The following is a 128,582-nucleotide window of genomic DNA, read 5'->3' on the forward strand; positions in this document are numbered from 1 at the left end:
ATCACTCCTAGCAGGCTGCTGAGGGCTGTTGGCATTGAGCATAGAACCAGAGACACTGGAACAGGTTGCCCAGGGAGGTTGTGGATGCCCCCTCCCTGGAGGTGTTCAAGGCCAGGTTGGATGAGGCCTTGAGCAAGCTGGGCTGGTGGGAGGTGTCCCTGCCCATGGCAGGGGTTGGAACGAGATGATCTTGAAGGTCCCTTCCAACCCAAACCATTCTATGGTTCCATGATTTCTTGGCAGAGGTTGCTGCAAATCTGCAGTGAGATATTATTCAAATCCTCTTCCAATTCAATTTTCAAACCTCTTATGAAATCTCAGTGCTGGTGGGACTGTCTTAGCCCTTTTCTCCTGCCTGGACTATGACCATCCAGTCATCTGATGCCCAAGGCTCCTGCTCTGAATTCCATCTCATTGCAAACAGATGTGCTACTGGATAGGGTCCAGTCCAGTCATCTCCTGATCCCCAGGGCTCCTGCTCTGAATTCCATCCCATTGCAAACAGATGTGCTACTGGACTAGGGTCCAGTCCAGTCATCTCCTGATGCCCAAGGCTCCTGCTCTGAATTCCATCCCATTGCAAACAGATGTGCTACTGGACTAGGGTCCAGTCCAGTCATCTCCTGATGCCCAGGGCTCCTGCTCTGAATTCCATCCCATTGCAAACAGATGTGCTACTGGACTAGGGTCCAGTCCAGTCATCTCCTGATCCCCAGGGCTCCTGCTCTGAATTCCATCCCATTGCAAACAGATGTGCTACTGGACTAGGGTCCAGTCCAGTCATCTCCTGATGCCCAGGGCTCCTGCTCTGAATTCCATCCCATTGCAAACAGACATGCAACATGAAGAGCTTTGCATCCTCCCAGCAGCCTGTTCCTCAAAGCCCCATTTCTCAGCATGCAGCTGTAGCAGGTTCTGGTTCCACAGGCTTGCTGGGACTGCCAAAAACACCTAACCCATCCCAGAGAGCAGGAGATTTGAACCATCCCAGAGAGCAGGAGCTTCCAACTATTTCAGAGAGCAGGAGCTTTGAACCATTCCAGAGAGCAGGAGCTTTGAGCCATCCCAGAGAGCAGGAGCTTTGAACCATTCCAGAGAGCAGGAGCTTCCACACATCCCAGTGAGCAGGTGCTTCCAAACATCCCAGAGAGCAGGAGCTTTGAGCCATCCCAGAGAGCAGGTGCTTTGAACTATCCCCACCTCAAATTCCTTCTTACTGACCCTACCTGCAGCTGGAATGGGGAACACCAAGCAAGCAGCTCTCCTTCCAGGCAAATAGCTGCTGTTCAGCTCCTACAGCATTCTTGACTTCTGCAGTTCTCAAGTTTCCAAGAGCAGCTCTGGCTGATAGCCAAGGGGCAAGCCAGTGCCAGCATGCCAGAGGCAAGCAGATCTTCAGCTGTAAATACAAGGGCTGGGACTTTCCCTGAGCCCTTGACGGGAAGTTCCTTCATCCCACACAGACAAGCAGGCTTGCAACATCCCTGCATCTCACCCTCCCCTCCCAGCTCCACCAGATAAATGCCAATCAGACTGCTGGGGCTCCTGCACTCTGCTTCAGACCACAGGACCTCTCTGCAGCTCCTGAGGTCTCTTCTTCCCCACCACAACCAGCATCTCACCGGCTTGCCTGGGGGGACTGCAGGAGGTTGAGTGCACAGGTGAGTGGCACAGGGACAAGCCACAGGCTGCTGCCACATCTGCTGGTGGGAATGGGGGACAAAATGGCTAAAGATTGACCTGAGAGGTTCAGGTGGGCTTGAACTTAGATATTTCATTCACCTGATCAAATTTTACCCCAGACTTTCTCCCTGCTGGGCAAAAAAACACCAAGGCAGGAGATGTCCTGTCTCCTTATGTCTGACCTTATGTCCTCCTGATGTCCAACCTGCTCCAGTTTCAAACCACTGCCCCTCATCCTATCCCCACAGGCCCTTCTGAACAGTCCCTCCCCAGCCTTCCTGTAGGTCCCCTTCAGATATCAAAATGCAGCCCTAAGGTATCCTTGGAGCCTTCTCTTCTGCAGGCTGAGCAGCCCCAATTCTCTCAGCCTGTGCCCACAGCAGAGGTTCTCCAGCCCTCTGATCATCCTCATGGCCTCCTTTGGACTTGCTCTGGCAGATCTGTGTCCCCCTTGTGCTGGGGAACAGGTAGCCCAGAACAGATTTCCCAGTGATGTGGTTGAGGGCCCATCCCTGGAGACATTCAAGGTCAGACTTGATGTGATCCTGGGCAGCCTGATCTAGCTGGAGGTGTCCTTGCTGACTGCAGGGGGGTGGACAAGATGCCTTCTGAGGGTCCCTTCCAACCCAATGCAATCTGTGAAGCTGTGATTCTGTTTTGCTCTGATATTATACAACCTATTAGTCACCAGGAGGTGATGTAAGGAGGCCTTGAGACATGGCCAGGATTTGTGGCTGTGCAGTGAGGACAGATGAGAATTTTGGCTAGGTCAGCTGGCATGCAGAGAGCTTTCAGAGCAGATCACAAGGTGCTTTGCTCTTCCAGAGGCGTTTTCCAGCGTTCAAAAAGGAAGTCATTCTGCCCTGAACTCAGCTCTGGTTAGGCCATACCTTGAGTACTGTGTCCAGTTCTGGGCTCCTCAGTTTAAGGACATTGAGACACTTAAACATGTCCAGAGAAGGGCAAGGAGGCTGGGGAGAGGTCTGGAGCACAAGCCCTATGAGGAGAGGCTGAGGGAGCTGGGGTTGTTTAGCCTGGAGAAGAGGAGGCTCAGGGGAGACCTCATTGCTGTCTACAACTACCTGAAGGGAGGTTGTAGCCAGGAGGGTTTGGTCTCTTCTGCCAGGCAACCTGCACCAGAACAAGAGGACACAGCCTCAAGCTATGCCAGGGGAGGTTTAGGCTGGAGGTGAGGAGAAAGTTCTTCACAGAGAGAGTGATCTGCTCTTGGAATGTGCTGCCCAGGGAGGTGGTGGAGTCACTGTCCCTGGAGGAGTTCAAAAAGGGATTGGATGTGGCCCTTGAAGCCATGGTCTAGTTAGTCATGAGGGGCTGGGTGGTAGGTTGGACTTGATGATCTCTGAGGGCTTCTCCAACCTTGTTGATTCTTGATTCTATGATTCCATGAAAAGGATTGGTTGGTGGGTTTGGAATGCTGGAGCCGGGAAGCAGATTCTTGACAGTGAGGGTGAGGAGACACTGGTTGCCCAGGGAGGTTGTGGTTGCCCCCTCCCTGGAGGTGTTCAAGGCCAGGCTGGATGAGGCCTTGAGCAAGCTGGGCTGGTGGAAGGTGTCCCTGCCCATGGCTGGGACTGGAACTGGATGATCTTGAAGGTCCCTTCAAACCCAGTCCATCCTCTGTATCTCTGTGAATTTCATGCTTTCTCTCCCCATTCAAGCAGCACTTAATTCTCCTCCTGCTCCACATTTTCCCATCAGGATGCTGTAGTTCTGCAGGAATGAAGGGATTTTGTTTAAGTCTTGTCTTGGATCAGCTCCTCAGTGCTCATTCAGGGGATATCTGCATCTGACAGAAGTGCTCCTCAGCTCTGAGATGAGGCCATTGCAGCTCCTCTCTGAATGCTGCAGCACAAGCTGTCATCAGGCTGGGGGCCACTCCTGGCAAGGCTGTTGGGACTTTCTAAAATGAGGAAACGAGTGGAAGATGTCAATTCTCTTTTTCAGAAGTAGCCTTCCTGAAGCATCCAGGTTTGGTAGGAGGCATAACAATAGAGGCAGAACATTAGCTCCATATCAAAACCTTCCCAGTTTTGTCTCCCTGTTGGAATTTTCTTAGACAGACAGGGAGGACTGCTCCTGCCTGCACAACTTGTTAGCAGATGACACGTTTGGAAATTCTTCCTCTGAGCTTCAGGCAGGAATGATGACTGGATATGGAGTCTGCTTCATGTGTAGGATCCAGGAACAAAGTGTGCTGTCCACACTAGTGTTGGATTTCAGAGCAGACACTCAGCTGTGAGCTAACTCTGCAGCCCTCCTCCAGCTATCCTGACATGTTCATGGATTCATAGAATGGGTTGTGTTGGAAGGCACCTTCACAATCACCCAGTTCCAGCCTCCTGCCATGGGCAGGGACACCTCCCAGTAGCCCAGCTTGCTCAAGGCCTCATCCAACCTGGCCTTGAGCACCTCCAGGAAGGGGCATTCAGCCACCTCCATAGGCAGCCTGTGCCAGGCTTTGAGAACCCTTTCATTCAAGAAGTTTCTTCTCAGCTCCAACCTAAACCTGCCATGGTGCAACTTGAGGCCATTTCTTCTCCTCCTGTCCCTTGTTCCTAAGGAGAAGAGCCCAACCCCCACCTGGCTCCAGCCTCCTCTCAGGGAGCTGTAGAGAGCAATGAGGTCTCCCCTCAGCCTTCTCTTCTCCACACTAAGCACCCCCAGGTCTCTCAGCTTCTCCTCACCAGCCCTGTTCTCCAGACCTTTCCTCAGCTTTCTTGCCCTTCTTTGGACCCTCCTCTCAATGTCCTCCTTGGAGTGAGGGCCCCAAAACTGAACCTAGAACTCAAGGTGTGGCCTCCCCAGTGCTCCCTGCCGTGCTCCTGCTGGCCACACCATTGCTGATCCAGGCCAGGTGCTTTTAGGAAACAGAGGAGGAGCAGCAATAAGGTGCCAGTAAAAGCATTGATTAGAGGACTGACAAAGCCACCTCACAACCTCCTAGTGACTGCTTGGAGCCAAGAGCAGAGCCTTGGAGGCACAGCTGCAGATGTGACTTCTATCTTTTTTTCACTTTACTAAATGCTTGAGGTGAGCCTCTCCTGCTTGGAGTACTGGAGGAATGCTCTAACCTTGGTGCTGGCCCTGTGCTGGAGGCACAGGTTCAGGTTACTCAGCCTTCTCAGGACCATTCTTCTCATGCTTGGCTGAGCTGCTTTGTGTGTTGTGCTGGCAAAGTGTTGCAGATCACCCTGGGTCAGCAACAAGACTTGGTCTAAAGCTCCACTACGAGATGCAGATCCCATGACTTGCTTAGGAAAAGGTGAGGTTAAGATTAAAGCAGGAGTGAGGAGAGGTTCTCGGTTCTGGAGGCTCTGGGGAAACCTTAGAGCAGCCTTCTGGTACCAGAAAGGGGTCTACAAGGAAGCTGGGGAGAGATTTTTGACAGTGACAGGATGAGGGCAAATGGCTTTGAGCTGGGAGAGGGGAGATTGAGACTGGAGGTGACAGTGAGGGTGAGGAGACACTGGAACAGGTTGCCCAGGGAGGTTGTGGATGTCCCCTCCCTGGAGGGGTTCAAGGCCAGGCTGGATGAGGCCTTGAGCAAGCTGGGCTGGTGGGAGGTGTCCCTGCCCATGGCAGGGGGTTGGGACTGCATGATCTTGAAGGTCCCTTCCAACCCAAAACATTTCATGAATCTGTGAATGCTTCCTTTCTGACAAGGTCAGTGCTGGTTCCTGCTGATGGTAGGCATGGCTCTGCAGGTACCACTTGGCTGTGGTCAAATAGGAAGCGAAAAAGGTCAAGTTCACATAGAAGAAAGAAAAGAAGCCAAAAGGTGCAAGAAAAATGCATTTAAGGTGCTTTGAAGTGCAGCTGATGAAGCTGTCCCCTGGTTAACCCTGTGTCTGGGACAGGTTGCAGAGCACAGGCTTGTGGAATAGAGGCCCCAGGTTCATTACCATCCTGTAAGATCTGCCTGGCTCTGCTCCAGATGTGTTGCAAATCCTCTCTGTTTGTTTTGGCAGGAGAATTCCACATCCTCCTGTTTTCTTTAAACCTTTTATCACACCTCCCTGTCTCACTCAGATTTCTAAGAGCATCCCAGCCAAGAAGGTTGTCACTGGGCCGCAGTGGCCACCGTGCCCTGGAGGTTACCAGAGAATGGATTGTCTTGGAAGGGACCTTCAAGATCATTCAGTTCCAATCACTGACCACTCTTGCAACAAAGAAATTTTTCCTCACCTCCAACCTAGCCCTCTCCTGGGGTAACTTGGGCCATGTCCTCTCTTTCTATCACCTGAGACTAGGCAGAAGAGCCCAACCCCCACCTGGCTCCAGAGTCCTCTCAGGGAGCTGTAGAGAGCAATGAGGTCTCCCCTCAGCCTCCTCTTCTCCAGACTGAACACCCCCAGGTCCCTCAGCTGCTCCTCACCAGCCTTGTTCTCCAGACCCTTGCCCAGCTTTGTTGCCCTTCTCAAGAAGACAGTCAAGATGGAAGGCAAGGTTTACTGCAGACACACATGGGCTCTCTCCTGGCAGACATCCTCCTGCAGGATATCCTAAGCTGGGGAGGATGCTAGCACAGCTTATTAAAGCTGACAGCCTGACAAAGCTGAGAAGGGGCTGCCAGCACCTTGGAGGAGAGGCTGAGAAATCAAAATGATCTTGAGAAATGGAAGGCACAGTTTGAAAACAGACGGAGCTGTGCAACAGGGACAAGCACAGGGGATAGCTCTGAGCCAGAGACAGCCTCCAGAGCAGGGCTAGGGCAGGGAGTGTGGGAGCAGCCCAGGTGAAGGGCTGGGGGTAGCAGGGTGGGTTTCCATGAGCAGCTCACTTCTGATCAGGTGTGGGAGCAGATCACCAAGCGCCAAGCTTTGCTTTGCCTCACAGACAGCTTCTGGGGCACGTGAAACCAGAGTCGTTTGCAGGTGGGTGTCAGGCAGATGAGTCAGACTCTACTCAGTGGTGCCCAGTGCCAGGACAAGGGGTAAGGGGCACAGAGTAGAACATCAGAAGTTCATCTGAACAGGAGGAGGAACTTCTGTAATTTAAGGGTGCTGGAGCCCTGGAGCAGGCTGCCCTGAGAGGTGGTGGAATCTCTGTCTTTGGAGCCATTCCAAACCCACCTGGATATGTTCCTGTGGGATCTTCTCTGGGTCACCCTGACTTGGCATGGGGGTTGGACTCAATGTTATCTCCAGAGGTCCCTTCCAACCCCTACCATCTGTGATTCTGTGAAAAGCAGAGCCAAAAGATATGCTTCAGGTGCACCTCAAAGCATTGCAAGTGCTGGTAGGCACTCAGCACCAGGTATGAGAGCAAAGTTAGTTGAGGGTGGAAACCACAGAATCCCAGACTGGTTTGGGTTGGAAGGGACCTTCAAGATCACCCAGTTCCAAACCCCTGCCATGGGCAGGGACACCTCCCACCAGCCCAGCTTGCTCAAGGCCTCATGCAACCTGGCCTTGAACACTTACCAGGCTTGGAGCCTTCACAGCTCCTCTGGGCAACCTGTTCCAGTGCCTCACCACCCTCATGGGCAGGAATTTCCTCCTGATGTCTCATCTCAATCCATCTCCTTCCAGTCTAAAGCCATCACCCTCATCCTGTCACTCCAGGCCTCTGTCAAAAGCCCCTCTCCAGGTGACATGGCCAGGGTACTCATGGGGTGCTCAGCACACCCCATCTTGGTCCTGTTGCCACTCAGGACTTGTCAAAGCTCTTGTAGCCCGAATGCATCCCAAGGTGACTATGAGTCAGCCACGCTGTGAGGAAGGCAGAGGTGAGAGGGGGTGAGGTGTTGCCTGTAAGGCATCCTTCTCAGTCAGGTAAGATCTCAGCAGGAGCACTGCACCATGCTGTTAATCAGCAGCTGGAGCAGCTGAGCCCAGGAAGATCAGAAGAAAGCCACAAGGGGCTCCCTCAGAAGCATGAGGTGCTGGGAGAGATCTGGGGCTGTTTCATCTGGAGAAGGAAAGGGTGACATGGTCCCAGCTTTGTGCCCAGCCACAGCTGCTGCCACAGGAAGGTGAAGTGACACCTGCTAGTCCAGCTGAGAAAGTGGTAGGCGAGCAGAGCCTCTGGAGCCACAGGATGAAAAGGTTCTGCAAACAGGTTGGACTAGCAGCTGCCAGACGTGGCTCAAGCCAAGCTCATCTTGCCCCAGGGAGGGAGCTGCCCTAGATAACTCCTGCAGATCACTATCAGAGTTGGTTGCTTTGCTTCTGTTCTAACTGTAAACACTAAATGCTCTCTTTCCTGCTCCTTCCTCCTCCTGCCTTCTGAATCACGGCACTGACCTTCCAGCTGCCATTCCAGGCTACACCTTTCTGATCTTTCCATGATCCATATCTTGCTTTCATCTCTGCCTTTCTGCTTTTGGCCACTGTACTTCATCTGTGGCATTGCTTCTGCTAGGCCAAGAGCTGGGTCCTGCACCTGGATCACAACACCACCATGAAGGCTCCAGGCTAGGGCAGAGTGTCTGGAACTGCCCAGCACAGAAAGACCTGGGGGTGCTGGGTGACAGCAGCTGGAGATGAGCCAGGGTGTGCCCAGGTGGCCAAGAAGGCCACCAGCATCCTGGCCTGGGTCAGCAATGGTGTGGCCAGCAGGAGTAGGGCAGGGATTGCCCTCATTTACTCAGCAGTGAGGAGGTCACACCTGGAGTGCTGGGTTCAGTTTTGGGTCCCTCACTCCAAGAAGGACATTGAGGGGCTGGAGCAGGTTCAGAGAAGGGCAAGGAAGCTGGGGAAGGGTCTGGAGAACAGGGCTGGTGAGGAGCAGCTGAGGGACCTGGGGGTGTTTAGTCTGGAGAAGAGGAGGCTGAGGGGAGACCTCACTGCTCTCACAGCTCCCTGAGAGGAGGCTGGAGCCAGGTGGGGGTTGAGCTCTGCTCCGTAGTAACAGGTGATAGGAAGAGAGGAAATGGCCTGAAACTGCGCCAGGGAGGGTTTGGTTGGAGATGAGGAAAAATATCTTTGCTGCAAGAGTGGTCAGGCACTGGCACAGGCTGCCCAGGGAGGTGGTGCAGTCCCCATCCCTGGAACTGTTCAAGTAACACGTGGCCATGGTGGTGTTGGGCTGAGAGTTGGGCTGGATGATCTTAGAGGCCTTTTCCAACCCAAAGAATTCTCTGACTCCCTGGAATTAACTGGCTGCTCTAAGCACTAAATTGCTGGGCAGACCAAGAGAGGGGTCTCTTGACATCTCCTGTTAGAGGTCTTCCTTCAGGCCTTAAGTTTTCTGCTCTGAGTTCACCTTTTGTAGATGGAGGTGTTCAAGACCAGGTTGGATGAGACCTTGAGCAAGCTGGGCTGGTGGGAGGTGTCCCTGCCCATGGCAGGGGGTTGGAACTGGAGGATCTTGAAGGTCCCTTCCAACCCAAACCATTCCATGAATTCATGACTCTGTACAACAATTTGTGGACCTACTGCAGACTGTTTTTTCCTTCTCTCTTTGTACCTTGGGTCTCAATCCACAAGTACAGAGCCCAGGTGCTGCCATGGATAATACATGAAAGGCTTTGAAGTTCCCAGGTGCAGGGATGGAGGAGCAGAGATAAAAACCTCAAAGAGAATTTGATTATGAGGAATATAAAAAATATCCCAAACCTATGTTCAACACGAAGCATTCCAATTCCTCTTTCCAAAAATGCTTCATGAGATGCTCCTCAGGAACCTGAAGAACAATAATGAAACAAACTGCTCCTGACTAGAGATGTTAAGGATATATTGAAGAGCACAGACAGGTGTGTAGCCATCTTTGGTATCATCTCTTCTGCTCCTGTTTTCCAAAAGTCCTTCCAGGTTCTGATCTGATTAGAGACATCTCCTCTTAGAGGGGTTTAACTCCAGCTGGTAATCAAGCCCCACGCAGCCACTCTCTTGCTCCACCTCAGTGTAATGGGGATGACCCTACCTGGCGCACTGCATCCAGCTCTGGTGGCCTCAACACAAGAAGGACATGGAACTGTTGGAGCAGGTCAAGGGGCTTCCACAAAGATGATCTGAGGGCTGGAACAGGTTACCCAGAGAAGCTGTGGAGGCTCCAGGCCTGAAAGTGTTGAAGGCCAGGTTGGATGAGGGCTTGAGCAAGCTGGGCTGGTGGGAGGTGTCCCTGCCCATGGCAGGGGGTTGGAACTGGATGATCTTAAAGGTCCCTTCCAACCCAAACCAGCCTGGGATTCTATGAAAATGATGATTCCAGAAGCTCTTTTAGGTTGCACATCTGCCTTGTGTTGCTGGAGGTCTTTTCCAACCCAAACAATTCTATGATTCTATCTTCTGAGGCTGTGTGGCCAGGGGAGCCTGCAGGAAGCATAAGAAGAGGCAAGAAAGCTCCCAGCTCTTTAGGCTGTGCAGCCATGGTGGATGCCAGCCTTTCATTTTCCAGAGATGGATGTTTTGTCTTGGTTCGTTCCTATTATTTTTTTCTTTTTTTTCCCCTCCTAACAGATGACCAAAAACTCTTCCAACACCATGGCCTTGGCTCCTAGCACTGCTAACAAAAGGGAGACAATCTGCATCTTTGGGACTGGAGACTTTGGAAGAGCTCTGGGACAGAAGCTGATCCAGTCTGGGTACCCTGTGGTGTTCGGCAGCCGCAGCACAAAGACATCCAGCCTGATCCCCAGGGGTGCAGAGGTGCTGAGCCATGCAGAAGCAGCACAGAGAGCTGCCATCATCATCATAGCAATCCAGAGGCAGCACTACAGCTTCCTCACGCCCCTCGCGGAAGCTCTCCAGGGAAAGGTCTTGGTGGACATCAGCAACAACTTAAAACTAGACCAGTACCCAGAATCCAACGCCCAGCACCTGGCCCAGCTGCTGCCTGCTGCCAAGGTGGTGAAAGCCTTCAACACGGTGTCAGCCTGGGCCCTGCAGTCGGGCACGCTGGATGCCAGCCGCCAGGTAGGGCTGAGCATGGGGGCCTCCTGGGGCCTGACATGGAGCCAGCTAGCCCATGGCTTCCTAGCAGCTGGGCAAGCACATGTCTGGCACACACAGGGTTGAGATGGCATCAGCACAGGAAGTTCCACCTCAGCATGAGGAGAAACTTCTTCACTGTAAGGGTACTGGAGCCCTGGAGCAGGCTGCCCGGAGAGGTAGTGGAGTCTCCTTCTCTGGAGTCATTCCAAACCCATCTGGATGTGTTCCTGGGTCACCTGCCCTGGGTGACCCTGCTCTGGCTGGGGGGGTTGGACTGGATGATCTCCAGAGGTCCTTTCCAACCCCTAACATTCTGTGATTCACTAGAATTGCTCAGGGGTTTGTCTCTTCTCATGTGCAACAAGTGACAGAACAAGAGGAATTGGCCTCAAGTTGTGCCAGGGGAGGCTCAGGAACAATTTCTTCCCAGCAAGGGTTCTCAGGCACTGGCACAGGCTGCCCAGGGAGGTGGTAGAGTCCACATCCCTGGAGGGATTTAGAAGACTTGCATGTGGTGCTGAGGGATGTGGTTTAGTGTTGGTAGGAAGCTCTGCTCTTCATCCACATCCAAGCAGGACAGTGGAGAAGGTGACAAACATCCCCCTAAACACATGTTCTGTCTGTTTGTGGCTGCAGGTGTTTGTCTGTGGAGATGACATGGAAGCCAAACAGATGGTGATGGATCTTGTTCGTGCTCTGGGCCTCACTCCATTAGACCAGGGCTCCCTGCTGGCTGCTCGGGAGATAGAGAACTACCCTCTGCAGCTCTTCCCCATGTGGAGGTTTCCCATCTTTTTGTCCCTCGGCCTCACCATCTTTTTCTTCTTATACTGCCTGGCTCTGGACATCATCTACCCCTACGTCTACCAGAAGAAAGATTTGTCCTTTCTGATTGCCATCTCCATCCCAAACAAGGTCTGCCCTGTGCTGGCCCTGGTCCTCCTAGGCTTAGTCTACGTTCCTGGTGTGCTAGCTGCTATCCTCCAGCTGTGGCGAGGCACCAAGTACCGCCGCTTCCCGGGCTGGCTGGACAGGTGGATGCTGTGCAGGAAGCAGCTGGGGCTGGTGGCCTTGGCCTTTGCTTCTGTGCACGTCCTGTACACCCTGGTCATGCCCATCCGCTCCTACGTGAAATGGAGGACCAGCAGCCGGCTTGTCTCCCAGGTGAGCTGCGTTCCCTGAGCTCTCTCTGCCTGCCTTCTGCCCACGGGGCAAACGCTGCCTTCTGCTCCGAGCGTCAGAAACTCACCTGCACAGACTAATGTCCTTCAGCACAGGGTTAATGTCCTCCAGGACTGGGCTCTTCTCCTCTTCTCTGTGGTCCTTTCAGACTATTGGAGACATAATGGAGTAAGGGCCCCAAAACTGAACCCAGCACTCCAGGTGTGGCCTCCCCACTGCTGACTGCAGGGGGACAATAATCCTTGCCCTGCTGGCCACCCCACTGCTGATCCAGGCCAGGATGCTGGTGACTTTCTTGGCCACCTGGGCACACTCATCCTCAGCTGCTGTCACCCAGCACCCCCAGGTCTTTCTGTGCTGGGCACTTTCCAGCCACTCTGCCCCAACCCTGGAGCCTTCATGGGGTTGTTGTGACCCAAGTGCAGGACCCAGCCCTTGGCTTTGTTGAATCTCATCCCAGTGGCCTCAGCCCATAGATCCAAGCTGGCCAGGTCCCTCTGCAGAGCCTTCCTGCCCTCCAGCAGACCAATACAGCTCAGTGTCATCTGCAGACTCACTGAGGATGATTCCATCTCCTCATCCAGATCACTGATAGAGATATTAAAGAACTGTCTCCACTACTGACCCTGAGGAACACCATGGGTGACCAGCTGCCTCTTCTGCCTTCTGAGCAGGCCTGCAAAGCCAATCCCTGATCGTTCTCAGAGAGCCCATGTAGGACATTTATCTCCTGGGTACCTTCCAGGGGATTCCCTCTGCTTATTGATCCCAGCACTGCCCTGAGCCAGCCCTGCTCTTCTCTCCTGCAGGCACTGAGCAACACAACAGAGCCACTCAACACCACCAATGCCTGGCTCAGTGACTCCTACTTGGCTTTGGGGATTCTGGGATTTTTCCTGTTTGTTCTTCTGGGAATCACATCTCTGCCTTCAGTCAGCAACAGTGTCAACTGGAGGGAGTTCAGATTCGTACAGGTAAGAAAAGACTTCTAAAGGAAATAATAAACTAGCCCTGTGACCACAGGCAGCTTTACCAGGGACTGACAACCTCCCTCCATGAGCATGAGCAGAGCTGCATTTCAGTATCTGAAGGGGACCTACAGGCAGGCTGGGGAGGGCCTGTGGGGATAGGATATGGGGCAATGGTTTGAAACTGGAGCAGGCTGATTTAGGTTTGACATCAGGAGAAAGTTCTGCACACAGAGTCTGGTGAGACACTGGTAGCCCAAAGATGTGGTTGAGGCCCCATCCCATTCAAGGTCAAACTTAATGGAGCCCTGGGCAGCCTTATCTAGCTGGAGGTGTCCCTGCTGACTGCAGGAGGGGTAGACAAGATGATCTTTGAGGGTCCCTTCCAACCTGACATATTCTGTGATCTGTGAGTATTTCCAAAAGTGTTGTGTGCAGTGTCCACCATCCTCCTGCCACCCACCCTTTAGCTATTGATCAGCACTGAAGGCTGCTCTTCTCCACATTAAGAAGCCCCAGGTCTCCCAGTCTTTCCCCATCACAGAGACGTTCCAGTCCCCTCCGCAGCTTTGTATCCCCTTGCTGTCCCTCTCCAGCAAGTCCCTGGCTTTATTAGGAAAAATGTCTTCACTGCAAGAGTGGTCAGGGGTTGGCACAGGCTGCCCAGGGAGGTGGTGGAGTCCCCATCCCTGGAAGTGTTCCAGAAATGTGTGGCCATGGCACTTGGGGCCACGGTTTAGTGGCCATGGTGGTATTGGGCTGGTGGTTGGACTGGATGATCTTGGAGAGCTTTTCCAACCCAAACAGCTCTCTGAATCTGTGATTCTTGAACCGGTTTCATTTAAGCAGTCCCCAGTTAGCCCCCAAGCTTCTTGTCTCCTGTGAGCTGCCTTTGCTCTGGTTTCACCTCCTGCTTTGCCCTCCAGTTAACTCTTTTTCCTTCCCCTGTGTTTCCCTAGTCCAAACTGGGATACCTGACGCTGGTTTTGTGCACTGCTCACACGCTGGTTTACGGTGGGAAGTGGTTCCTGGTCCCATCATCCTACAAATGGTACCTTCCACCCATCTACATGCTGTCCCTCATCATTCCCTGCGCTGTCCTGGTTGTCAAGTTCGTGCTGATACTTCCTTGTCTGGACAAACCCCTCACCCAAATCCGGCAGGGCTGGGAGAGGAACCCCCAGTACTCAGAACCATCCCACTACGTCATCAACAAGTCAGCTGTCTAATCACACCCACCTGGGGCAGCTACAAGGACACACAACATGCTCTGGGGGCTATCAAAATGAAGGTCTGAGCCTTCTTTATGTGGGGAGTGAAGGAAAGAGTGCAAAACTTGGCCAAGCCCCGAGTGATATAAACCCACCCCTAGGACAAGCTGCAAGCACAGAGCCAAGGAGGCTGCTGAGTTCCTGCACCCCAGGCATGCTTCAGACAGGTGCAGGTCCTCTCTCTGCCTTGGTGTATCCCCCCTGACTATTCACCCTCCATTCCTAAGAGAAGTAGGGCACAAATAAGAGGTGATCCATGTCCTTCCTCTGTTGTTCCAAACCTCCTCCAGGGCTGGGTACAACCAGAGTAACCTTCAGTGTAAACTGGCAGTGTTAGCTGCTCCTCTTCCCTACCCTGCCCCTCAGGTCTACACATCCACCTCCACACATCCACACAGACCCATGTGTCCATGGACACACCCCCTGCTTCCACCATCAAAGCCACCAGCACCCACAGGATGGCTGCACGATGGAAGAGTGTTCTTCCTCCCAGCATGACTTAATCCTCCACTAACATCTGATCCAAGAGACCTATGGTCAAAGCCTTAGAGACACCTGAGTAAGATCTGTGTACAGGGACTCTGATGTTCAAAGTGTTTGGTTCAAAGATTACTGAATCCTTGCTCGTGCTATTCTATCAGCAACTGAAATGGCAAGGGGCTGGAGAAGAAATCCAAATGGGAAGAAGCTGGGAGATGTTCTCACAAGCTTGAGCTTCTCAAGTGCAGCCACAGAGCCTTGGGTAGCTTTTGGTGTGAGCAGTGAGATATGAGGAAAGACACCAAAGGGAAATCCTGTTTGATCAGGGGGTTATGTCCACCTTGTTTCTCCTGAAGGTAACATTGATGATTATTTAACACTGGGATGCAGTATTGCAGATATTCTATGAAACCCCCACATCTGAACCACAATAAAGGACTTCTGTTTTTACAGCATTGAGCTCTGCCATCATTTCTGGAGCCTCTTCTTGATACAATGCAGCTCCGCTGCACAAAGGTGTTGGAAGGTCTTTGGTTAAGGAAACAAATGAGATCCTGTCCTCAGCCAGCTGCCTGGGATCACCTTCTCCCATCTTTCTCTGACCCTGGGATGCTGATACAAGCAGACCCCACCTGGGGTACTGACAACCCTGTGCTGGGCTGCATCCACAGCAGTGAGAGCAGCAGGACAGGGAGGGAATTCTGGCCCTCTGCTCTGCTGAGACCCCAACTGCAGCACTGCCTCCAGTTCTGATGCCCCCAGCACAAGAAGGACATGGAGCTGCTGGAGAGGGTCCAGAGGAGGCCACAAAGATGATTAGAGGGCTGCAGAACCTCCCCTACAGGGACAGTCTGGAGAGTTGAGGCTGTTCAGCCTGGAGAAGAGAAGGCTCCAAAATAGAAACCTTGGAGAAGCCTTCCAGTACCTGAAGGAGCTACAGGAGAGCTGGGGAGGAACTTTAGACAAGGGCTGGTAGTGACAGGATGAGGGGTGATGGCTTTGAGCTGGAAGAGGGCAGACTGAGACTGGAGATGAGGAAGAAATTCTTGACAGTGAGGGTGGGGAGACACTGGAACAGGTTGCCCAGGGAGGTTGTGGATGCCCCTCCCTGGAGGTGTTGAAGGCCAGGTTGGATGTTTCCAGGCAAAGCCACTTTCTCTGTCTGTCACAAGGCAGTTGACACTTGGATTCACACTCGATCCCATCGCTGCCACATCCGAGCTCCTTCAGTGATGCCCCTGTCAGGGACTCACACAACATCACCTCAGAAGTCAGAGGCAAGAAGAGGAGCTGGATGCAAGCTTCCTGGAGCTGACAGTCCTCTAATTAGGAGGAGCTGCAGGGATTAGAGAGCCAGGAGGCAGCCTTGTGATCAGCAATTCTCTCTCGCTGCAGAGCAGGGGCTGCAGACAGGCCCTGAATTCATCCCCTCCTGATGCAGCAGTTGTCACATTTGCTGCTTCTTGCCCCCCTCACAGGTAGCTGTGAAGTCCCAGATGCCTGACAACAGGCAGCTTCCTCCCAGGCTCCACTTGTGGCTCTGCCAGCTGACCCACTCAGAGGGGCTGGAACCTCCTGAACTAAAAATGTTCTGCAAGAGCTGCTCAGCTTGACTGGAGCATCAGGAAACTCACCACAAGGGTTTTGATAGCTGACTCCTCTGCCTTGGAGAGAAGAAAACAGAACAGCATAAAGACCCTGAGGGGCTGGAGTAGGTCTAGAGGAGAGCAACAGAGCTGGAGAAGGGTCTGGAGAACAGGGCCGGTGAGGAAGCAGCTGAGGGAACTGGGGTGCAGCAGTTCACCATGCACCAGTACGGATTTGGGGGTGACCTGCTGGAAAGCATCTCCATGGAGGACCAGTGAGTCCTGGTGGACAGTTCTCCATGGGACAGCAATGTGGCCCTGTGGCCAAGAAGGCAAATGATTTCCTGAGGAGCATTAAGAAGAGTGCAGCCAGCAGGTCAAGGGAGTTTCTGCTCCCCATCTACTCTGCCCTGTTGAGGTCACATCTGGAGCATTGTGCCCGGTTTTGGGCTCCCCAGTTTAAGGGGACAGAGAACTACTGGAGAGAGTCTAAGAGAGGCTATGAGGATGCTAAAGGGCCTGGAAAATCTCTGTGAGGAACAAAGGCTGAGAGTCCTGGGGCTGTTGAGCTTGCAGAAGAGAAGCCTCAGAGGGGATCTGATCAATGTCTAAATATCTGAGGGGTGGGTGTCAAGAAGGGGCCAGGCTCTGTTCAGTGGTGTCCTGTGACAGGACAAGGGGCAGTGGACACAAACTGGAACCCAGAATGTTCCATCTCAATATGAGGAGAAACTTCATTTGGTGTGAGGGTGCTGGAGCCCTGGAGCAGGCTGCCCAGAGAGGTTGCAGAGTCTCCTTCTCTGGAGACTTTCAAGCCCCATCTGGATGTGTTCCTGTGTGACCTGCTCTGGCAGGCGGTTTGGACTGGATGATCTGCAGAGGTCCCTTCCAGCCTCCACCATTCTGTGATTCTATATAAACTCCTAACCTGCTGTTGGATCCCTCAGAAGGAGTCTGGCACAGAGAAGGGCTCCTCTTTGAGATCAGATAGAGCCCCATGGAGCTGCTTCTGCAGCAGGTACCTGAGTTCAGCCTCGTGGGTTTGGTTTCTGCCTCTGGCTGAGCTTCTGTCTGTAGATGGTGAAATCCTGTACCCATAGGTTAGAAAGCCATCCATCATGGCTTGGTGTGCCTGCATTAGCAGCACCACTGTGACATCTGGTGGGCAACTTCTGGGAGAGCAATAGGCTGAGCCTTCCATCTCTAGCAACTCAGAAAGGCTGCATATAAAGGAAAGGAAAATTAAATGGATAAAACAACAACAACAACAACAACCAAAAAAAAGCTAAAATGAGGAACAAGAAAAACCCAGCAAGTGAGAAAAAAGTCACAGACGCCACATCCAGAGGAGGAAATTCTGTGTTCAGTGGTGGTGCTTCAAGACCTGACTCAAGTATGACCAAATCTGGTGACAGGAGCTGCAAATCCATCCGCAGGCCACTTGGGGATGGGTGTTGCAACCCTGGAGGTTATTTTCAACACCACCCCCTCCCCATGCAGTAGCAGAAACAGTCACCAAAACAAGCAGCAAGAGGAGAAAGCAGGACCAGGAAAGGGCTTTTCCTGCCCAGGGTGTGACAGATCTCTTTCTCATGCCAGAAATGCTGAAATCTGTGATTTCCCCCTGTGCTGGCAACTCCATTGCATCACCTGGGGCAGTGGGCACACCAGCAATCAAACACATGAAATACAGATCCCTTTATTTTCCTGGAGGTGGTGATTTGCAGGACACTGCTGGGTGAGTCACAGGCAAGCTACTCCAAGATATTTCCCCACTAATTCTTCCAGCCTCATTAATTATGGGAATTGCAAGGGAAGACAAATTCTGGTGGCACTGCAGTGATGGCAACTCAGTTCAGATGGATGTGAAGAGATTGAACGCATTTGACAGGATGAGGGGCAATGGCTTTGAGCTGGGAGAGGGGAGATTGAGACTGGAGGTGAGGAAGAAATTCTTGACAGTGAGGGTGGGGAGACACTGGAACAGGTTGCCCAGGGAGGTTGTGGATGCCCATCTGCCACCAGCATCTCCTTGCTCCTGCTCACTCGAGTCACTGCTGACTGCCACCCATCAGCCCATGGTTTGGTCTCTCCTCATCAGACTCTTTATTTGGCTGGAACAACTTGCACTGTGTGATGCTTGCATGTCCCACCAGTCCTTCTCAGCACCGTGGCTGTGCCTTGGTCCACCCCACCACTAACAGCCCTGCCCTGCCCCTGCATGCTGCCCTCTGACTTCCCAGCTTGTAGAGGTGACAGATTGATGTCTGCATCCGTGGAGATGTGGATGATGAGATTGCTCCAGACACTGGCAATTGCCCTGTAGCTACCACTGACAGGAGGCATTGCTCAGCTTGTACTTGGACCATCACTGTTTCTCTGGAGGCTTCATAAGGGCCACCTCTGGCCTTTAGCTCTGTGTTTCTCCAGCTCGAGGTGCTGGATGATCAAATGACTGAACTGCCCCAGCAGACAGAGGGTGGCATTCACCTGTGGATGCCCCCTCCCTGGAGGTGCTCAACGCCAGGCTGGATGAGGCCTTGAGCAAGCTGTGCTGGTGGGAGGTGTCCCTGCCCATGGCAGGGGGTTGGAACTGGATGATCTCTAAGGTCCCTTCCAACTCAACCCGTTCTGGGATTCCACAATTCTATGACCTGTGGTCAGTTTTAAGGCAGTAATGTCATTAGTGAAACTCTGTGAAGACACCAGACTGCAAAGCTCAAGCAAACAATTTGAGTTTCACTCCCAGGTTTAACTGCAAACTCAGGGAGGTTTAACTAACCCCAGGGAGGTGGCTGAATGCCCATCCCTGGAGGCATTTCCAAGAGGCAGAGATGTGGTGCTGAGGGCCATGGGTTAGCCCCAGCCTTGGCAGAGTTAGAGAAGGTTTGGACTGGATGATCTCGAAGGGCTTTGCCAACAGAAGTGGCTCTGTGATTCCACGAACATTTCAGTGCTTTCTGGACGCCTTGGTGAGTGATCACTTTGAGAAGAGCAGCAAGTCCATTAAGGGTGTGCCAGGTGGGGCTAACCAGCTCCACAGGAGAGAGTCCAGTGGAGGCTACAAAGGTGCTGAGGTTCCTTGAGCTTCTCTGTGAGGAGCAAAGGCTGAGAGCCCTGGGGCTGTTGAGCCTGGAGAAGAGCAGCCCCAGAGGGGATCTGATCAATGCTCAGCAAGAGATAAAGGATGTGGGGCAAGAGGATGAGGCTGGGCTCTTGTCAGTGGTGTCCTGTGACAGGACAAGGGGCAATGGGCACAGACTGGAACCCAGGAGGTTTCACTTGAACTTAAGGAGAAACTTGTTTGGTGTGAGGGTGCTGGAGGCCTGGAGCAGGCTGCCCAGAGAGGTGGTGGAGTCTCCTCTGGAGAGCTTCCCAACGCCCCTGGCCATTGTGATCCTGTGCCAGGTGCTGTGGGTGCCCTGCTTTAGCAGAGGGGTTGGGCTGGATGATCTCCAGAGGCCCTTTCCAGCCCCACCGCGCAAGGACTCCGCGCCCGCCCCAGGCCCAGAGCAAGCGGAAGCGGCCGAGCCGCCGCCTGGCGCGGGCGGGCCCCGAGGCAGCGCGGCTCAGCCTGACCGCTGCGGGGAGGGAAAGCCTCCGCCGGTACCACCGCCATGGGGGGAGCGGCCCCTCGGCTGCCGGCGGCAGCGCCCAGCTTCGCCCGGCTGCCCCGGCGAGGGGAAGCAGCCGCTGGCCGCGCGCCGCTGCCGGAGCTCTCTGCTCCGGCTCTTCCCGGATCCTGCGGCCGCGGCCCACTCCCCCCTTCCTGCTCGGGTGGTTGAGGCCGGGCGAGGCCGTGCCGGTAGGGGCAGGGGCCGGGGCCGGTCGAAGATGGCGTTTCCCGGGCAGCCAGCGCCTGACGGCGGCTTCTACCAGGGCGGGGTAAGCGGGGCTGTCGGCGGGCACGGCCGGCGGGACGGGATGCGGCGGGGCGCGGCTGTGCTGAGCCAGGGGACACAGCGGCAGCCGGGCGGTGGCGATGGCGCCTGGGGCGGGGAAGCTCCTTCTCTGCCGTCTCTCCTTTCTTCCCTCCTCTCGGCTGCGGGGCCGAGGCGCCCCTGGCCCGTCCAGCCCGCTGTGAGCGGTCGCTGCCCGGCTGCGGGGCGTCCTGAGCCGTGGGGGCTTCAGAGACCAAGGATCACCAGGTCCAGCTCCGGCACATTCTTATCTCTGCAAAATCTGGAGGTAGATTGTGTTACACAGGGTATTGATCCAGCCTTGCTGAGCAGGACTCTTATCTGTCATTCCAGGATTTTCAATGAGAAACCCAAGGTTCTGTACAGGTTTTCCATGCTTAACACAGGTTCTTGTATGTTCTTTTCCCTAGAGATCTGTCTTGGTCAGCTTTGGGCAGTGGAAAGGAAAAACCTGCAGTAGTTTTATCTTCAGTAAAAGGTTTTATTGTTGGTAGCAGACCAAAGTTGAAACCTTGCTGAGGCAGAGCTGTAGATTGTTGCAGAGTAGGTTGAGAGCAGCCCTGAAGGAAGACCCTTGGGGGTGTTGGCTGCTGAGCAGCTCCCCATGAGCCAGCAGTGCCCTCGTGCAGCCCAGAAGGCAGCTGTGTGCTGGGCTGCATCCAGAGGAGTGTGGGCAGCAGGGCAAGAGAGGGGATTCTGCCCCTTGGCTCTGCTCTGCTGAGACCCCACCTCCAATCCTGCCTCCAGTTCTGGTGTCCCCAGCAGAAGAAGGACACAGAGCTGCTGGAGTGAGTCCAGAGAAGGCCACAAAGATGACCAAAGGGCTGGAGCACCTCTGCTATGAGGACAGGCTGAGGGAGCTGGGGGTGTTCAGCTTGGAGCAAAGACTCCAGAGGGACCTTAGAGCTGCCTGCCAGTACCTGAAGGGATCCTACAGGAAGGCTGCAGAGGGACTTTTCCTGAGGGTGTCAGGAGACAGGACAAGGGGGAATGGTTTGGTGCTGAGGCAGAGCAGGGTTAGACTGGATCTGAGGAAGAAGTTCTTCAGTAGGAGGGTGGTGAGACTCTGGAATAGGCTGCCCAGGGAGGCTGTGGCTGCCTCTTCCCTGGGGGTGTTGAAGGCCAGGTTGGATGAGGCCTTGAGCAGCTGAGTCTAGTTGAGAGGTGTCCCTGCCCATGGTGGGGAGGTTGGAGATGAGCTCTGAGGTCTCCTTCAACCTGAGCCATTCTAGAATGTTTAATTTTATTCTTGCTTTCATTTTCTTCTTTTCTTCTTTCCCAAGTATGGAGGAGCTCCAGGAGGACCAGCATTCCCTGGCCAGGCCCAGGATCCTTTGTATGGGTATTTTGCTGCTGTAGCAGGGCAGGTAAAATGATTTCCTGGATCTTTCTTCGGGATTTTTTTATCTTTGTTTCCTGGGGAATCATTTCTAAATTAGCTTTTGGAAAGAGGAAGGCCATGGAGTGGGTTGGGTTGGAAGGGACCTTCTAGATGATCTAGTTTTAACCTCCTGCAACAGTCAGGGACACCTCCTGCTAGGCCAGCCAACCTGGCTTTCAGTAATTCCAGGTCCTTAAAAGGAACATCACTGGAGTGACCTGATGAGGAGTGATGGCTTCAGACTGGAAGAAGCTGGATTGAGATGAGCCATGAGGAAGCAATTCTTCCTCATCAGGATGGTGAGACACTGGGACAGGTTGCCCAGAGAAGCTGTGGAGGCTCCAAGCCTGGCAGTGCTCAAAGCTAGGTTGGATGAGGCCTTGATAAACCTGAGCTCTAGTGGGAGGTGTCCCTGCCCATGGCAGGGGGTTGGAACTGGATGATCCTGGTGGTCCCTTCCAACCCGACCCATTCTAGGATTCTGGGCTGTAAAGGGCAATTTGTGTCATGAGGCAGAGTTGGAAGGGTGAGGAGGACTTAGGTCTGGGAATAACCAGCTTGGGATAGGGGGTGAAGGCAAGAGCTGATACATCTTCTGTTCTCCAAAGGATGGACAAATAGATGCTGATGAGCTGCAGAGATGTCTCACCCAGTCAGGCATTGCAGGAGCATATAAACGTAAGTTCATGATTTCAACCCAAAGCCCCACCCCACCCTAGAGCTCACCAGGAGCTCCTGGAGAAGCCTTGGGTTGCCTTCTGCAGTTTGTGTTTGCATGGGGGAGAGGCTTGCTTTCCACATGGGCTGCTCTGAGGCCCAAACCCTCTCTTCTGTGCACACAGGACTGCCCTGCCCAACCTCCCTAGCTGTGCCCTGCCTCGCTGAGATGGAACAGTTTGGTTCATAATGGCCAACCAGTTCTTCAAAAGGTCCCTTAGCTCCCCTCTGCCCGGCTGAGGAGCTGGAAAAGCTTGCTGTGCAGTGGCCAGCCAGTTCTTTGAAAGGTCCCTCTGTTCTTTGACTGGAGCTTTGATACTGGCCAAAAGATTCTGTGGCAGGCTCCTCTGTCCCTCCTCCCTGCAGGTGCTCAAGACCAGGTTGGACAAGGCCTTGAGCAGCCTAGTCTAGTAGGAGGCATGGGCTGCACACAGTGGAATCTGTTCTCTGCTGTTTGACACACTCAGGTTTGAGCAGGATAGAAGCAGCAGCAGTTAAAAACGCTGTGCTTAGATCAAACATACCTGGAAACACTTCTCATCATCACCAAGTTTCCTTTTTTGTCTAATTTCAACAGCTTTCAACTTGGAGACCTGCAGACTCATGATCTCCATGCTGGATGTATCCTTCACCATGAAAGGGAAGCATTTGGAGCTGGCATCAGCAAAGATTCCTAGATCCATAGAATGGTTTGGGGTGGAAGGGACCTTCAAGATCACCTCCCACCACCCCAGCTTGCTCAAGGCCTCATTCGGCCTGGCCTTGAACACTTCCAGGGAGGGGGCATCCTCCCTAATAAATTAAGGGACTGAGAAAGCAAAAAGTCCTTGAGCCTTGGGTTTGGTCAGCAGGTTGGGAGATGTTCCAGTCAGCTTCCTACCACAACTGGATGAGGAGATGATTGTTAATATTGACCCTCCAGAAGAGTTTTGTGTGATGAAAAATGCAAGCTTTCATAGAATTATGGAATTGTTTGGGTTGCAAAAGACCTTCAAGGTCACCAAGTCCACCCTTCAATCCAACACCACCATGGCCACGAAGCCTTATTGAAGAGAGGGATTTTTATTTTGTTTATATCAAGAACTCCTTTCCTTAGCTCTGGGATCAGAGGGACATGTCTGGGACACTGGGGTTTAATGAGTTTAAAGAGCTGTGGGCTGTGGTCAATGGCTGGAAGCAGCACTTCATGAGCTTTGACAGTGATGGAAGCGGCTCTGTGGATCGTCAGGAGCTGGAGAAAGCCTTGGTGAACATGGGTGAGTGGGGAAGGAGGACAGGCACCACCTGGAGAAGGTGCAGCAGGAGCTGCAAAGCTGCTGAGGGGCCTGGGACATCTCTGATGGGGACAGGCTGAGAGAATTGGGGCAGCCTAAGGGGAAATCTCATCACTGCAAGGGTGGGTGGCAGGAGCATGGGACCAGGCTTTGTTCAGTGGTGCCCAGGGACAAGGGGTAAGGGGCACAGACTGGACCATCAGAAGTTCATCTGAACATGAGGAGGAACTTCTGTAATTTAAGGGTGCTGGAGCCCTGGAGCAGGCTGCCCAGGGAGGTGGTGGAGTCTCTTCTGGAGTCATTCCAAACCCATCTGGATGTGTTCCTGTATGACCTGCCCTGGCTGACTCTGCTCTGGCTGGGGGGTTGGACTGGATGATCTCCAGAGGTCCTTTCCAACCCCTAACATTCTGTGATTCTGTGTGAAGAGTTCTTGCTTCTGATGCTGACCTGCAGCATGTCGTCATCCTGCAGTAGCTGGCACCTGATGCTTCCAGTTACAGATGGGTGGGATTCTGGGCCCTCACCTCTTAAAAGAAGACTTTTGATGTCCCCCCAGGATTCAGGCTGAGCCCACAGGCAGTGACAGCCATCACGAGGAGGTTCAGCACACATGGCAAGATCACCTTTGATGACTACATTGCCTGCTGCGTGAAGCTCAGAGCTCTCACAGGTATGTTGGCTTCTAGCCCTCATGGAACCATGGGAAGGTTGGGTTGGAAGGGACCTCAAAGATCATCCAATTCCACCCCCCTGCCATGGGCAGGGACGTCTCCCACCAGCCCAGCTTGCTCAAGGTCTCATGCAACCTGGCCTTGAACACCTTCAGCCTTCAGAGCCCTCACAGCTTCTCTGGGCAACCTGTCCCAGCGCCTCACCACTCTCATGGACAAAAATTGCTTCCTCATGGCTCATCTCAGTCCAGCTTCTTCCAATCTGAAGCCATCACCCCTTGCCCTGTCACCCCAGGCCTTTGTAAAAAGTCCCTTCCCAGCTCTCCTGCAGCCCCTTCAGGTACTGGAAGGCTGCTCTAAGGTCTCCCAGAGACCAGCAAAGTTGTGTTACCAGTGCTGGGAAAAGAGGAAAGGGTTGTCCTTGACAAGTCTGGACGTGAGGAGTGGGAGGTGAAGCCTGGGAGTGAGCTGCAGTCTTCTTCATGAGTTCTCTTCATGTCCCCTGGGGATTTTACAGCAGTCCCTGCATTTTACCCCCCAAATGATGAATTCTTCTCACCTGCTTTCTTCATCTGTTTATGCAGAATGCTTCAGAAGAAGGGATGCATCTCAGCAGGGTTTTGTGAACTTCCAGTATGATGATGTAAGTGAACTCCTAAGCAATCAGCTCAAATTGCAGAGCAGGACTAAAGAAAAGCTTCAAGAAGTGGAGACACACAGCAGGGGTTTGAGTTTCTGGCTCTTCCCAGGCCTGTGGTGCCACCTGAACATCTGGAGGTGTTGAGTATTGGCTCAAGAGGTTTTCACAGAGAATCCTAGAATGGATTGGATTGGGAGGGACCTCAAAGATGGAAGGGGTTGGGTTGGGAGGGACCTCAAAGATGGAAGGACTTGGGTTAGAAGGGACCTCAAAGATCATCAACTCCAACACCTGCCATGGGCAGGGACACCTCCCACCAGCCCAGCTTGCTCAAGGCCTCATCCAACCTGGCCTTGAACACCTCCAGGGAGAGGTGAGAAGTTGATCTCTACCATCCATCTAAGGAGTGTTTTTTCTTTCTCCAGTTCATCCAGTGTGTTATGAGCATCTGAAGCAGGGCAGCAAGCCGTGGCTGACCTTGCTGAACATTCCAGCCTGTGTTGTGCTTTGCCAGGCCTTGCAGTGCCTGTGTCCCTCCAGACTGGGTGTCCTCTGAAGGTATCGCTTTGCACACTGCAGATGCTGAGTTTCCACAATGACTGTAAGCTTTGGTGTGCTCCTGGCTTCCCCTTCCACCCTGCCTCCATTAAAGATGGGTTCATTTCTATAAACTTAATTCACTTTGCTTCTTCCTCTCCTGGGTTTTCCCCTTGAATTCACTACAGCAGCTCCTGGAGTGCACTTGATCTTTTTCTGCCCCTAAATGGAATCAGAAACTCACAGAATCATTTGGTTGGTAAAGCCCTTCAAGCTCATCCTTCTCCTCCCTCTTCAACTGGTAGTGGAAAGGCCTTGAGCAGCCTGGTCTAGTGGGAGGTGTCCCTGCCCATGGCAGAGGGTTGGAACTGCATGCTTTTGAAGGTCCCTTCCAAACCAACCCATTCTAAGACTCCATGCTGTGGAAGCCATACAAGTAGTGGGTCATAGCTCCATTGTGGGCCAAGAAATGGCTTCAGAGGAGACCAGACTGCTCAAGGCCTTTAAAAAGAAGGGCAATAAACTCATGTTGTGCTTGGTAAGGAATGAGACAGAGAAAGAAGTGGATGATCTTCAGACTTAGGATCACACAACTGTTTGGTTTGGAAAAGCCCTCTGAGGTCATCCAGTTCAACCAGCAACCCAGCACCACCATGGCCACTAAACCATGGCCCCAAGTGCCATGGCCATGTTTCTGGAACACCTTTGAATGCTTCCTTGGAGTCTTGGAGCAAAAGAAACAGGACCTCAGACTCAGGACTGGAGAAGCTGAGCCTTCCACAGTGCCCCAGGATGGCTGAGTCACCTGATGGTCTTAAGGCTGGCAACTGAGCCACCACAGAATCCCTTGTCCTCTCCCCTCAGTGAGATGGGGGAAGAGAAGTGGAAGGATAGAAGTGAGGAAATTTGTGAGTTAAGAACAGTTTAGTAACTGAAAATAATAATAATAATGCTAATTAATAGGAATGAAAAGGGAAACAACAGAGGGACAAGAGCCAGGCAATGCAGATGGACACCAGCTGCCATCAAGACATGGAGCACTGCTCCAGTCCAAGCCAGCACCACCACCATGAGGCTCCACCACCTGCACTGCAGCATGAGCTGAATATGCATTGACAGCACTGGGAAGCCCCTACCCAGGCTGTCCTCTGGAGAGGGGACCACCAGCACCTTCTTATCTCAGCCAACTAAAGGCAAGAGGTTGGTAGTGGGTGGAGATGCTTCTCTGCAGGAGCAGAAAGGGGCTGGGAGGGAAGGGAAGGGAGGAAAGAGAGAAGGGAGGAGAGAAGAGAGCTTTGTGCTACCACCCACCTTTAGTCCTACACTCCAATCTTTGCCAAAGGTACAGAATCCCAGCATGGTGTGGTCTGGAAGGGGCCTCTGGAGATCATCCAGTCCAAACACCCTGCTCCTGCAGGGGCATCCACAGCAGCTTGCCTGGGATCACCCCCCTGGGCCAGGGGGGTGTGGAAGCCTCCAGAGAAGGAGACCGCAACCTCTCTGGGCAGCCTGCTCCAGGGCTCCAGCACCCTCACACCAAACAAGTTTCTCCTCCTGTTCAGATGGCATCTCCTGGGTTCCAGTCTGTGCCTATTGCCCCTTGTCCTGTCACTGGGCACCACTGACAAGAGCCCAGCCCCATCCTCTTGCCCCCCACCCTTTAGCTCTTGCTGAGCATTGATCAGATCCCCTCTGGGGCTGTTCTTCTCCAGGCTCAACAGCCCCAGGGCTCTCAGCCTTTGCTCCTCACAGAGATGCTTCAGGCCTCTCAGCATCTTCATAGCCTCCACTGGACTCTCTCCAGCAGTTCCCTGTGCTTCTTGAACTGGAGAGCCCAGAACTGGACACAGCACTCCAGATGTGGCTTCAGCAGGGGAGAGCTAGAGAGAGGAGAACCTCCTTTGCCCTGCTAGCTACACTTCATGCACCTCAGGACACCTTTAGTCTTCTTAACCCATGATAGCACATTGTTGACTCCTGGGGAACTTCTTGTCCCCCAGCACTCCCAGGTCCTTCCCCATGGAGCTGCTCTCCAGCAGGTCACCCCTCAGCTGTCAGTCCACCAAGAGTGCTCAAAGCCATTCCAAGTGAGTGCCCCCCTCCAGAAAGTCTGTGGGCACAGACCTGCCCTCACCCAGGTTTGATGTGCTCCAGAATACTTACCAGATCCTGTTGGCTGTGAAGGAAAACCACCTGAAAGCCCACATTTTGTCATGTTCCAACATACAACCTCATCAGAAAGGGTCACTTAGGAAGGGAAATGACAAGAGGTCCAGTTCCATGGTGGGTGCTCCTGGCATCATGACATCTAATTGATGACAGTGCTATTGGGCAAGGTGTCCAGCTGCACCACCCACCATCAGGTGGTTTATTCTACAGTGGTGCCACCTTGAAGCTAAGAATGAGTCCAAGTTGGAAAGCTGTAGGGTTATAAACTGCTTTAATAGGATCCACGTTCTCATTGACCAAAAATGGCCCAGCCAAAAGCATTTGTGTTACAGCAACCTTCAAAAGGCTCAGGTGGGTGACAGCCAACCAGCCACTGAGACACCAAGAGTTAACATCTCAGTCATAGTCATAGAGCGGGTTGGGTTGGAAGGGACCTTCGAGATCATCCAGTTCCAACCCCCTGCCATGGGCAGGGACACCTCCCACCAGCCCAGCTTGCTCAAGGCCTCATCCAACCTGGCCTTGAACACCTCCAGGTGTTACTATCTCCATGGCAAAAGGTTTGTTGTCCCCTACCCTGGTGGTTTTAGGCTAAAACTCCCTTGTGCTCAGTTGAGACTTAGAATGGATTTGGTTGGGAGGGACCTTAAAGATCATCCAACTCCAACCCCTGCCATGGGCAGGGACACCTCCCACTAGTCCAGCTTGCTCAAGGCCCCATCACACCTGTCTTTGAACACTTCTGGGCTTGAAGCATCCACAACTTCTCTGGGCCACCTGTTCCACTGCCTCCACACCCTCATGAGCAAGAATTGCTTCCTACAAATAGTTGAGGAGGCTCCAGGGGCTTCAAGCTGTGGCAGTGCACCTGCTGGTAACACAAGCACAGCATTCCAGAGCACAGTGAAGCTGGTGCCATGAAAAGACAGCAATGAAACTGGCCACCTGCCCTCCACTGGTGTCATGTAGCACAGTGAAGTGGTTACACATCTCAGCTCCTCCTTGCCACCTGAAATACCCCATCAAAACCCAGCAGCTCTCACTAGGAGGACTTCACATCACCACCACCTCCTGGACTGACCACTCAGAAGCGTTCCCCATGGTGCACCTTGTTTAAAGCCTCTGCTGAATCACTCTTGATGGCACCTCTGAGAGGTCACAGTGGGCACCTCACTGAGAAACAATCTGGCTGCTCCCTCTGATGATGATTTGAGACAAGGTGCTGCTCTCCTGCTCCCTATGGTCCCAGCAGCCAACTGAGATTGCCAAGACTGTGATATGCTGAGAGGAAAGAAAGGTTTGGGTCAGATACCCCTTTCTGAGGGACACAGCTTTACAGTACTGCACCTTCTGTATTTCCAAAGACATCTGTCCATGACAGCACAACATCTGGAGTGTGATGACATCAGTCATGACTGTAAGACACTGGGAAGGGAGGAAAACTTTGGGTCAGACACCACTTTCTGAGGGAAACAACTGTACAGTGCTGCACCTTCTGTATCTCCAAAGAGCTCTGCTCATGATATGAGAACATCTGGAGCGTGCTGATGTCAGTCAAGGCTGTAAGATACTGAGAAGAAAGGAGAACTTTGGGTCAGGCACCACTTTCTGAGGGACACAACTTTACGGTGCTGCACCTGCTGTATCTCCAAAGAGGTCTGCTCATGATACCAGAACATCTGGAGCATGATGACATCGGTCATGACAATTTCTGTAGGCATCTGGCAAAGTCCACTGCTGCAGCAGGGCTGGGTTTGCCAGGACCCGACATTTGGACATCTCCAGGCTGCTTACTGAGGTTAGAAACACGTCAGGTAAAAAACAAAGAGGGCAGACCCTTGGGTTTGGGGCTTTTGTGTTGCCTCTCAGAGCTTGGAAGCCTGCCCCAGAAGAACTCCTACGTTTCTGACTCCTGCATGCTTGTTTCTACTACGGCTTGGGTGGGTACCCCTTGGAGGTGGAAAGCGAAGAAGAGAAGGTTCATGCACAGCGAATGAGTTTACAGCTGGGATGTCCAGAGCTGCCTCCCCACAGGTCCACTCTGGTCCAACTCAGTTCTGCAGCAAACCAGCCCTGGTGGAGGGGCCTGGCAGATGGGCTGCAGCTGGGGCTCTGGGTGAGGACATCATGCGGCACGGCCTCGGCACGGCCTGGCTCCTGATCCCCTGCTGGGGTTAGGGCTCTGGGTCTGCATCAACTCCACAGACTTGTCAGCTAAAGAAAAAACCAAGCCCAGGGCCCATGGTTTGTCTCCCTCCCGGCAAGAGGAGGTTCTCACGGTGATCACAGGCATGTCTGCTGGTCTGCTGAACTGTCTGAAGAGCAGATGGATGTGCAGTGACTCAGAGGCTCCGAGGTCCCACCGAGTCCCGAGGGAACAGTCCTGATGTCACCCCAGGAGCACAGTGCAGCTAAATGGATGTCTCCCATAGCTGGAGGGGGAGAAGGAACACAAACACACTTTCAGCACCAAGAGACAAGCAGCTGTAACCCAAATGGTGGGAGGGGCTGCTCTGGGGACTTGCATCATGTCACTTGGGTCACCAAGGCTGTGCTCTTGGTTTCCTCCCAGCCTCTGGTGGATGTCTTAGAATCACAGAATGGTGGAGGTTGGAAGGGACCTCTGGAGATCATCCAGTCCAACCCCCTGACAGGGCAGGGTCACCCAGGGCAGGTTACACAGCAACACATCCAGATGGGGCTTGAAAGTTTCCAGAGAAGGAAACTCCACAACCTCTCTGGGCAGCCTGCTCCAGGGCTCCAGCACCCTCAAACCAAGGAAGTTTCTTGTCATGCTGAGGTGGAACCTTCTGGGTTCCAGTTTGTGCTCCCTGTTCCTTGTCCTATCACAGGACACCACTGAACAGAGCCTGGCCCATTCTTCTTGACCCCCACCCCTCAGATATTTATAGATATTGATCAGATCCCGTCTGGGGCTGCTCTTCTCCAGGCTCAACAGCCCCAGGGCTCTCAGCCTTTCCTCAACAGACTCCTTTTTTAGTCACCAACAGGACAGAGAGAAGTTCTGGGAATCTTGTCTGTGTCAGGAACATAGAATCATGGAATGGCTTTGGTTGGCAAAACCCTTTCAGATCATTCTCTAACTATGCCAAGGCTGAGACTAAGCCATGGCCCTCAGCACCCCATCTCTGCCTCTTGGAAACACCTCCAGGGATGGGCATTCAGCCACCTTCCTGGGCAGCCTGTGCCAGGCTGTGAGAACCCTTTCAGTCAAGAAGTTTCTTCTCATCTCCAACCTAAACCTCCCCTGGGGCAACTTGAAGCCATTTCCTCTCCTCCTGTGACTTGTTCCTAGGCAAAAGAGACCAACCCCCAGCTGGCTCCAGCCTCCTCTCAGGGAGCTGTAGAGAGCAATGAGGTCTCCCCTCAGCCTCCTCTTCTCCACACTAAACACCCCCAGGTCCCTCAGCTGCTCCTCACCAGCCCTGTTCTCCAGACCCTTCCCCAGCTTCCTTGCCCTTCTCTGGACCTGCTCCAGCCCCTCAATGTCCTCCTTGGAGTGAGGTCAGGTCAGTGATGAAGAGGAGGGAGAAGGGGGCCACCTACCCTGGCACTTTGTCTGTTGGCTTTCTTCTCCTCGTCGGGCAGCGGTGGCATGGGGTAAGGATACTTCCTGCTGGAAGCGATGGAGCCCGTGGATGAGGATGGAGACTTGGCAGGAGAAAGGGTCCTGAGGTGGTGAAAGACACAAAATCAAGGTGGTGGCTGCAGGCCCCAGCACTGCCTCAGCAACTGCCACTGCTCTGCAGCCTGGTTCAGAGCCCAGCACCTGGCTCAGCACCAGAGGGGTGAAATGGGCTGATCAATACTTTCATTAATAACTAACCCATTTCCTAAACTGATTCATGAGCAGATGTCCTGAATAATTAACCATTTTCCTATACAGGAATAAAATTTCCTGAATAATGAAAAAATTTCTTGAATAATGAAAGAAATTTCCTGAAGTAGTGAAGACATTTCCTGAATAATTAATAAAATTAATGAATTCATAAGTGTCCCAAATAATTAACAAAATAATGAATTCATGAGGAAATGTCCTGAATAATTAATAAAATTCATAAATTAATGAAGAAATTTCCAGAATCGTTAATAAAATTAATTAATAAATGAAGACATTTCCTGAAGAATTAATACAATTAATGAATTAAATAATAAATTTCCTGGATAAGGATTAAAATTAATGAATTAAGAAAGAAGTGCCCTGAATAATCAATAAAATTAATGAATTTGTGAACAATTTAACCATATCAATTAACACATTTACTGAATAATTAAAATATTTTCTGACTAATTAATCAGTACATTTCCTGAATAATGAACTAAATTAAAGAATTAATGTATAAATTTCTTGAATTAGTGAATAAATTTTCTGAATAAAGAATAAAATGTCTGAATTCATGAATAATTTCCTGAATTAATGAATAATTTCCTTGAATAACAGATTTTCTGGGTAATGAATATTTACTGAATTAATGAAGTTAATGAATTAATTAATAAATTTCCCGAATTACTGTATGAATTTCCTGAATAATGAAAAAATTTCCACAACTGATGACTAAATTTCTCCAAGAAATTAATCACCTGAATAATGAATAAATTTCCCAAATTAATGAATAATTTTCCCAAATTAATGGATTTCCTGAACAATGAATATTTCTCCTGAGTAATGAATAAATTTCCCAAACAGTAAATGAATGCAACAAATTAATTAATGAATACATTTCACAAATAAATGGATCAATTTCACAGATCAGTGACTAAATTTCCCCAATTAATGAACAATTTTCCCAAATTACTGAATCATTTCCTGCATTAATGACTAATTTCCTGAGTAGTAGGAATAAAGTTATTTATAACGTTCAGGAATACTTGGAAGAAGAAAAGAAAAAATCTTCTGTTTCTTCTTAGAATTTCAATAATCTCAGCACTATGGAACGGGTTGAGTTGGAAGGGACCTTAGAGATCATCCAGTTCCAACCCCCTGCCATGGGCAGGGACACCTCCCACCAGCACAGCTTGCTCAAGGCCTCATCCAGCCTGGCGTTGAGCACCTCCAGGGAGGGGCATCCACAGGTGAATGCCACCCTCTGTCTGCTGGGGCAGTTCAGTCATTTGATCATCCAGCACCTCGAGCTGGAGAAACACAGAGCTAAAGGCCAGAGGTGGCCCTTATGAAGCCTCCAGAGAAACAGTGATGGTCCAAGTACAAGCTGAGCAATGCCTCCTGTCAGTGGTAGCTACAGGGCAATTGCCAGTGTCTGGAGCAATCTCATCATCCACATCTCCACGGATGCAGACATCAATCTGTCACCTCTACAAGCTGGGAAGTCAGAGGGCAGCATGCAGGGGCAGGGCAGGGCTGTTAGTGGTGGGGTGGACCAAGGCACAGCCACGGTGCTGAGAAGGACTGGTGGGACATGCAAGCATCACACAGTGCAAGTTGTTCCAGCCAAAGAAAGAGTGATGAGGAGAGACCAAACCATGGGCTGATGGGTGGCAGTCAGCAGTGACTCGAGTGAGCAGGAGCAAGGAGATGCTGGTGGCAGATGGAGGTCACGTCAATAAGGCAGCAGCAGCACTTTATTGACTCTGATTTTATACCCAAGAACAAACTCTTGATGCTGCTGGGGTGGGATTCTCAACTTCTCCCACCTATGAGCTCCCTATCGGGGCAGGGAAAAAAATGGAAAAAGCCTGCAGGTGGAAAACTGGAGCTACCCTGGCCTGGTCCTGTCCTGCAGACTGAGGGCATTTATCTGAGGAGGCCTTCAGCTGGTGCAGGCCCATCAGCCAGACCCTCCCTGGACACTAAGCCTCCAACTGCAGCTACCCTGCCCTTGTTCTGTCCTGCAGATTAAGGACACCAACTGTAGACACATCACTCAGACCTTCCCTGAGCACTGCTGCCTCCATCTGCTGAGCTTGGCAGCTCCCTGAAGGAGGAAGGTTTCCCTTGCTTTCCACAGAGGTCTCCCAGAGACCTCAAGGGCAGGAGGGCTGCATGCTGTGCAGCTGTGGGCACCAGTGATGAACACCATCATACCCACACAGCCCTGGCTCTGGGACTTGCAGGATCCCTTCATCTAGACAGGACCTCAGACCAGACAGGGACTCTTCTCTGTCTGGAGCTGGTTTGGATGTCTGTTGCTCAGTGAAATTAAATCTTTACTGATTGGTTTTGGACCAGTGTCTCATCTGATTGTGGCTGTAGCACCTTCTCTTGTCTCCCATACAATGACTGATGGTAACCACAACAAGCAAGGTGTCCTTGGGCACTACATGGTGAGAGCTCTCCAGTCTGGCCCATGGTGTCCGGCTGCCTCATGTGGTAGCCTCTGAGTCAGACAGGTTGGTTCAGCTACCAACAACATCATCATCACATGCACTTTGGTGACCCATTAAGGTCAACTGGCCAGGAAGCAAATACCCAACAGCTACTGCAGGAGAAAAGGAGATGTTCACCAAACTGGGCACCGGAGTGCACGTGGAGGAAAAGGAGACATTTAGAAAAGGAGTTAAAAATCTAGAGGAAGGTTCCCAACAGTGCCCTGAGGTACACTACCAACACTTGTCCTCTCATCCCTGCCCACACTTGGACTGGTGAGGATCACTGACCAACTCTTGGTGGATCTAGAATGAAAAAACAATGCACCTGGAGATGAGCAGCAAGGAACTGGGGCTGCTACCTCTGGCTAGCCCTGCCAGGAAGCTGCTTGTAGCAGTGCCACAGCCAGGGTGTGGCACACAGAATGGAATCATCTCCCATCTGTGTGTCACAACATCTCCTCCACAGCACAGACTCTTCCCACCACTGGTTTTGGGCACTGCAAGAGAGGGAAAGCCATGGCCAATCTACCTGCCCATAAGCCTGAGCAGGGGGTGCTGGAGGGCACAATAAAGCCCCAAGGGTGGGGCATCTGGAACAGCTTCCCTGCATCTCTAATGAGCCAGGTAGCTGACCACCAGAACTCAGCCAAACGCTGCCTTTCCAGTGGAGCTGCCTGCACTTCCTTCTTCTCAGTCCCACTTGGTGTTGCCTGCTCAACACCAGCTACAGAATCGTAGAATTGTTTGGGTAGCAGAAGACCTCCAAGATAGAGTCCAGCTCTCAGCCCAACACCTCCATGGCCATTAAGCCATGTCCCAGAGTAGATGGGTCCAGATGTTTCTTAAACCCTTCAACAGATGGGGACTCCACCACCTTCCTGGGCAGCCTATTCCAGTGCCTGACCACTCTTGCAGGACAGAAATTGCTCCTCATGTCCAACCTAAGCCTCCCCTGGAGCTACTTGAGGCCATTTCCTCTTGTCCTAGAACCTGAGATTGCAGCTCTACCTGAACTGCACACCCTTGCCCACCTGCACATGCAAAGCTCATCTTGTCCAACCCCCCTGCACTCAGCAGGGACACCTCCAACTAGATCAGGCTGCCCAGGGCCACAGCAAATCTGATCTTGAATGTCTCCATGGACAGGGCCTTGTACTTTGCCTCATTGAACCTCATGATGCATAGTGTCTCAGAGTGGTTTGGGTTGGAAGGGACCTTCAAGATCATCCAATTCCAACGCCTGCCATGGGCAGGGACACCTCCCATTAGCCCAGCTTGCTCAAGGCCTCATCCAACCTGTCCTTGAACACCTTGATGCTGCATCCTGGGTGAGAAGTGTAGTCCTCTGGGGTGGGCCTGGCAGCCCTCAGGCTGTGCCCTGCCCTGGTGGTGTACTGTGTATCCCAGATTCACATGGAGCCCAAATGAGAAGGAGCCAGAGGTGCCCTTGCTCATTTGGAGGACAGAAGACAGACAGCAACCAGGAACACTTGCAGGGGCCACTGGGGTTAAGGGGGAGCAGGATTTTGCAGTTTGGGGTCAAGGGATGGATCCATTCAGCTTTCATTGGGGGCTTTGTTCTCCTGCTCTCAAGTCCATTAGCTTTCATGCCAAACCACTCCTTAAGCAAGAGCCCAGGACTGCCTTCAGCACCAGACATGGCACATGGCACTGGGGGGTTCTCCTGCCTTCCAGGAGAAGCCAAGCACCTCACCATGCTGCCAGGACACTCCTTTCAGACCAGAAAGCAACACCTGGGGCCACTCTGAGTCCCTCCTTCTGTCCTGGAGGCTGAAACTAGGGGTGTGGGGAGACCCTGCTGTGAGTGAACGACAGGGAGGACAGCAGTGCCTGCCTGCTTTGCCTTCTCACCACCTGAACACTGTGACGTGTGTCACCAGGCCACACCACTCAACACCTGCTGGCTTCAAGTGTCATTTCTGCAGCTGAAATCCAGGGTTTGAATTTTTAATCCTTTCACAGTTAAATTCAGTGTGCACTCCATAAGGCAGTGGGGCAGGGGCAGTGTGTTACGAAGCCACTTGCTCAGTAAATGACCATTCTAGTTAATTAACACTACTTCATTAGTGAGAGAGATGCCTCATGCCCATTAAACAACTCACTTGGCATAAAATGATGAGAAAGCTACTACAAGCTCCAGATGATGGTGGGAATGCATGCACTACACAACACCCTTCTCCAGGGCTTCAGTGAAACATCCAAGGAAAAAGACTTTTCAGATTGCACAGGAAGCCCAAACCACACCAAAATGCATTAAAAAAAAAAAAAAGGAAAAAAAAAAAAAAAGAGAGAGAGGCCCTCTGCACCTACAGGAACTTGTATGGAGTTACACAAGCTAGGAGTCCCCACGTTGTTTGTATGTGCTGGAATAGCTCTTTAAAAGGAGAGAGAATTAATGTCCAAAGTACCTAAAGTAGGGTCCTTCAGTGTTTTTATTCACATCTTCTACCCACTTAGCTACATTATATTCTCTTTTGAACCATGGGTTTAAATACCTGCAGAAAGCAATGGAAGGAACAGAGAAAGCAGAACAACAAGAATAGAAAAAATCTGAGAACACACAGCACAAAGCTTAGCAAGGATGTCTTCATCCCCAGAAAATGCAAGTGACCATGGCAAACCAACCACTATGGATGGGGGGGAGGACTGAGCAACGTGTGGGGACATCTGTGTGAGGACATCTGACCTACAGCCAGCCTCAGTCTGCTTCACCTGGAAACCCACTGGGAAGGAGAACCTCTGACCTACAGCCAGCCTCAGTCTGCTTCACCTGGAAACCCTCTGGGAAGGAGAACCTCTGACCTACAGCCAGCCTCAGTCTGCTTCACCTGGAAACCCTCTGGGAAGGAGAACCTCTGACCTACAGCCAGCCTCAGTCTGCTTCACCTGGAAACCCTCTGGGAAGGAGAACCTCTGACCTACAGCCAGCCTCAGTCTGCTTCACCTGGAAACCCCCTGAGACACAGTGTTCAGTTCATGTCTGAAGGGCAAAATTCCCTCCTCTGCAGAGGGCCAGCAGTGAGCTCAGAGTCAGCTCCTGTCCTGATCCCAGGACTGGGATTCATAGCTTCATAGAAAGGTTTGGATTGGAAGGGACCTTAAAGATCATCCAATTCCAACCTCCTGCCATGGGCAGGGACACCTCCCACCTGCCCAGCTTGCTCAAGGCCTCATCCAGCCTGGCCTTGAACACCTCCAGGGAGGGGGCCTGGGCAACCTGTTCCAGTGTCTCCCCTCCCTCACTGTAAGGGATGAAAGGAGCATTTGGGCTCCAGCCCTGCAGTGTGCTTGTTGAAGGTCCTTCTGCACCAGAAGAAGCTGCAAGCTAATGGCTCCATGAGCATTAGCTCCATGAAGCTTGGGCTTGGCCCTTCCTGCAGGAATGAATTTTGGCCCCAGTGTATTTCAAGCCCTGGACTATTGGCCACCACAGGGGCAGGTGTCACTCCCTCTGGCTTTGCAATGAGCACTTCACCTGGCAGGACCACAAGCAGCTTTCATGGAGGTGAGCTGCAGGTAGCTCACATTTCACATCTTGATACCAAACCAACACTTTTTTGGGACCAGAAGTCCGAGCACTCACAGGAGTTACATGAAAACCAGGGAATGAAGGCAGTGTGGAGTTCTCTGCCAGCAACATTAGCAGGGAAGAAGACGTTTTTGTCTCAGCTCCTAGTAACAACTGAGGGAATTCCTGCCCCTCTGCCAGGTCAAGAAAAGAAAGAGGAGTCTGCCTGCTGTACTCTGCAGCCTGCTGGGTGAGAATGGCAGCAGCTTAACAACCATTTGTGGTCCCCACCCTTGTATAAACAGAGATACAACCATATTGCACCAAGAGAGAAGGGAAAGAGACCCCCTCCTGAAAGGACTGTTGGCATTTCTGGGCCTGTTCTCACCACCCCCGTGAGTGGAGTGGCTCCGATGACCTCACACACGGGAACAAGCCTCAGGAAGGGATTGCTCAGATGAGTAGAGGTTGAGCCACCCCAGGCTGTTCTGCCCCCACTGTGTTTCACACCACTCTGATGACAACAAGTGGCAGCACTTTCTCTTCTTGCTCCTTTTTTGCTCTGGAACTTCTCCTCCCCACCCCACGCAAGCACAGACACAGCTCTGGGCTCCAGGACTTGCCCTCAGCCACAAATGCTTCTAGGTAGCTTCCTTATCAGCAACCAGGAGTGCTTTATGCTTTCCAGCTTGGGCTCTTAGAGAAAGAAAAGGACAAAAATGGTGGTGCAGCAACAGTGAACCAACAGGCTGCCACCAGAACCACCAGGATCTCGTGAGCTTCTGCTGCAGCTGTAACTGCAGGTGTGACTCCTGTACCACTTTGGGTACTTGCTGCAGCACTTTTGACTTGGGCTTTGTTGCTTGGGGTTTCTTTTTGGTTTGGGTTGGGTTTTTTGTCTGGTTGGTTTGGGGTTTTGTTTGGGTTTTTTTTGTTTGTTGTTTTTTTGTTTTGTTTGTTTGGTTTTTTTTCATTTGAAAGGGTCTTTTGGTAACCATGAAACACTCCCACTCTGGCTTCCTGCATTCAAAACCACGAGTGTAAGGTGGTATCAAAGCATGCAGCTATCCGGCAGGGTTTCCCGGCTCTGGTTGTGCCACAGAACCATCGTTCCTCAATTCATCTGCATCATAGAACCATAGGTTGGGTTGGATTGGAAGGGACCTCAAAGATCATCCAGTTCCAACCCCCTGCCATGGGCAGGGACACCTCCCACCAGCCCAGCTTGCTCAAGGCCTCATCCAGCCTGGCCTTGAACACCTCCAGGGAGGGGGCATCCACAGCCTCCCTGGTTAAGGTTAAAGTGGAGGTGCTGCAGACCACTGTGTGAAAAGCTCTCAGGCTGATCTTGCTGGCCACACATTCACCAGCCAGGTGATCTGCATTGCCTTTCAGTGAGACATTTCTCTTCAAGCCTGAGGGACTTTACACCTAAGCCTCCAGCCAGCCCCACAGCTCACCTGGGCTCACAGCACAGCATGCAGCAAGGCAAAAGACCTTGGCCCAGGGGGTCCTGGTGCTCCTCAGGCTGCTGAGGAGGAAGGAAGGAAGGGCAGCCAGCACTGCATCAGCAGGAGCACCTCCAAGCAGCCACAGAGAAACTCCTGGCCAGGAGGGAGGAGGCTTTGTCACGGGACAGAAGAGCAGCCCAGGTGCAGGGGGCAGGTGAGACTGACCTGTGATCCTGACTCCCTGCTTGGGGGTGGGCACAACCCCCTGGGCTTATGGCTTGGGCCGGGGATGGGTGGGCGAGGGCAAGCCCGGGCTCAGATGCGTGGGTGACCCTGCTGCAAAGAGACAACACACAACAGAGTCCAAGGCAGAGCTGTTGGCACCAGCCACAACAACCAGGAAGAGGAAAGCTCACTGTGCAGAGTGTCAGAGGGCAGAGCTGCTGGCAAAGGGCACCTTCTCTGGGGTCTGCTGTCACACCAGGTGCCCACCAGCCTGTCAGCTTAGCCAGAAAACTCCCAGCTAACTCTGATTTTAGCAGAAAATTTGGGTTTTCAGCCTGTTCCACCAGCCCTGGGGCTGAGAACACTGCAGAAACCTGTGGCCTGTTGGCATGCCAACTGGACCACCTGCCTCGAGTGACCACAGAATGCATTGGGTTGCAAGGAACCTCTGAAGGTCATCTAGGAGGTGAAGGCAGCCAAGCCCTCCTGCAGTGCTGTGCTGGGGGACTGGAGGTGGGCAGCCCTTTGGTTTCAGCCTTCCACTGGGTTTTCCCAACCCCTTCAGTAGGAAGCATCCCTACAGCTGGGAGCAGAGAGGCTTGGGGAGAAATGATGGCCCAAGAAGAGCTGGACCAGGTGATCCTTGAGAACCAGAGAACTGCTGAGGCTGGAAGAGACCTTTGGGACCACCAATCCAACAGCTCACCCACAGCTCACAATCCCACCACTGCTGCTAAGCTACTGCCACTAAACCACGACCCTCAGCACCACAGCTGCACTGCTTTTAAATACCTCCTGGGATGGTGACTCCACCACCTCTCTGTGCAGCCTTGGACAGTGCCTGAGGTCCCTTCCAACCTGTGTTCAAAGCTTCAAGGATTCTAGTTCAAAGCCCCCTGCAGTCAGCAGTGACATCCCCAACTACAGCAGCCTGACCATCTTGTTCATTCATAGAATGGTGGGGGTTGGAAGCTTTATTGAAGCACCCCAAGTGGACATCTAGAAACAATGAACAACCTCCCAGAAGAGCTCTAGCAGCCTCCACAGAGCTCTGCCCTCAGCAGAAGCCTCACTCACAGGTCTGTTACGAATCAAGGTGTGAGCAGCACAGGTCTGAGGGCTGCAGAGCTCAACAGCTTGCCCTGTGCCCAAGGAATTTTGTTCTGCTGCTTGGCTCTAGACAGATAAAGCCCTTGGGAGACATCAGGTACTGTACCAGGCAGCTGTTCTGGGCTGCAGCTGCTCACCAAAGCAGCTGAATTCTGCACCAAGTATGGCACAAAGCCCATTTCCCAGTGGCTGACTACACTGCTTCTGCTACTAACAGCAGCCCAGATGGGTTGCCCTTTCTCTTCCATCTCAACAAATATGCTTCACTGAATTCCCAGGGGACACACAGGTGGACTTCCCAAGTGCTGCCCCTGTGCCACAACAGATTTCAATGTTCTGTGTCTCACAGGGAAGGTCAGGAGGTGAATTTTTCTGGCAAAAGCCTCCACACGTTCTCAGGCATCCTCAAAGCTCTTGGTGTTGCTTCTTATTTCACTAAATGCTGCCCACTGTTGGGTCCTTCTCAATGTTCTCTGCTGGCAAGGGAGATTCTCTCTCCAATCATAAAAATAGTTTTGGTTGGAGAAGACCTCTAAGATCATCCAGTCCAACCTTTATCTAACTTTCTCTCTCCAAGCAGGGCTGCTCCCTCCATTCCCATGGACTTCACACAGCACCTGGATCACTCAGTGGGAACTCTGAGGTTCCCATGCAGCCCACAATGGACAGCAGCAGGAGAAAAAGCCTTGTCCTGCCTGGCAGGTTCCCCCCCTTGGAACACACAGGCTGTGCCTCATCCCTAAGAGCATCCAAGCCTCCTTCCACTAGCAGCAGGGCTGCTGCTGGCTTGAGGGACCATGGCAAGCAGCAAGGGAAACAGAGAACTAGGTGGGAATCCTCTTTAAAAGAGAAAGCAAAATGGACAGGGAAAAGGATTTAGCACTCCCTGTCCAGTCACCTACTGTCTGAGTGCTCCAGAGCTCTTGGAGCAGATGTGTAACCCACCAGGTGAGAAGCAGAGAGGGACAAAAAGGGCCTACTGGGTTTTGTTTTGGCTGTTTCTCGAGCACAAAGCTCTTCCCATGCAGTTACCTTCAGTCTAGGCTTCAAAGAGCTCTCTGGTGCCCTCCTTCTGGACCCATTCAGCCCCAGAGTGCACCTCATAACGCTGCCATTCATGGAAACTTTTTTTGTTGTTAATTATGAATTTTGTTTACAAAATTGGAGGAAGCAGAGGACACCTTGATACAGAAGAAGGTACAATCTCATCTGTGTCCTTGGCATCTTGGCCAGGTTCATTTTGCTTTTACCAAACTGTTTCATGCAAGGGGGAAAGAAAAGGCCCCAAATAACATTTTTCACTCAGAGTTATCAGCATGAAGCCCAAGAGCACAGAAGCACTTGACAGATAAACTCCTCCAAGGGACCCAGGGCTGAACTTTGTGGTTCCATGGGGTCGTTTTGACCATGCAATCTTCTAACTGCAATGTGTTTCTGTAACTGCTACCAGAGGGTCTTCTCTGCAGACCTTTCTGAGCCTACTCACCTCCAGACAGGGGGAGAAAAGCTTCAGATCAAACTCAAAGTCCCCAAAGAGGAGAAAGCAGGGCACAGTTAGCATCATTAGCTCCCAGCAGGGTTGGCTTCATGCCCATTTGCCCCTTGAGGTGCAAAGGCAGTGCTAATGACATGGGGGGGAGTGCACTGTCACTGCCATCATGGTCACAGAAAGGCCATTCCTGTGTGGGCTAGGTCCTGAAGAGCAGGTCAGTGCTTGCCAAACCCAACCACTCATCATTCACTCACCAGAGGAGCCTGAACCAGCAGGTTTAAGTGCTTAAGAAAGGCCCTTTCCCTCTGGGGAGCACTGGACACATGGGGAACCAACACATCAGTAAGACAGCAGCTCTGAGGGACACTGGGAAGGACTGGGGAGCAGTTGGGAAGGACTCCCATTTCCCACGGCTTGCAGGGCTGGCTCAAGGCTGGCTGTTCCAGGCTTGCAATGACAACCTTCAGGTTGCTCTCAAAGCAGACAGGTACCACTAAAGCCTGCAGGCAGGTAAGCAAAGATGCAAACCCTCTAACTCTGCCATGGCCCAACCCCAGGTGAAGACAAGGGGGGCTCAGAAGTTCAGCACTGAACCAGGATACACTCAGCAATGGCAGTTTGCTGTAGACAAGAGCCTGCAGCGATGGTGCAGGCTGCCTCCATCAGTGGGCATTGCTATGGGAACCACTGAGAGGAAGCCTACACAGAAAAGAAGAAAATGGATAAAAGTTAATCTTTGAAGAACACCCCCAAGCCCTAGAGGCTGACACATGTTAGCCAAGCCCTTCATCACAGCAGCAGGCAGCAACCAGAATGGGCCACCAGGGCAAAAAGGCAGCTGTCTGCTTCTCAGGGATCTTAACTCTGCATCTACACAACCCGCTGGCTTTGCTGTGAGAAGTTCAGACTTACTCAGTTGAATTAGACCGTGGCCTAAATCTTTTGCCTCTGACTTTCTTTCTGTTTCCTCCTATATTACCTGAAAGAAAGCAAAAAGGATAAAGAGAGGTTGTGAAACAACTTGGAACTCACCTGCACCCCATGCCAAGCTGGGTGTTCTTTGGGCATCCCCACCAACAGTGTTGTTACCTCATTGGCTTTAATCATTTAAAAGTCACAGGTCAGCCCCTCTTGATTTAATCATTGAACAATCACAGATCAGTCCCTAATTATTTGATCATTTAAAAGTAACAGATCAGCCCCTCTTGATTTAATCATCTAAAAAATCACAGGTCAGCTCCTCTTGATTTATTTATTTAAAATTCACAGGTCAGTCCCCAATGATTTAATAATTTAAAAAATCACAGCTCAGTCCCTCTTGATTTATTTAATCATTCAAAACTCACAGGCCAGTCTCTAATGATTTAATAACAGAAGTCATTCCCTTCTGATTTAATAATTTAAAAGCCACAGGTCAGTCCCTAATGATTTAATCATTTAAAACTCAGAGGTCAATTCCTCTTAATTCAATCATCTAAAAATCACAAGTCAGTCCTTAATGATTTAATAATTGAAAAATCACAGATCAGTCCCTTTTGATTTAATAATTTAGAAGCCACAGGTCAGTCCCTAATGATTTAATCAGTGAAAAGTCACAGGTCAGCCTCTCTTGCTTTAATCATTCCAAAGCCACAGGTCAGTCCCCCTTGCTTTCCCTTGGATCACCTAACTTGACACTTGCCTGACCTTCTTCTCTACTTTTTGCTGCAGCTGTGCCAAGTGAAAAACTCCTCAGTTTCAGTTTTCTTTGCAGAAAATGCCTGCTCTTGCAGACACCCACCCCACACTGCCTGAGAGAAGCCCAGAAAATGGGGCGAGAGTGCAGAGACTTCTTCCTCTCCTTCACGTGAGCTGATCCTGGAGGAATGGAAGCCACCAGATGACCCTTCTGTAGGACACTCCTAGGACATGGCACTGTGCACAGAGGGTACCTGTGCAGGGTGCTGCCACCAAATCCCAACTCCAATTGATTAACAACTAACCCAATTTTCAGGAGCTGTGCTGCTGCCCTAAGCCCAACCCAACTTGGCAGCAGAGCAGCAGTGGCCCAGAGAACGGTGGCCAGCACAGAGGTTGACACTTACCTTGCCAAGAATTACTCCTGGGCCTCCCATTTTCACAAATGTCAGAAATATGTTTTGTGTCTGGGATCCTTTCACTCCAGGAATGGGATAATCCATTGGACCTGCAACAGGAGGGCTCAGATGTGGTCACTGTTGGGGGTATTGTCTCACACCAATGTTAGCTCAGTGGCTGAGGCCAGTCAGCCCCAGGGTGCACCTCATAGTGCTGCCATCCCTGGAAACCTCCTTTTTGCTTTTTTCTTAAACATGAATTTTGTTTACAAAATAGGAGGAATAATTGGAGGAAGCAGAGGACACTTTGCTACAGAAGAAGGTGCAATCCCATCTGTGTCCTCAGCAGCTTGGCCAGGCCATGACACAGCCTAAGGTCTGTCTGCACCACCAGAGCATCCAGCATCCCTGCTTTAGCCCAGCAGTGGGAAGCACAAACACCAGCACGCACCAGATCACCTCTGGGTTTGCAGATGTGCTTCAGTTCTCTGCTGGAGGAAGCTGGGCTCATGGTTTTATCACAGAATGGGTTGGGTTGGAAGGGACCTTCAAGGTCATCCAGTTCCAGCCCTCTGCCATGGGCAGGGACACCTCCCACTAGTCCAGCTTGCTCAAGGCCTCATCACACCTGCCTTTGAACACTTCTGGGCTTGAAGCATCTACAGCTTCTCTGGGCAACCTGTCCCAGTGCCTCACCACCCTCATGGGCAAGAATTGCTTCCTCATGTTCCATCTCAATCCAGCTTCTTCCAGTCTCAAGCCACCACCCCTCATCCTGTCACTCCAGGCCTTTGTCAGAAGTCTTTCTCCAGCTCTCCTGGAGGCCCCTTCAAATCCTGGAAAGCTGCTCTGTGGTGTCCCCAGATGCTGTACTGGTTTTGGTGTTTGCTATTTCTCACCAGCACGAGTTATGACAAAGATAAGTCTCACTCCTGGAACATATTCTGAACACCAACCAACACTTCATGGTGATTTCCAGCATGGAGAAGCCCAGGCAGGTAATGGCCCAGACACTCTAACACCTCCCATGTCTGCACACAGAACAAAGCTTGGAAGGGAGGACAGAGCCCTCTGGATGTCCCCATGGAAGGACTAGGTCAGTCCACCACAGTACTTGTCAGACTGTCCCAGACTTGATAGAGGCATGAGGTATCGAAGCTGGTGGTGGGGAACAATAAAGCTCTTTGGTACAGGCAGACCTTAGGGACCATTTGCCTTAGAGGATGAGGAATAAACAGAGGCACATGAAAGAAATTAAGCATGAAGAGAAACCCAGGGGCTGAGTGGAAGAAGCACCACAGCAAATGACAATCACTGGAAAAGAAACTTGTTCTGTCTTGTGTGTGTTGGAACCTGCTGACCCCCAGCTATGAGAACTTCCTTTCCTAAGGCATTTTCTTCAGGATTTTATCCAACTGAGAAAAGATTTTGCAATGGTCAAGTTTAATTTCTGCTGGGCAAGACGAACACCTGCTCCCTGGAAAAAATAGGATTTCATGGAATTATGAACGGCTCAGGTCGGAAGGGACCTCAGAGCTCATCTCCTCCAACCTCCCCACCATGGGCAGGGACACCTCTCAACTAGACTCAGCTGCTCAAGACCTCATCCAGCCTGGCCTTCAACACCCCCAGGGAGGAGGCAGCCACAGCCTCCCTGGGCAGCCTATTCCAGAGTCTCACCACCCCCCTACTGAAAAACTTCTTCCTCAGAGATCCAGTCTAACCCTGCTCTGCCTCAGCACCAAACCCTTCCCCCTTGTCCTGCCTCTAGACACCCTCAGGAAAAGTCCCTCTGCAGCCTTCCTGTAGGATCCCTTCAGGTACTGGAAGGCAGCTCTAAGGTCCCTCTGGAGTCTTCTCCAGGCTGAACACCCCCAGCTCCCTCAGCCTGTCCTCACAGCAGAGGTGCTCCAGCCCTTGGATCATCTTTGTGGCACGCCCGTTGGAAAGGACCCCAAATCTCACCTAGTCCAACCTTTCTAGGTGACAGTCTAGTTGGCAGGGAGACCTACTGGTCTTTGTAGGATCGTTTCCTAGGATAACACCTGGTGACCATTTAGTTTACCAGTCAGGTAAGTGGAATAAGATCTAAGCACCACCACCTCCAACATGAGACAGCAAACATTGCTCGGACATTGAGGTCTACTCAGTGAATTAATGACAGTGACAAACAAACATATAAAACCAACATCTCCACTGAACAGTTTCTAACCATCAGTGAAGCAAGACAGGGCTCCTTTGGCTTTGATTACATGACCATGGCTGTAAAATTGTTGGGTTTTTAGGGATTATTTTAGTTTGAGCCAGCAATTGTTCATAGATTGATGCAGTGGGTTGGGTTGGAAGGGACCTTGAAGATTCATAGAATGGGTTGGTTTGGAAGGGACCTTCAAGATCATCCAGCCCCAACCCCCTGCCATGGGAAGGGACACCTCCCACCAGCCCAGTTTGCTCAAGGCCTCATCCAACCTGGCCTTCAACACCTTCAGGGAGGGGGCAACCACAACCTCCCTGGGCAACCTATTCCTACAGTGTACTTGAAAATAATTCTCAAGCAGGGAGATGATGAAAATCAGATGGACTGAAACTTGGGTTAGAGTGGAAAATTTGTTTCTTCTGGCCTCTTTGTACCACTCAGCAGGGCCAGGGCTTGGGAGAAGAATCAATCATCAAAGCACCAAGGGCTTGGGGAGAAGAATCAGTAAGCAAAGCACAAAGGACACCGTCTCCAACAGTCCCCCAAGAGAGAAGAAAGACTCGAACCTGCTGCAAAACAATGAAATGTTCTGACTAATGGAATAATGGGTGATGGAACAGGTGGAGAGCTGAAAATGCGACAGAAAAGCAGACCTCTTCTTCGAGCTGGACGCCGAGTTGGTGCTGACCCCGGGGGGCATGTCGCTGTAGAACGAGTCGGCCTCACCAGGCTTCTTCACATAGTCACCCTGGGGCATTTGTCTGGAGCACAACAGAGTGCAGAGTCAGAGAGCTTGGGGAGCAGCCAAACACACAGAGGTGTGCACCAGTAGTGGTTTGAAAGCAAGAAGCAAGGTCAGAAGCTTTAGAGAAGCTGTTGACCAGTCACAGTGTACCCAGCAGGGAGGAAGCCCTTGAGAAGCTGGTAACCACCAGCGATGCACTCAGCAGGGAGGAATTCACAGCTTCACAGATTGCATCAGGTTAGAAGGCTCATCAAAGCCCTCAAAGCTCATCTTGTCCAGCCCCACTGCAGTCAGCAGGGACACCTCCAACTACATCAGGCTGCTCAGGGCCACATTAAGTCTGATATTTGAACGTCTCCAGGGATGGGGCCTCAACCACATCTCTAGGCAGCCTGTTCCAGTGTCTCACCACCCTCACTGTGCAGAACTTCCTCCTGATGTCCAACCTACATCTGCCCTGCTCCAATTCCAAACCATTGCCCCTTGTCCTATCCCCACAGGCCCTTCTGAACAGTCCCTCCCCAGCCTTATTGTAGGTCCCCTTCTGATATTGAAATGCAGCTCTAAAGTCTTCAAAGCCCTCCTGTGCTTCCCATGTGGAGAAGTGGGTGATCCTATGATCATAAAATGGTTTGGGCTGGAAAAGCCCTCTCAGATAACCCAATCCAACCATCAACCCAACACCACCGTGGCCACTAAAACATGGCCCAAAGTGCCATGGTCACATGTTTCTTGATGTGGGGTTGGTGGGGAACCAAGGAAGGTTTCACTGAACACCATGATCAGAGTTTATCAAAGTGAATGGTCTGGAGTGGTCCTTGAGATCCTGCATAGCCATGTTCAGACACCTCCAACAGCCCACCACTGTAGGTGGGAAAGGCACCCTGGATGAGGAGCAAGCCCACACCCTGAGCTGAAGCCATGCCTGGATCAAGCATCATCATCATCATGATTTGAGCTCTCTACTATAGACTGTATTGCTTTGATCACATACCTCTGTCTTCTGTAGTTTCTTCCCATGAACAGCAAAAGAAGAAGAGAGAAGAAAGAGTTGTCAGTGTGCAGCTACAGGTGGCCAGTAAGAGAAAAAGAAGTTTTGCTTCACATATCTTTGTAGAAAATATTTCTGCAATCAGCATGCTCAGAACTCCCCCAAATCAGTATCATTGAGGACAAGAAGTCCAAGCTGGTGGCTGCAGCCAGTGCTGAGCTGCAGGTGGGCTCCATGGGGAGTTTCACAGCATGGAAGGGTTGGAAGTGACCTCCAAAGATCATCAAAGGTGCATCCCCCAGAGTTGGGGTTTTCAGCCTGTTCACTGTGAAGCTGCTAGGAAAAGGTGCACTTTGACCTCTACTTCCAAACCCTGACCCCACTGCCTAGGTGTGTCCCAAGAGTAGGCCTCTTGCCCTGCTCACCACAGCCCTTCTGATCCACCCCAGGATGCTCTTGGCCTCTTTGACCACGAGGGCTCATTGCTGGCTCATGGGCATCCTTCTGCCCACCAGCACTCTCAGGTCCTTTTCCTCAGAGCTGCTCTCCGACAGCTCTGGCCCCAACCTCTGCTGCTCCATGAGGTTGTTGGCACAAACATATTTGTACCTGGATTAAAAAAGAAGACAATTTACTTACTTGTAACCCCAACCAGTGATTCCTAGAACGAGAGCCAGCACTAGAATGGTGCCAGCAATAGCCCCTATGATGATGTTTGTGCTGACCACACCTGGAAACACACAAAAGAAGGGGAAAAAGACAAACTTTTAGGAGAAAACCTCCCCAAAGCAGAAAATGCACCTTCAAAAACCTGCCTGCACAACTTGTCCCAGGTTGACTCGTTGTAACCAGAGACATCATCTTCATCACAGAATGGCTCAGGTTGGAAGCCTTAGAGCTCACCTACTCAAACCTCTCCACCAAGGGCAGGGACACCTCTCAACTAGACTCAGCTGCTCAAGGCCTCATCCTACCTGGCCTTGAACACCTCCAAGGAGGAGGCAGCCACAGTCTCCCTGGGCAGCCTATTCCAGAGTCTCACCACCCTCACACTGAAGAACTTCTTCCTCAGATTCAGTTTAACCCTGCTCTGCCTCAGCTTCAAACCATTCTCCCCTGTCCTGTCTCAAGAAAAGTCCCTCTGCAGCCTTCCTGTAGGATCCCTTCAGAGAAGAGAGGGGAGAGAGGACAGAGGTTCCCCATGGTGCACAGTGTTGCATGCTAACTGAAAGAGCAGCAGATCCAGTTTTGCTTTATGCAGTTTGATGAGCTCCAGGAGGATCCAAGTCCTCAGATCCAAGCTTAGCCAGGCATTGGTAAGAAGGTTCCTGAGGTACCTTTCCTGATGGCATCTTTCTCAAAGAAGAGGTGGTCCTTGAGGCGCACGCTGCAGTCCTCTCCTCCCCAGGAGCGGTCGCACACACACTTGAGTTCATTGCTGCACACCTGCAGCCAGGAGAGCAGCGCACAATCAGCTCAGAACATTCAGCAGTCCTCTAATTACTCATGGAGTCATTAAGGCAGGAAAGGACCTTTAAGACCATTGAGTCCAACTGTAACTTAACTACCATGGCTGCTAAACCACATTCGCAAGTGCCATGGCCACATGCTTCTTCAACAGCTCCAGGGAGGGGGTGTCCTCAACCTCCCCAGCATCATTGCCCTGCTCCTGCAGGCCACACCGCTGCTGATCCAGGCCAGGATGCTGGTGGCCTTCTTGGCCACCTGGGCACACCCTGGCTCATCCTCAGCTGCTGTCACCCAGCACCCCCAGGTGTTTCTCTGCTGGGCACTTTCCAGCCACTCTGCCCTAGCCTGGAGCCTTCATGGGGTTGTTGTGACCCAAGTACAGGACCAGCCCTTGGCCTTGCTGAATCTCATCCCAATGGCCTCAGCTCATGGATGCAGCCTGTCCAGGTCCCTCTGCAGAGCCTTCCTGCCCTCCCTCAGACCAACACTGCCTGCAGCTTGGTGTCATCTGCAAACTGCTTGAGGGTGCCTTGATCCCCTCACCCAGCTCATTGCCAAAGACCTTACAGAGAAGATTCAGCAGAAGCAGGCCAGTGGAAGTGACAGGAAGGGGCTGAGTGGTAGAACTTATGCCAAGTGAACACGTCCTCAATGTCCCTCCCTGCTGAAGATGCCTGCTCTGCACCATGTTCCTGTATGTGCCTCGTCCCCCTTTCCTTGTCAGAAACTTCTCCACTATGCAGACTGAATCACAGAATCACAGAATCAGGCAGGTTGGAAGAGACCTCCAAGATCATCAAGTCCAACCAATCACCCAACCCTAACTAATCAACTAGACCATAGACTAAGTGCCTCCTCCAGTCTCTTCTCAAACACCTCCAGGGACACTGACCCCACCACCTCCCTGGGCAGCACATTCCAACGGCCAATATCTCTTTCTGTGAAGAACTTCCTTCTAAGATCAAACCTAAACCTCCCCCTGCACAGCTTGAGACTGTGTCCTCTTCTTCTGCTGGTTGCCTGGGAGAAGAGACCAACCCCCAACTGGCAACAACATCCCTTCAGGGAGCTGTAGACAGCAATGAGGTCTCCCCTAACTGCTCTAGAGTTGTGCTGTGGCTCCCTCAAAGTCCGTGATGGCACCACCCCCCAACAGCAAAACCCAGCCAAAGCAGGCAGGAGGACTGGAGAGCAGAACCTACCCCATGCCCTGAGCAGATGTGTGTGTCCGTGGTGCCGGGGCAGGTGCTGAAGTTGAAGGCCTCTGCGGGGAGGCAGCGATGGTCCAGGCAGAGCATGCTGGGCCCGCACGGTGTCCCGTTCTCCACATAGCCCAGGTCCGTGTCCTCATCCAGCTTCACGTGGCCACCACTGCAAGGCAAGAGAGAGGCCTACACAGACCTGTGCTGGGATTGGATGGAACTGCTTGAGAAACTGGAGGCTGGGCTGCTGCCTTCACTCCTCTCTGGGATATACAGTGCCTGAGGTCAGGAGAGAGCAAGTCTTGGCTTTGAGGCCTTGAGCAAGCTGGGCTGGTGGGAGGTGCTTGGAACCTGGATGATCATCAAGCTCCCTTCCAACCCAACCCATTCTCTGAACCTATGGGGCTTGGAACTGGATGATCATCAAGCTCCCTTCCAACCCAACCCATTCTCTGAACCTATGAATCCCACTGGCCTTAAGATGAAAGAAACCAAACTGTAGCATACCTTCATCAAACACATGTGATGGTGGAAACCAAGACCATTGCTCCTCTGTTAGACCTAGTGGTGGTTTGGCTGCCCAGAGAGGTGGTGGAGTTTCCATCTCTGGAGACATTCCAAACCCACCTGGACGTGTTCCCGTGTGACCTCCTCTAGGTGACCCTGCCTTGGCAGGAGCCTTGGACTGGATGATCTCCAGAGGTCCCTTCCAACCCTCACCCTTCTGTAATTGTGTGAGGGGCTCTGCTCTCTTTCCAGCACTCCCAGTTACCTGCAGTTGTAGACTTTTCCATACTGCAGGACTGATGATGTGATTTCACCATCAAGCTCTCCAAGTCGAGGCACACTGGAGATGTTGGAGCACAGGAGGTATCCACAAAGCACATCCCTGCATTGAGAGAGCAAGCAGAGACCCCCTGAACAGGGAACTCCATGAAACTGGAAAATAGGGTAGGGATTGTCACCCTGACTCAGCACTGGGGAGGCTGCACCTCAAAACCTGGGTTCAGTTTTGAGGTTTCACTCCAAAAAGGACATTGAGGGGCTGGAGCAGGCCCAGAGAAGGGCAAGGAAGCTGGGGAAGGGTCTGGAGAATAGGGCTGGTGAGGAACAGCTGAGGGACCTGGGGGTGTTTAGTCTCGAGGAGGCTGAAGGGAGACCTCATGGCTCTCTACAGCTCCCTGAGAGAAGACGTGGAGTTACAACATGATGGAGACTGAGCACCAACTGGGGAACACCATGCTGGGACGATGCTGCTCTCTTGTCAGACATCTCCTCTCAGCACCCCTTTCCCTCCAGAACCTCCTGCACTGAGGCTGGCTGAAGGAGGCCAAGAGAAGTCTGTTCTGTACAGAGGCTTTTTTTGAACCTCTTCATGCCAGCTAAAAGAAGCAGACCAGGACATCAACCTCCCACCAGCTATCTCCTGACTGGATCAACTCACTGTTTATTGCACTGTATCCAGGAGTCCTTGTCTCTTCCACAGTTCCCCTTCTCAGTCCCTTCAATGTTCAGCTTCTCATAGCAGTACCTGTCAGCAGCTGTCACCTCTGCAAACACAAACAGAGCTCTCCTGAGAACTTTGAAAAGCCAGGGCCTGGGAAGTGGTGATGCACAAGTTCAGCAGGCAGAGCTTTGTCAGTGTCCCATGGCAGCCTCGCAGCACAGCTGAACAAGTGCAGCTGGGGTGATTGAGTGGTGAGCTGGACTCAGAATGGGCTGAAGGACAGAGCTCAGAGGGTCGTGGTCAGTGGGGCAGAGTCTAGTTGGAGGTCAGTGGCTAGTGGTGTCTCCTAAGGGTCAGGACTGGGTGCTGCCCCATTCCATCTATCCCTCAGTGACCTGTGTGAAGGGACAGAGTGGAGCCTCAGGCAGTTTGCTGATGGTGCCAGACTGGGAGCAGTGGCTGACACCCCCCAGGCTGTGCTGCTGTCAGTGTGAGCTGGAGGCTGGAGAGCTGGCTGGGCACAAATCCAGTGAGGTTCAACAAGGGCAAGGGTAGGGTCCTGCAGCTGGGGAAGAACAACCCCATGGACCAGCACAGGCTGGGGGCTGAGCTGCTGGAGAGCAGCTCTGGGGAAAAGGACCAGGCAGTGCTGATGGTTCTGAGGAAGTTTCTCCCATGTTTTCTCCCAGTCAGCAAACAACCCCACATTGAGAACAAAAGCATCCACTCACTGTCACCCCAGATGTATTTACACTGCCGGTCCCTGGTTTTACATCTTCCCCCAAAACAAATACCCTGGAGAGAAGGAAAAGAGACAAAGTTTCAGCTAGGTTGAGCCTCCAGACTCTGGGCCTGGTTTAACAAAGCTTTGCTGCATGCTTACTGCTGAGGCAGCTCACAGCAATTTAGATTGGGTCACTTAAACGAACAAGACACTGGAACAGGTTGGCCAGGGAGGTCCTTGGTGCCCCCTCCAGGGAGGTGTTCAAGGCCAGGCTGGATGAGGCCTTGAGCAAGCTGTGCTGGTGGGAGGTGTCCCTGCCCATGACAGGGGCTTGGAACTGGATGATCCTGAAGGTCCCTTTCAACCCAACCCATTCCAGGATTCCATGAATTTAAAAGCTTAACTCTGGGATATAGCAAGCACCAAAACACAGGAATGGCAGCAGAATTTTCCCAGATCCAAAGATCTTTAAACCAAAATCCATAAAAAGCAATTTTGGGGAAGAGGAGGCTGAGGGGAGACCTCATTGCTCTCTACAGCTCCCTGAAAGAAGGCTGGAGCCAGGTGGGGGTTGGTCTCTTCTCCCTAGGAACAAGTGACAGGAGGAGAGGAAATGGCCTGAAATTGTGCCAGGGGAGGGTTAGGTTGGAGATGAGGAAGAATTTCTTTGGTGCAAGAGCGGTTAGGGATTGGAACAGGCTGCCCAGGGAGGTGGTGGAGTCCCCATTCCTGGAAGTGTTCCAGAAATGTGTGGCCATGGCACTTGCGGACATGGTTTACTGGCCATGGTGGCCTTAGGTAGATTGTTTGCCTCAATGATCTCTTCCAACCTAAACCATTCAGTGAATTTCCAAAAGCAGAAAGAATAAAGTAAGTGCCAATTACCTGCTGGTCATCACAGGAATATCCATCCATCTTATGAATGTTGGGAGAACACTGGAGAGAGAAAAGAACCAAGCGATCACATCTTTGTTGGTGACATGGGCAGTGGGATTGAGGCACCCTCAGCAGCTTTGGGATGACACCAGGCTGTCTGGTGTGGTTGACAGGCTGGAGAGAAGGGGTGGCACCTACAGGGAGTTGGATAGGCTGCAGAGGTGGGCTCAAGCCAACCTCATGTAGTTCAACCAAGCCCAGTGCAAGGTTTCTGGGGCACAAACCCAGGCTGGGCGAGGGGTGGCTCGAGAGCAGCCCTGAGGAGAAAGAGTTGGAGGTGAGAGTAGCAGGACAGGGAGGGGATTCTGTCCCTCTGCTCTGCTCTGCTGAGACCACACCTGGAGTCCTGCATCCAATTCTGGGGCCTCCAGCACAATAAGGACAGGGAGCTGCTGGAGAGGGTCCAGAGGATGCCACCAAGATGATCAGAGGGCTGCAGAGCCTCCCCTACAGGGACAGGCTGAGAGAGTTGGATTGTTCAGCCTGGAGAAGAGAAGGCTGCAGGGAGACCTCAGAACAGCCTTCCAGTACCTGCAGGGGCTGCAGGAGAGCTGGAGGGGGACTTGACAAGGGCTGGGAGTGCCAGGACACAGGGTAATGGCGTTGAACTGGAAGAGGGGAGACTGGGACTGGAGATGAGGAAGAAATTCTTGACAGTGAGGGTGGGGAGACAGGAACAGGTTGCCCAGGAAGGCTGTGGATGCCCCCTCCCTGGAGGGGTTCCAGGAACGTGTGGATATGGCACATCAGGACATGGATTAGTGGTTATGGAGGTGTAGGGTAGAAGGTTGGACTTGATCTTAGAAGGCTTTTCCAACCTATGACCTTAGGGATAGAAGTTTGGGAACTCACCTGACTGGAATTCCCGGTGCAGTTCTCGGCAATGTCACAGTCGTTGACTGCTTCTCGGCACAAAACCCCCTTGGGTTCAAACTGAGAATCACAAAAAGAAGCAAAGGTCAGAAATGGCTATCTTGGCTTCTCCATAGCTTGGTATCTCCATATCTCCTTACAGTTCTAACTGCATCAGAATAGGGACACTGCTGTGTCAGCAACATCATAGCCAGCTGGAGCAGGGCAGGGATTGTCCCCCGGGACACCTGTTCACCAAACCCCAGCTTCCTTGCCCTTCTCTGGACCTGCTCCAGCCCCTCAATGTCCTTCTTGGAGTGAGGGACCCAAAACTGAACCCAGCACTCCAGTGTGGCCTCCCCAGTGCTGAGTGCAGGGGGACAATCCCTGCCCTGCTCCTGCTGGCCACACCATTGCTGATCCAGGCCAGGATGCTGGTGGCCTTCTTGGCCACCTGGGCACACCCTGGCTCATCTCCAGCTGCTGTCACCCAGCACCCCCAGGTCGTTCTCTGCTGGGCAGTTCCTAGCCACATCCTGCAGCCTTCATGTGGTTTTTGGGAGCTGTCCTGATATCTCCTAGGGACGGGAGCTTTGCACTCTTCTGCCTCTGTCTTCACTGGCTCATTTAAAGACCATGGTGGTATTGGGTTGATGGTTGGACTCCATGAACTTAAGAGGTCTTTTCCAACCCAAACCATTGTACCAGTGGCTGCCACTCTCTGTGTAGATGAAGCCTCAGCCCATTTGCAAAAACCATGGAAGCTTAAAGTTGGACTCCATGATCTTAAAGATCTCTTCCAACAGGAACAATTCTATGATTCTAAGCTAAATTTGTTCCTGATGGTCTCAAGTAGGTGCCTGTCTGTCTTGGAAGGTTGAGCAGACCTCCCCCACCTGGCAATCTGCTCCTTTGTTGTATTTCACATTAAAAAGGGGAAGGTGCTGAGGACAGTGGGCACTGTTCCAGCAGAAGCTCTGACTGCTGTTTCTAACAGCAGGCTGAGCACAGCCAGGGACGTGGCCCACAGCTAGCTCTGAATTTCCTTCTCAAGCAGTGAAGTTCTCCAATGTCCACAGACAGAAATAAAAATATCAGAGTGCAGCACAGATGAAATGCCATTAATAATAATGACCATTACTACCAAATGAGCACAAACAACCAGGAGAAGTCATCTTCTGCTGGGCTCTTTAGTCAAGAGCTGGCTAAAATCTTCTCCTTCTGGCCAGGCACTGGCACAGGCTGCCCAGGGAGGTGGTAGAGTCCCCATCCCTGGAGGTGCTCCAGAACTGTGTGGCCATGGCACTTGGGGCCATGGTTTAGTGGCCATGGTGGTGTTGGGTTGATGGCTGGGCTGGATGATTTTGGAGGGCTTTTCCAACCCAAACAAGTCTGTGATTCTCTGACTATTTACTGATGGAGCAGGAAGAACAGGTTGCAGTTTCCAGAGGGCTTGATGCCCTTTGCTCAGTGGGACTTCAGTCAATGCAGCCACATGGAGGCCCAGCTGAAGTTGAGGTCTTTGAGATGAGCACTTCAACAGCTTTGCTAGCTGTGTTCTGAAGGGTTTCATCCTTCTCTCAAGCTCTTTGTTGTGCAATTTTCCCATTCAGTCTCATGGAGCACATCCAGGGCAAGAGGCCAAGGTTTTGGAGAAGAACATGGCTATAGATGAGTGTGGTTATACAAGGGCTGCTATCAAACCTGCTGGAACTTCAACCTGCTGCAGACTTGCCTAAGCCATGCAGGCTTTAATTCACAGCCTCAGATAATCACAGTCACAACCCCAAGATTCCAAGCTTAAAAGACAGAGAAGAGAAGGCTCCAGGGAGGCTTTAGAGCTGCATTTCAGTCTCTGAAAGGGACCTACAGGAAGGCTGAGGAGGGGTTGTTCAGAAGGGCCTGTGGGGATGGGGTGAGGGGCAATGGTTTGAAACTGGAGCAGGGCAGATTTAGGTTGGACATCAGGAGGAAGTTCTGCACAATGAGGGTGGAGAGACACTGGAACAGGTTGCCCAGGGATGTGGTTGAGGCCCCATCCCTGAAGACATTCAAGGTCAAACTTGATGAGGCCCTGGGCAGCCTGCGCTAGCTGGAGGTGTCCCTGCTGCCCACAGAGGGGTTGGACAAGATGCCCTTTGAGGATCCCTTCCCACCCAACGCATCTCTGACTCCACGCTGGCCCCAGACAAAGCGGTTTGCAGGCAGTCTGCAAAGGCAAGCTCTGGAAGAGCAGTGCAGGGTGCCAAGGCTAAGGCGAGGTGCGGTGGGGGGCGCAGGCAGGTGGAGCTGTCGGCAGAGGCGGCCGCGGGGCCGGCGCCTGCCCTTACCCGGCACTTGCGGCAGCAGAGCCCATTGCTGCACTGGGAGCCCGTCGTCAGCGTGCAGGAGCTGCAGCATTCCCCGCCTTCCACGGCACACTCCTGGGGACACAGACACTGGTGAGAGCAGCCCGGCCACAGCAGCTGAGCCCCAAGGGCTCTCACAGCCTCTCCTCTCAGCACGCTGCCCGCACAGGGCTGGAACCAGACTTTAAGCGGCTGGAGGGAGAAAGCTCTCTGGGACCGGAGGCTGCTTTTGCTCTGCAATGCAGGAAGGATGTGCCCTGTGAGGAGAGGCTGAGAGACCTGAGGCTGTTTAGTCTGGAGAAGAGAAGACTTAGAGGGGATTTGATAAATGTCTACAAATATCTGAGGACTGGGTGTCAAGAGGGAGGGGACAGGCTCTTCTCCCTTGCACCCTGTGATAGGACAAGGGTAATGGAAATAAACTACAGCACAGGAGGTTCCACCTCAACATGAGGAGGAATCCCTTCATAGTGAGGGTCACAGGGCATTGGAACAGGCTTCCCAGAGAGGTTGTGGAATCTCCTTCTCTGGAGACTTTCAAGACCCATCTGGATGTGTTCCTATGCGACCTGTGCTAGATGCTATAGTCCTGCTCTGGCAGGTGAGTCGGACTCAATGATCTTCAGAGGTCCCTTCCAACCCCTAACATCCCATGGTCTTATGAATTTGTCTGCCTTCCGTGCCAACCATTCACCAGTGACACTGATCACTGACCACAGCCATGGTCCCACCTAGGGGCTCAGTTTTTTAACACCTTTCAAGGCTTGATTCTGCATAATTGGCTCCCGATTCTCCCACCACCCTTCAGAATTGATGTGGTGATGAAATAAAGGAGCTGGCCTGTGCTTTGTGAAACAGAATGGTGAATCCTTTGGCACAGGATCTTAACATCTCCTGTCCCCCTCCACTGAATGGTCACAGCAGTGCTGGGCAGCACCTAGGCCAGGAGAATCCAGTTGCTAAGGTAAAGGTCCCCAGCACTCACCGCTATGGTGCCACAGTCACACTCCTCTCCATCTTCCACAAAGCCATTGCCACACTCTGGGGGATCAAGAAGCTGTGGAGCAAAACCAGAAATCAAGGGACAAGTCTCACCTAGAGCAGTCATTGCCACACTCTGCTCAACCTGGCTTCTCAGCTACTACTTTGTTGATTGTTTGCCTCACTGCTCTAAACAAGTTTTGGTCACATCTAGTGCATGCAGGAGACTCATGGAGGGGGTTGTAAAAGTGACCCAGCCATGGACTGACTTGGCACAGGCTGCCCAGGGAGGTGGTGGAGTCCCCATCCCTGGAGGTGTTCCAGAAATGTGTGGCCATGGCACATAGGGCCATGGTTTAGTGGCCATGGTGGTGTTGGGTTGCTGGTTGGACTGGATGACCTCGGAGGGCTTTTCCAGTCCAAACAATTCTGTGATTCCCTGGCTTGAGGCTGTCTATGCAGAGGTGACCCATGGGGAGCTGTGTAGACAGCTCAGCCTCAAGCTGTCTGTCAGCCATAGACCAAACAGGGCAGGGCTGCACCATGCAGAGAATCAAACCCTGAGCTGAGCCTTGGAATCCCTCACCAAACCCTATGTCCTGCGTCTCAGCCAACCATGACTCAGTTGCCCAGGGAATTAAGAGAAAAAGAAGTTTTGAATTTAGAGATGGTCCACAGGAGGCCACCAAGTTGATCAGAGGGCTGGAGAACCTCTGCTAAGGGGACAGGCTGAGAGAGTTGAGGTTGTTCAGCCTGGAAAAGAGATGGTTCCAGGGAGACCTTAGAGCAGCCTTCCAGTACCTGAAGGGGCTCCAGGAGAGCTGGAGAAGGAATTTGGACTAAGGCATGGGGTGACAGGACAAGAGGTAATGGCTTCAGACTGGAAGAAGCTGGATTGAGATGGGCCACAAGGAAGCAATTCTTGCCCATGAGGGTGGTGAGGCACTGGGACAGGTTGCCCAGAGGTGTTGTGGAGGTTCCAAGTCCGTAATTGTTCAAGGCCAGGCTGGATGAGGCCTTGAGCAAGCTGGGCTGGTGGGAGGTGTCCCTGCCTATGGCAGGAGGTTGGAACTGGATGCTCTTGAAGGTCCCTTCCAGCCTATACCACTCTGACCATGTGAAATCAGTTCAGCAGGACATTGGATTTCTAATGCTCAGAACAATTTGCAGAAAGGATGGTTCTAGATTAAAGCCTGTGGGTCATAAACCTACTGATCAAAAAGGTATTGAAATATCAGTTCCTAACTGCTCTGAACTAAAATGCAGACATTTGATATTGAGAAATATCAACACAGAATGCTAGAATGGGTTGGGCTGGAAAAGACCTTCAAGATCATCCAATTCCAGCCCCCCTGCCATGGGCAGGGACACCTTCCCCAGCCCAGCTTGCTCCAGGCCTCATCCAACCTGGCCTTGAACACCTCCAGGAGGGGCACACACAGCCTCCCTGGGCATTTTCCAGATGTTATTTTTTCTGAACATGATAATTTCTATTCTGTTTCACTCTGGTTTGAGTGCTGAGGTGATGCTCACCTTGGTTGGTTTATTGAAGAGGCAGGCTCCCCCTCCATTGTTTAAAAACTCATGGTACTCCTCAATGTCACACTTGGAGAACTTGCTTGGCAGATAATACCTGCAGAGAGACAAGGCAGCATTCCTTTAGGGCTCCTTTCTTCACTGCTTTTGGAACTGCTTTTTCTCTTTTCTTTCCCTTTTAAAAGCAGAGGAGAAATAATCTTTGATCCTTCAGCAAAACTCCAGAAACACAGCCTCCAGAATTAGCCTCCCTGCTGGTGTCTCTGATTTGTAAATCATTCAAGTAGGTGACAAAACTATGCACAATGACACAAAATTCCCAGAAAGGGAGAGGTCTAAACCATTCTGTCAAGTTTTTTGATGCCAAATAGCTCAAATCTGACTGCACACTGCCTGGAGCTCACAGACAGAACCTGCTCTAGAGAGGTCTAAACCATTGCACCAATTTCCTTCATGCCAAAAAGCTCAAATTCACAGCTTCACAGATTGCATTGGGTTGGAAGGGACCCCCAAAGATCATCCTGTCCAAACCCTCTGCAGACAGCAGGGACATCCTCCACTAGAGCATCTTGCTCAGGGCCACATCAAGTCTGATCTTGAATGTCTTCAGGGACAGGGTCTTGACCTGGACAACCTGTTCCAGTGTCTCACCACCCTCACTGTGCAGAACTTCTTCTGATGTCCAACCTAAATCTGCCCTGCTCCAATTCCAAACCATTGCCCCTCGTCCTATCCCCACAGGACCTTCTGGACAGTCCCTTTCTGTAGGTCCCCTTCAGATACTGAAATGCAGCTCTGAAGTCTAACTCTCACGACACAGTTACTGCTTCTCACAAACACCACCTGCTTCCCTCAGCCTCTCAGGAACAGGTTCATTCCTTCCTGCAGACACTGCAGAAGACAAAGCTTGCTGCTGGCTCATTCCCTCCTCAGATGAAATTGCTGCCCTCTAGACACAGACGAAAGATTCCTGCAGGAACACTGGAAATGAGACATGATTAGGAAACCTGACCACAGGATCTCAAGAATGGGGATGGGTCTCTGCCCCTACACCTCAGCAGCAAGCTGGCAGGAGCAAAGCAGCTGAGCATGCTCCTGCCTCTCTGCAGTGCCCTGGCTGGGCTGCTAATCCTGAGCTCTGGGAGCTAAATCAGCACAACCCTCCCATTAGCTCCCTTCTCACATTTCTATGACAGGAGCTTCTCTGCACATCTGATGCACCTAACACCTTCCTTTCTGCAAACTGGTCAGCCTGGAGAAGGTTCCAGGGGGACCTTAGAACAGCCTTACAGTACCTGAAGTATGGAGAACTGGGCAGGGACTTTTGACAAGGGCTGGGAGTGACAGGATGAGGAGCAATGGCTTTGAGCTGGGAGAGGGGAGATTGAGACTGGAGGTGAGGAAGAAATTCTTGACAGTGAGGGTGGGGAGACACTGGAACAGGTTGCCCAGGGAGCTTGTGGTTGCCCCTCCCTGGAGGTGTTCAAGGCCAGGTTAGATGAGGCCTTGAGCAATCTGGGCTGGTGGGAGGTGACCCTGCCCATGGCAGAGGGTTGGGGCTGGATGATCTTGAAGCTCCCTTCCAGCCCAAACTATTCTGTGATTCACAGAAAATATTCTGCTGAAGCCCCAAAGGGGCTCACACCTCTCCTCTGTGTCACAAGCTGTCCACAGAGGTTGTGGAGTCTTCTACTCTGAAGACTTTCAAGCCCCAGCTGGATGTGTTCCCATGTGACCTGCTGTGGGTGACCCTGCTCTGGCAGTGGGGTTGGACTGGATGATCTCCAGAGGCCCCTTACAACCCCACCATTCAGTGACTCTATGCAGACAGTGTCCTCCAGTCACAGGCCTTACCCAGTGTCTCCCATGATGCATCCAGACCAGGTGTCCTCACACTTACACTCACCTGACAATGAAAACAAATTAAAATGATGACATACTGAGTCTTGTGAGCCCCAAATCAAACTTTCCTTACCACACAGCCCACCTGGGTCCAACTGCCTTTATTTAAACACAAGGTGAAAAGCATCATTTGCTGGTTCCCTGCACACCTGCACGTATCAGTGCATGCTGAGAAGCTTCCTTCCAAAACCCATGGATGTTCCTACACCCTCTTGAGCTTTGAACACATGTTCTGCTCTTCCTTTGTGTTCTGACCTGCTGACTGCAGGCAGTTGGACTGGATGACCTTTGGAGGTCCCTTCTGACCCAAACTGAGCCAGACTTTGTGACTTAGGGGAAACTGCAGTGTCAGCTTCCTGCACTTGCAAACCCTGAGTCAGCACTTCCTGCTGCCCCATTACTCACCTGGATGGAGAGCAGAGCTGAGGAGAAGGACTTGGGGGTGCTGGGTGAGGAGCAGCTCCCCATGAGCCAGCAATGTGAGCTGGCAGCCCAGAAACCAACCCTGTGCTGGGCTGCATCCAAAGCAGTGTGGGCAGCAGGGGCAGGGAAGGGATTCTGCCCCTCTGCTCTGCTGAGACCACACCTGCAGTGCTAGGGCCAGCTCTGGAGCCCCCAGCACAAGAAGGACATGGACCTGATGGAGCAGGTCCAGAGGAGGCCACCAAGGTGATCAGAGGGCTGGAGAACCTCCCCTATGGGTACAGGCCGAGAGAGTTGGAGCTGTTCAGCCTGCAGAAAAGGAGGCTCCAGGTAGAGCTTAGAGCAGCCTGCCGGGATTGGAAGAGAGCCTCCAGGAGAGCTGGTGAGGGACTTTTGACAGGACAAGGGGTATCTAAAGCATTGCAGTGAAACAGGGTTCAATGAGAAGCTGAACACCAAGGTTACAGCAGAGAGCTGCTAGCGGTAGGGTGGCAAAGAAAGGAGATTTTTGTAACCAACAAGAGGAGTAAGAGATCTGGGTAACCTACAAGAAGAGTAAGAGAGCTGGAAAATCAACAAGAGGAGTAAGACACCTGGGTCACCTACAGGATGATGAGATTTTTATTTTGAGACAGAGTGCCAAAGCAAGCAGCCTTACCACTTAGAAGTTTTCTTCTGTCTGAGAAGATGCCAATGTTTTGGGCCAGGGTCTGGGCCAGGGTGACTGCCATCAGGTCTGGTTTTCCAAACTGCCAGAGAAAAGCAAAGCAGGAAGAGCAATCAGTTCATAGCTTCATGGATTCCATGGAATGGTTTAGGTTGGAAGGAACCTTCAAGATCATCCAGTTCCAACCCCCTGCCATGGGCAGGGACACCTCCCACCAGCCCAGCTTGCTCCAGGCTTCATCCAACCTGGCCTTGAACACCTCCAGGGAGGGGCCATCCACAACCTCCCTTGGCAACCTGTTCCAGTGTCTCCCCACCCTCACTGTCAAGCATTTCTTCCTCCTCTCTAGTTTCAATCTCCCCTCTTCCAGTCTGAAGCCACCACCCCTCATCCTGTCATTCCCAGCCTCAGTCCCTCCACAGCTCTCCTCTTCAGGTACTGGAAGGCTGCTCCAAGCTCTCTCCAGAGCTGCAGGCTCCTCTAAGGTAACCCCAGAGCTGCAGGCATCTCAGATACAACGGAAGCTTTCCTCATTCCTCATAATGGACAAGTGAGGAAAACTAAACACTGGCTATGGATAAGTAACAGCAAGGAGGGATGACAGAACATTGCAGAAGCTGCTGGGAAGTGAATTTCCATCCCCAGTTGACTTTCCTCACTGGTACATCCCTTCTACAGAGCTGCACTAAGCTCATCAGCAGAGAAGCAGCCCAGATGTGCTGCAGCCCAGGTCTGTGGTGCTGAACGCAGACAGGACCCCACCACTCCCTGCTCAGAGCAGTGTCCCTCCCTACCTCGTTGACTCCTCCTCCCTTCAGCAAGGAGCAGATGCCACCAGTGTGGGCCACCCCACTCCGACTGCTCTGGAATCGGCTTCCCCTGGCACAAGAAGGAAAAGACAAGGAAGTTTATCCTGCTGGCTCCAGCAGCTTTGCATCTCCCCATCCCAGCTTTGTTCCTTCTGGTTTCCAGTTGGGAAACTGCTGTTTGCAAATGCTGGCTGCCACCAGGATGCTGCAAACGATGAACAAGAGGGGAAACAAAGAGAGAAGGCAATGTGAAAACCAGATGGCCCCTGGCAAACCTCTCATCAGAGATCATCTCCAGGAAGGGGACACTACCTTCCCTCCTCCCTGTCAGACTCCCTGATAGGAGAGCATAAGAAGGAGACTATTCTGCCAAACCACGTGGATCTCACCAGCCTTCTGTTGGGTTAGAAGGAACCCTCAAAGCTCATCTTGTCCAACCCCCTGCAGTCAGCAAGGACACCTCCAACTAGATCAGGCTGCCCAGGGCCACAGCAGGTCTGATCTTGAACGTCTCCAGCCAGAGGATCTCCCCTCAGCCCTCTCTTTGTAACCACTGTCCCATCACACCAGCCAACCTCACCTCCAAGCCTGGCCATGCCTCACTCACAAACATAGCTTTAGAAACTGAAGCTGCTAAGCCATCTGTGAATGCAAAGATTTCAGCACCAGTGGTGGTGGTGCTATGGACAGCACTGGACTTTGTCTTGTGGTCACATAGGGTCCCAACCCAAAGCAAACAGGGTCACCTTGTGTCCTGGCCAATCCACAAACATCCAAAGGAAGAAGGCTTCCCCCAAAGCCCTTTGCAATATCCCCAGAGGAGACACATGAAGAATCAGAGAGCCTGATTCTCACTTTGCAGATGAAGAAATGACCACAGAGGCAGCAAGAGCTGCAGGTGGTGCTTGCAGGCCTCCCCAGCTCTCCTCTCAGCAGACAGAGACAGTGATGAGGCACATGCCAAAGCTCTGAGAGAGTGGGTGCTGGGTTGGGTATCCTGGCACCCTACCAGGGCCATGGGAAAGTGAGGTGTTTAGGTCAAGTTTACTCATATGGGGTCCTACAACAGTCAGCAGAGAGATAGAGAGATACATAATCAGTCTAGAGAGAGACAAAGATTCCTAGAGAGGCAGAAAGCTCTCTTCTGTGTTTTGTAGGTGTGTTTCATCACTCCAGTTTGAAAGCAATGAAGATGTGGAGAAGAAAGCAGCATTCCTCTCAGCTGCTTCTTCTTAGAGCACACTTCTCTCTGAAGAGCAAACTCTGCTGAAGATCTAAACCACTGCAGGAGCCCTGCAGCATGCAGGTCACTCAGCAAAGCAAAGCAGGACACCTCACTGATTTCAAAGCCAGTGGTCAGAGATTCACAGAATGGGTTGGGTTGGAAGGGACATCATCTAGCTCCAACCCTGCTGCCATGGGCAGCAACACACCTTCCACTAGACCACTGCACAACAGGGCTGTCCATGCTCTGCTGCCACCCCGTGAGGGGGAGTCATGCCTGACCTTGCAGGCAGGGTGCCTGCAGAGCAGGTCACTGCAGAGGACAACCAAGCTGCACACCCCTTGCAGCGTGGGTTTAGCGCATTCACACCCCCAGCCGTGCTGGCAGCCGCTCTGTGCATTCCCTCTGCCTCACCTCCCCAGCAGAAACTCTCTTTGCTGAGTTACTGCAAAGAGACTACACAGGCACCAGAAAGCAGATGATGTGGGGAGCAAGGAAAGACAGAGAAGGCCCCAGCCCAGTAAGGACCCCCCAGGAGGTTACGTACGAGAAGAGGTGCACGGCGTCGCTCTTCTCCCGGATGAAATCCCTCCTGTACTTCATGAACTCCCGCAGGGTCACCAAGGGGTTTTCAGATATGGTGAACTTGTTGTCAGTAGCCCAGGTTTCCATGGCAACCAAGACGATCCTGGTGTTAAGCTGTTCTTTGTATATCTGGGGTATTAACAGAGCGAAGAAACAGATCCTGTCAGGCAGAGGCAAGGTGAGGCTTACCCCTGTCAGCAGCAGCTTGGCATTGATACACAAACATTGAGCTGCTTCTGCCATGCTGTGGGTGCTCCCAGGTGACTTTGTCTCCCTTCAAACCAACAAACACACACAAAAACCCAACACACACAAATACCACCCTAAACCCCAACAAACACACAGAAACCAAACACACACACTCAAATACCACCCTAAACCCCAACAAACACACAGAAACCAAACACACACACTCAAATACCACCCTAAACCCAACAAACACACAAAACCAAACAACACACAATACACCAAACCCAACAACACAAAACCAACACACACACAAATACACAAACCAACAAAAACAAACCAAACAACACATACACCCAAACACAACACACAAAACAAACAAACACATCAAACACCAAACAACAAACACAAAACAAACACACACAAATACCACCCTAAACCCCAACAAATACACAAAACCAACAAACACACTCAAATACCACCCTAAACCCCAACAAACACACAGAAACCAAACAAACACACTCAAATACCACCCTAAAACCCAACAAATACACAGAAACCAAACAAACACACTCAAATACCACCCTAAAACCCAACAAACACACAGAAACCAAACAAACACACTCAAATACCACCCTAAACCCCAACAAATACACAGAAACCAAACAAACACACTCAAATACCACTCTAAACCCCAACAAATACACAGAAACCAACCAAACACACTCAAATACCACCCTAAACCCCAACAAATACACAGAAACCAAACAAACACACTCAAATACCACCCTAAACCCCAACAAATACACAGAAACCAAACAAACACACTCAAATACCACTCTAAACCCCAACAAATACACAGAAACCAACCAAACACACTCAAATACCACCCTAAACCCAACAAATACACAGAAACCAAAACAAACACACTCAAATACCACCCTAAACCCCAACAAATACACAGAAACAAACAAACACTCAAACACCAAACCCAAATACACAAACCAAACAACACACAAAACACTACAAAAACACACAAACAAACACACTCAAATACCACCCTAAAATCCAACAAACACACAAATACCAAACAAACACACTCAAATACCACCCTAAAATCCAACAAACACACAGAAACCAACCAAACACACTCAAATACCACCCTAAACCCCAACAAACACACAGAAACCAAACACACTCAAATACCACCCTAAAACCCAACAAACACACAGAAACCAAACAAACACACTCAAATACCACCCTAAACCCCAACAAACACACAGAAACCAACCAAACACACTCAAATACCACCCTAAACCCCAACAAACACACAGAAACCAACCAAACACACTCAAATACCACCCTAAATACCAACAAACACAGACCAAACAAACACAAATACTACCCTAAAACCCAACAAAACCACACAAACTCAACAAACACCAGAAAACCCCCCAACACACACAGAGAAAATCAAACCTTAAACCCAACAGACACAGAAAACCCCCAACATACAGAAAAATCAAACCTGGGCAACTTGCTCTAGGGCTCTGTCACCCTTAAATTACAGAAGTTCCTGCTCACATTTACATGAGCTTCTGATGTTCCAGTTTGTGCCCCTTGCCCCTTGTCCTGTCCCTGGGCACCGCTGAGCAAAGCCTGGTCCCATCCTGCTGCCACCCACCCTTGCAGTATTGATCAGCACTGATCAGATTAAGCAAACTGTGTCCTTCTGCAGAATGCCCTGACCTGAGAGCCCCTGCATGTCCCAGCAGGAGAACCACAGGCCAAGCTCCCAGGCAGAGAAGCCCCCAGCTGAGGAGTACTCACCAGGTCTGCCATGTTCACCACTGACTTGGCGTAGCTGTTGGTGTGGCCAACTGACAGGCGGTGCTTCTTACACTGCAAACACACACACAGGGGACTGACACACACAGCATGGGCACAGGGTGCTGGGGCTACAAAGGGACCTCTGGAGATCAGCCAACCCAACCCCCCTGCCAGGACAGGGTCACCCAGGAACACATCCAGATGGGGCTTGAGAGTCTCCAGAGAAGGAGACTCCACAACCTCTCTGGGCAGCCTGCTCCAGGCTTCCAGCACCCTCACACCAAAGAAGTTTTTCCTCATGTTGAGGTGGAACCTCCTGGGTTCCAGTTTGTGTCCATTGCCCCTTGTCCTGTCACAGGACACCACTGAAAAGAGCCTGGCCCTTTCTTTTTGCCCCCCACTCTTCAGATACTGATCAGCATTGATCAGATCCCTTCTCAGGCTGCTCTTCTCCAGCTTAACAGCCCCAGGGCTCTCAGCCTTTCCTCTACCACCTCCCTGGGCAGCCTGTGCCAGACCTTGAGAACCTTTTCAGTCAAGAAGTTTCTTCTAATTTCTAACCTAAACCTCTTCTGGTGCAACTTGAGGCCATTTCCTCTCTTCCTGTCACTTGTTCCAGGGAAGAAGAGACCAACTCCTACCTGGCTGCAGCTTCCTCTCAGGAAGCTGTAGAGAGCCAAAAGGTCTCCCCTCAGCCTCCTCTTTTCCAGGCTGAACAACCCAATTGTTGGTGAAATTCCCTTGCCAAAATTCAGAAGCAGCTTCAGCCATGGTTAAGGAGGCCACAAGCGCTGCTCTTAAGGCCACACTCACTTCCTTCTGACCCCACCCTGCTCTTTATCGTTTGCTTTTGTGGAGCAGTTGAGGTGGTCTGCTGCTGGGCAGTGGAAGCTGCTGCAGTGTGCCAGCCTTACCATCAGGTGGTCATTCACAATCATTAACTCAATGTATTTGGTCTCCTCTTCAACCTTCCGTGGGATCTGACGGACCTACAGAGAGAGCACAACTGCCAGAGTACAACAGAGAGGAACTGAGACCTGGAGATGGCTCCAGACACCAAAGTTCTCATGCCTACAGTTTTTCTCCTGTCTTAATTCTGGTCTCAGATGTTGAAAGAACTTCTGGTGCTTAGCTGAATCACTTCAAACAATTCTTTACCCTCCAGCAGGACAATTCCATGACCTTGAAGGCCATAACATCAAGTCTTTCAACACATCTAATTCCCAGATTGGGTGGTTTCAAAGAAGACCCTCAGGAGGGCCTTTACCTCTAAAAATGGCCCCAAACTTTGGGTCTGTTCCAGGGAGAAAAGGTCTCCTCCTGTATTCCTCAGGAAAAATCTTTGTGACCATTCTGTTCTTCAGCCTCACACTGACAGGTTCCCACCACAAGCATTTAGAAGGATTTATGGCTGTGTCCTGCTCTTTCTGGGGCTTCCAGGAGACTTCTCACATCATTCCGAAACACAGAATAATGGCAAGATGGCAGAGAGGTAGCAAACCACCTGCTGCAAAGGGAGACCCTCCAGAAGGACTTCTGAAACTTCCCCAACATCATTCTCACTTCTCTTTTGCTTCTGAGAACCTGTGTTGGGTCACAGATACACAGAATAGCTTGGGGTGGAAAGGACCTTCAAGATCATCCAGTTCCAACCCCCTGCCATGGGCAGGGACATCTCCCACCAGCTCAGCTTGATCCAGGCCTCATCCAACCTGGCCTTCAACATCTCCAGGGAGGGAGCATACTCCAGAGAGGGTGAGTGAATGGTGAGTGAATGCTTTGTCCACCTGGACAAATGAATGGAGCAAGCACAAAGCATCCTTAGTGGCCCTTAGTGACTCCCAAGCCAGCAGCTTGGCACATACCTGCCTTTTCCTTCGTTTGTGCCTTGGCTTTGCAATAAACTCCTGTGCTGTGGTGTTCATGTGCCAGAACTCTGAGCAGAAAACACAAACACAGGGAAGGTGACAAGAACATCAAAGACTGCTTGGGGTTGGAAGGGACCTTCGGGATCATCTAGTTCTAACCTCACCCCCACCATGGGCAGGGACACCTCCCACTAAACCAGGCTGCTCAAGGCCCCAGCCAACCTGACCTTTCAACACTGCCAAGCTTGAAGCCTTCACAGCTTCTTTGGACAACCTGTCCCAGTGCCTCACCACCCTCATGGGCAAGAATTGCTTCCTCCATGGCTCATCTCAATCAAGCTCCTTCCAGTCTGAAGCCATCACCCCTCATCCTGCCACTCCAAGCCTTTGTCAACTCCCCAGCTCTCCTGTAGCCCCCTTCAAATCCTGGCAGGCTGCTCTGAGGTGTCCCTGGAGCCTTCTCTTCTCCAGGCTGAACAACCCCAACTCTCTCACCCTGTATCCATAAGAAAGGTTCTCCAGCCCTCTGATCATCTTGGTGGCCTTCTCCGGCCCTGCTCTCAAAGTTCCATGTCCATGTGTTGGGGGCTCCAGAGCTGGACACAGGACTGCAGGTGTAGTCTTAGCAGAGTAGAGGGGGGCAGTGTGGCCCATCAGTGCCCCTGCTGCCACATGACAGCAGCAGGACCTTCCTCCACACATCAGCTGTGGCAACAACTCATTGCTGCACACCTCCAGCTAGAAAGGAGGCCACGTGGGATGCTTCCCAGGAATTGGGTTCTCATTAGAAACCCTTCTGGTGATCATCTGGCTCTGCTGAGACAGCTGATCTGGGGGTGTCAGGCTTCAGAAGGCATCACAGATGTTCTACACCAACACCTGACCCACACTGGGCCTGGGGTATTCTTAGCACAGGACTTCCATGGAGTGACTCAGAGGCAGCAGCCAGGAGAGCTTTCCCAACAGCTTCCTAAATTCATTAGCAGAGCAGGGAGGGCAGAATTAATTCTCTAAGGAGATTACAGTCACAAAGCCAAAGATCCTGCAGTTGGGAGAACCCTGAGGAAATTCTGGCAAAGCTCATTCTCCACACAGGGTTCTTCCCTGCTAATTCCTCTGGGTCTTCTTCATCTTCTCACACCTCTAATCATAAGCACCAAGAGATTTATTCGTGGGCCAAACCCCTTTCACCAAATCTGTTCTTGGCTGCTCACTGGAAGGGGCACACAATAAAGGAAGCAGAACCACAAGATAGAAGCAGAGAGGTCTTGAGACTTAGAGAATCATAGAATGGTTAGGGTTGGAGAAGAACTTTAAGCTCATCCAGCCCAACCATTCTCTAACTCTGCTAAGGCTGGGGCTAAGCCATGGCCCTCAGCACCACATCTCTGCCTCTGGGAAACACCTCCAGGGATGGGGATTCAACAAATCAGGCATTAGACTAAACCAAGTCAATCCACGGCTAAGACAGGAGTATGAATGTGTCATACCAGATGGCAAGTCATCTGAGGGTATCTCAAACAGCTTGGACTTGTAGACAGAGTGGAAATGGGAGTCATCCTGAAAGAGGAAAGAATTGCACTCAAAGCTCAGGAGCAGACCATTTAATAATTAGTGATTCCACAGCAGTTCTTTAAATCCCACCAGCCAAACCCAGCTCAGGAGCACTTCACAATTCCAAAGCTCCTTCTCACCCAGCATTTACACAGGTCACCAGGTAGGTGCAAGGCACCATCACCCTACACTCCCCTCCCCTCCCCAGCTGTGATGTGATCCTTAACACCACCCTTAATCCCCTTTCATCAGGAAGAGGTGAGGAGGCTCCGCTGAAGGGGCTGAGCACACCTACAGCTAGGCTGGAGAGCTGCCCAGAGCACCGGGGAGAGACACAGGAGTGCTGAGCTGGAGTGGAGGCAGAACCAGGAGGAGAGGGATGTAACAAAGGACTCTTCAGAAGGGCCTGTGGGGATAGGACGAGGGGCAGTGGTTTGAAACTGGAGCAGGGCAGATTTAGGTTGGACATCAGGAGGAAGTTCTGCACAGTGAGGGTGGTGAGACACTGGAGCAGGGCAGATTTAGGTTGAACATCAGGAGGAAGTTCTGCACAGTGAGGGTGGTGAGACACTGGGACAGGTTGCCCAGGGATGTGGTGGAGGTCCCATTCCTAAAGATGTTCAAGATCAGACTTGCTGTGGCCCTGGGCAGCCTGTGGAGGTGACCCTGCTGAGTGCAGGGCGTTGGACAAGATGAGTTTTAAGGATCCCTTCCAGCCCAATGCAATCTTTGAAGCTATGAATAAATCGAGAGCATAAAGGGCCAGAGAAGGGGACAGGACACTCACAGGCTTCTCCTCCTGCTCCTAAGGAACTTCATCACCCTCTGGTGCTACACTGTCCTACACCCAGGTGTTACAAGGACAGCTATACACACACATATGCTGCCTAAGGTTTGGAGGTCTGCTCTTGTCTGTGATGGTGGAGTCTGAGACATGAGGTAAACAAGTTGGGAATAGGAGATGAGCCTCTGGTCCTAGAGCCTTGTGCCAACCCTGTACCTATGGATTCATAGCTTCACAGAATAATTTGGGTTGGAAGGGACCTTCAAGATGATCCAGTTCCAACCCCCTGCCATGGGCAGGGACACCTCCCACCAGCCCAGCTTGCTCAAGGCCTCACCCAACCCGGCCTTGAACACCTCCAGGGGGAGCATCCCCACCCCCCCAGGAAGCCAGTGTCTCCCCAGCTCACCGTCAAGAATTTCTTCCTCATAGCCAGTCTCAGTCTGCCCTCTCCCAGCTCAAAACCATTGCCCTTCATCCTGTCAATACCAGCCCTTGTCAAAAGTCCCTTCTCTTCTCCAGGCTGAACAGCCTCAACTCTCCCAGCCTGTGCCCACAGGGGAGGTTCTGCAGCCCTCTGATCATCTTTGTGGCCTCCTCTGGACCCTCTCCAGCAGCTCCATGTCCTTCTTGTGCTGAGTTCCCCAAACTGGAGGCAGTACTGCAGCTGGGGCCTGAGCAGAGCAGAGGGGCAGAATCCCCTCCCTGTCCTGCTGCTCTCCCTGCTTTGGATGCAGCCCAGGAGAGGGTTTGTGTGGGCTGCCAGCTCACGTGGATGTCTCTGTACCCCTCGACCCCCCCAGCAGCGATACTGAGCAATACTCACATCTGACGTGTAGTTCTCATCAGGCTCAATCAGGTAGGTGTGGTTTCCATCAAAGAACATCCCACTGTCAAGAGCAGGAGATGCAGACAGAGTTAGTACCCAAACCTACAAGTTCCTGTGTGTTGAAAATGCACAGATTTAGAAAAGGCAGCAGCTAAAAATGGTGTCAGAGACTGTACAGCTCTTCACAGAACCAGAGAGTTGTTTGGGTTGCGAAAGACCTCCAAGATCACCCAGTGCAACCATCAACCCAGCACCACCATGGCCCTGCATCAGGCAAAGCTTCCTCCCCATGAACTGCAGCTCTGCTCCAGCACAGGCTGCAGACCAAGAACCAGCAGCCAGCAGTATCTCCTCTGATGGCTGCAGCCAGGAGCACTGAGCTCTCAGCAGGCCACTCAAGGGACAACATCAAGTCCTGGCTGACCTACAGCTCTGTCTGAAGCTTGAGGAGGGCAAATTTAGGCTGCAAATGAGGAAGAAATTCTTGACAGTGAGGGTGGGGAGACACTGGAACAGGTTGCCCAGGGAGGTTGTGGATACCCCCTCCCTGGAGGTGTTCAAGGTCAGGTTGGATGAGGCCTTGAGCAAGCTGGGCTGGTGGGAGGTGTCCCTGCCCATGGCAGGGGGTTGGGACTGGATGATCTTGAAGGTCCCTTCCAACCCAAACCATTCCATGAATGTATGAGCCTTTCCCACTCAAAGCCATCAACCCATCTCAGCACTCCTGTGCTCTGTGAACAAATCACACACACAGAATCTTAGGGTGCCAGCTTTGAAGGACCCCAAGGATCACCTGGTCCAACCTTTCTAGGTACTAAAGGCTAATTATCACAGATTACTGGTTGATAATATTCCAGGTAATAATCACAGATCTGTTGGAGAGCAAGCAACAGCAGAACACTTCCAGACCCTGCACTTTGATCAGCTACACTCTTCAAACCCTGTGTTTTGTAGAACCAGAGAATTGTTTGGGTTAGAAAAGCCCTCCAAGATCATCCAGTCCAACCAGCAACCCAACACCACCATGGCCACTAAACCATGGCCCCGAGTGCCATGGCCACACATTTCTGGAACACCACCAGGGATGGGGACTCCACCACCTCCCTGGGCAGCCTGTTCCAGTCTCTGACCACTCTTGCAGTGAGGACATTGTCCCTGATCTCCAGGTGTCATCAGCCCTTCTCTCCAAACAAACAGAGTGTGGTCCTGACAGTCCCACTTCCAGCAGACCCAGCACCTTTGGTCTCCACCAGCAGCAGGCAGCAAAGTCCTGGCCCAGCCTGGGAGCTGTGGGTGCTGCTGGGAGGCTCAGGTCCTGCCTGGCCACAGCTTCTTCACAGCCCAGCAACCAGTGGAGGCTGCACTCAGTGTCCTCTGGGAACTCACAAACTGTGCTCACAGGGTCACAGAATGGTAGAGGCTGGAAGAGACCTCTGGAGATCACCCAGTCCAACCCCCTGCCAGAGTAGGGCCACCCAGAGAAGGTCACACAGGAGCACATTCAGGTGGGTTTGGAATGTCTCCAGAAATGGGGACTCCACCACCTCTCTGAGCAGCCTGCTCCAGGGCTCCAGCACCCTTACATTACAGAAGTTCCTCCTCATGTTCAGATGAACTTCTGATGGACCTGTTTGTGGCTCTTGCCTGTTGTGTCCTGTCCCTGGGCACCACTGAGAAGAGTCTGGCCCCTCTCCCTGACACCCAACCCCTCAGATATTTGCAAGCATTTGGAGGATTCCCCCTCACTCTCCTCTCCTCCAAGCCTCCATCTACACATGAGGAGGAACTTCTTTAATTTAAGGGTGCTGGAGCCCTGGAGCTGTGTGACCTGCCCTGGGTGACCCTGCCTTGGCAGGGGGGTTGGACTGGGTGATCTCCAGAGGTCCCTTCCAACCCCACCACTCTGTGAGTGTTTTCTCAGACTGGATGCTGCTGCTCTAGCAAGCTTTCTACCGCATCCACAGTTGCACTCCATGACCTCAGAGGACTTTTCCAACCCAAACCATTCCATGTGAAGGGGAACTCTTGGAATTTTGTTGTGCCAGAAAAAGGAAATTCCAGGCATTTCTCAATAGACAGCTGAACCACACAGGAAAAAAAAATTCCTCTTTCATCACCTAACTGTGTTGGAAGGGACCAGTCTGAACAGCAGGCAGCTGAAGAGGACAGAGCAGCAGGAGGAGCAGTCTGAAGAACAAAGCCTCAGCAGCAGGGCAGGAAGGGACATCTGCAGCCTCTCCTTCCTCCCTGATTTCTCCCCTGGGAGCCAGCAGGGGCTGAGCCCTGATGGCTGAGTGCTGGTGAAAGCTGTGCACAGGCTCAGGATGCATTAAGTTGCTATTTTTAGGCCTCACTGCCCACTGAGACTGGGCTCAGGTTTCTGGAGCTGCTCAACCTTGATCAGAGCAGAGCAGCACAGCTGGGTACCAGACCAGTGCAAGGGTGAGGAGTCTCCTGCATGCATCACCCCTCTGCCAGACAAAGAACAGACCCTTATTAAAGACAGACACTACTTCAGTGTGCAGCCTTGCATGGCTGGGGCCCACCCCATGGAAGGGCTGGAGACAGACAGCAAGGTCCAGAACATTCCCTTTAGCTCAGTGTCTCCCCACCCTCACTGTCAAGAATTTCTTCCTCATCTCCAGTCTCAATCTCCCCTCTTCCAGTTCAAAGATATTGCCCCTTGTCCTGTCACTCCAGCCCTTGTCAAAGTCCCTCCCCAGCTCTCCTGTAGCTTCTTCAGGTACTGGAAGGCTTCTCTACAGTCTCCCTGCAACCTTCTCTTCTCCAGGCTGAACAGCCCCAACTCTCCCAGCCTGTCCCCATAGCGGAGGTTCTGCAGCCCTCTGATCATCTTGGTGGCCTCCTCTGGACCTGCTCCAACATTTCCATGTATTTGCTCTGGGGGCTTCAGAGCTGGATGCAAGATTCCAGGTGGGGTCTCAGCAGAGCAGAGGGGCAGAATCCTCTTTCTCCTCATGCTGACAGACACTTCAGTTACATTATCACTGAAGTGAGGTACTTTAAACAAAATCTGTTCTTGCACAATTTAATATCCTTCAAGATTTCATTAAGGCAGATATTTTATCCCATGTACACAGCTCTTGGCCAGCAATTCTGTGAAGAAAAGGGATAGGGCAGGAGAAACCCTAAAGTGAGCCTCTCCTTTGCACAAGAGAGAAAATCCATCATTGCTGCAACCAGGAAAGATCCCATTTCCAAATGGTCCAGGGCAATTGCTTTCATGATGGTGTTCCAGCTATGTTTATTCTTCTATCTCTATAACAAATGATCTTAAACAAATACCTGGCAAAGGAGAAAGGGCACAAGGAGAGAGGGAATAAGGGAGAAGAAAAGGGGAGAGGAAAAGAAAGAAAACAAAAGAAAGGAAAAAGGAAAGAAAAAAGGTAAAAAGAAATGAAAAAAAAAGGCAAAAAGAAAGGAAAATAAAACAACAAAAAGAAGATGGAAAAAAAAAAGAAGGAAACAAACAAACAAAACAAAAAAAAAAAAAAAAAGAAACAAAGGGAGCTGAATGAAAATCCAGAGCAGGCTTCTGGCATTTTCTAACAGAACCCATTTTTCCCAAAGATTCTTGGGTGCTTGGTTCCAAAGCAGAAGACAAACCAAGGCCCTCATTTTCCTGCCCCCAGCTCCATTTTGCTGAGCAGGCTGCCAAGAGCACAGCCAAGAGCAAAGAGCAGACTTACTGTAGTCCATGGCACGTTGACAAGGCCACGAAGGAGAGAGGGTTGCCTCGGATCTCCCCCTGATAATAGCAATGTTCTCCTCCCTGCAACGGTAAACACAGGCTGAAAGCCCACCAGAGACCTCCCAGTGCCACCCTCCAAACACTGCTACTCCATAAACACCTTGCCCACCCACTGAGATGGTGCCAAGGACTGACTGTCACCCGCCAGCTCTGCATCCCAGCTGGCTTTGATACCAAGATGATCATCAGGGCGCTCCAGGACATGGTTTAATGCCCATGGTGGTTGCAGGCTGATGTCTGGATTTGAGGATTCATTGACCAGCCCAGCTTGCTCAAGGCCTCATCCAGCCTGGCCTTGATGACCCAAGGGAGGGGGCATCTACAGCCTCCCTGCTGCAGTGTCTCCCCACCCTCACTGTAAATGATCTCAGAGGGCTTTTCCAGCACAAACCATCCTATGATTCTTTCATCCCTTTGACTCAGCACCAAATGCAGATCATTTCAGTCTGAATTCCCTGGCATCCTCTGACCAATTTCAGGGGGTTGGACCCAGCACCTGGTCTGCACATGGCTACATCACAGCAGATGATCTCTGCTCTGAGGGGAAGGCAATTTCCTGCTCCTGAGAAGAAAGGTCCAGGCAGCCTGTTCCAGTGTCTCCCCACCCTCACTGTGCAGAACTTCCTCCTGATGTCCAACCTAAACCTGCCCAGATCCAGTTTCAAACCACTGCCTATCCCCACAGGCCCTTCTGAATAGTCCCTCCCCAGCCTTCCTGTAGATCCCCTTCAGATATTGAAATGCAGCTCTAAGGTCTCCCTGGAGCCTTCTCTTCTCCAGGCTGAACAGCCCCAACTCTCCCAGCCTGTCCCCACAGCAGAGGTGATCATATTTGTAGCCTCTGATCATCTTTGTGGCCTCCTCTGGACCCACTCCCTCAGGTCCATGTCCTTCCTGTGTTGGGGGTCCCATAGCTGGATGCAGCACTGCAGGTGGGGTCTCACCACAGCAGAGGGGCAAAATCCCCTCTCACCATCTGCTGGCCATGCTGCTTCTGATCATTCCTTGCCAGTGTTGGTTCTTCACCTCAGCCACACTTTGACCTTCCCAGGGGAGGAACATTAAGGATGCAGAGTCATCTGCTTCCAGATAACAGCCAAGAGCAGACTTTCAAGTCAGCAGTTTTCTGCAGTGAGGAGAGGTGCGGGCAATCCCAACTCCTCTGTACTCATGCACTGACCCCAAAACTCATCACTTCCTTCTCCTCTTATTTTACCACCACTCATTAACCCAAAGGCCAGGAGATTGCTGTCCCACCTGGGAGCCTGGAGACACAGCTCACACTGTCCCTGCAGCAAACAGCTCCCCAAAGCTGCCCTGCTGGAAAGTGCCAGACAGCCATCATCTGGCTCAAGACCTGCCCACTGAGGGGTCACTCGTTTCAAAACTGCTTCCTTAGCAGCCACTGAGGTCTTGCCTACGAATTATTGATGACAGCACCAGTCCTGCCCCGGTGGGAACCAAGACTGGGTGAGAAACAGCAACAGGAGCAGAAAATGCACAGCCTCTGCTGGCCTGTGTGGCAGAAATCCAGAGAACAGAGCCATTGGACAGTTTGGGTTCGAAAAGCCTTTTAAGATCACCCAGTCCAACCAGCAACCCAACACCACCATGGCCACTAAACCATCTCCCCAGATGCCATGGTCACACAGTTCTGGAACACCTCCAGGTATGGTGACTCCACCACCTCCCTGGGCAGCCTGTGCCAGTCCCTGACCACTCTTGCAACAAAGAAATTTTTCCTCATCTCCAACCTAACCCTCCCCTGGCACAATTTCAGGCCATTTCTTTTCCTTCTATCACCTGATCCTAGTGACAAGAGACCAACCCCACCTCAATCCAACCTCCTTTCACAGGCCCTGATAAAAACTCCCTCTCCATCTCTCCCCTTTCACATCCCAGAAGGCTGTTCTACGGTCTCCTGGGAAATTCTACAACTCTGACCTCAGAATATGGACCCCAAAATGCAGATGAAGCATGCCCACTTCTAGGCCTACCCCCGCAGCTGCCCAGGTTCAAAGGCGGCAGGCAGCCCTCTCCAAGCAGAGCCCTGTGTCTGTGCCAGGCTCCCGCAGCCAGGCCATGGCCCTAGCTGCCCCTGGTGACTCCTGGCAGAAGCCCTCAGCAGCTGGGCTCTGCCATCAGCCCAGCTTCCCGGGGCTGAGGCCAAGCCAGGCTGCTGTTCACTGCCCAGGAGCTACAAGAAAAGATGCTCCATGATGTAGCTGCAGCATGTGGACAGAGAGCTGATGCCAGGGCAGTGCCATCTGGTCTGCGAGCTGCCTTGGCATCTGCCTCAGCCTCTGCCCTTGCCTCACCTTGGTGTTGGAGAAAATCACTGCAAGTAACAGCTGCCAAATGAAGATGGGGCAGAAGAGAGCAGGGGTGGTGACCTCTTCTTGCCTGCTTTGCTGTCTTTAATCAGAGAATCATATCACAGAATGGTTTGGGTTGGAAGGGACCTTCAGGATCATCCAGTTCCAACCCCCTGCCATGGGCAGGGACACCTCCCACCAGCCCAGCTTGCTCAAGGCCTCATCCAACCTGGCCTTGAACACCTCCAGGGAAGGAGCATCCACAACCTTCCTGGGCAACCTGTTCCAGTGTCTCCCCACCCTCACTGTCAAGAATTCCTTCCTCATCTCCAGTCTCAGTCTCCCCTTTTCCAGCTCAAAGCCATCACTCCTCATCCTGTCACTCCCAGCTCTTGTCCAAAGTCTCCCTGGAGCCTTCCCTTCTCTAGGCTGAACAACCCCAACTCTCCCGCCCTGTCCCCACAGGAGAGGTTCTGCAGCCCTCTGATCATCTTGGTGGCCTCCTCCAGACCCTCTCCAACAGTTCCATGTCCTGCTTGTGCTGAGGGCTCCAGAACTGGTCATGGGATTCCCAGTGGAGTCTCAGCAGAGTGGAGGGGCAGAGTCACCTCACCTGTGATGCCATCATGGTTGTGAGCACACCATGATGCAGCAGCAGCAGCCAGCAGCGTGGTGCCAAGCTGTCAGCTGGTGTTTTGTGCCCAGCATACACAGATCCTGACACCCCCACACTGGGGCTTTTAAGGTTGCCTATGGCAATCAGTTCCCTCAGGTTATGTTTAGAGCATGCCATCAAACATTCATGGCTGTCATCTGCCACAGCTCAGCCCCTGCATGTTCCCTGGCTGGGACCTGAACTGTTTGCACTGCTGAGTTTGTTGTTATTAAGAGCTCAGAGAACTGTGCAATGTGTGCACAGAGTCAGAGAACTGATTGGGGTAGAAAAGCTCTCTGAGATCATCCAGTCCAGCCATCAACCCAACACCACCATGGCCACTAAACCATGGCCCCAAGTGCCATGGCCACACATTTCTGAAACACCGCCAGGGATGGGGACTCCACCACCTCCCCGGGCAGCCTGTGCCAACCCCTGACCACTCTTCCACCAAAGAAATTTTCCTCATCTCCAACTTAAATCTCCCCTGGCACAACTGTAAGCGATTTCCTCTCCTTCTATCACCTGATCCTATGGAGAAGAGCCCAACCCCCACCTGGCTCCAGCCTCCTCTCAGGGAGCTGTAGAGATCAATGAGGTCTCCCCTCAGCCTCCTCTTCTCCACATTACACACCCCCAGGTCCCTCAGCTGCTCCTCACCAGTCCTCTTCTCCAGACCCTTCCCCAGCTTCCTTGCCCTTCTCTAGACATGCTTCAGCCCCTCAATGTGCTTTTTTGGGGAACACAGACAAAAACCCTAATTTCTGCACTCTCCAAAGAGGAAAATGGAAACATTTCAGATGAGAAAACATCACTGAAGAGTTCTCAGTTGTTCCTTCTGGGGGAGGAGAACCCAGCCACGTGAATCTCTCAGCACTACAGCTGGGGTTCGCCTTTCATCTGCCTGACAGCATCAGCAACAGGATGATAACCCAAAAAATGAGCTATAAAAGGATCTGGAGAGCTGGAGAGCACTGCAGCAACACGGAGTGCACACAGCATCATCTGGGAACAACCACCCCATGCACAGCACAGGCTGCAGGAGGATCCTGCTGCACAGCAGCTCTGGGGAAAGGAACCTGGGCATGCTGATGGACAACAGGATGGCCATGAGGAAAAATTTCTTCCCTACAAGAGTGGCCAGGGATTGGAACAGACTGCCCAGGGAGGTGGTGGAGTTCCCATCCCTGGAGGTGTTCAAGGAATGTGTGGCCATGGCACTTGGGGCCATGGTTTAGTGGCCATGGTGGTGCTGGGTTGATGGTTGGACTGGATGATCTTGGAGGGCTTTTCCAACCCAAACCATTCCATGGTTCTGTGATTCTAGGACTTTATGAGCAGCATCAGTTCTCTGCTTGAAGCAGGTCCCAGAGTACTGAGCAAGTCATTGATAGCCACCCTTGAAGGTCTGCCCTGAGCCTGCCAAGCAGCCAGCTGAAGGGGACTGTAGAGCCTGGGATGTGTTTTGCCCAGCAAACATGTTATGACCCCACCTCTGGTAGGCCCAGTCCTCCCAGATCTTCCCCATGCATTTAACAGTGCTGGCAGGAGGAGAGCCTTTGATTTCAAGGCCCTCCTTGCTTGCTAAAGGCTTCATTCTTCAGATTTGTGCTAATTCAGTGATGGGACTGGAAGAGATGGAGTCAGCTGACTTGCAGATACACTTGGAGACAGACAAAGAGCTCCTTTTGTTCTCCTTAATGCAAACTATTAGCTTGATTTCTGCTTTGACTCAGCTTCTGAATCCCAGTCAAGGTGTTTGCACTGCAGAGCAGCAGCTGAGTTTGGACACTTTAATGGGAGACCCAAGTGTTTGCCTCAGCTGCTAAGGGATGGGGATGAACATCAGGGAGCAAAGACAAAGCAGATTTCAAGGCTGCAAATGACAGAGAGGGATAAAGCAAGACAAGAGATGAATTTGCATCAACACCAAGAGCAAAGCAGGAGAAGGAAATCCTTACTTTAACTTCCACTGTCTTCCCACCTTGCTCGATGTGCCTCTCAAGGTACTCAGAGGAGAGCAGGTCACTGCAAGAAGAAGAAAAGAGCCATGAGCCTGGAGCTGTCCCTTCCCTCCCTCTCAGCAAGCACCGATTACAGATTTCCATCTGAAAAGGACAAAACCTGCAGGGATCTCTGCCTTAAGCTTCCATAAAAGTCCCTGCAACAACCAGCTCCAGTGGAGCTACACAGTGCAGGGGACCTTTAATCCCAGGAGGTGGGACAAAGGAGACACCAGAAGAAGTTTCCTCACAGCAGGTTCGAAAGCTTTTAATTGAAGGGACGTTCCCAGCTGTCGCTCTAAGTTAGGTGAGCTTTAAAAAAAGGAAAAAAGCAGAAGGAGGAGAAACCTTGGAGTCCCAAAGCAGGTGGAGTCACCCCTGCAGCATGCTGCATCTAAGGGGGAAAGGCAGCTCCTGAGCAATCACAGAATGGTAGGGGCTGGAAGGGACCTCCAGAGACCATCAGGTCAGGATGTGGTTTAATGGCCGTGGTGGTGGTGGGTCAACGGTTGGAGTTGATGGTCTTAGAGGGCTTTTCCAACCCAAACTGCTCTGTGATTCTGTTCTGTGAGTCCACCCCCGCTGCCACAGCAGGGTCACCCAGGGCAGCTCACACAGCAACACATCCAGATGGGGCTTGAAAGTCTCCAGAGAAGGAGACTCCACAACCTCTCTGGGCAGCCTGCTCCAGGGCTCCAGCACCCTCACACCAAAGAAGTTTTTCCTCCTGTTGAAGTGGAATCTCCTGGGTTCCAGCTTGTGTCCATTGCCCTTTGTCCTATCACAGGACACCACTGAACAGAGCCTGGCCCCTTCTTGACACCCACCCCTCAGACACTGCTCAGCACTGATCAGATCCCCTCTGGCATCTCCAGTCCAAAGAGCCCCAGGGATCTCAGCCTTTCCTCCTCAGACATGTTCCAGTCCCTTCAGCATCCTCATAGCCCTGCACTAGGACACAGTAATGAGATGCCCTTGTATGTCCTGCTTGTGCTGGGCCAGGGTCCCAGGCCAGCCATGGGCTGCAGGCCAGCAGCAGCTGTGAGTCAGCCAGCACAGCTGACCTGAGCTGGCTCCAGGTGGATCCCAGACCACCAGCATCACAACCAGCATAAAGGGGGAACTTTGAGGAGAGGGGAGCCTCCTGCTTGGGATCCTCCTCACCTCGCTCTTCTCAGGCTCTTGAGGACTCCCTTCCTGTTCAGGGTGACCACCACACCTTTGCTGGGCTGAGCAGAACTTGCTGCACTTTGTAGTGACCTGGGATGGGTTTGGTTGTGGCATTCATCAGCCTTGTTGATGAGGCCTTGAGCAACCAAGGCTAGATGAGAGGTGTCCCTGCCCATGCCAGGGAGTTTGGAGTAGCTGATCTCTATAGCCCCTTCCAACCTAAGCTACTCTAGGATTAAATCTTTCCTCGTGTCAATCTGTGGCTATTGTCTCCTCTCCCTGCTGGGGAGGAATTACTGGGTGCTAGAGCAACTGTTGGAGCTTAGCCCCAGGCTACAGGAGATACCCCCTAACATCAGTATGGTGAGCTCAGGACCATGCTAGGTGGGTAGGCACAGCCATCAGCCCCGGGAGCAGCACCAGCCCTGAAGATGCAGAGGGCTTTGGGACAAGTGCTGGAGAGAAAAACCAACCAGGCTTGGGCTATCAGACCTTCAGTCCCAGCCCTGCAAGCTGCCAGCTTGCTGCCTGCATTAAAAGCTGGGCACAAACCCCAGCAAGGCTCTAATGGGAGATGCTGACAATGCTGAGGTGGTATAAAGAAGAAGAAGGGTGAAAAAAGTTCCCCAGGAAATAGCTGGATGATCTCCATGGCTGAGAAACAGGATCAAATTCAGTTGCACAAGCAGCAACATGAGGCACTCAAGGGCTGAGGGGAATTTCTACTCCATTCTCCTGGAGGGCCTGGTTTCCAAGGAAGAGAGACAGGACTGCTTGGGTTCTGCCATAATGATGTGCCAGATCAATAAGGTGTCTTCCTGAAGAACACAACTGTCATCACACAATACATCAAGCAAATACATTTCCAGTCAGACTGAGGTAAGATTAATGCCACTGCCCAAAAGAGACCTCTTCTCAAATCCTGTGGACAGGTACTGGACAGCCTTGCTTTGAAAGTTCAATTAGCTGGAAGGACAGAAAAGCTCCTGAGACAGCAAGGGAATGGAAAGATCCTGAGTTGTGAGGGGATCTGAATACACCACAGTTTATACACCAAGGTGGGAAAGCAGCTAATTAGGCTGCAGAAGGTGCTGGCAGAACCTCAGGTGGGCATGGACTGCCAATGAGTCAATGGCACTGGAACAGGCTGCCCAGGGAGGTGGTGGAGTCAGGAGGTGTTCCAGAAATGTGTGGCCCAGGGGAGGTTCAGGTTGGACATCAGGAACAATTTCTTCCCAGAAAGGACTCTCAAACAGCACCACTGAACTCAGAAGGAGCCTGCAATTGTATTGGGAGGGATGACAAGGAGCAGCGCAGGGTCACCTTCTCATGTGGGCCAGACACAGTTACTGCTGTTCATGTTTTTATGTTCTGGGAGATCATCTGTTGTCCTCTCAGAGATCTGGAAACCCTGCCTGGCGTGAGAAAACAAAGAGATTGATCATTCTCTGCCTTGTAAGAACTGCAAGATGATCCTCAGGGTCCCTTCCAACCTGGCATTCAGCTAGGAGGTGACAGAAGAGGGCAGTAAGCTCAAGACTAAGCAAAAGAGATCTTTTGCTTAGGTCTTAGCCCCTGGATTCTTGTGGAACCTCTTGCCTAGGAAAGTATGGATGTATGGAATCCACACTGGGAATGGACAAGTGAATGGTGGAACTGAGGGCTGCCCAATACATGGAACCTGGCTCGGAAAGTCTTGGAGGGACCTGGGGATGTTTAGCCTGGAGAAGAGGAGGCTGAGGGGAGACCTCATTGCTCTCTACAGCTCCCTGAGGGGAGGCTGGAGCCAGGTGGGGGTTGGGCTCTTCTCCCTAGGAACAAGTGACAGGAGGAGAGGAAATGGCCTCAAGTTGCACCAGGAGAGATTTAGGTTGGAGATGAGAAGAAATTTCTTGACCGAAAGGGTTCTCACAGCCTGGCACAGGCTGCACAGGGAGGTGGCTGAATGCCCATCCCTGGAGGTGTTTCCAAGAGGCAGAGATGTGGTGCTGAGGGCCATGGCTTAGCCCCAGCCTTGTCAGAGTTAGAGAATGGTTGAGCTGGGTGAGCTTTTCCAACCCAAACCATTCTATGCTGCTATGATTGATTGATCACCATGAACCAAGGACCAAGAAAGCATACAACCAGATGAGAGGGAACAGAAGGGGAGGTTTCCAGGCAGGCAGGGTGCAAGGCACGATCAGCATTAGCTGGCATTAGGCTGTGGCTCTAAAACCTTCTCAGCCTCAGCCCTCAGCTAACTACAAAATCCAGCAGGATGAACTCAAGGGAAAATGCCACTTAGGCATAGATCCCTGTCTCTGCCAAGCTAGGATGTCTTAATTCTCCTTTATCCTCATCCCTCTCAAGAACCTTTCCTCACAACTTCACAGATTGCATTGGGTTGGAAGGGACCCTCAAAGCTCATCTTGTCCAACCCCCTGCAATCAGCAGGGACACCTCCAACTAGATCAGGCTGCCCAGGGTCACATCAAATCTGATCTTGAATGTCTCCAGGGATGAGGCTTCAACCACATCCCTGGACAACCTGTCCCAGTGTCTCACCACCCTCACTGTGCAGAACTTCCTCCTGATGTCCAACCTAAATCTGCCCTGCTCCAGTTTCAAACCATTGCCCCTCATCCCATCCCCACAGGCCCTTCTGAACAGCCCCTCCTCAGCCTTCCTGTAGGTCCCCTTCAGGAACTGGAAGACTGCTCTAAGGTGTCACTGGAGCCTTCTCTTCTCCAGGCTGAACAGCCCCAACTCTCTCAGCTTGTCCCCACAGCAGAGGTGCTCCAGCCCTCTGATGTTCTTGGTGGCTTCCTCTGGACCCACTCCATCAGGTCCCTGTCCTTCCTGTGTTGAGGGCTTCAGAGCTGGCCCCAGCACTCCAGGTACAGTCTCAGCAGAGCAGAGGGGCAGAATCCCCTCCCTGCCCCTGCTGCCCATGATGCTTTGGATGCAACTCAGGCTGCCACTGGGTCTCTGCTCATGCAAGATCTCTTGTTGCCCTTCAGGGGGGTTTTATTTATCTCCATTCTCCATGGATCTATCTGCTCTGATAGCCACAGCTCTCAAACTTCCCTTCCTTCCACTCCAAAGCGCTGCTGAGTTTGGTTTTATCTGCACAGTTAATTTGATGACTGTCTGTGAAGTCAGCCAAATGCACTCAGCAGTAAAAACTGGAAGTTTCTCTTAGATCAGGCAGCAGTTACACAGTGGAGAGGAAAGGAAAAAAACCAACTGAGAATCACAGAACCACAGAATTGGAAAGCCCTCCAAGATCATCCAGTCCAACCATCAACCCAACACCACCATGCCCATTACACCATAGACCCAAGTGCCATGGCCACACGTTTCTGGAATACCTCCAGGGATGGGGACTCCACCACCTCCCTGGGCAGCCTGTGCCAATCCCTGACCACTCTTCCACCAAAGAAATTTTTCCTCATCTCCAACTTAAACCTCCCCTGGAACAATTTTAAGCCATTTCCTCTCCTCCTGTCACTTGTTCCTAGGGAGAAAAGTCCAACCTCCACCTGGCTCCAGCCTCCTTTCAGGGGGCTGTAGAGAGCAATGAGGTCTCTCCTCAGCCTCTCTCGACTAAAGAACTCCAGGTCCCTCAGCTGCTCCTCTCCAGCCCTATTCTCCAGACCCCAGCTGACTCTGTTGCTAGGCATAGAGACAGTGAGCAGAGAGCTCAGCATCACTCCTGAGTGCCACCTCCCCTCTTGCCCTGCAGCATTTTGCTCACCAAGGGTCCACTCCCATACCCAGAACTGAAGTGATAAACACAGGTGGCTGACACAGCTCTGACCTGCCCTTGAGCATGGAGCTGCCACTGGAGCTGCCACTGGAGCTGCAGTGATAGATGAGTTTGGGTTTGTCTAGAAGAAGCCTCCTCTCAACTCTCCTGTCATCTCTGCTTGGCATCTCAGTGATGTGCTGAGGCTGTTCCAACAAGACAACAGCCTCAGCTCCCCACCCATCTGCATCCTGAGCTAACCTGGTGTCCTAGAGGGACCTCTGCAGCTGAGCAAAGATCCAGAAGGACATTTTGGAGACAAGGAAATCATCCCCCGCTGCTTGGCAATGTGTGCCCGGAGCCCACAACCCAGCCCTGTGCTGGGCTGATCCCCAGCAGCGTGGGCAGCAGGACAAGGAGGGGATTCTGCCCCTCTGCTCTGCTGAGACCCCACCTGCACTGCTGGGGCCAGCTCTGGAGTCCCCAACACATGGAGCTGATGGAGCAGGTCCAGAGAAGGTCACCAAGATGATCAGAGGGCTGGAGAACCTCAGCTATGGGGACAGGCTGAGGGAGTTGGGGCTGTTCAGCCTGGAGAAGAGAAGGCTGCAAGGAGACCTTAGAGCAGCCTGCCAGGATTGGAAGGGGGCTGCAGGAGAGCTGGAGAGGGACTTTTGACAAGGACTGGGAGTGACAGGATGAGGGGTGATGGCTGGAAGAAGCTGGATTGAGATGGGACATGAGGAAGCAACTCTTGCCCATGAGGGTGGTGAGGCACTGAGACAATTAACAGAGAAGCTGTGGAGGCTCCAGGGCTGGCAGTGTTGAAAGGCCAGGTTGGCTGGGGCCTTGAGCAAGCTGCTCTAGGTGTCCCTTGCCCACAGCAGCAGGGCTGGAACTAGACCTTTAAGGCCCCTCCTTCCAAGCCAGCCCAGTCTGTGATTCTGTGACCCTTCACTCTGCTGAGCCACAGGACCATGAGGCTGGTCCCTCTGGGGTCCCCTCTGCTCAACCAGTGGAGAGAGCCAGCAGCACCACAAAGGCCAGTATGGCTCTGCCCCAGCCTCCTGCCCTGGCCACAGGGACCCAAGGAGCTCAGCCTCCTCAGTTTGGTGCCTCTGTTCATCATGCCTGAATCCAGGAACACAAATCAGTGCCTCAGAGGAGGGTTCAGGAGCCTCCCCCTTGCTACAGTGCTCACCAGAAACATCACTGGTGGGTCTGCAAACGTTCAACCTGGCACCATGTTCCCACCTCCAGCACACTCAGGACCACATTCTCCCCTCCAGCACAGAAGCGTAGAATGTTCTCCTGACTTCCCTCCTGCCTACAGGTTTCCAGAAGCTTGCTCAATACTTTAAATTATTTATGTTCCTAAAAATAACCCTTCCATCATGTCAGGGCTGGCTTAGAGCAGCAACTGGAGGGAAGGCTTCAGGTCTGCAGTGCAATGGATTTGACAGGGAGTCATCAGGGAGGCCAGGGTGGCCTGGAGGCAAAGCCTTCCAAAAGCTCCACACAGTGTCACAGAACTTGAAGAATCATAGAATAATTTGGTTTGGAAAAGCCCTCTGAGATCATACAGTGCAACCATCAATCCCACATCACTATGGCCACTAAACCATGGCCCCAGGTGCCATAGCCACGCATTTCTGGAACACCTCCAGGGATGGGGACTCCACCACTTCCCTGGGCAGCCTGTGCCAATCCCTTGCTCTTATTGAATTTCATTAGATTTGTGCCCAGCCAGCTTGCCAGCCTGGCCAGCTCACACTGATGGCAGCACAGCCTGGGGGGTGTCAGCCACTGCTCCCAGTCTGGCACCATCAGCAAACTGCCTGGGGCTCCACTCTGTCCCTTCACACAGATCATTGATGGATAGGTTAAATAGGGCTGCACCCAGTCCCTGACCCTGCCACGATTGTGTCCCCCCAAACCCCTCTTTCTTTAGCTGCCCACATTCAAAGCAGGGAGAGCACCACATGGTGGAAGCTCAGGAAGCTCTGTCCTGGGGCCACCAAAGGCCCATCAACAGCCCAGCTGCTGGACACTTGTCTCAGCACAGCTGCCCTGCCCCACTGCTCACCCAGCACACAAACACCAGACCCCTGGAACAAGGAAGTGCCTTTTCTTGATCTCCAGAGGAGTTTCCTGCCCCAGGCAAACCCCTTGTTTTCAGTATCAAAGCTAAAGAGAGAAAGAGAACCAGACCCAAACAGGGCCTGATGCTGCTGTCCTGAGGGGGTGACCTCTTGTGAAGCCCTGCAAAACAACCCCAAGGCAACAAAGTTTCTTTGCTCCTTGGCCACTGCAGCCCCAGGGATTTCCTCAGGGTACAAACACAGATTTGAGCAGCTCTATGGATAAGGGTTTGGAAAAGGGCAGGGAAACAAACAAACTGCCCTGGGGCTTGCAAAAGATCTTTCCCAAAAGACAATCAAACTTTTGTCTCAAAACCGATATTTACAGCAAAGAATCCTGCACTGCCTGGGTCAGGGACTGGCAGACAGCCCCACAGCAGACAGTGACCATAGGATGCAACACAGCATCCAGAGAGCTAAAGGAGAGCTTGCAGGAACACAGAGTCCTTTGGGTTGGCAAAGCCCTCTCATATCACCCAGCCCAACCATTCTCTAACTCTGCCAAGGCTGGGGCTAAGCCATGGCCCTCAGCACCACATCTCTGCCTCTGGGAAACACCTCCAGGGATGGGCATTCAGCCACCTCCCTGGGCAGCCTGTGCCAGGCTGTGAGAGCCCTTCCAGTTACGAAGTTTCTTCTCATTTCCAACCTAAACCTCCCCTGAGGCCGTTTCCTCTCCTCCTGTCACTTGTTCCTAAGGAGATCAACCCCCACCTGTCTCCAGTCTCCTTCCAGGGAGCTGCAGAGAAGCCAGAAGACCATTGTGTGTCCCTTTATCCATAGTGACAAGCTTGACAATTCATAGATTCATGGAACGGATTGGGTTGGAAGGGACCTTCAAGATCATCCATTCCCAACCCCTGCCATGGGCAGGGACACCTCCCTCCAGCCCAGCTTGCTCAAGGTCTCATCCAGCCTGGCCTTGAACCCCTCCAGGGAGGGGCATCCACAACCTCCCTGGGCAACCTGTTCCAGTGTCTCCCCACCCTCACTGTCAAGATGGAGAAAAGGCCCTGTGCAAGGCTCTGAGAGACTTCAGCATAAGAAGAATAGGGGCAGAGCAGGGGGAGGGAAAGAAGAGGTTCTCAGGACAGCTGCAGAGCCTATGGGCATCTGGAAACACGGTCCTCTGCCAAAGCTGGATGAGAAGCACTGTGGGGAGCTTGTACCACCATTTATGGCCTGAGGCCTGCACCATATGGATAGAGAAGACAGTGGGCACTGGGAGAGACTGGAAATGGCCTCACTCAGCTACATGCACCACCTGACACGGCCATGCACTTGCCAGTGCTCTTGATATGGGGACAGGCTGAGAGAGTTGGGGCTCTTGGAGAGCTCTTGGAGAAGAGAAGGCTCCAGAAGACCTTAGAGCTGCCTGCCAGTACCTGAAGGGGCTGCAGGAGAGCTGAGGAGGGATTTGACAAGTCCTGTTTCTCCAAGCCTTTGTCACAAGTCCCTCTCCAGCTCTCCTGGAAGGCTGCCCTAAGGTCTCCCCGGAGCCTTCTCCAGGCTGAAGGGCACCACCTCTCTCAGCCTGTCCACACAGAGGAGGTGCTTCAGGCCTTGGATCGTCTTTGTAGGCCCCATAGAGACCCTCTCCAGCAGCTCCAGGTCCCGGTTGTGCTGGGGGCACCAGAACTGGCGGCAGTGCTGCAGGTGGGGTCTCACCACACATGCAAAATCCCACATTCCAGCTGTGTCCTCAGTTTCACAGCCCTGCTCCAGCTCTAGGTCTCTGCTGGTCCCACTGCTGGGCAGAGCAGGGTGGCTGCAGTGCCCAGCAACACTTTGAGTGAACACCTAAGAAGATCCAAGGGCAGTCCTGCAGAGCCCCTGCCTGCTGCCAGGGTCCACACGCCAATGCCAGCTTGCACTGTCCTCACCACCTCGGAGGTGACAAACCCACCCACTGCCAGAACAGTTCATCTGTCCAGGACATCTGTTCCTGTGACCTCTTTTCTTCTCAGTCAGGGCCAGATAAAGTGGTCTGGTGGTGACAACATTCCCAGCAAGTACTCTCCATCCTGCTCATGGATGTGTGCCAACTACAGAGGCAGAGCCTGGACATTACTTGGACATTAGGAGGAAGTTTTTTTACTGGTGGTGGAACACCAGAACAGGTTGCCCAGAGAGGTAGTGGAGGCCCCATCCCTGGAGACATTCAAGGTCAGGCTTGATGGGGCTCTGAGCATCCTGCTGTAGCTGGGGATGTCCCTGCTGACTGCAGGGGATTGGAGTGGGTGAGCTTTGGAGGTCCCTTCCAACCCAACCCATTCAATGAATGGATCTAGTTGATCTCGTTGAGGATGCCCCTGCTTACTGCAGACCATTCTATGATTCTCTGAATTTATGGATCTACAAACAAGCAGAAAGGTTCTCCTGACGCCCCTTCTCCTGACATGAAGAGGTGCTACAGAACACTCAGGCAGCTTGGGCTGTGTCCCAACAGGGGGCTGGGCAGTGCTGGCCCTCCCAGCAGTGCTGGTTAAGTTGTGTTGATGGGGAGGGCCCTGGGTCCATGAGAAATCTCCCTTCAGAGCCAGAAGATTTGCTCTAAAAAGGGAATTCTGCAGGAGCCGTCTGGAAGCTGAGCAGACAAATGTTCTCTGTTCCCCCAGAGCCCCTCCTGCACGCAGTCTGGGCTGGCTTTGCTGGGCTTTTTTAAGCTCCTTCGTGGGCTTTTTCCCCAGCACTTCAAGTCTCTATTGTTAACTTCTGCATTATTTAAGAGACACTGAGCTTAAAAATAGCTGCAGCCCGCCAGGGAACACGGGAAAGCAGGGAGCGGAGGGCTGGAGCTGCTGAGGTTCTGCCAGCAGTGCAGCACAGCAGAGCAGCCCCCTCCCCACCCCAGCCTTGCAGCATCACTGACACAACACAGCTCTCAGAGCAGCACAGCCAACCATCAGCAGCTGGCTCAGACATCTGCCCATCCACAGAGTTGTTTGGGTCGGAAAAGCCCTCCAAGACCATCCAGCCCAACCATCAATCCTACAGCACCATGGCCACTACACCATGGACCCAAGTGCCACAGCCAGGAACACCTCCAGAGATGGTGACTCCACCACCTCCCTGGGCAGCCTGTTCCAATCCTTGACCACTGCTGCAGCAAAAAAAATTTTCTTGATGTCCAACCTAACCCTCCCCTGGCACAATTTCAGGCCATTTCCTCTCCTTCTATCACCTGTTCCTAGGGAGAAGAGCCCAAGCCCCACCTGGCTCCAGCCTCCTTTCAGGGAGCTGTAGAGAGCAATGAGGTCTCCCCTCAGCCTCCTCTTCTCCACACTAAACAACCCCAGGTTCCTCAGCTGCTCCTCACCAGCCCTGTTCTCCAGACCCTTCTTGGAGTGAGGGCCCATCTAGTTCTGCCATCAGTGTCCACACACACAGAGTCCTAAATGCTTTGGTTAGGGGGCAGCAGATCTCAGGGCCTGGGATCTCCAAGGTGATCGAGCTGTGGCCTCTTACCCCCACACTGCTTGGCTTTCCAAGGACACCTGGAACAGCCTCGTTAGCAGTGCTTGTAATGGCTGCACAGGGAGATGCCCACTCCTGGAATACTGAATGCAGCAGAAAGGGATTTGAGATCTGAGGCCAAGTTCTTTTTTTTGCGACGCCTGCCTGCAGCTCCAGACTTCTCAATGTTCATCCAAGGGCACCATTGCACACAGAGCATTTATTCTGTGCTGTTCAGGAGTCTGAAGAGGGACAATCTGAAATGCAAACCTGAAGCTGGCCATTAGGGTTGGACAAGACCTAGGGTTGGCAGAGCTCAGAGGCAGCAGCTGTCCAGGTGCAGGAGCGTGACTGAGTCTGCCACAGCCCCTGTGCAGCTCTGTCAGCAGCTTCTCCTTGACCTGCTGGGGAGACACAGGTGACACAACACCAGAGCAGCCACATAGCTGCAAGCTGTCTGCACTCACAGCCTGACCAGAAGCACTGAAGGGGCCAGAAGGATGGAGAACAGCTCATGACTTGCTTATTCCTCAGCCATCCCCTTGAGTCCAGCTCTCCTGTAGCCCCTTCAGGTACTGGAAGGCTGCTCTAAGGTCTCCCTGCAGCCTTCTCTTCTCCAGGCTGAACAGCCCCAACTCTCCCATCCTGTCCCCACAGCAGAGCTGTTCCAGTCCTCTGATCACCTTGGTGGCCTTCTCTGGACCTGCTCCAACAGTTCCATGTTCTTCTTGTGTTGGGGGCTCAGGCCCCTGGACACAGGACTCCAGGTGGGGTCTTGTGAGAGAGGCAGAATCCCTTCTCTTGACCTGCTGCCCACTTGTATGCTTGGGCCTAAAGTGCTGCATTTCTGCTGTCCAGACACAGCAGGACTGGAATGAAGATGGCCTCAGATGACCTTCACAACTCAAACCCCACAAAAAACACATGAAGAACCTGACCATCAGAGTGTTCAGAAATGCCCTAGGATGAGGGCCTGCCCTTCCAGACTGCCAGCTGCAGAGGTATCCCAGCCAGAGCACCAAACATGGAAAACAGCCACAGAAGTGATGGATTCCATCGTTAGAATGGATGGAAGTTTGAGGAGGGGAGATTGAGACTGGAGAAGAGGAAGAAATTCTTGGCAGTGAGGGTGGAGAGACACTGGAACAGGTTGCCCAGGGAGGTTGTGGATGCCCCCTCCCTGGAGGTGTTCACAGCCAGGTTGGATGAGACCTTGAGCAAGCTGGCTGGTGGGAGGTGTCCCTGCCCATGGCAGGGGTTGGAACTGGATGATCTTTCAGGTTCCTATGATATGATTCTCTGCCACCTGAGGGGTTGAGGACACCCCACACATTTACACCTGTCCATAAGGCTCCTCAACAAGAACCAGGAGATGTGGTAACAGGTACAGAAAAATGGGTACAAATTAATCTGGCTGTTCAAAAGTTGAGTTTTAAGGGGGTTTATTTCTTGGGAAAAACATCAAGAGGAGAAAAAATGATTGTTTGGGGTTTTTTTGTAGTTGCCCTTTTACACCTCAAAAAAGGGAAGAAGCCCAGGTTGAAGGAAATCTCTCTTTGCAGGTCATCTTCAATAAAAGCAGAGGATTCTTGTCCTTCCTCTTGCTGTGTCTCACACCGCATGACAGCACTTTGATTTCCTCTGGGATGGCGGAAATGAAGGAAATGGAACAGAATGAGGACACAGGACACAGCTCAGTGTTGGAGTGTGACCAGTACTTGGGTACTTTTCTTAAAGACACTGAGCTCCTGCCATACCACCAGTCCTTCACCCAACTGCCTAATGGCCCTCTTCTGGCCTGTGTGAATGTTATCTATTTTATGAATTTTAGTTTGGATTTTCAATCCAAGCAGAGTCCAGACTCCTTCACAGAATCATAGCAAGGTTTGAATTGGAAGGGACCTTCAAGATCATCCAGTTCCAGCCCCCTGTCATGGGCAGGGACACCTCCTACTAGTCCCTGAGGCTTCTGAGCCCCAGTTTCAGCTTTTCTGTCAGCTTCTCTGGTGGGTCTTTCTCCCACGTTGCCCCCATTAGCGTGGCACTCCTCCTGCTCAACTGCTGCTTGAGGAGCTCCAAGTGTGTGCTGGTGTGCTGTGACCTGCTGAGGCATGTGGCTTGGTGTGGGAAGACCTGTCTGCCATTCCTGCTCTGGAAGCAATCCCTTCTCACAACCTCTGCTCTCCTCATAGTGACTCCCAGTGACAGGCTGGGAGAGCTGGGGTTGTTCAGCCTAGAGAAGAGAGGGCTCCAGGAAGACCTTAGCCTTCCAGTACCTGAAGGGGCTCCAGGAGAGCTGGGGAGGGACTTTTGACAAGGGCTGGGAGTGACAGGACGACGGGTGATAGGTTTGAGCTGAAGAGGGGAGATTGAGACGGAGATGAGGAAGAAATTGAGACTGAGGGTGGGGAGACACTGGAAGAGGTTGCCCAGGGAGGCTGTGGATGCCCCCTCCCTGGAGGTGTTCAAGACCAGGCTGGATGAGCCCTTGAGCAAGCTGGGCTGGTGGGAGGTGTCCCTGCTCATGGCAGAGGGTTGGAACTGGATGATCTTCAAGGTCCCTTTGGCCTAACCCATTCTGTGACTCTATGAACTGCACTTCTCAGGCCAGCTCAGGGAGCTGACCCCTTTGTGTTCCACACAGCCCAACATTTACAAACCAGAGCATGTTCAGCAATCTGCTTTCCCCTTGCAGTTTCGTGGCACCTGGATATTAGCACTGGAGACCATTTGCCAAGAGAAATCATAGCAGGGTTTCACCACTTGGCTGACAGAGAAGCTGGCACCTGTCTGTCAAACTGTCCTTGACTGTGTCTCTCTTCTCAGCAGCTTTTGGTCAGCATTGATGAGATCCCCCCTCAGGCTGCCCCAATTGTCTCAGCCTGTCCCCATCACAGAGATGCTCCAGGCACCTCAGCAGCAAGTCCCTGTCTCTCTTGAACTAGGAAGCCCAGAACTGGACACAACACTCCAGACGTGGCCTCACCAGGGCAGAGCTGGGGGCTCACAGTTACCAGTTTTCAGCAGCTCAATCTTTTAATATCTGCCTGAGTACCAAAATTTCCTCTTTCTGGTGAAAGATGGCAGCTGAAATGATCCCACTCACTGCAAGAGCTACCAAGAGGTAACCATGGGAGTATCAAAGCTGCAGTGGTACCTGAGGCAGTACCAACAGATTCAGACCTGCCACTACAGATTAACTCAATGCTTGCAGCCAGTGCTAGGGTAACTCAGCCTCCAAAACCTCCCCTGGGAAGGACATTTCACTGGCACTAAGTCCTGGAGAAATGTAGGGTAGGAGATGGTCATCACTTACTGGTTCAGTGTCACGTCCAGGATGAAGGATGATCCAAAAGCATCCACCTGGAAGCTGGCTCGAGCGATGTGGGTGGACTGCAGGAGGGAAATGGTTGGGATTAGCATCCAGGCACAACAAAGGAACTCACGGAGCTCTGGGAATGCAGGCAGGGAAGACACCAACAAAAACTGCACTGCTGCAGCCAAAGCAGTCTGAGATCACAAAGGTCTGTCTGCTGAGTCATGGAATGGTTTGGGTTGGAAAAGCCCTCTAAGGTCATCAACCCCACACCACCATGGCCACCAAACCATGGTCCCAAGTGCCATGGCCACACATTCCTGGAACAACTCCAGAGACGGGGACTCCACCACCTCCCTGCGCAGCCTGTTCTAATCCCTGACCATTCTTGCAGCAAAGAAATTTTTCCTCATCTCCAACCTAACCCTCTCCTGGCACAATTTCAGGCCATTTCCTCTCCTCCTGTCACTTGTTCCTTAGGCCCCAGCTGGTTCCAGCCTCCTCTCAGGGAACTGTAGAGAGCAATGAGGTCTCCCCTCAGCATCCTCTTCTCCAGGATAAACAAGCCCAGATCCCTCAGCTTCTCCTCACCACCACTGAGCAGAGCACTTCACAGCTATTTCCAGCCCTGAAGGCTCCCAGGAAACAGGAGAGCCCCAGGATGGAGCTCATTCATGAAAACCACTTTCAGGCACTGTGGAGCAGCTTCATCCGGGTTCTTAGTTTGTTCCATGGAAACCTGCACATTAAGATTTGGGGCATGCAGAGAGAGGGATCTCAGAGGGAACACTGAAGGGCCACTCATAGCTCTCAGCTACAACTTCCCTAAGGTTGGACCTCAGGATCTTAGATGTCTTTTCCTACCTTCATGACTCGCTGATTCTAAGCCCAGGGCAGTACAGCTGCAAGCAATGATTTACTGAAAACTCTGGGAAGCAGAACACAGGATGGGACCATGGGAAGCATCAGCTTCACTCTCTTAAACTCCTGGCAGGCTCTCAATATGCATTAAATGCAAAGAGCTGAGAGCTTCAGTTGCCCTGGAGAGCACAGGAAATCACTGCAGATCCAAGCTGCCCTGCAGCAGGATTGGCTTTGCATGTTTGTGTAGAGGAGCAGGAATCGTGGTGGGGATTTCTACAAAGGACACTGAGGGGTTGGAGCAGGTCCAGAGAAGGGCAGCTCTGCTGTGAGGACAGGCTGAGGGAGCTGGGGTTGTTCAGCCTGGAGAAAAGTCTCCACGGGGACCTCAGAGCTTCCTGCCAGTACCTGAAGGGATCCTACAGGAAGGCTGCAGAGGGACTTTTCCTGAGGGTATCTAGAGACAGGACAAGGGGGAATGGTTTGGTGCTGAGGCAGAGCAGGGTTAGACTGGATCTGAGGAAGAAGTTCTTCAGTAGGAGGGTGGTGAGACTCTGGAACAGGCTGCCCAGGGAGGCTGTGGCTGCCTCCTCCCTGGGGGTGTTGAAGGCCAGGTTGGATGAGGTGTCGCTGCCTGTGGTGGGGAGGTTGGAGGAGCTCTGAGGCCTCTTCCAACCTGAGCCATTCTGGGATTCTGTGATAAGGAAGAAGAGAATCAAAACCATATGGTGACATCATCTGCAATTCATCACAGTCCATGTTTCTAAGTTCCCAATCATCCTTCATAAAGCACTGAGATTTTTTCACTAAATCGTTTCCTATTTCTATCAAAACAGAAGGATGTCTTTGGGGGAAAAAATAAACGATTTATGAGACATTTCTATCTCTGCCCTCTGATATAAAGAATTTTATATTCACCACTATTTATTGCCCTGTGGTGAGGAATTAAAAGATTCTGATCAAATCTGTAGACTCCAAAGAAAGTGTCAAGAGAATCAAGACAGGAAATAATCCAGAATGTTCATAAATCCATGGAATGGGTTGGGTTGGAAGAGACCTTCACAATCATGCAGTTCCAACCCCCTGCCATGGGCAGGGACACCTCCTGCTAGAGCAGGTTGCTTCAGGCTTTGTCCAACTTGGCCTGGAACACCTCCAGGGACATTAATTTAATGTCCTGCCTCACCTCTTTAATTGGAGAACAGAAGCCTCCAGCTTGTTACCAACCCTTTAGGTGTGCATGAAATGCTCTTAAGATCAATAAGGACACAGCTCCAAATCCAGGGGAAATCCAAATCCATACATTAAAGGAATTAAAACACAGCACACTAAACATTTGGTGTGGATTTAGGAATTCAAGAATTTTAACTGTGGGTTTGGAAAAGAACTTAAACCACTTCAAGGAGTGAGAAATTCAGTGCTGTGAGCACGTGGACACTTCATCAAAAGCCAATTTTCAGCCTCAGCTGTTCTGCAAGAAACCCAGAGAAGCTCAGGATACTGCTGCCGTGTGTCAAATCAGAAATGGGTTCCAAAAGTCACTTTTCCACTTGTCTTGGGATGGAAAAAAAAAGCTTTGCTCAGAGGCAAAAATTCAGAAACAAGCCCAGGTCTAAGAACAACAATAAATATCTGCAGGGTGAAGAGTCTCTGCCACAAAGCACACCATGAACAGAACAGGGAGAGGACTTCCTCAGGCCCCCTCCAGTGCCTCCTGGAGAGCTTTCACTTTAATCTAAAGTTCAGTGTCACCAACTGTCTGCACACCTCATATGTCTTTAGAAGGACACTGAGGGGATGGAGCACATCCAGAGAAGGTCAAGGAAGATGGGGAAGGAAAGGTCTGGAGAACAGGGTGGGTGAGGAGCAGCTGAGGGACCTGGGGGGAGTTAGTCTGGAGAAGAGAAGGCTGAGAAACCTCATTGCTGTCTACAGCTCCCTGGGAAGAGGCTGGAACCAGGTGGGGCTTGGACTCTGCTTCCTGGGAACAAGTGACAGGAGGAGAGGAAATGGCCTCAGGTTGTGCCATGGGAGGTTCAGGTTGGATGTCAGGAACAATATCTTCCCAGCAAGGGGTCTCAGGCACTGCCCCAGGCTGCACAGGGAGGTGGTAGAGTCCCCATCCATGGAGGGGTTTCAAGGACGTGTGGATGTGGTGCTGAGGGATGTGGGTTAGTGGCAGTGGGTGAGCAGCAGGGGTGGGATTGTGAGCTCCAGGCAAGCTGTTGGACTTGCTGATCTCAAGGTCTCTTCCAACCTCCACAGCTCCATGACTCTACCATGGTTCACTCTTTCCACAAACAGTTCTGAAGGAAGAACAGGAAGTTTGCTGACATTTTGCAGCACCAGAGGCTCAGAGGAGCTTGATGGAACCTGCAGCCTCTTAGCTATGCCAATAGCTCAATTGACTGCTCAGAGGATGGCTTTGAACTGTGGCTCAGCCTCCACACTCCAGAAGCAAAATCCTGTTTCAAGTTGGACAGAGTGAGAAGAACTCCAGAACTGCTTCTCCTCTTGGTGCAGCCTAGGAGATCCCAAAGGAGCAAGGCTTGCACTGTAGATGTTCTCTGCAGCTGCTGGTAGATTTTTCTTCTCATTCCCACAGAATGTCAAGGGCTGAGACATTTCTGGAGCAGGCAGGGCTCCTGCAGCCTGCTGTTCTTCTGGGCAGTTTGTCAGCTGCAGCCAGGGCTGCAGCCCCCACGCTCACACACATCACAGCCAGCAGCAAGGCACTGCTAAAGGACATTCAGCCACCCAAACTCTTTCTAGACCTTGCATTAACCTTCCAGTCTGCAAGATGCCTTTTCTAAAGCATGGCCACTGGCTGCCCGTTCCTGGTCTGGTTTCATTTAGAATCACAGAATTGTTTGGGTTGGAAAAGCCCTCTGAGATCATCCAGTCCAACCAGCAACCCAGCACCACCATGGCCTCTAAACCATGACCCCAGGTGCCAGAGCCACACATTTCTGGAACACCTCCAGGGATGGGGACTCCACCACCTCCCTAGGAAGCCTGTGCCAACCCCTGACCAAAGAAATTTTTCCTCATCCTCAGCTGCTGTCACTCAGCACCCCCAGGTCTTTCTCTGCTGGGCACTTTCCACCCACTCTGCCCCAACCCTGGAGCCTTCATGGGGTGGTTGTGACCCAAGTGCAGGACCAGCCTTTGACCTTGCTGAATCTCATCCCACTGGCCTCAGCCCATGGATGCAGCCTGGCCAGGTCCCTCTGCAGAGCCTTCCTGCCCTCCAGCAGACCAACACTGCCTGCAGCTAGGTGTCACCTGCAGAGTGCCTGAGGGTGCCCTGGCTGTTTCATTTAAAGAAACAAAAAGAGAGACTGTGGAGGGCATTTGGTGCTCAAATCCCCGGAGGAGTCCCCACATGTCCCTGTCTGATGCCAAATGCGCAGCAGCAGTCCTGGGATTCTTAACTTCCTCTAACTGAAAGCAGTTTGCAAGCTGGGCTCCTCCTGGCTCAACAGCTTCCCATCATCTGCAACCTCTGTCAGTCCTCCATAACCATCTCTTCAATTCCAGGTGACATTGGCTTTCTCCCTGAACTCACCCGACCAGCCAACCCCCACTGTGGAGCTGCACCCCACAGCCTGGCAGAACCCATCCTGCCCACCTTCTCAGCGCTCCCACAGAGCGCTGCTGGGAGCAAACACGAGCTTCCCTCACACAGTCAGCCCACCACAGTATTAAAAAGCCTGCACAGATGTCACCTTCTGTCCACAGAGCTCTGAAGATGCCTGCATGTGAGAAGGACGTGGTTCCACACTTGGCTGCGGCTCAGCACAGCTGCTGCTGCACAGCTCATGCCTGCAGCCATGGTTTCTCCTCCTCAGAGTGATGCAGATATTGCAGTGGTTTCAGAGGGGGCTTCTACCAAGAAGCATCTGTGGCTGTGAAGAGCAGAACTTCATCTGTCAGGCCTCTGTGGTCTCTTACACACTCCAGAAGATGTCTCCTCAGGACACCATAGCCATGCCCTACCCAGGAAGCCACTGGCAAGCTCAGGGGAAGGAGATGACCAGAAGGACTCAGAAGACTTTCTTGTCTCATGGTTTTCCACAGACAACCAGAGAAAGCTCAAAGTAACTTCAAATTAATTAAAGAAGTGAAAACTAGAGAGAAGAGAGGCAGGATGGGAGCCACAGGGATCTCTGGAGATGTTCACTCCAGCAGGTTTGGTCAATGTGCAAGAAGTCAACAATTACACTGTGGAGGAAACACTGGAACAGGCTGCCCAGGGATGTGGTTGAGGCCCCATCCATGGAGACATTCAAGACTTGATGTGGCCCTGGGCAGCCTGATCTAGCTGGAGGTGTCCCTGCTGAGTGCAAGGTGGGTGGATAAGATTAGCTTGGAGGGTCCCTTCGTGATGCAAGCTGTGAAGCTGTTTCTAGAAAATGGCAGACAGAAAAAAGCTTGTTGGGGAACCATGCAAACAACCCTGTCAGTACATGGATGAGACAGAGATACTGCATAGAAGAAGAGCACAGCCTCATGCCCAAGAGTCAAGAGGCTTCACCTTCTCACCCTCCACACCCATGGTTACCTGGGCTCAAAGAGCAGATGTGTGCCTGAGCTGCCAACAGCCAGTTGAGCTCCTTCCCCTGCAGCAGAAGGGCAAAGTGCCAGTGAGGAGAAGCATTTCTGGCTCAGTGGGAGCCAAGGACAAGGATCTTCATCCTCTCAAGGGACAGAACCTGGTGGGAGGTGGCCACAGGGTGTGGAACAACCACAAAGCTCAGCAGAGCTGAAGCGACGGGAAGCACTGAGCCAGGACTAGCCAGAAGGAGCCACACTTTGCAGAGCTGAAGCTGATCTCTGAAGGTCTCACCAGGCAGGCTGACCCTTAGCAGTGCTGGACAGAGTTTCCTAATTGCTTGAGCTACCTAGGAGGAGGACTTGTAACAGCTACAGGAGCTGACAGCATCAGAGCAGAAAGCCAGAACGTTTCAAACAGAGCCAGCAGCTTCAGAAGCACCTGCAGGGCACAGGGACATCCTGCTGGGAGTCTACAGAGAGAGGCCAAGCAATCAGAGAACCCAGGAGCAAAGGCCAGGCACCACCTGAGTCATTAATGAAGATCATGGAACCACAGAATGGGTTGGGTTGGAAAAGCCCTTTAAGATCATCCAGATATTAGAGGGATGGTTGTAGATGATGGTTGCATCAGCCCAACACCACCATGACCACCAAACCATGTCCCCAAGTGCCATGGCCACACGTTTCTGGAACACTTCCAGGGATGGGGACTCCACCACCTCCCTGGGCAGCCTCTTCTAACGCCTGACCACTCTTGGAGAAAAGAAATTTTTCCTCAACTCTAATCTAACCCTCCCCTGGCACAATGTCAGGCCATTTCCTCTCCTCCTGTCACTTGTTCTTGTTCCTTAGGCCCCACCTGGCTCCAGCCAACTTTTTAGGGAGCTGTAGAGAGCAATGAAGTCTCCCCTCAGCCTCCTCCACACTAAACACCCCCAGGTCCCTCAGCTGCTCCTCACCAGCAATGGAATTGTGTCATTTGGTCACAAACAACTCAGAAGTGACAAAGGGACAAATGAATTCTTGGCTGCAGACCACTGAGTCACTCTGGACTGCAAACAACTTGCCCCCCAGGAGACCCCACCTGCTGCCCTGTGTCCAGGTCTGGACCCCCAACACAAGAAGGACATGGAACTGTGAGAGCAGGGCCAGTGGAGGCCACCAAGGTGATCCAAGGGCTGGAGAACCTCCCCTATGGGGACAGGGTGAGAGAGTTTGGGCTGTTCAGCCTGGAGAAGAGAAGGCTCCAGGGAGACCACAGAGCAGCCCCTCAGTACCTGAAGGGGCTGCAGGAGAGCTGGGGACAAAGGCCTGGAGTGACAGGACAAGAGACAATGGCTTCAAACTGGAAGAAGCTTGATTGAGATGAGCCATGAGGAAGCAATTCTTGCCCAGGAGGGTGGTGAGGCACTGGGACAGGTTGCCCAGAGGAGTTGTGGAGGCTCCAAGCTTGGCAGTGCTCAAGGCCACTTTGGATGAGACCTTGAGCAAGCTGGGCTGGTGGGAGGTGTCCCTGCCCATGGCAGGGGGTTGGAACTGGATGATCTTTGAGATCCCTTTCAACCCAAACCAGTCCATGACTCAATATGCCCCATCTCCAAGCCCTGTTCTACCCACTGCCGGTAGTCTTTGGATCAGAGGTAGATAAATCTGGTCTGGAACAGAGATTTCAACTTAAAGCTCATGGCCCTATGAATTAGTTTTGGGAGGAGGCTTCTTGAGGAAGTTGAAGCTGGGCTGGGGCAGCCAGAAGGGTGGCCAAGGAGCTGTGGAATTAGTGTCGAGCAGTGTAATTGTGCTGAGAATTGGATACAGATCAAAGCAGGCAGAGATGAGCTGGGCAGAAGGAGCTGCCTGAAATCGGATCAGATTCCTTTAATTCCTGGATGAAAGCTGCAACTGCAGAGAGGGCAGGAGCTGGACAAGAGGGAGACAAGCCCCAGGCTGGAGCTGCACAAAGGGAGGTGAAGATGGTCAGTCAGGGCAGAGCAGAAGCAAAGCCTGGCCTTTGTGCAGCAGGAGCTTCAGAAGAGGCTTATGGTGGAGCTGAGCCAGGGAGGGCAGTGCTAGAAGAGGAGATGGAAGAAGGCAGAAGGGGCTGGAGCTGATGGCTGTCAGATGTCTGAAGTTTGATGGGGCTGTTCCAGCATTTGTTGAGGTTCTCCTCTAGCAACCTTCATTGTTTGGTTTGCTGGGTTTGGGCCACTGCCATAACTACTGAGGGACTTCTCCACATGCTTTACTACTGAATAGTAAAGGAAATAGTTTGTGAACTCATCCTAGAAACTCAGAGAGTGTTTGCTGCAGAAACAAGCCCAGCATGCTCATGGCTCTGCCTTTTCCAGCAGTGCTGGGCTCAGAGCACAGCACCAGGCAGCTGGCAGATCCCCACAGCATGAACATCCTCATGCACAGTCCATAGTGGACACTGGAGAACTGACAGGGCTTTGGGCTTCTGATTCCATGGTGGTAAAGTCACTCCCGGTGTCCACAGCACTCCTGGACTTCAGTTCTCTGCACCTCAAGGGGGTTGTCAGTAGCTGCACAGCACCTGGTCTGCAGAGTAATCAAGGCAGGAGACAGAATCATGGAATGGCTTGGGTTGGAAGGGATCTTCAAGCTTAGTTCCATGGGCAGGAACACCTCCCACCAGCCCAGCTTGCTCAAGGCCTCATCCAACCTGGCCTTGAACACCCCTAGGGAGGGGCATCCACAACCTTTCTTGGGCAATCGCCCCAGTGTCTCTCCCTTCCAACTGAAATCATTCCAGGATTGGAAATCCAGGACTTGGAAATCCTTTCTGAGCACAAGACCTGGTGAACACAAGTTGGTTTGTTCTTGCAGACTGGGATCTGAATCCTAAAGCTAGCTCCAGATCCAACCCCTGCTGCTTTCTAAGCAGTCATCTCACAAAGGGTTTGAACCTGGGAGTGCCCAAGGGTCTTCAAGGAACCCTGCAATGCTGAAAGGGTTGGGAGGGTTTTTTTGTTTGGTTTGTTTTTTAAGGCTAAGCACCCATTTTGGAACTTTTGGAATCCAATTTTACAGTAAATAGAGCCTCCAGGCCTGAAAAATCTTCACACTGAGTGAGTTCCATCAGTAAAGTTAGAGAATGGTTGGTCTTGGTGATCTGAAAGGTCTTCTCCAACCAAATCGAGTCTGTGATTCTCTGCCTCAGAGGTAAATAAACAGGCTGTGAGGATGCCATTCATTACCTAACTACACCAAATTAATGCCAGCTACCAGGGCTTATGCCTCACAGGTGACAGAAAAGCAGCCTGAGACCATTTTCTCCAGCTCTTTTCTCTCTGAAGAGGACAGCAAGCAGCTGGCAGAAGAGGAAGCAATGGCCTGCAGCTCATGGTGGGTGTCAGCAGATAACCTCCAACCACACCATTAATGTTCTTAGAATTACAGAATGGTGGGGTTGGAAGGGACCTCCAGAAATCATTGAGTCCAACCTCTCTGCCAAAGCAGGATCACAGTATCACAGTCTATCAGAGGTTGGAAGGGACCTCAAGAGATCATTGGGTCCAACCCCCCTGCCAGAGCAGGATCATGTAGGGTAGTCCACACAGGAATGCATCCAGGTGGGTTTGGAAAAGTCTCCAGAGAAGGAGACTCCACAACCCCCCTGGGGAGCCTGTTCCAGTGCTCTGTCACCCTCACTGTAAAGAAGTTTCTCCTCATGTTGAGCTGAAATCTTCTCTGTTCAAGTTTGAACCCATTGTGCCTTGTCTTATCACTGTGAACCATCAAAAAGAGCCTGGCCCCCTCCACTTGACACCCACCCCTCAGATATTTATACACATTTATGAAATCCCCTCTCAGTCTTCTCTTCTCCAGACTAAACAGCCCCAGGGATCTCAGTCTCTCTTCAGAGGGGAGATGCTCAAGTCCCCTAAGCATCCTCGTGGCTCTCCACTGGATTCTCTCCAGCAGGTCTCTGTCTCTCTTGAACTGGGAAGCCCAAAACTGCACACAGTATTCCAGGTGTGGTCTGACCAGGGCAGAGTAGAGAGGTAGAAGAACTTCCCTAGACCTGCTGGACACACCCCTCTTGATGCACCCCAGCATCCCATTGGCTCTCTTGGCCACCAGAGCACATTGCTGTCCCATGCAGAACTTGCTGTCCACCAGCACTCCAAGGTCTTTCTCTGTGGAGCTGCTTTCCAGCAGGGCAGCCCCTAACCTGTCCTGGTGCCTGCTGTTATTCCTCCCCAGAAGTAGGACCCTGCACTTGTCCTTATTAAACTTCATGAGGTTTGCCTGCACCCAGCTCTCCAGCCTGTCCAGGTCATGCTGGATGGCTGCACAGCCTGACAGGTGTCAGCCAACCCCCCCCAGTTTTGTATCATCAGAACTTGCTGAGGGTACTCTCAATGCCCTCATCCAGGTCGTTGATAAAGATATTGAACAAAAACGGACCCAGTACTGATCCCTGGGGAACACCACTTGCCACAGGCCTCCAAGGTGACTCTGTGCCATTGATGACAGCCCTCTGAACTCTGTTGTGGAGCCAGTTTGCAATCCACCTCACTGACCAACCATCTATGCCACATCTCCTGAGCTCTTCTGTGAGGATGTTATGGGAGACAGTATCAAAGGCTTTACTGAAGTCAAGATATATGACATCCACTGCTCTTCCCAGAGCAGGTCACCCAGGTGAGTTCCCGCAGTGATTAAACTCATCGAGATTTAACCCATGATGAGTTCTCACAGTGCAACACAACACAGACGTTTTAAAGAAAAAACTTGGTAGTAAGCTAAGGAAGACCTCAAGGAAGAACATCCCACAGAGACAAAATGGTGTCTCAAAGAATTCATAGAGCCACAGAATGGGTTGGGTTGGAAGGGACCTTCAAGATCATCCAGTTCCAACCCCCTGCCACGGGCAGGGACACCTCCCACCAGCCCAGCTTGCTCAAGGGCTCATCTAGCCTGGCCTTGAACACCTCCAGGGAGGGGGCATCCACAGCCTCCCTGGGTAACCTGTTCCAATGCCTCCCCACCCTCACTATCAAGAATTTCCTCCTAATCTCCAGTCTCAATCTAACATTGCCCAAATGTTAACCATTCCTAAGATTCAAATTCTTCCTCCACAATTCAAATGCTTCCTCCCCAACAGCACAGACCCAATGCTTTTCTCCCTTTAGATGTCCCACCTCGAGGTTCACCTTGAGCTGCACCACCTCAACATCCCTGTCTCGGCATAAAGCTGGGGTGGGCGTCGGGTAGTAGTGGTGGGGCTCGGTCTGCAGACACAGAAACCCGAGAAGGTGCCCGGTGCGGTGGCCCCGCTCCTACTGCAGTGGTCAGCTCCCGTTTCGAGTAGCTCCCACTGACCCCCATGTCCACCATGCAGCTCCCCCAGCCTCACACCTCCTCATCAGCCCCTGGCCAGCCGCAGACTTCCCGCAGCTGCCTCGCAGGTTCCCTCGGGTAGCTCCCGGAGCTCGCCCCGGGCACCGGCGGACCCTCCGGGGGGCTGAAAATTGACCAGCGCTGGGGTCGCCTCCAGGCGCCTGGGCACCGCTGCGGCAGGACCGGCACAGCCGGGGTTCCGTTCCCCCGGGAGCAGCCGGAGCGGCTCAGCCCCTCGCGGGGACACGGCTGCGCTGCGCTGCGCTGCGCTGCCCTGGAGAAGGGCCCCTCGCCCGCTCCCGCTCCTCGCTCCTGCCGGGGCCTTTGGGCCGCGGGGGCAGGTAGCGGGGCCGCCGGGGGCAGACAGCTCTCCCCCCACCGCAGCCTGGCTCCTACCTGTGTCCGCGCCGCGCCGCTCCGCACCCGCGTACTCAGCGCCGGCCTCCGCGCCCCGCCGCCGCCCTCGCCGGAGACCAGCCGCAGCGGCCTGATGCTCTCCCGCTCGGCGAAGCGATTCTCCCCCCGCCGCCCCAAGGGCGCTGCCGCCGGCTCGGCGCCTCCTGAGCAAGGGGAGAGGAGGCAGCCGTCAGCCCTGCGGTCCCCGCTGCCGGCCTGCGCGCCACTGGGGGCCCCCGGCGCAGCATCATCCCCCCCCGCCCCAAGCCCCGGTTCCCCGCCGGTCGGCCCCGCTCACCTGGGGCAGCGGGCAGGGCGCAGAGCGCCAGGCAGAGCAGGCAGGCGGCAGCCCGCATGGCGGTACCCCCTCACCGCCCTCCCGCAGACGGCGAAAGGGGGCTGCGGGGCCGCGGCTGCCCAGCTCCGCCCCGCCGAGCCCCCCTCTCTCTGCGAAGCAGAGGAGATGATGGCGAGAGGCTCCCCGCAGAGCCCGCTCGGCACAGGGAAGTGCTGGGAAATGTAGTCAGGAGCTGCCGGGGCGGGAGGGAGCGGAGGGGCGGCCGCGGGGCCAGCTCCGCAGTGTCCGCAGCCGCCCCTGCCCCGAGGGGCAGTCCCGCACCGCAGTGCCCTGGGATCAGGGACCGGTGCTGATCAATCTCTTCATCAGTGATACAGACAGCGAGGCTGAGACACCTTCAGCAGGTCTGCAGTGAAACAAGCTGAGTGGTGTGGCTGATAGGACTGAAGGCTGGGATGGGGCCATCCAGAGGGACCTGGACAGGCTGCAGAGGTGGATGAGGAGAATCTCATGAGGTTCAATGAGGCAAATTGCAAGGTCCTGAGCCTAGATCAAGGCAATCCTAGATATCAAAACAGGCTGGGGGGGGATGAGATTGAGAGCAGCCCTGCAGAGAAGGACTTGGGGGTCCTGGTGGGGGAGAAGCTGGACAGGAGCCACCAATGGGCACTTGTAGCCCAGAAGGCCAATGGCAGCCTGGCCTACATCCAAAGCAGTGTGGCCAGAGATGGAGAGAGGGGGATCCTGCCCCTCTGCTCTGCACTGCTGAGACCTCACTGCAGTGCTGTGCACAGACATGGAGCCCTCAACACACGGAGGACATGGACCTGACGGAGCAGGACGAGAAGACAGCCACAAACGTGAGCAGAGAATGGAGCACCTCTGTTATGGGGACAGGCTGGGAGAGTTGGGGCCGCACAGTGCCTTTCTCAAAGCAGCAAATGCAGATTTTATCAAAACTATCCAAATCCAAAGCCACTTCTGTAGGTTTTGAGCACTCAGGGATGTGTGGCTCTGCCAGCAGTTGGAGGCAGGCTGAATCTGGCAAAGGGTCTGGGGAACAGGTCTGGTGAGGAGCAAATGAGGGACCTGGGGGTGTTTAATCCGGAGGAGGTGGTGGGGAGACCTCATTGCTCTCTACAGCTCCCCTGAGAGGCTGGAGCCAGGTGGGGGGTGGGCTCCCTAGGATCAGGAGACAGAAGGAGAGGAAATGGCCTGAAAGATCTCCTGATACTGGGGAGAATGGTTTTGGTTGGAAAGGCCTCACTCAGTCCAACCATTTTCCAACTCTGCCAAGGCTGAGACTAAGCCACAGCCCTCAGCACCACATCTCTGCCTCTTGGAAACACTTCCAGGGATGGGCATTCAGTCACCTCCCTGGGGAGCCTGTGCCAGGCTCTGAGAACCCTTTCAGTCAAGAAGTTTCTTCTCATGTTCAACCTAAACCTCCCCTGGTACAACTTGAGGCCATTTCCTCTCCTCTTGTCACTTGCTCCTAGGGAGAAGAGACCAACTCCCAGCAGAGATGTTTCCAAAGCTGGGTATCTGCTCAAATCCCCCCTTTTCTTACCTCTCTCCCTCCTGATCTATTGCCACACTGATTTATGTTATCCAGGCTTCCCTTCCCTGCAGCTGGGGCTCAGACAGGCAGCTGGGTACGTGCTGGTTGTGCTTGGCAGGAGGTGAAGGACATGTTGTCATTGTGGGGCAGAGCTGTGACTGCTTGCTCAGAGAATGGAGCTGGCCTCAGCTGCCTGTGTCATAAAATTCCACACAATGTTCACTGGCAAAGGAATGAACATTGGAGAGCTGCCCAAAACTTCTTTGGACCTCAAGTTGGATAAGGGGAGATTTAGGCTGGACATGAGAAGAAACTTCTTGACTGAAAGGGTTCTCCAAGCCTGGCACAGGCTGCCCAGGGAGGTGGCTGAATGCCCATCCCTGGAGGTGTTTCCAAGAGGCAGAGATGTGGTGCTGAGGGCCATGGGTTAGGCCCAGCCTTGGCAGAGTTTGAGAGCCTGTTCCAGTCTTTAAGAACACTTCCAGTGAATAAGGTGGTGGAGTTTGGAGGACCTCTGCTATGGACAGGCTGGGAGAATTTGGGTTGTTCAGCCTGGAGAAGGCTCCAGGGTGAGCTCGAGCAGCCTTCCAGGATTTGAAGGGTGCCTCCGGAGGGTGGGAGAGAGACTTTGAGAGGACAAGGGGTGATGGATTCAAACTGGAATAAGCTGGTTTGAGATGATACATTAGGAGAAAATTCCACCCCATGAGGATGGTGAGGCACTGGGACAGGCTGGCCAAAGACAGTGTGGAGCCTCTGAGACTGAGGTGTTCAAGGCCAGGCTGGATGAGGCCTTGAGCAAACTGGGGTAGTGGGAGGTGCCCCTGGCCATGGCAGGGGGTTGGAACTGGGTGATCTTTAAGGTCCCTTCCAATCCAAACCAGTGTGGGCATTCTTTCATAAATCAGCAGCAGGAGGAAGAAGAAGGGAAGGAACCAAATCTTCCCCAGCCATCAGGAGTGCCTAATTAATGGGCTGCCTTGTAATTACATTGGAACCCCCAGATATTTAGAATATATTTAGACTGTACCACAATAAATTATTTTAGTCCCCTGCCCTATCCACATGCAGCTCCCATCCTGCTGATTGCTTTTGCTTAGCAGTTAATTGAACTCCAACTCAGAGTTGGAGAAGAAAGGATCCCCCCAAAAAAGCCCTTCAGGTTTTCTTTTCCATGCTTACACAGATCAAACCTTGCACACCCAACCCTCTGTCCATTATCCCACAGCAATCAAAGGCTCCAGGAAGAAAAATCTTCAATCTGCAAGTTTATTTGAAAAAAATCTCTCTATTAAATAAAGCAGCATTAAAATCCAACAAAGGGGGATGAGGATGAAGTGGAAAATAACCACCATGGGATGTTGCTATTCTGCTCTTCCCAGGCATCTTTTGTGTTGGCAGAATCTTTGCTCTCAGTGTAACCTGAGAAACCTCCAAACTCGGAGTTTCTTTCACTGGTCTGAAACAGGTCCAAGAGGGCCTGCACTGGTGAGCTACAGCAGCTTTTCTTCTCCTCAGCAGCAGCCAATGCCTCTGGATGCTGCTTCAGACACAGCTCCACCTTCTGCCTCTGGCTTTCTCTCTTGTTTCTCCCCAGACAAAGCTTCACTTTTCTGTGCAGCTTTGCAGAGGGTGAGCTTTGAGAAGCCAACTCCCCCAGGTCTTTGTTTGCAGCAGCATCAGGCCCCTTGGGTTCCAGCAGCAGGCTCTGCTGATGGTTATCTGTGAGGTCACCCTGCCTCTTGCCAGATACAGGGTGGGCAGCTGCTTTTCTTAGGCACTTTGCTGGCAGAACTGCTGTACTGGTTAATTTTCGTTTTGGCAGCAACAGGTTTTTGTCCTTCTCGCCAAGATCTGCAACTGGAAGATGAGAATGTAAAGGGCAGATTCCTTCCTGAGAGCCCTGCAAGTCCTTTTGCTTTCCTTGTGGGTCCTGTGGTTCTTTACTGAGCAGCTGACAAGCTTGAGGTAAGTTCTCTGTGCAGACCTGGGCACTTCTCTGAGGGGGAGGCTGTGCCACAGACTCTGTGAAGCTTGCAGCACTACAACCAGCTCGGATCTTTTCTTCATTGGTTCTCAACTTACTTTTTAGTTCAGAAGCTTGTGGCAGGTGTGGACAGACACATTGAGCAAGAGGGGTTGGTGCTGGCAGGGAGCTGGGCTGGGTCTCTGCAGGCTGGCAGCCCCCTCTGAGACCCCAGGCTGCTGAGTCCTTCCAGGAGAAACTTCTCAAGGCCACCTGCTGCCTCTGCAGCTGCTCCTTCAGCTCCTCTGGTCGAGTTACCCTCCCCAGGACAGGAGGGAAATATCCTATGCTGCATTTTGTCCTGCAAGGAAATTGTTTCAAACGGTTAGGGAAGTGAACCTGCCCCTGAACACAACACTGGGGAGGCTACACCTGGGGTCCTGGGTTCAGTTTTGGGGCTTTCACTCCAGGAAGCACATTGAGGGGCTGGAGCAGGTCCAGAGAAGGGCAAGGAAGCTGGGGAAGGGTCTGGAGAAGAGGGCTGGTGAGGAGCAGCTGAGAGACCTGGGGGTGCTTCAGTGTGGAGAAGAGGAGGCCAAGGGGAGACCTCATTGCTGTCTATAGCTCCCTGAAAGGAGGCTGGAGCCAGGTGGGGGTTGATCTCTTCTCCCTGGTATCTGGTGACAGAAGGAGAGGGAATGGCCTCAAGCTGCCCCAGGGGACGTTCAAGTTGGATATTAGGAACAATTTCTTTGCTGCAAGAGTTGTCAGGGGTTGGCACAGGCTGCCCAGGGAGGTGGTGGAGTCCCCATCCCTGGAGGTGTTCCAGAAATGTATGGCCATGGCACCTGGGGCCATGGTTCAGTGGCATTCATGACCTCCTTGGGCAACCTGACTTGCTGATCTCAGAGGTGTTTTCCAACCTTAATGATTCTGTCAGCAGTATCTTGCTCAGACCTTGCTTTTCTGAAGGTGAACTTCCAGCAATTCCTTTCACTTTCCATCTACACTTTTATTATTTTTAATTTCTTTTTTCCCCCATAATTTCTGCTTTCCTTTTTTTTATTCCATCCTGACATAAATCCATGAAATTTGCTTTGCAAATTTATGCCAGGATGAAAAAAAAAAAAACAATAAATGTATCCACTATCAGCTGCAGAGCTTCCCAACTAAGTATCTCCATTTTCAGTGTCTTCAAAGTCTTTCAAATTCTTACCTTTTAAGTTTTTTGGCATCATCTTTGTATTCCACAAACTGATAAACAAACTTGGAGATGATTTCATCCACGATTCTGTACTCTGTGCTTTGTGCAAAGTTTTGGTGCTGTTCACTTTCAAGATGCTGGAAATAAAGGGAAAAGAAAAAAACAACCCATAAAATAAATAAAATAGCAGATATGGAGACAGAAGTCACAGTGTGACATGAAGCAGTAATTAAATGACATTAATTTATCAGCAGTGTCTCAGGGACAGGAAGTCCTGGTGCCTCCAGCTCTAAGACAGAAGCACCAAGAATTAAAATCTGCAAGGGAGAAAAAAAGTCCCCACTTGCTGCTTTTTTATGCATTAAAATCTTTTATGATTCTAAGATCTGGATTAGGGAATTAAGGGCAACCTCAGGAAGTTTGAAGATGGCACTAAATTGGGTGGCAGTGTTGGTCTGCTGGAGGGCAGGAAGGCTCTGCAGAGGGACCTGGACAGCCTGAAGCCAGTGGGATGAGATTCAACAAGGCCAAGGGCTGGGGTCCTGCCTTTGGTTCACAACCACCCCATGAAGGCTCCAGGCTGGTGGCAGAGTGGCTGGAAAGTGCCCAGCACAGAAAGACCTGGGGGTGCTGGGTGACAGCAGCTGGAGATGAGCCAGGGTGTGCTCAGGTGGTCAAGAAGGCCACCAGCATCCTGGCCTGGGTCAGCAATGGTGTGGCCAGCAGGAGCAGGACAGGGACTGTCCCCCTGCACTCAGCAGTGGGGAGGCCACACCTGGAGTGCTGGGTTTAGTTTTGGGTCCTTCACTCCAGGAATGACATTGAGGGGCTGGAGCAGGTCCAGAGAAGGGCAAGGAAGCTGGGGAAGGGTCTGGAGAACAGGGCTGGGGAGGAGCTGGGGGTGTCCAGTCTGGAGAAGAGGAGGCTGAGGGCAGACCTTATTGCTCTCTACAGCTCCCTGAAAGGACACTACAGCCAGGTGGGGCTTTTCCAACCCAACCAATTTCATGCCTGCATTTCAACCCCAAGCTGCCCTGGCACATACTGTGTGCAGATCTTCATATTTCTTTCCACAGCATTCACAATATCCTCTCTTCTTTTTGTCCTTCTGAGGCAGATGAAGAGGGGTCCCACAGTCCTTGTCACTGATTATTTTGTTTCTAATTAACAGAAAAAGAGATCTCAGAGATGGAGCTGAGCTCTGCTTTATCTTTCACATCATTCTTACTCCCTTACAACAATAAATGATTTTATTCCCCATCTAAATATTTATGTTCTTAGGAAGAACAAGATAAAATTTCCACATTAGCTTAAAAAAACCCACCAAAAATACTATTTCCTTCAGGATGAGTGGCAGAGCAAGGGGGGCTGCAGATGAGCATCAAGCATGCAGGTCAGTACAGATGTGCTGCTATTCTTGACTCAGAATAAAAACTGCAAAATTGCCAACCACAATACATCTTCCCTGACAGATCCAAGGACACTCTGACGTGTGTGCACAGCTGAGAAAAGCAGGCTGGGGAACATCTAAACCTCTAAGAAGGAAATCTTGTAGCACCTCATTGTTGGGATCTTCGATGGCAAGAAAACAAGCAGCAAAAGCGGAGGCTAAGAGGAGAACTCCCTTCTTTGGTGGTAATGAAGAGCAGTGGTATCTGTGAGGGGCTGAGGGAGCTGGGGTTGTTCAGCCTGAAGGAAAGAGGCTGAAGGGAGACCTCATTGTTCTCTACAGCTCCCTGAATGAAGGCTGGAGCCAGGTGCCAACCTGAAAGATCCATAGAATGGCTTGGGTTGGAAGGGACCTTCAGGTCCAACCCCCTGCCACAGACACCTTCCACTAGCCCAGGTTGCTCAAGGGCTTGAACACCTCCAGGGAGGGGGCATTTTTGGGTGCTATAGTTGCTTTGCTTTTTTTCATATTGCTGCATACCCTGAAATAAAAAAACAAATCGTGCCTTGAAATTAAAAACTAAATCAAATCAAACCTAAAATTTATCAGCTGCAAACCTCCAGCACTGCAGTGTTGAAGACTGAACAGAAGGTGACCAGTGGAGAAGCTCTTTTATGAAGAAAAGAGGGATCACAGCTAAAGAAGTCCCAGATTCCAAGGTCTTAAACCAGCACAAGTTACTAGATGTAGAAAGTTCCATGTGCAGCAAAGCTCCCTTTCACCCAACTACTTTAGTCCCTGACATGAATCCATTTCAGAAGCCAACAAAAGAATCTTCCATCCTCCAGCCAGGTTAGGTAGAAGACATTCAAGGCAATAGCTGGGTTCACCAAACCCCAGGTAATTAGGACTTCTAAGTAGCCTCAGATCATAAAATGGATGGAGCAAAAGCTGCATCTGGAGTGCTCAAAGAGAGTCTGACTGCCAAAATGTGTCACACAGACACCTGCTGTAAGGCCAACTGCAGCTCTGCTCCACTTTGCACCTCTGAAGGGCTGAAGCAGAACTTGGAGAGGCTCATTTGCACAAATTCTCTCAGCACTCTGCCCTCTGTCTGAAAAGCTTTTGGACTATGACCAATCACCAATATTTGGGTCATTTTAACTGCCTGCTTTAGCACTGCACTGAAAAAAAATGAAGTAAAATAACAAAAGAAGTCTGAAGAAATCCACATCCTGCAAAATACTTACTGCATGGAATCCAAAGTGAGGACAAAGAAACCAGTGGCAGAAAGGAAAAAACTATCTTATGCTGAGCCAGAGTGATAGAAGGCCGCATTTTGGGATGTGTGCATCTCTGTGTCCAAAAAAAGGACTAAAGAGAGGAGAAAGAGGGGACAGAGAGACAGAGAGACACCAACAGTTAGTTACAGCACAGCAAAGAGAGGGGCTGTTAGGATTCAACCTTACACAAAATCAGAGCAATTCTTGCAGAGAATGACAACTTGAGAAGCATTTCAGGGAGCTGCCCCCCCCAGCCACCAACATGTCTGCAACAAACCTTTGCTTAGGCTGAGTTTGCTTTGGAGCAGATGGAAGCTTCTTCTCCACCTCAAAGGGGCTGTAGGGCTTTGGAACACAGTAGTTGAGAGCTGGGAAGATGGGGAACTGCAGATAGAAGGGTCGGTACTGGCTGTGGCAGAGAGAGGTGCATTAGAACCAGCAGGAATGGGAGAAGGCGTTCAGAGCACAAATCACAACCAGGGACAAAACCTCCAAGGTTTGGTTCTCAAAAACTTTGAATCCCAGAATGGCTCAGGTTGGAAGGGACCTCAGAGGTCATCCACTCCAACCTCCCCACCATGGGCAGGGTCACCTCTCAACTAGACTCAGCTGCTCAAGGCCTCATCCAACCTGGCCTTCAACATCCCCAGGGAGGAGACAGCCACAGCCTCCATGGGCAGCCTATTCCAGAGTCTCACCACCCTCCTACTGAAGAACTTCTTCCTCAGATCCAGTCTAACCCTGCTCTGCCTCAGCTTCAAACCATTCCCCCTTGGCCTGTCTCTAGACACCCTCAGGAAAAGTCCCTCTGCAGCCTTCCTGTAGGATCCCTTCAGGTACTGGCAGGCAGCTCTGAAGTCCCCCTGGAGCCTTCTCTTCTCCAGGCTGAACAACCCCAGCTCCCTCAGCCTGTCCAGAGGTGAAGCATGCAGAGATGGAGACTGGCTGTCTTTCACAAAGAGGACAACATGTCTTTTACACAGAAGAGAGTATGCCTGGCATCTGAGGGCAGGAAATGGAAGGAAATTGAAATATGAGGGCCATTTCCTCAAGGCTTACTAAGTGTTTTTGAACTTCTCAAGTCTGAGAACCAGAATGCTGAAGGCACAGCAGAACACTCACCGGCTTCTGTCTTCTACCTTGACAAAAGGATTCTTCAGCCTGCCTGCTCAAGAGGGAAAAAAGGAAATTAAAAGGAGAAATTAAAAAGAGAAAAAACAAATGAAAAGAGAAATAGTTTTCTTTCTCCTTCATTAGGCCAGTAGGTGAATAAATAAGCAAATTATTTTAGAATAAAATAATTATTTTTTAAGAAAATAATGCTTATAAAATAACTGAATTAAAACCCTCAAGGCAGGGGGTTGGAACTCGATGAGCTCGAAGGTCCTTTCCAACCCAAGCCAGTCTAAGCTGGAAGTGTTCAAAGGCAGGTTGGATGGGGCCTTGAGCAAACTGCTAGCAATAACAAATTGGTTTACAGTCCATAAAGTACAGTTCTGACAAACTCTTGACTTCCACAAAGGTTCCTTCCATTCTTTTCTGAGACATACAAACTAGAATCCAGCAGCACACCTGGCCAGATGAGTGCTGTAGTCCAGTTTGAAGCCTTCAGAACATAAGGCAGAAACAAAGGCTGTACAAGCACTGCAATACTCACTTCTGGACTTTGAAGCAGGAACTTGTTTTTCCTGTTGAAGAGAAAAAAAAAAGAGAGAAGGTAAAACATCGCTGTGGATATGATCTGGGTTTGTATTGGGAAAGACAGAAGGGAGAGGGGAGAAGGGAGGCTACAGGGAGACCTCAGAGCAGCCTTCTAGGATTTGAAGGGGACTACAGGAGAGCTAGAGGGGGACTTTTGACAAAGGCCTGGAGTGACAGGACAAGTGACAAGCAGTGTTCCAGGCCACGCTGGCTGGGGCCTTGAGCAAGCTGGGCTACTGGGAGGTGTCTCTGCCCATGGCAGGGGGTTGGAACTGGATGATTTAAGGTTCCTTCCAACCCAAACCCTTTTATGATTCTATGACATTTCAGATAGCTCAGAAGTTCTGATGCTTAGACATCCTTTGCCAGAGCAAAGCTCTGCACATTAACTAATTAAGATTATTTCAATCAATTCATAAAATATACTGGGCTGTGAAAAAGTGAACAGGAGCAAGACTTGCCCACAAGAAATTCTGTGAGCCCCACAGGATGGTGGATGATTGGACTGGATGATCTCAGAGGTCTTTTCCACCCAAAGCAGTTCTATGGTTCTGTGGTTCCTGGGGCTTTCCTTTCTCGGTTAATGGCATTGTAGGAATGTCAGAAGTGCCTTTTTCAGAGCTGCAAAGAGCCACTCACCACATCTTTGGAAGCACTGCCTGGCCTCCTGAGGAGGTAGAGCTCCTTCTTCTTTTGTTCAATGTAATTCTTAACATCTGGCAAAAAAGAAAGAGAGAGTGAGCCCAGCTGGGTTTATTTCTGGGGGTGGTTTTATGCTGAATTCAGCAGAAGGGGAACAAAATGCATGGTAAAAGTTCAAGCTAAGTTTCACTGAACACAAACACTTACCATCCAGATGAAGAATCTTCACTCCCCAGCTCAAAGCATTGGACAGGATGCTACCAGAGGGGATTAAGTGCTGCAAACAATAAATCACATTAATAACTTTAATATGGCACATATGGTAATGATGTAAATAATTACAAATCCATTACAACAAGTGAGATGAAAGCTGAGATCAAAGCACAGATACTTCACTTCTTGCCAAAGACTCACTCTCCTCAACTGACTTTCCATCTCCCTGTCTCCACCAGAAGATGTCTAACCTTTCATAAAGCCAAACTGCTCACTATTGGCACGTTTCATAGTCACTGAGATCCAAAGGCTGTCAATTTATTATTTAACTTCATAGAATCACAGAATCATCTGGGTTGGAAAAGCCCTTTAAGATCATCCAGTCCAACCATTTTCTAACTCTGCCATGGCTGGGGCTAAACCACAGCCCTCAACACCACATCTCTGTCTCTCGGAAACACCTCCAGGGATGGGCATTCAGCCACCTCCCTGTGCCAGGCTGCTAAGAGTCCCTTCAGTCAAGAAGTTTCTTCTCATGTTCAAACTAAACCTCCCCTGGTGCAATTTGAGGCCATTTCCTCTTCTCCTGTCACTCGTTCCCCACCTGACTCCAACCTCTTTCCAGGGAGTTATAGACAGACAGTTTCCTCCTCTCCTTCTCTGCTGAAGGCCTACCTCCAAAACAAGGTCAGTGCTTCTGAATCCAGTGCACAGATAGCTACTGCAAAGCCTTCATGAGCACCCCCAAATTCCAGCTCTGTCAGCACTGGTGATCCACTAGCAGATGACTCTCTAGATTTTGAATTCTTCAGGAAGTATCCAGGAAGCAAGACCTGCCAGTTTTACTAGGACAATCTCCTGATTTCTGCCAAAGCATTCCATGAGAGACTTCTCTCTTAAGCCACCAAGAACACTCTTGCTACGACCTGTCTGCTAGAAGAGCAAACCCAGAGTCTCTCAGGCATGACTTCTTTGATCACTTGACTTACCTGCTCTTTCATTGCCTTCTTAACCAGGGATTTTCCTCTGCTCATACGCACCTAGGGGAAAACAGAAACATGTGTGGAGACAGTCAGAGCTGATTTCAAACCCCAGCAGGTAGGAGAATGAACACTACTGCTAACAAGTTCAGATTCTAGCTGTGAGTCTCCTCTGGGTTACTGTACTGCTGCTTTTCAGTAATCTGCATCAACCCCACAAGGTAAGGATTAATACTGTTTCGGGGGAAAGAAGGACAAAAGCCCAATCCCAACAGGGGCTCCTTTTCAGACACCTCCTACTAGCCCAGTTTGCTCAAAGCCCCAACCAGCCTGGCCTTTCAACACTAGCAGGCTTGGAGCCTCCACAGCTTCTCTGGGCAACCTGTCCCAGTGCTCACCACTCTCATGGGAAAGAATTGCTTCCTCATAGCTCATCTCAATCCAGCTTCTTCCAGTTTGAAGCCATTACCCCTCATCCTGTCAAAAGTCCCTCTTCAGGTACGCTAAGGTCTCCCTGGATCCTTTTCTTCTCCAGGCTGAACACCCCCAGCTCCCTCAGCACCCCATAGCAGAGGTGCTCCAGCCCTCATGTTCTGGAGGCATCTGCATTGCCAACAGCACAGCAGCCAGATAGGAATGGGCTGTGCTGCTGAAGAGACAGGAACCTCTGGATACCATCAGAAGCTTCTCCATATTGATCCAGCTGTCAAACATAACAACCACAGTGTTTAATTACAAGCCAGGCATGCTTTATTAGAGCAGGTTTTAGCCTGCTCTGCTTATTGCAGGAAAGGCTCCTTCTTATTACTTTGTGAAACGGTGTTTAATTAGTTTGATTAATTGAAGCTCAAAGAAGGGAGAATGAGACTGGAGACTAGGGAGAAATTCTTGACAGTGAGGGTGGAGAGACACTGGAACAGGTTGCCCAGGGAGGTTGTGGATGCCCCTCCCTGGAGGTGTTCAAGGCCAGGTTGGATGAGGCCTGGAGCAAGCTGGGCTGGTGGGAGGTGTCCCTGCCCATGGCAGGGGATTGGAACTGGATGATCTCCAAGGTCACTTCCAACCAAACACAGATTCACAGATCCATAGAATGGTTTGGGTTGGAAGGGATCTCAGAGATGATCTAGTTAGCTAAGACTGCCAGTTTTGCCTGACCTAGCTTTTAAGCATGTTTGACCTGTTAAAAAACCACCACAAAAAAAATCTGATTTGGCCAAGAAAAACGGAAACCAAAGAGGAGGACTGTGAGAGCAGGTCCCATGGGCTGTACCCCATTTGCAGCACCACTCCTCAGCCACTTACTGTGTCCACCACCTTGAATGAACTCCCCTCCTGTTGATCTCTGCAGTTGCTGGGGTGAGGGGAACTGTTCCCTCCATGATGTGCAGACTCTGGGCTGGGAACAGGAGAAATCTGAGCAAGGCTGGGTGCAAATTTGGCCTCCTTTTTGTTAGACACCAGATAGCTGATATCTTTACTAAGGAAACTTTCCACTCTCTACAGAGAAAGACAGAAAGCATATTATTATTTCAGAAAGAATGAGCAACTCAGTTTTACATTGTGCACTTCAAACTTTTAAAACTATCAGGTTCAAAAGCATTGAATTAAGGAGATTCCTAATTTCTAATGCTCTGGATGACAATCACAACTGAGCAGTAGGAGCATCTAGTAGCACATCATGTAGTAGCATTACTACAAGGGTTTAGTAGCATTCTAAGTTCATCTAATTGAAATTCTAGACTCTAAATTTGTCATCTCTACCCGAAGAGCTTTGTTCTGTCTCAATTATTATTCTTTGAACCATCCCAACAATTCCCAATTGGAGGAATTTGAGAAATGACAGAATGATTCAAGAAAAAAAAAACAGTTTATAGTGAGTCCAACCCCCTGCCAAGGCAGGCTCACCTAGAGAAGGTCACACAGGAACACATCCAGGTGGGTCTGGAATGTCTCCAGAGATGGAAACTGCACTACCTCTCTGGGCAGCCTGCTCCAGGGCTCCAGCACCCTTAATTACAGAAGTTGCTCCTCATGTTCAGAAGAACTTTTGATGGTCCAGTTTGTGCCCCTTGCCCCTTGTCCCTGGGCACCACTGAACAAAGCCTGGTCCTATCCTCCTGCCACCCACCCTTGAAGTATTGATCAGCATTGATGAGCTCCCCCCTCAGAATGCCCCAATTCTCTCAGCCTGTGCCCATCACAGAGATGCTGCAGACCCCTCAGCAGCTTTGTAGCTCTTTGCTGTCCTTCTTCAGCAAGTCCCTGTCCCTCTTGAACTGGGGATCCCAGAACTGGACACAACACTCCAGATGTGGCCTCACCAGGGCAGAGTATAGGGGCAGGAGCAGGAGAACCTCCCTTGACCTGCTGGCCACACTCCTCTTGATACACCGCAGGATGCCATTGGCCTTCTTGGCCACAAGGCCACACTGCTGGCTCATGGTCAGCCTGCTGTCCACCAGGACTCCCAGGTCCTTTTCCCCAGAGCTTCACCAGTGAAAGGGTTCTCACAGCCTGGCACAAGCTGCCCAGGGAGGTGGCTGAATGCCCATCCTTGGAGGTGTTTCCAAGAGGCAGAGATGTGGTGCTGAGGACCATGGCTTAGCCCCAGCCTTGGTAGAGTTAGAGAATGGTGGGACTCAGCTCTGCAACAGCTCAGCTCCCAAGGTGTGCTGATACATGGAGTTGTTCTTCCCCAGCTGCTGGAATCTACCCAAGATTTCACTAAATCAAAACTTCAGCTTTAACTGGGACTAAGCCATGGCACTGCTTACGTTCCTGTAATCTGTGCCTGCTTGTATCAAAGTTTTTCTTTTCTTCCACTTGGAAGAATCAGGAGAATAAAAAATAAAACAGTAAGGTGTTTTGAAAATGCCTAAGTGAAAAAAGAGCCTTTCCAAACATTCCTTGGTGTGCTCTGTGCAGAAAATGCTTCCTGAAATTCCTGATTTTCAGTAAGCAGATACCAAACACTTCTTTGTTCAGGTCCAGCAGAACAATTTTTGTTGGAAGATGTTGAAGTGTCAATGTACTCGAAGGCAGCAGGAGAAAATCACCTCAAAGAACGAAACTTAGGGAATCAGGATAAAGAAAGGAATAATCAACTGAAAATAAACTTTGTTTACAATTGGCAAAGCAGCTTTGAGCCAAAAAAACCCACAGCATCATTTGTTGATAGCTGTTCTTATCAAACACTACAACAAACAAACCCCACCATGTGTGAAATAGAAACCAGGCTAAAAAGCAGGCACAGAGATGGGAAAGAATCTCCACAGGGGGACTTCCTTCCACTTCCACAAAGTTCTCTGCTCACTCACTTACCCCTCCCAGCTCTCTGAGGTCCTTTGCTATCTTTTCAGAGATGACATGTGAAGGAATATCCAGGTAAAAAACCTTCCCAGTGAGTGGCTTGAACTTCAGTTTCTCTGTTTTCCCTGTGTCTTTTTTCACACTCTTCAAAGCAGATTTTATCCTTTCTGCTTTTCCTTGCATTCCATCTGCTGCAGAAAACAAAAGCAAAACAAGATTGTGTTTGGGTTTCCCTTTTCAAAAAGGAAAGCTCCTAACTGTGGCAATGGACAAGGCAAGCTTCCATGCAAAATAGAGTTTAAAAAACACAATCACAAACTGGGTTGGGTTGCATGGTACCTGCAAGATCATCCAGTTCCAACCCCCTGCCATGTGCAGGGATACCTCCCACTAGCCCAGCTCACTCAAGGCCCCATCCTTTCGAGGAGCTCAACACGGACAGACTTGGAGCCTCCACAGCTTCTCTGGGCAACCTGTCCCAGTGCCTCACCACCCTCATGGGCAAGAATTGCTTCTTCATGGCTCATCTCAATCCAGCTTCTTTCAGTCTGAAGCCATCACCTCCCATCCTGTCACCTCATGCCTGTGCCAAAAGTCCCTCTCCAGCTCTCCTGAAGATCCCTTCCAGTACTGGAAGGCTGCTCTGAGGTCTCCCTGGAACCTTCTCCATGCTGAACAACCCAAACTCTCTAATTCTGACCCCATAGCAGAGGTTCTCCAGCCCTCTGATCATCTTGGTCCCCTCCTCTGGCCCTGATGTAACAGTTGCATGTCCTTCTTGTGTGGGGGCTTCAGAGCTGGCCCCAGCACTGCAGGTGGGGTCTCAGCAGAGCAGAGGGGCAGAATCCCCTCCCTCCACCTGCTGCCCACACTGCTGGGGATGAAGTCCAGGATGTTAAGTATGTCAAATACAAGACATTAATAATACCATGTGTAACCCTGAAAAGATTCTTTTTAATATCCTAAAACGGGACTTTTTATTTCTGCTGTCATACAACTCCACCAATTTCCTCACCCAGTTTGGCACCTATTTGCTATCTCTGTCCCACAGGACATGACCTGCTTGCACAGTCACTGAGAATCACAAAAATACCATTTTAGGACTGTACCTTATCCTTCTGAAAGAAAAAAGATGATTACAGCAAAATAGCAGTCAAAAGTACCTGAAATAGCAAGAAACACAAGACCCATATCCTCCTATTTATCTGAATTTTGAACACCCTGACATGCAGGAAAACTAAGCTTGAAGGTCATAACCACTCCTGTCCCAAGAAATTTTACTCTAAGACTAAGAATTAAATTAAACTGTGCTGATGAACTTTCCTGACGTTCCATGCAGAGCTCTCTACACAGGTGAGTATCTTGTGTTAGACATTTAAATCAGCAAATAAAACCTTGAAGCCTCAGACCTCAAGAGAAATCTTGGGGTGTGGTAAAGTTCCCCACAAGAGGGATCAGCTCAATGCTCACTGGCATGCAAAAAACAAAGAAATTGCTAAGGGCCTGAAAATAAACTGGGTGATTTTACCATGCTACTCCAAAAATGCAGGACTCTGTCACTCGGTAAACACAGCCTGGCAAAGAGTAACAGGAATGATCAAAGACAGAAAAAATGACCTTGTAGAGTAAGACTTTATCAGTCTGCAAAGTCAATGATTCAAGGGAAGATGAAGAGAGATATGCAAAATAAAGAACACCACATTAAAAATAGCAAAACAGACAATTCCAGCAGAACTAGGAGGCACCAAACAAAACCAGGAGTCATATGGAAAACAAAAACCAGGAACTGATTCTGCAACTGGGCAACCCTGGGTAGCCTGATGCCAAAGAAGGTGGTGGACACAAAGATGGGATTTCTAGCAGAGGCTGCAAGGAAGAGGTATCCTGAATACAGAAGTGACATGCACCTCATCGGGTCCCCGTAGATATAGTTGGAAACTAGAATAGTATCATTAGGTGAAAGGAATTGTATCTTCTGTGTTCCACAGGAACTTGTTTACAACCAGTGACTGCACCAGAACCAGACATGCCTAGGTTTACATTCTCCTTTCCTCCTCAATGACTGACGCTCCCGTTGCTTCTCTCCTGGAGCAGCTCACAAGCAGAGCTGCTGCAGGAAGTGAGAAAGCCTCTGAGGAGACAAAAAGCCAACGCATGAAATAGTCCCTCTGCTGATTCTCTACCTCTTTGATATCCAGAGAAGGAAGAGGGAGCAGAAGCAGTTCTTGTGCTGCAAGATTCTGCAGGTGCAAACACGTGGGAATAGCAGCCAGCTTTGCAGAATCTTAAAAGACAAAAAATAGGAGAAAAAGGAAAATGGCATGGCTTAGGGTAGTGCAGATCTGAATCTAAACAGAAAAGATGGATGACAAGGTGGTGTGCAAGCAAAACCACACAGGTGACCAGGGATCAAACGTGGTGTTGCACCCAGCACTGATGTGCTGTGGCAGCGCACAGTAACAGGCTAAAGTACTGGAATTAATGATGGAAAATAAACTTCTTAGAGATAACTGAAGCTTGGGGTGAGTTGGCAGTGCGGCAGTAAGACAGCAGTGTCCCTCTCGCAGAGAGAACGCATTTTAACACTCTGGGCCAAGTGTCCTCCATGCATGCTGCTGACAGAGTAGAGCCCTGCCCGTGTAGAGCTCTCCCCAGGGCTTGGCCAGTCCCCGCCATTTCTCTGCCCGGCAGCACTCTGCCGAGTCCCACAGTTTGCTGTCTGGCGGGCACATGCTCTCCCTCTTAACTCCCGCTCCAAACCAGTGTTATTTCACCTCCCACAGCCAGCCGGAGGCCCAGGTCAGGGACCGGGCACCGAGGTGCTGCGGGAGGCAAGGAAGGCGGCCCCGGTAACAAGGCCGCGGCGGGAACGGCCCGAACCTTCCCCCCCTCGGCCCTAACCCTCCGCCGGGCCCGGCAGCTCCCGCAGTGCCGCCCGCCGCTTACGGGGACGCGCTGCTCTGTCGGCGGCCTCCGCAGCGCTGGGTTTCATCTTCCCGCCGCCTCACATCGTCCTCTGCTCCCCGCCCGCTGGCCACGGCCGCGAGGCTCCCGCCGCACCGAGCTCTCCCCCGGGCGGTTCCCAGCTGTCCCCGGGCAGGCAGCGCCGTGCTCTCCCTTCCCCCGGTGGCTCCGAGCGGTCCCCGGGGAGGCAGCGCCGTGCTCTGCCCTCTCGGGCCCTTCCCGCCTCCGCCTGCCCCGGCCCGCCGCTCAGGGCCTCGCTCCTCCTCCTGCCGGGGAGCAGCGTCCGGGGTGCTGCGAGGCGGGCTGAGGGAAAGAGGGCTGCAGCGGGGCCCCTCCAGCGAAGGGGAGGGAATGGGGCCCGGGGGCGGGAGGCGGTGGCAGTCTGCCGCAGGAGGAAGCGCGAGCGTCGCTGCCACCGGCCCGGCCCGGCCTGGCCTCACCTCAAGGGCCAGGGAGGGCGGCTGGCTGCCGGGGCGGTAGAAAGCCCAGGGTGGTTTCTGTACCCCGGGGTGGTTTCTGAGCCCGGCTCCGGCCAGCTGCAGGGGCCCTTACGAGGAGCTCGACACTGCCAGGCTTGGAGCCTCCACAGCTTCTCTGGGCAGCCTGTCCCAGTGCCTCACCACCCTCCTGGGCAAGAATTGCTTCCTCATGGCTCATCTCAATCCAGCTTCTCCCAGCCTGAAGCCATCACCCCTTGTCCTGTCATTCCAAGCCTTTGTCAGAAGTCCCTCCCCAGCTTCAAATCCTGGAAGGCTGTTCTGAGGTCTCCCTGGAGCTTTCTCTTCTCCAGGCTGAACAGCCCCAACTCTCTCAGCCTGTCTCCACAGCAGAGCTGGGGCATCTTGGTGTCCTCCTCTGTACTTGCTTTCAACAGTTCCATGTCCTTGTGCTGCGGATGCTAGAGCTGGCCCCAGCACCGCAGGTGGGGTCTCAGCAGAGCAGGGCAGAGGGGCAGAATCCCCTCCCTCCACTTGCCTGCCCACACTGCTGAGGATGAAGCCCAGGACGGGGTTGCTTTCTGGGTTGCCAGCTCACGTTGCTGGCTCACAGTGAGCTTCTCCTCTTCACTGCTTTCCATCCAGAGATAGCACATGGTTCAGCAGGCAGCTGGTGTTTCAGTTCGTAGAACCACAGAATTGTTTGGGTTGGAAAAGCCTCCAATATGAAGTCCAACCATCAACCCAATGCCCCGATAGCCGTTAAACCATGTCCCAAAGTACCACAACCACACGTTTAGAGCCTAAGCCTCAGCTCAGTTTCTCTGAACCGAGCAGTTAGGCAGTGTCACAGTTAAGCCCCCATGTAGCTGTGTTGTTCCTTGATGCATTTTCCTGCCCTTCTGGCATGGACTGTCTTAAGGACTGTCCATTGTTGCTTTGTGGAGCTCTGACAGTGATTTATCCCTGCACTACCTGCAGGAGTTACTTTGACTGCTGACCAGGACAGATGTAGCCCTGACCATCATGAGGCATTTAAACCCTGCCTATTTGTATAGCAGAAAAAGAAACCCCAGGAACACCTTCTGGTGGCTTTCTCAGATGCTGGCAGCTTTATCTAAATAGATGACCTCATTCTTGGTACTGACTCAAAAGCCCCCAGTCATGGAGCTGGCCATTTTCCTGAGCAGTCCTGAAGAAGGATGATTCCTCCTTATTTTTATCATCGTGCCTCAGCTGTAAGAAGACTTTCTGGCATCAAGGAATAGACTTGGAATCACAGAATGATTTGGGTTAGAAGGGACCATCAAGATCATCTAGTTCCAATCTCCCTGTCTTGGGGAGGAATACCTCCTACCAGCCCAGCTTGCTCAAGGCCCAAGCCAACCTGGCTTTGAACGGTGCCAGGCTTGGAGCCTTCACAGCCTCTCTGGGCAACCTGTTCCAGTGCCTCAACACTTTCATGGGCAAGAATTGCTTCCTCATTTGAGATGCTGCTGTGCACCTCTGGCCTGGCTCGCTGTTTCTGTTTGCACATCACAAAGTCCTCGTTTCTCTCTCGCTTTCCCAACCTCTGTGGGTGCTGCCCTGTGGTTGCTCACCGTGATCATGTCCTGTCTGTGTTAGTAAACAGCAGTGGTTGGCAAGAAGGCTGTGGGCACTGCAGCCCAAGCAAGGGACACACAGCCTGCAGGATGGCTTGGAGGGAGGGTCATGGTTCTTCCAGCCTGCCCAACACTGAATGTTTCTGCCACCATTCACAGAAAGAGAGACAGACAGGGAGAAGGGAAAGGAAAGAGAAAGGGGGAGGGAAGGGAAAGGAAGAGATAGTGAAGCTGTCATGTACAGGGCTGAAGTACAATGTATGACCAGGAGATGCTGCCCCAGGAGGGGTTGAACACTCCTCCCATTGCCAGTTTACAAATAATTCTACATTGCAGCCTCAAAATCAGAGAATCAGAGAATTGTTTGGGTTGGAAAAGCCCTCTAACAGTCCAACCATCAACCCAACACCACCATGGCCACTAAACCATCTCCCCAGATGCCATGTCCACAAGTTTTTGGAACACCTCCAGGGATAGGGACTCCACCACTTCCCTGGGCAGCCTGTGCCAATCCCTGACCACTCTGCAGCAAAGAAATTGTTCCTAATATCCAACCCAAACCTCCCCTGGTGCCATTTCAAGCCATCTCCTCTTGTCCTGTCCCCTGATACTAGGGAGAAGAGACCAACCCCAGCTGGCTCCAACCTCTTAGGGCCCAAGAGCGAGGAAGTGGCAACAGCAGGTTCTGGACCACAGGGGATGAAACACAGCCACACAAACATCTCCATGTTTTGAGAGCCAAGCCTGTTGTGTGAGCTCAGCAAATCGTGGCCCTTGTCCTCTCCTGGGTGATGAAAACAGAGACAAGCAGCAGTAATTAGTGACAATACAAAATGTTTAATTTATGTGCGACACTCATGGAAGGTCAGGACCAAACGCGGAGCCCAGGCACTGTCTCAGTGTCGCGGGGCTATGGTTAGTGTTCAGAACTGAAGAGGACACACAGAGCTGATCCCCCCCATGCACAAACTGACACCCAGAAGCCCATGGTGGGGCCAGACCACACAGAAGACTCCAGTTAACGAGACATGAATCTCACAGCAGCAGCTCCAAGAGCCATCAATGAAGACAACTGAGGGTGACAAATTACAGCCCCCCCACACTCCTGGTGTGGTTGGATGTATGGAGAGGGCTTGACAGCAAAACAGGCCCATGAAACCCCTGCACTTCATCTACAATGCCCATGGGTGGAATCTGGACTCCCTCACTGAACTTGTAGTCAGAATCCTAGAATGGTTTGGTTTGGGTTGGAAGGAACCTTCAAGATCATCCCGTTCCAAACCCCTGCCATGGGCAGGGACACCTCCCACCAGCCCAGCTTGCTCAAGGCCTCATCCAACCTGACCTTGAATACTTCCAGGGAGGGAGCAAAACTCATCTCTAGTCAAAAGACATCTCTAGTTTATAAAATAGCATTTAGTGAAAACACTCACCTGCCATGAGAGGACAGTGACACAGGCCAGATGGAGTCATGGATGTTCTGACACTGCATGAAGGGATTTGGCCAGACTTTATTACACAGAAAATAACTGGTGGGTGTAGCAGGGCTTAAAAGATGAGGTCTGGTGGACTCTGCTAAGCTGCTTGAAAAGTCTGTGTTGAAATGGCATCAGCAGCTGCTTACCCTGCCATGGACACAACTACATCCAGCACTGCAGGCTGGAGAACTGAGGAGATGTATCTTAGAATCCCACACTGGTTTGGGTTGGAAGGCACCTTGGAGATCATCCAGTCCCAACCCCCTGCCATGGCCAGGGACACCTCCCACCAGCCCAGCTTGCTCAAGGCCTCATCCAACCTGGCCTTGAACACCTCTAGCCTTGGAGCTTCCCCACCTTCTCTGGGCAACCTGTTCCAGTGCCTCACCATTCTCATAGGGAAGAATTGCTTTCAAATGTCTCATCTCAATCCAGCATCTTCCAGTTTGAAGCCATCAACCCTCATCCTGTCACTCCATGCCTGTGCCAGAAGTTACCCCCCCCCCCCCCCCCAGCTCTCCAGGAGCCCCCTTCAGATCCTGGCAGGCTCCCCTAAAGTCTCCCTGCAGCCTTCTCTTCTCCAGACTGAATAGCCCCAACTCTCCCCACCTGTCTCCACAGCAGAGCTGTTCCAGCCCTTGGATCATCTTGGTGGTCTCCTCTTGATCATCTTGAGTCTCCTCTTGATCATCTTGAGCCTCCTCTAGGTAAACCAAACCATACCTGGAGTTCCAGAGATCCACAGCCTCATACTTGCAGCAGCTAAACCTCTCTTGTAGTTTTTAGTACCAGGAAGCACAAATCCTCTTTCTTCCAAGCCCACCCCAAGAGCAGATCACAGCAGCAGTGCCAGGTTACCATAACAAGAGGCAAAGCAACTCGAAGCTGCCAGAGGATGATGACAAGCTGGAAACACCGAGGAGTAAGGAGTCATTCAGGGTCTGTCTGATATTGCAGCTACTCATGTAAACAAGTTCTGAAGCTTCTTTGGCACAAAACAGCATTTTCCCTCATGTCTGTAAACACCACCCACTGTCAGGCTTTGGTGTTGGAAGAGTCACCAAGGGACTGCTGAGCGTTACCTCCTTAGCAAAGGTCAGAGCTGAAGAGTTCATTGTGTCCTACAAAGAATTAAAGATGGAGTTTGCAATTGCAGAAGCAGTTTGCAAGCTTCGAAGCTGTTGGGTGAGTTGGAAAGGTTTTTTTTTTTAGATAAAATCTCTCCTACCTTTGTTCTATCAGTGACTTAAATCTATGGCAAGGACTTGGAGAGACCCAACTGGAAAGTCTCCCCTCCTTTGTTTCTATCAGTGATTGAAGTCTATAACAAGGACTCAGAGAAACCCTACCTCCTGATCCAAAAAAAACCTACCCTACTGCAGCAATGAGGGAAGTCCTCACCAGGAGAAGGCTGTCATTACATTGCCTTGGCTTCCCCTTTTGCACTCTCCTTGGCATACTGCCAGTAGACACAACCCAAACCTCCCAAGGTCCAACCCCACCATCCGTAGCCCCCAGTTTTCCAGTAGGGCCAATAAACCAAGACATTTCCCCCATGAGGTTGGATTTTCCACACTCAGGTCGTTCAAAAGCCTTTACTGAGGCTCCTCAGCATGTGCCATGGCTAAGTATGTGTCCTTTGCATGACCAGCTGACACGTGTGCTTCACATGCAACTTCAGGAATTAATGGAGAGAATCCTAGAGGTTGTAAGGGACCTCTGGAGATACACTGAGTCGAACCTCCCTGCCAGAGCAGCAGCACCCAGGGCAGCTCACACAGGAACACATCCAGATGGGTTTGGAAGTCTCCAGAGAAGGAGACTCTGCAACCTCTCTGGGAAGCCTGCTCCAGGGCTCCAGCACCCTCACACCAAAGAATTTTCTCCTTATGTTGAGGTGGAACTTCTTGGGTTCCAGTTTGTGCCAATTGTCCCTTATCCTGTCACAGGACACAACAGATCCTGGCCCCTTCTTCTTGCTCCCCAACCTTCAGATATTGATCAGATCCCCTCTCAGGCTGCTCTTCTCCAGGCTCAGCAGCCCCAGGGCTCTCAGCCTTTCCTCACCAGACACCTTCAGCATCCTCATAGCCTCCCTTGGACACTCTCTAGTAGAACC

General features: G+C 51.8%; 4 protein-coding genes across 4 annotated transcripts; 2 read left to right on the forward strand and 2 right to left on the reverse strand.

The window, feature by feature from the left end:
- Positions 1–10,106: 10,106 nt before the first annotated feature.
- On the forward strand, positions 10,107–13,959 carry STEAP4 (STEAP4 metalloreductase). The gene is made up of 4 exons (XM_054384964.1): positions 10,107–10,562; positions 11,217–11,744; positions 12,572–12,736; positions 13,690–13,959. The coding sequence occupies exons 1-4, from the start codon at positions 10,107–10,109 to the stop codon at positions 13,957–13,959; spliced, it is 1,419 nt and encodes a 472-aa protein (XP_054240939.1).
- A 5,942-nt stretch (positions 13,960–19,901) lies between these two features.
- Positions 19,902–25,281, forward strand: SRI (sorcin). The gene is made up of 8 exons (XM_054384882.1): positions 19,902–19,952; positions 21,271–21,354; positions 21,977–22,046; positions 22,663–22,706; positions 23,194–23,341; positions 23,919–24,032; positions 24,618–24,676; positions 25,099–25,281. Exons 1-8 carry the CDS (start codon positions 19,902–19,904, stop codon positions 25,123–25,125), a joined length of 597 nt encoding a protein of 198 aa, XP_054240857.1. The 3' UTR covers positions 25,126–25,281.
- Positions 25,282–29,790: 4,509 nt separating this feature from the next.
- On the reverse strand, positions 29,791–105,789 carry ADAM22 (ADAM metallopeptidase domain 22). The gene is made up of 33 exons (XM_054385087.1): positions 105,732–105,789; positions 105,434–105,594; positions 94,256–94,332; positions 80,404–80,470; positions 75,411–75,493; positions 71,698–71,761; positions 70,024–70,093; positions 68,531–68,601; positions 67,580–67,654; positions 66,666–66,737; positions 64,612–64,778; positions 62,825–62,909; positions 62,022–62,112; positions 60,893–60,944; positions 59,036–59,135; positions 57,507–57,578; positions 56,504–56,596; positions 54,174–54,254; positions 53,271–53,321; positions 52,393–52,456; positions 51,659–51,764; positions 50,987–51,103; positions 50,215–50,383; positions 48,880–48,988; positions 48,182–48,272; positions 47,546–47,563; positions 46,373–46,567; positions 43,619–43,719; positions 42,447–42,513; positions 38,933–39,043; positions 36,157–36,243; positions 30,947–31,070; positions 29,791–29,811 (listed from the first exon to the last, which is right to left on the reverse strand). Exons 1-33 carry the CDS (start codon positions 105,787–105,789, stop codon positions 29,791–29,793), a joined length of 2,970 nt encoding a protein of 989 aa, XP_054241062.1.
- A 2,809-nt stretch (positions 105,790–108,598) lies between these two features.
- DBF4 (DBF4 zinc finger) lies at positions 108,599–122,972 on the reverse strand. The gene is made up of 12 exons (XM_054385054.1): positions 122,927–122,972; positions 119,993–120,171; positions 117,974–118,168; positions 116,681–116,731; positions 115,686–115,755; positions 115,476–115,552; positions 114,793–114,823; positions 114,258–114,303; positions 113,413–113,544; positions 111,508–111,622; positions 110,475–110,599; positions 108,599–109,619 (listed from the first exon to the last, which is right to left on the reverse strand). Exons 1-12 carry the CDS (start codon positions 122,970–122,972, stop codon positions 108,599–108,601), a joined length of 2,088 nt encoding a protein of 695 aa, XP_054241029.1.
- Positions 122,973–128,582: the final 5,610 nt, after the last annotated feature.

This window comes from Indicator indicator, chromosome 11 (genome assembly GCF_027791375.1).
Source record: "Indicator indicator isolate 239-I01 chromosome 11, UM_Iind_1.1, whole genome shotgun sequence".
In the NCBI taxonomy this organism is placed as follows: domain Eukaryota; kingdom Metazoa; phylum Chordata; class Aves; order Piciformes; family Indicatoridae; genus Indicator; species Indicator indicator.

Bases quoted from the DNA above. Each gene is read 5' to 3' on its own strand.
- STEAP4 (XM_054384964.1), top strand. From the start codon at position 10,107: ATGACCAAAAACTCTTCCAACACCATGGCCTTGGCTCCTAGCACTGCT. The intron at 10,563-11,216 runs GTAGGGCTGAGC...TTGTGGCTGCAG, and splicing joins CGCTGGATGCCAGCCGCCAG to GTGTTTGTCTGTGGAGATGA. The intron at 12,737-13,689 runs GTAAGAAAAGAC...GTGTTTCCCTAG, and splicing joins GGGAGTTCAGATTCGTACAG to TCCAAACTGGGATACCTGAC.
- SRI (XM_054384882.1), top strand. From the start codon at position 19,902: ATGGCGTTTCCCGGGCAGCCAGCGCCTGACGGCGGCTTCTACCAGGGC. The intron at 22,047-22,662 runs GTAAGTTCATGA...TAATTTCAACAG, and splicing joins CATTGCAGGAGCATATAAAC to CTTTCAACTTGGAGACCTGC. The intron at 24,677-25,098 runs GTAAGTGAACTC...TTCTTTCTCCAG, and splicing joins TGAACTTCCAGTATGATGAT to TTCATCCAGTGTGTTATGAG.
- ADAM22 (XM_054385087.1), bottom strand. From the start codon at position 105,789: ATGCGGGCTGCCGCCTGCCTGCTCTGCCTGGCGCTCTGCGCCCTGCCC. The intron at 68,602-70,023 runs GTATGACACATT...TTTTCTGCTCAG, and splicing joins CTCAGATGACTTGCCATCTG to AGTTCTGGCACATGAACACC. The intron at 53,322-54,173 runs GTGAGTTCCCAA...TTCTCTCTCCAG, and splicing joins GCACCGGGAATTCCAGTCAG to TGTTCTCCCAACATTCATAA.
- DBF4 (XM_054385054.1), bottom strand. From the start codon at position 122,972: ATGAAACCCAGCGCTGCGGAGGCCGCCGACAGAGCAGCGCGTCCCC. The intron at 115,756-116,680 runs GTAAGTCAAGTG...TATTGTTTGCAG, and splicing joins AGAAGGCAATGAAAGAGCAG to CACTTAATCCCCTCTGGTAG. The intron at 114,824-115,475 runs GTGAGTGGCTCT...TCTCTTCAACAG, and splicing joins GCAGTGCTTCCAAAGATGTG to GAAAAACAAGTTCCTGCTTC.